Genomic DNA, 133,419 nt, shown 5'->3' on the forward strand with positions numbered 1-133,419 from the left:
ACCTAAAGAATAAATCACATTAAAATTGTGTGAATAAGTAAGGTCAAAATCGTGCTACACTTTCTTGACACATCATTTCTTGATAATTTTTTTCCAATAATAACCTCAATCAATCAATTAAATTGAGCCTTTTGTGTGAGCTCTCTCACACATATATTTATATGATTGTCCAATTTTTTAAAATTATTGGAGATCATTAAAATAAACTAAATTAAATTGTAGAATTATCAATATAAGTAAACAAAAACAAATAAATTTAAAGTGAAAAGTAATTATTACAGTGAAAAATCGATCCTATGTTGTTTGTTTGCATCAATCAAATTATTCATTCCCTACACTCTCTCTATATATAAATATATATATATATAGAATTATTAATTACGTCAGCGACACAAAAGAAGAAGAAGGTGATGACGACGAGGATGACGTCCTAATAAATTGACTAACAGCACTTATAACCCCAAGAGGATTCTCAACATGTACTGCATGCCCCGCCGCCGGGATCTCCACCACCGCCGCCGGCGCCGGCGCCGCCGCCTGAATTTCGCGAGCAATGGCTTTAAACTTGGAGTCTTTTTCTCCTACTATGATATGAAGAGGAACTTTTCTATGCTTTAGATCTTCCCATAATGATCTGACCCAATCAACAAATATTAATTTCATCGAATTCGATCGAACAAAACATATTGAAGTTTTTAAAATGATCGAAAGAAATCGAAACTTACGGTTGCCTCCCGACGCTCATGTCGGAGAGAACTTTGCCAAGAGTGCACAAATCCGTCGACCGTAAACGGGTCGACGCTATTTGCTTGAATCTCGGATGGATTCTGAAGCTGCGTATGAATAAAATGTGATGTTTTGAATATAAAATATATATATTTTTTTAATCGTAATACTTATTTTGAATAAGCTTAAGTTTGTTACCTTGTCCATAGCTCGTCGGCGTACCAAGCGTCAAGGAAAAATTCGATGCCGTTGGAGACGAGAGCGTTGGCTCGGAAGTCGTCTTTGGCCCTTCGAAGCGTTCTCGCATTCTCGTCCGCTAACCCGGGGCTTCCGGAAACAATCACAGCTCGTTCGATCTTGTCACCGTGTTTTAGCGATGTGTAGAGGGCGATCCTCGCTCCCATCGAGTATCCGACGAGCGTAACTTTCCCGGGAATATTGTTCAACACTTGACGCAAGATATCGGTCATCGTTTCGATCTTCAGATTCGGCTGCTCCGAGACGTTCCCATTCTGATTTCGCAATGTCGATTGACCGTGGCCGGGGAGGTCGACGGCGATGCATCGAGTGGATCCCGAGACGGCCTTCATGACGGGAAGCCAGTCTCGACTGTTTCCGAGGAATCCGTGGAGGAACACAACCGCACTTCCCTGTAATTACGATATTGAATCAATCGAAAGAGCTTGAGACGACATTTTATTACGCTAACGTTACTTACGTCGAGGCTTTCGCCCGTCTCGAGCACATTGATGGAAAACGAGGCGCCTTCGACGTCGACCGGGACTTGATATTCGTTCACTTGTTCATCAGCTGAGGCTCGAACAACCACGTCGGGATTTACTCGATATTTCTGGAGAAAATTGCCAGCATCGGTAGCGTCTGCCTCGACCGAGCTGTGGGCTGGATTGTTTCGAATGTTCAGAGGCTCGTTCGTCGTTTGTTCGTCGAACCACTTGTAGGTTCCGAATCCATGAGCTACGTTCGACTCCAGATTCTGCATCTCGACGCTTTGCATGTCCAGAAAACGAGCGAACTGAATGTAGGCAGACAAACCGAGCGTACTTTCAAACGCGGCGCTTATAACCGTCATCTTCCCACGCTGCTGAGCCCATCGCGCGATTATCGTTGCATTCTCGAAGCCTCCAACGACACCCGGTTTTATAACCTGAAACGATCGTAATGCATTGAGTTCGACGAATCGAGAAAACGAGTTTATACGACGCGCCGAGATTATGAAATGCTTACGACAGCAGCGATCCCCGAATGGTTGTATTTCTCGAGCGCCTGAAGAGGATTCTCTCGGATAGAGTTTACGGTCTCATCCAAAGCCACTGGTAAGCCCGTCTCTAAGCAGAACTTCACTATATCATCTTCCATTTTCACCGGCTCCTAAGAATATCGGCGAACATAAAAAACATACGAGGGAGAAAAGATCGTATATATAGGAATGTACCTCGATATACTGCAGTCGACAGTCTTTAACCCCATCGGCGAATTTAACAGCTTCGTGGTAAGTCCATTTCCTATTTGAGTCTGCGCGAAGGACAATGCCGTCTCCGACGCTCTTTCTCACCTCTTTAATCACGGCAATATCTTCCTCCGGATTGTCTCTGCGCGCCACTTTTATCTTTATGGTGTTAAACCCCTCTGCAACGAGTGTCGACGCAAGGAAAGCTGTTTCTGCTGGGCTGCCGTAAGAGTCGATAAGAGCACAAATTTGAACAGCATTCGATGTCCCGGATGGATCTTCTTTCCCGGGACTAAGTATGTTTAATAAACTAGTTCCGTGTTTGCTAGCGAGTGCGCTGAGGAGCGCTGTCTCGAGCCCACATCGAACGCTGGGGAAAAGTGAATTGGGCTGCAGGGAGTTGGAGACGTTAATGTTAACGAAAGTGACGCAAATTAGCTGAGCTAGAACATGAATAAAGTTCGAATAGGATTTACCGGGATTCCTAAAACACTCCATATCCATGACGAAATCGAGCCATTCAACAACGGAAGGATGTTGCTGATCTTTGTTCCTTCTATAGCATGTACGAGGAACCGAAGCTGCTCTTCCACGTCGCGCAAATTCTCGTCGTGGATCTCGAGAGGTGCAACCTGTTTGATCGTTAACGTTAGAAACACGGTTTATGTTTTTCACCGAAATATTAAGCTTAAACTAACCTCTCCATGTCCGATACTTCCATCTTCGAGAGACACACTTATAACAAAACCTTCTCTAAAGGAAGGGGTATCGTTCGACCTTCTAGAAGCCGAAGTAGGCGCAGCATTTAGCCGAACCCTGTCAGAAGACGAATAAAAAGAAGGTACTGTTATCGAAGAAATAACGACAGCATCAATTTCTTGGCTGGCTGGGAAAGTTTACCTGTACTGCGAATACTCCATTTTTCTGATTTCGTAATGCATCTCGCCTTGAGAGGTCGGATTCGACGCTGTAAGCTTGGAGAGTATGGTTAAAGCGTTGTTCGATGCTTGGAGCGTAAAACTCCTCAAGTCGCTGAAGAAAGATATAACAGGGAGAAGGTAACAATAGCACAGCGTTTCAAAAAAAAAAGAGTTTCCGGGAGATGGACTACCTGTGGAATTCGACGTTCGTATCAATGCCACTCTCGACTTCCACAACGCAGTCGACATCTTCTCTCTGAGACGCGAACAGTGCGTCGTGCAAGTCATTTTTGGACTGGACATGTATATGCTTCACGCTGCACGGACAGTAGTTGTAAGACTTCAATTGCTAATTAAAACACAGAGGTTTAAGGTGAACTGATGTTCTTACCCGTGCGCCTCACAAAGATTCCGGATCGAAACATTATGAGTCGTATAGAAAAACTTGTCGAGTATACTTCTATCGGTGATGTTGGCAACTGGTAGTTGGCTAAAGATTGCGCCGCCGTGATTGTTGACGACAACGATGACCATCGGTTTGCGCCGTGTCCTTTCAACGAGGAAAAATCGACGACGTATAACTCTACTTGATCAAAACAAGACTCGAAACGTATAAAGAACGGAAAAAAATCAATACCGTTGGCTGAGCAGAGACAATCCGTTGGTATCGTGCAAAAATGAAACGTCTCCCAGCACCATCAGCACCTGGAAATCGAAGAGAATCCGATCATCATATAAGTACTCGGAGTGCATTTACCAATTATACACAAGGAACTACATACCCGTTTGTTCGAGCCAGCTGCGAAGCCGATTGCAGTGCTTATCAAGCCGTCAATGCCACTGGCACCTCGGTTACCGGTGACTTGCACGTAATGACACAATAAACCCGCGCTGTGCATCAGAGACGCGCTGTGCGTCGATGGCACCCAGTTATTTGCATACATGTCCGAGTCGCGTACTGGCATGCTGTTTCCGAAAAATACAGCAGATCCGCAGCGAATGGCTTCGGAGAGTTTACGTGCAACGTAAGGTTCGGTCAGCGATTGCTCTGAGCTGATCAAGAAGGATGATTCCCAGGCAGCCTAAGAGATACCGGAATTATAAACAAAATTAATATCGAATACGTAGAAGAATAAAAAGGTAAACGTCGTAGCGTACCATCATGTCCAATCCGCGAATGAATTCCCTCCAATTCTTGCACGCATACGGCGAAGAAGATTTAATCAAGAACTCGCTGAACTTAGTGATGCTGCTATGGATTCTATGCGACATGATGTTCGAAGGATCATGACGGCCGGGATGGTCGTCAACCATAATGTATGTGCAAGGAGTGCACTGATCAATCATCTGAGCGATTCGCCTCCCTGTTATCCGGCTTCCCATCTGGTTTTTCGAGCGAAGGCATGGCTTTATCTGTCTCTCGATTACGGGATAGTATAAAAGATGTAAGGAATAGAATGTACCTGTATGATCACATCGGCCTTCATCCAACTTCTGAAAGACTCCGACATCAGCAGCTGATCGATCTGATCTACGAACAGTATATCCTTTTCATCAAGAAACGATGACAGGTATTTCCTCAGTCGCAAACCTGATTGAATATCGACAACTACCGGCCACAGCAAATGTTTTGCAAGCAGAAGCGCTGCCCACATGTCGTCCTCTTTGTGAATCGAACCGAGTACTAGTACTCCGTGTTTCGCACCTTGTACCAGCTTCAAAACCTCGGCTATTTGCCCTTGTAGATCGCCATTTTCAAAGGAGCTCTGTAATGGGACGTAGCTGGTAAACGGTTTAGCATTCGACAACCAAACGTCTAATCCGCTTACACAGCTACGATTCCACTTTTTCGTACTGTTTGCCAGTGGTTCCCGGAAGGGGCAGTTGACATGTATAGGACCATTTGGTGAAGACATAGCTTTAAACACAGCTGAGTCGATTGTCGTAAGAACCAGTCTTGCTGAAACCTCGTCGGTTGGAGGAGGTAGACTGAAGAAGTGCCGCGCGAATATTCCGAAATGATTGATCTGAAAGTAAAAACCATTGTTAATCTACAAGCAAAGAAAACTCTTGTCGAAATGTTGCACCATTACTTGCCTGATTGATCGCTTGGTTTGCGCCCACATCAACGAGGTCGGGAGGTCGATCAGCTGAAAGAACAAGCATAGGAACGAAATTTTGGCTGGCTTCCACAACCTGCATATTAAGAAACTATTAGAGAAACTGAAATGATTAAAAATCGACATGCGAAGCAGTTCATCACGACTTACGGCTGGAAAAAGATTTGAAACAGCTGTGCCGGATGAGGTTATAACGACTGCTGGCTTCTGAGAGCCTTTGGCGTATCCAAGAGCGTGAAATGCGAGGGATCGTTCATCGATGCATGCAATACAAGTCGTGCGCGGGTGGCTAGCAGCAGCGACTGTCAAGGGAGATGATCTTGATCCTGGCGCGACACAAAAGTACTGAAAAATGAAACAATTAGAAGAGTCGAATGGGAAACAGGGCCAAGAATGTATGCGGTAGGTAGCCTCACTGTGAGGCCAAGACGAACACATTCTTCGACTATAAGAGACGCCCACAAAGCATTGACGTTGGGACAATCTTGAGTGAAATACTTGGCTAGATTGATCTCGTCTTTCTGATGCTGGAGAATAAATAAACGAAACAAAAAATGATCCCTCGAAAGAAAACGTACAAAACTGTTATTTGCTTGCGAACCAATTCCCTTACCATGTTATTTGCGATCGATAGAGTCTGTGAAAGCCTGGCGGAGAACTGGCTGCAACAAGACGAAGCATCTCTCTGTTGCAATATAGGGCAGTAGAAGAAATCAACCAAGTTTATTATACTGAATATTAAGAAACAATCGGAATCGAAGAAAATACCATTTCCAGGGATCTCGCGTCGAGTTGCTTCCCTTCGAGTAGGAGAGAATTCACACGTACCTATGAACAACATCGAAGAAAAATGGTGAAAACATGTGAAAAAGAAAATGATCCTGCAGTAATTCTTTACTTCAATAGCTGGTAGTTCGTATTTACCATTTGCTTGTGTTCTTCGGTGTTGTTGGACTTTAGAAGGGCAGATTGAATCAGTTCGCTACCATCGACACAGGAATATCTAGCCTGGAAGACAAACAAGTTCACATGAAGTTGTCGAATATCTGCAACAATTGAGGCACAGAATAAACTTCGATTTTGAGTACATTACCTGATCAAAAGTGCGCTCGAATGTTTGGACTGCTTCAGAAAAGCTACACAATGACGAGTCATCCCACGCAATGGTGGCGATCAAGAAAGTGATATCGTCGAATTCATCCAGCTCAATCTACAGGAAAAAAACGATAATTCAATTCTTGAATCGAGCATAACTTTACCTCAAAATCCTACATTAATAATGAGTATCTCACCTGGGGAATGAAAAGGTGAAACGAACCTCTCCGATGCTTCATAGTTGTTAGCTTCGGATCAAACTCGACGTCCGTGAAACCATAAGCCTTCGAAGATGTTGATTCCGCCTGTAGAAATCTGCAAAAGAACAATCACAAAATTCACATAAAAACAATCGAATGGAATGGAACACAGAAACAGCATTGATTCGGATACCTTTGGAGTGAATTTAATTCTCCCGAAGCATCGGAAGATGACCCCTTGAAGTTAACAGCGGATCCCATACCGAAAACTCCCCTGGTTCTTCCCAACGAAAGGGACTTAAACGACGGACTATCCTTCTCATTCGACAAGAAAAACAGAGGAAATATGTCGGATGCCTCCGGCTGGCAGCAATACCAATTCAAGGCCTTTGCACTCGGAGGCACTGCAACCTACAAGTTCGACCCGACAAAACTCAATTCTTTTACAGCTATGGTGAGATTCAAATACAGTTTCAGAATCCAATAAAGCTCGATTCCTTTACAATAATGGTGAAGGTTAAAATACAGTTTCAGAATCCAACAAAGCTCCATTCATCTTACAACAATGGTGAAGATTCAAATACAGTTTCAGGATCCAACAAAGCTCGATTCATTTTACCACAATGGAGAAGATTCAAATACAATTTCAGAATCCAAAAAGCCTCGACTCATTTTACCACAATGGAGAAGATTCAAATACAGTTTCAGAATCCAAAACACCACGAGTCATTTTACCACAATTATGAATATTCAATACAGTTTCAGAATCCAACGAAGCTAGGCCATCTCCGTAAACCAGAAAGGATTACTTCACAACATGATCAACATATATAAATAAGAACTTTAAAACTAGGCATCCAAAAATCTCTGTTGGTCTCTTACACTAATGCCGAACTGATGAATTAACAGTATAACTCAAAACCTAACCCTAGATTCAGGTAAATTGGGGGAATGATTCTCCACGAAAATCCAAGCAATTGAAATTCAATTCAGAGCCTACATACCTGAAATCTGTACATTCCACTCGAAGAAGGAGGAGGATTCGATTTCAGCTCCTCCACAGCCTCCTTAACCCTCTCCAATCCATGCTCCAAGCTCAACACAGGCGGCAAATTACGCGTGATGCAAGTGTTCACCAGCAATGCAGCTTCCTCGCCTTCCAGGACTGCGTCCTTCCCCATTGAACTCCTCACGGCCTGCGCAGATCACAAATATGAGAAAAAAAAATCAAATTACGGAAAATTCAACGCCATAGTTGGAGCTCCGAGACCTTTGAAATCGGATTTTGGCGGCAACTAAAGCTCATAAAACGTGGTCGTGAAAATTGAGCGCGCTTGGTGACTGTGATTATCGTCTTGTTGTGGAACTGGTGGGCGATGGCGGGGACCGAGAATTGAGCGTAGAGAGTGAAAGACTCCATTGTCAATGGCAAACGGAGTGAACCGAAGCTCAGCTGCAAGGAAGGAAGGTTATGTGTAATGGAGTTATATATATATACACGTACGGAAGAAGAAGAATTACACTGTTATAATTATAATATTAATTATTCCTATATTAGGAAATTATTATATTAGGAAAGTAAAATAATGTTTGTAGGACGACTATAAATAAAAATGGATTATTTTGGTAAGAAGGAGAGAGTAAATTATATCATAAAAAATAATTAAATTAATTAATATTTTTATTTTATTTTATACTCTATTTGTTAATTATTATTAAATAAATAAAATTCTAATTTGGTGAGTAGATCAATTTCGTCATACGGGAAAAATATTTTTTTTTAAATAAAAAAAAATAATAAAAAGATATATATCAAGTTGGGGAAGATAATTTTAATTAATTTTTGGCTGATCTGTTGAGACTGTCTGTTTCGACAAACACGTATGGAACTTTCGATAGTGTATGAAACCTCATTTAGACGATCATTCATTAACAATATAAATAACATTATATTTTTTTATTAATATAATACTCCCCTGTCCCAAACACCCTGCAATATTTTCTTTTTGACATGTCCTAAACACCCTGCAACATTTCCAAAATACTCCCTCCGTCCCAGATACCATGTCTGCTACACGGTAGACACGGTATTTTAGTAGGGGTGTAATTAGTAGATAATTAAGAATGTATTAGTGAAAATAATTATCCTATAATATAAATAATTATAAATTAAGATTAAGATAACTAATTAGTTTAATTAAAATTTAAAAAAATAAAAATTTAAAATTTAAAATGAGATTAAAGTGTGTAATTATTTTCCAAAAAATGAAAGTGACATGGTATATGGGACGGACAGAAACGGCAATGTGGACATGGTATCTGAGACGGAAAGAATAGGAAATAATTAATTGTACTTAATCTCTACTCTACACTTTATCCCCCACACCATCTAAATAAATAAAATAAAATATATATTTCTCTTTCCGTCATATCACCTAATTTCTAAAATTATGCTGCTTAATACTACCCACTTAAAAACCCGTGTTAAAAGCAAATGTTACACCTTATTTAGGACGGATGAAGTATTATATAAATGTAAGTGTTTATATATATATATATATATTGTTGAAAATGAATGTTTTGACCTGAGGTATTAAAAATTATGTAAAGATATAAAAATAATAAATGTACTGTAGTGTATTAATATTTTTGAAAAAATGTACGGAAAAATATAGAAAGAAGTAGATACTCTCTCTATTTTATAATTTCTTTTTTCAATTTACGGTAGATATAAAAATTTAAATAAAGTATTATTAATCTAAATAACCTATAATTAATAGATGTATTGTTAAAAATAATTATTATATAGTGTAAATAATTATAAATTAAAGTTAATATAACCAAATAATTTAATTGAAATTAAAAAAATATTAATTATAAAAATTAAAATAAATTGTGAGTAAAATTTGTCTATTTGTGTATTTATTGGAATATATTTATATTTAATTTTATAAATATATTTACTATTTTTTTTATTCTTATAGGATTTCTTATACTTTAAATAAAAAAAAAATTAAAAAGAAAATTCAACAATCCTGTAAAATAAACATACCTATAAATTATTTATTTTATTTTATATAATTAAATTTTATTATTAATATAAATATATTAATTAAATTTAATGAGGTTCAACACATGTGCTCGATATTTCATTCAACATGTGATCACCTCTGTTGTTCTTTTAGTATTTCAAATTTAAATCAATATTATGAATTTTGCTCAGTTTTAATAAATATATAATAATTTTTTTCACAAACATCACATCAAAATATTATTTAAAAAAAACTAAAATAAATATCTTATTTCAAATAATTTTAAACCACAACTAAACAAAATTTATAATATAAATTTTTTTTATAAAAAATACAACTACAAATCATATTTTTCTAGCACTTTTTCAATTCATCAAATTAGTTCATTACATTTTTTCATAATATTTTATCTTCGGAAATTTTTATAATAGCATAGATAAAAAAAATTTAAAAAATAGTTATCATTTGATGATATTTTAGTATTAGTATGAAATCACTATTATTGAAATATGAAAATTACATATTATGGTAAAAATAAATGAAAATGACAAAATACACATTATTGAAACGAATAAAGCATTTGAATATATTTATAAATATTATTGTATACTTTATCATTTCAAAATAGTATCGATATTTACTATTTTTCAAATGACAATAACTATTTAAAAATCATGCAAATTATTCTTCAAAATATATATTAGTATAGATAATGTAAAATACCAACAAAAATAACTATATAAACTTTTTTTTAGTAACAATAATAACATTTACGGTGTGTTCATGGTATATTTTTAAATAAATATATTTTTATATTAGGGGGTGTTTGGCAAATAGCTTATTGAACAACTTTTAGTTTTTTGACCAGTCAAAAAGCTAATTTAGGTATTTGGTAAATTAACTTTTTGGAATAGCTTTTTGGACAAAAAAAACTATTTTTTGAAAAGCTAACTTACCCAGCGTTTTGAAATAGTTTTTTCTGTAAAATTTTTTTTATTCATTATATGCCCTTAAAAATTTATTATACATTTTACACAAATAAATATATTTTGTTTATTTATTAATTATATTAGAATATTTTATTATATTATAGTTTTACTTTTATAAATTTAAAATAATTAATATTTACATAAAAATTATTTTAATTGTAAAATATATAAATTTATTAAAATCAACATAAAATAAAAAATATAAATATTAATAATTTATTTTTTTTATTAAAATTACATTATATAAATTTTATACTAAAAATAAATTAAATAAATTAAATTTATTGAAAATTATAAATATAATGAACTAATCGATAACTCACACAATAAATATATACACGAAAAATTTATTATTTTATATTTTACATCATTTTCAATAAAAAAAAACTATTTATATATTTTAATAAAAATATATAATTTTCTAAATCTAACTGTAATAAAAATAAATACTTTTATAACACTTTTACAATTTTCAATAACTAATAACAAAATTTTTTAAATATTCTAAACTCAAAAGAACACAATTGAATATATATTAGAAACAAGAATAAAATAGAAGTATCCTCAATTGTCATTTTACGTATAAATCGCTAATATCAAACAGTTGTTTTACCAAACATGTTAATACAAACCGCTAATCGAATCAGCTAGTCAAACCAGCTAATTGAATCAGCTAACAGCTTGCCAAACACGCCCTAGATGTAAAGAATCGTATTAATTATATAAAAATAATTTTTTGTATTGAATTATTAACTTTTTCGAAGTAAATAGAATATATATATTATATAAGTTGTATTAATATATATAGTATTATATATATATATTTATAATACTTATGAAAAATCACGACACACGAAAATAAATTGGACGAAAAAATTCTTAATAATTGTATACATATTTTTGAATATATATATATATATATAATATTAGGTAAAAGACATAATATATAAAATTAATATACAAATAAAGTAATAAAAAAGTAATTTATCATTAATTCGTATATAGCATATATACGATTACGCACTAGTATAGTACTCTCTCAGTCCCAAACATCCTGCAACACTTTTTTTTGGCATGTCCCAAATATCATGCGATATTTTCAAAATAGAAATAATTAATTATACTTAATCTCTATCTCACACTTTATCCTCTCATATTATCTAAATAAACTAATAAAATATATATTTCTCTCTTTATTATCACGTCACTTAATTTCTAAATTATCCTACTTAATACTACTCATCAAAAAACCCGTGTCAAAAGTAAATGTTGCACCTTATTTGGGACTAAGGATGTATATATTAAGTATAAGTAATTTGATTTAAAATATAACGTACGAGTCATAAATTTATGATATTAATTCAAAATCGTATTAAAAAAATAATAGAAAAATACTCTTTAAATTTTTTTTATCAAATAATTTATTGGTCTATTTTTAAAGTAATGATTTAATTTTTGAATTAAAAAATATTGGTAATTTAATTATTTTTAATAATATTTAATTGTATAAAGATATTTTTATGTTTATTAAAAAAAATTGTATGTAATTATGTGGTTATAAATTAATATATAAAAATAAAAGTATTATTCCCTCTGTTCCACGTGCCATGTTTAGGTTGTCGTTTCTGTCCTTCTCATATTCCATGTCACTTTCTTTTTTTAGAAAATAATTACACACTTTAATCTCATTTTAAACTTTTTAATTTTTGTTTAAATTTTAATTAAATTAATTAGTTATTTTAATCTTAATTTATAATTATTTATATTATAGGATAATTATTTTCACTAATACATTCTTAATTATCTACTAATTACATCTATACTAAAATACCGTATCTACAGTATAACAGACACGATATGTGGAACGAGTGGAGTATTATTTATAATGTTATTGATAGATAATAAAAGAAAAATATATATACTTTTGAATCATAGTTAAAAAAATAAAAGTATATAAATTTAGAGATAATGAGAAACTCTATCAAGAAAATTTATATCACATCATCAATCAATATCAATTAATGAATTATTATAATTTAAAATATATTTAAAACTCCAACACAATTTTTAATTAAAAATTTTCTAAACCAAAATAGTTAGCCTAAATGAAATTTAGAGTTGCCTAGACAGTTTCGAACTACTTTCTCCGTCTCATATCTATATATTCATTTACTTTTTGCACAGAATTTTAAAAATATTATGATAAAATAAAAATAAAGGTAAAAAGACTAAATTACCCCATTAGTATTGTATAATATAAAGATAATGACATTTGTGTAATATATTGTAAATTGGAACGGTATTTGTAATGTTAGGTAAATGGTATAATTACTAAAAAAAAATAAAATAGATAATTTATTATGGGACGGATCAAAATAAAAAAATGAATAAATTGTTAAGAGACGGACGAAGGATTACTAAAAAAAATTATAACAAATTTAGTAAATTATTCGAGAATATTATGTAAGCAACTAATAATGTACTATCCTTTTTCGGAATAATTATGTCATTATTCAGCTTTTTTTTTTTTTTTTTGTTAGCTAAATTTGTATATATATTCATGCTATAAAAAAATAAAATAGCATTTTAAAAATGAAAATTAATTACATAATCTTTTCAATCACTATTATTAACAAAATTATAATAGATTGTAATCTATTAGTATTTACGACGGAATTTCTCACGAAATAAATATTTTTGAAATTACATATAAAAATTAGATAATTTTATTCATCACAGTGTCATTATTTTTATATTAACAAATAATAATAACTAATTTATTATAATATTTTTACTTTACTTTTTACATATTTTATTTTTATATATTTTAGTATGTGTCTAACCAAATAAGCATAAAGATTTTGAATAAAAAAATATTATTTAATCCTGATTTTATATTGATAATTGCAACCTGAATTTAATAATAAAATTTAAATATAATAATAATTATTATTATTCATATACTTTACATAAAATAAAACATTTATTTTTTCTTTATTTTTTGTAATATGAATTGAAGAAATGATATTGTATATGTTCATTTTATATTTTTAAATGAATGTATTTTTTTATAGTATTAGATATGAAAAATGATACTGAGTAATATAAAATTAATATTTCCTTCGTCTCAAAAGAAAAGTGTCGTTTATTTTTTTAAAAAAAATTTAAATATTAATTTTTATATTAATATGTAACATAAATCAAGAGAAATTGATAAAAATATATTTATTGGTATACAAATATAATAAAATTATACGAATGTAAAAATATTTTTAATATTATTTACAATGATGTAAAAATATTTATTATTTTTTTGGTTGCTGATCTTTAAATATTAATTATTATATCAAAATATATTACAAATTAAGGAAATATGACAAAAATATTTTTATTAATGTCTTATAATACTAATATAATGACTTTTATAAAAAATTATATAAATATAATAATATTTTTTAATATTAAGTATAATAACACAAATAGTAAATGATTACAAGACTGATGAAGTATTTTATTTTGAATTATTAACTTTATATTAAATGTATATTTTATTTTTATATTATTATGAAAAATTGTATTAGTAAAAAAATAAGTTTGGTAACAAACATGTAATAGTAATAAGAAAAGTATAGTCCATTATTGACTTGGTTTTATTCGGGTAACCTTATTGGAATGTGACTAATTTCTCAATTTATTTAATTCCAAGATACGACAACACCAAATAATATTCGTGGTTAGAATAAATATATGAATAAATTCCACATAGGCTACTGATTTTGAATGATCACTATTTTTTAAAAAATAAAATAAAATAAATTAGGTTGTGTTTGGTACAGAAATGACATCAGAGAAATAAAATTGATATTATTTCTCTTGTTTGTTTGAGTAGAGAAATGGAATTTGAGAAATAAATTATTTTTATTTATCTCTCATATGCTATGCAGAGAAATTGGGAGAAATGATGTTACAGGATAATTTTTTAACTTTTTTACTAATTAATTTTTATAATTTTTTTAAAATTGTATTATTTCAATTTTACAAAAATCAAATTTAATTTATTGTTAAAGTATTTAATTTTTACGATCTTTTAAGAAATTGTATTAAAATATAATTTTAAAAAACATCGTATATAATTTATATTTTTTTAAAAAAAATCACCAAAAATATTTTTCATCAATTTTTATTCGTTAAAATTTATTTATTTTAATCCGGTTAACAGTTTATTCTTACTTATCATTCATATAATTGTATTTTTATTTTTATTTTTTTGTTATATTTTTTAATTGAATTCTCTGTTTTACCAAATAAAAAAATTAATTTTTATTCTGAACTCAATTTTATTTCTCTCTAATTTTATTCTCTACTCTTATTTATATGTAATTTTATTATTTGTTCCAAACCGCTCCTTAGTATCTTCTGATTTAATTAATTATTAGTATTATTTAAATGAATAAACCTAACACAGCTGATTTACCATTATTGACCAGCAAACAATGATTGACTAAACAGTTTGACTTATTACAAGACCTCCCGGGGTGGATAACGTCCATTTTTGTTGATCGTGTGTTATTTTAAGGGCATTTGCGCACGTCAGCATTAAATAAATAAAAATAAGAAATGCCGACGGACACGTTTCCATAGACGACAAGTATACCGTTTCTTCTATTTAGGACGTGTTCCGGTCGATTTTGATATAAATAGGTGTTGACGTAATATTTTAAATTAAATTTTAGTATAATATAAAAAATAAAAAGTATGTGTTTAATTTGATATTTTTTGGAATAAAAAAAAGATAAATAGTGTATTTAAAATCCAATTTCCCAAACAAACACACCCTAATTGTATAGATCGAGAGTCCGTCAACCTCTTGAGGTTTTGCCTGCCATGTATTGCATATTGAGATATTTTAGATATTTAATTTTAATTATTTAGATTTGAATTTATCGAGTTTGATTTATATTTGCCTATATATAGGTCATTTTATTTTGATGATCAATGAGACAATTTCATTATTTTTCCCAAAATTTTTTAACATGATATGAGAGCCTATTTTTCTGTATAAACCCACATTTATTCTGGTACATTCAATTTGGATTGTACCCGGAGATCTTATGATTTTGAAATTATGTATTTGCAATTCTGTCTCTTCCAAAGCGCGTTGCCACGTTAATAATAAATAAAAAAAAGTTGTCACTGTTAACTTATATTTTTTAAACTTAATAAGTACTTCCTCCGTCCTATTTTAATTGTTTTATTTATTTCTTTTATTTATCCGACTTCAATTGATACATTTTTATTTTTAATAAAATTTATTAAATTTATGCATACTTAACAAATATAAATCAATTTAATTAAGTTAATAACATATTACGTAACATAATACATTAGGTAGGATCACTCAAAATCCTTTTATTTTTATCTCTCATTAGTAAATAAATATTTTTAATAATATTTTAAAAAACTTCTACTTTTTCTATAAAATTAGTTATATTTTAATTATAAATTAATAAAGGTATATTTTTTATTTATTTGTATTATTAATTTTTTTTATTTTTTTACAGATATTCATATTACATATATTTTATCGAGATATAATATTTAAAACATTTAAATACATATTCTAAATTTATTTCAATCATATATATTAAAACAACAAATAACATACTCCCTTCGTCTCAATACAATAGTCTTGTTTACCATTTTTGTCCGTCCCAAAACGGTAGTCTCATTTCCATAAATAATCATATCACTATAAAATTATCTTTACTTTTTCATTATTATTACACAATTGCCACTACTTTTTACACTAATACACTCATAAGGGCAAAAAAGTCTTTTGCCCGTACTTTTTACCCACTACTAATATAATATCAATATTCCTTAAATCTCGTATCGAACACAATCCAGAATATAATTCTGGGACGGAAGGAGTATTACTTATATAAAAATACAATAAAATAATATCATAATTCAATATAATTTGATTTGAGACCGAGCAGAGTATTTTAATCTTTAAGATATTTATATATATTACAAAAATAAAAATCTTACATAAATTTTTCTGAGTATGTTTTACTGTGGAGGATTGCTTAAAATAAAAATATTACTCCATTCGTCCGAAATATTTTGGGCTTATTATTGTAAATACGAGAATTTAGGTAAAATATAATTAATAGAAAATTAAGAAATGTATTAATAAAAATAATTATTATTTAGTAAAAATAATTATAGATTAAGATTAAGATAAATAAATAGTTTAATTACAATTGAGAAAATTATAAAATTTAAAATGTAATTAAAGTGCATATTTATATTTTCAAAAATAAAAGAGACAAGTTGTATGAGACCGGCGAAAATAAAAAATAAAAAAAAATTATGTGGGACGGCGGGACTAATTGGCTAAGACAATTGTCAATTGTTAACAATGATGTAATCAAATTAGAAGTCAGTAATAAGTCACTCATAATATAGTAAAGAAATTGTACATGATTTAATTTATTGAGTATTTTATTATTATTATTATTATTATTATTATTATTATTATTATTATTATTTTAGTAATCAGTAATTATTTACTGAAAATTGAAATAAATAGTGGATAGGCATTTTTCACACTGCCTTTGTCCAAAAGTATGGTCTGAGGTAGTGAAGTGTCAAATGTCATCACTGTGTAAAAAATAAAAAATTGTAAAAAAATTGAAAACATTTTAAATTGAAAGTAACAGTAAATATAAAAATAAAAAAAAAATTAAATTGAGAGAGATAAATAATTAATTGTAATTAGTAATGCTGACGTGGCCATTAAAGTTAGCATGCGCCACGCCATCAAATTTAAAATATAATTTAATAGGATTACAATATAAATATCAAATTCCTAAATCCTAAACTATGATTGTACACATTTGTGTTGTTTTTAAGTCAATTATTCCGTAACTCCCGTTATGTTTATGTTAACTATCGTTAGTTTTCAAACGATAGGGGAAAAAAAAAAAAAAAAGAAAAAAACTCAAAATGTTTATAATAAAATTAAAATTGAATTTTTTTTTTTATATTATTATAAAAAATTGATTATTTTAGTTATACTGACACTTTTAAAATTATAAATATAAAAAAATTATAATGGAATAAAATATATACAATATATATTATTTTGTAGAAAATAAATTTTTTTATAATATATATAATTTATATATTTTATACTGTTGATGTATTTTTTCAATAATAAAAAGTAAAATTCGAAAATAGAAAAATATCTTCGAATTTGATATAATTAGTGTCTGAGATTAGGAATCTCTAAACACTAGAATACATAAATAAAATAGAAAAAATAAAACTAAAGACTGAAAAATAAAGTGGTGATCCCCAAAAGCAATTATTTTGAATTTGATGTCGATTGAAGATGAATAACAACGGATCCTTAAATAACCCCTTAAAGAAGCGGTTGAACCACCATTTGGTCGATTACAGCAACTGCTGTCAACCGTCCACCAAGTTGTCCTCTGTTGACATGTGTTGCAACTTCCTTCAACCGTTCGCCGGTTGCAACTTCCTCCAACCGCCACAGAACTGCCTCTCACGACTTGAACCGTCCCAGAAATGCCTTTCGTCCCACCTGTGCCACCCGACCAATCCAGAGACTAACTGGTCGCTAGACCAAACGATTCATTGGCCACCCCATCAAGCGACCACCATCTGGTCTCTTGTCTGACTGCGTATCGTCCCTCTCATTCTTCTTCGTCCGACCTCACTTGGCCCGAACTTCGCAACCGACCTCCATATCAGCCGACCTCCGTGTCGTCCGACTCAACCGACTGCGGACCGTCCGACCTGCTCAACCTACTTTGGACCATCCAACCTATTTAACCGACTGAGAACCAACCGACCGCGGATCAGCCGACTGAGAACCAACCAACCGTGGATCAACCGATGGCGAAACAACATCCTCTGGTCGCCTTATCTCCTTAGATGGAAGGCTGGTCCAACCGACTTCCTTTTGACTCTGCTACCATACCGTCTTACCTTGGTCCGTCCGTGGGCCAACCAACCAACTTACTTTGGTCGAACTGCAGACCAACCGACCAACTTCCTTTGGTCAGACTGCAAACCAACTGCTTATCCGACTGCGTACCATCTGATCTCCTTCTTCGCCCGACTTCCTCTTTCAAACGACCTCTGGCTGTTTAACTTATATTCAAACCCATCCAGAATCCTACTGCCATTATTAATTATTATTATTATTTTTGTGCTCAACATATACAAATTAATACACATTTATATTATTATGGGTCTGTTGTCTACGGTTTGACCGACCCAGATTGCAGCAAATTTGACTTTATTTTATTTTATTTTAAATTAAAATATATGTGTTTCTTTTGGTTGAGTTTGAGAAATTTTAGTTCGGGTTTGGTATTAAAATAATGTTTGATGAAATGTTTTGTGAGAGGAAAAAATGTATTTTTTTTATTTTTTTTTTTCAGAAAACACATAGTCCAAATAGTAAAATTTGATAAATTGGTGTAAAGAAACATATTTAGGGTGTGTTTGTTTGGAGGTTTAGATTTTGATTTGAGATTTGAATAGTAAAAAATTTGAATTTGAATAGTTGTATGATGTGATATAAATATGTGTTGATGTAATGTTTTGAATGTAAAATTGATTTTTAGTATAATGTAAAAAATAAAAAATAGGTATTTGATTCGATGTTTTTGCGAGAAAAAAAATGAGATGAATAGTGAATTTAAAATTCAATCCCCCAAACAAACGGGAAAAAATATATACAATATATATGTCATTTTGTAGAAAATAAAATTTTCTATAATAGAAATAAATAAAAATTTAAATATATATGTTGGGTATAATATAAATTCATAGTCAAATCATACAATATAAATTTTATCAATTAAATTTAAGATACATTTATATTATTTTATTCATTATCCATCAAATCAATACACATCAAAACTCTCAAAACCCCAACCAAACCTAAACACAAAAGAAACAACAAGATTCAAACTCATCCCAAAATTCAAATAAAAACCAAACTCAAACCCAAATTTTCCCAAACCTCCCTGAAGAAACGCACCCCTATATTTTATCACATCATTCAAATAATAATAATAATAAACAAATATATTTTTTCCCCTCTCATCACATTACTCAAATAATAATAATAATAATAATAATAATAAAACAAATATACTTTATTTTTTCCCTCTCATCACATCATTTAATTTTCAAATTATTTTATTTAATATTACCAACTTAAATTCTCTTGTCGAAGTCAAGCGCAGCATTGTATTTATAACGGATGGGGTACAATACAACAACAAAACATGACAATAATAAACATGACACATATTACCATTAATCTCAATAATATCACATATGTTAACTAATATATCGTTACAACACGCTATATGCTAAATGATATTTTATTCATTTCAAATATTATGTCACATTTACCGTAGACACGAGAATTTTAGAGTGATGCGATTAGTAAATAATAAAAAATGTATTAGTAAAAATAATTATAATACAATAAAAATAATTTCAAATTATGATTAAGATAATTAATTAGTATAACTAAAAAAAATTTAAAAAATTATAAATTATAAAATTTAAAATATGATTAAAATGTATAATTTATTTATTTTTAAATAACATTATATACGTGATGAAAATAGAAAGTATGATATAATATGCGGGACCTAGAGAGTATTGTTTATAGCCAAGGAGAAGAATATTTGATGCAATGGAAAACTTTTTTTTTTTGTCATGATACGAAAGTATGTCGCAAACTAATCATGTAAGTGAGAAATTTTCGCAATTTTAGTCTTCTGGCGCCGTAAATGCTTACGTGACACCCGCGTGACTCGCCAGAGAACACGTGTCCGCCAAGTGTTGCTGACCTGGCAAACACGTTGATTTTGTTTTTTAAATATTTTTTATAAAAATCTTACAATTTATTTATTTTTGTCTTTTTTGTAAAAACTAATTTTATTTTTTTTAAAAAAAACTAATTAAAAATTAATTGTCGCTGACTTAGAGGATACGTGTCCTCCGACGAGCCACATGAGTGCCACGTAGGCATCTCCGACGCTGAATAACTATAATTACAAAAAAAAATTCATTTACAAAACTAATTATACTTCAATTACAGATAAAAAAAAAATCAATTTACTCTTAATGCAAAAATCATTGCCTCGATGGAAAAGACCTAATCAAATGTGGAATAGCTCTTCCATTTTAATGTCGATGAACGTCTTGATTGGTCAAATGAGCCCTACATGATGGAGCTGTCTCGAGCCGATAGAAATTTTTGGAAATTTTTGTAAGTTTGGAAATTTAGAAAAAATAAAATGTTAAGTATTTAATTTGATATTTTGTGAGAGAAAAAAATAAATATATTTGACGTGATTTTTTTGAAAAATAAATAGTGAGAAATCAATAAAAATATGTTGTATAAACAAAAACCAATTTATAAATATATCACAATTATTTAAGCCCTTAAATTTATTTAACATTTTCTTTCACTTTATTAAATCATTAAAACACTTTTCAAAATATCCTATTTTATTGTTTGTTTCAAACAAATTTGTTTACCTACAAGAATATTTATATTTTTCTATATATATATATATAAAAAGAATAGGTGTACTTTAATATAATATACACACAAATTGCATCGTAGGTTAAATATTTTGTTAATTAGAGTATCTCTTATAGTCATTACCTCCGCCTCATTATGTCTTTTATCTCTGTCATCCACGTTATATCCACCTCAATATTCAAATTATTTCATTTATCTCATTTATAGTAAATCACCCTCAACTCATTACCTTTATTATTTTATAAATATACAATAATTTATTTATTTCTATATACTTTTATTATGTAATAATACATATAATCAATATATAAATAAATTATTTATCTATACATATTTTTATATATTTTTATTATCTAATAGTATTTTTATATAATAATATTTGAACTTTTAAATATTAATCTATATAAATTTAATAATTGAATATATAGGGAATAAATCAATATATATATATTAACTAAAAATAACATCAAAATAGTCATAATAATTAACAATATAATTTAAGAATTACTATTATTTTTATTTTCAAATCGTATCCAAATAATATATGCAGTAAGGTAGAAAAAAAAACAAGTAAATTTAAAATAAGATAGATAAAGTGTGAGAATTGATTAATGAATTTTAAATATATATAATTTATGTTAAATTTATAATTTAAAATTTTGAAATTTCAAAAAAATTTGGATAGTATTTAATATAATTATTATTATTATTTTTAATATTTGTTGAAGGTAACCGATTATTTAATAAATTTGGATAACTGTATTTCTTAGTAATGGGTTTTGTTATAGTAAAAACTGAAAAGACAATGATAAAGGTAATGAATAAGGTAACTGTAATATGCTCTTATTGACAAATAAGAATTTTGTATAAAATTTTTTTATATTAAAGTTATTAATTATGTGATAAATTAAATATAAAAAAGTTTAAACAAAAAAATAAAAATAAAATTACACCATGTCTCTATATTAAAATTTACCCTTTATTTTATAAAATAATAAATTATTATAATAATATATTCATTAAAATTTATTTCTAGTTCACATAAATATATATTTTTTTTAGACAAAGCAAAGTGTATTATTTTGTATTGCATAATTACAAACACAAGTGAATATAATATAGTGTAGAATTGGCCCATCAATCCAACACGGCCCAACCTAACTTTACATATAATTACGTGAAATAGTTAGTTTGTTTGTAAATATACTGATATTTGATATTCAAATCTAGCTAAACAAATATGTAAAATTGTGAATCCTATTTCAATATAAATTATTGATTAACTAAAAAATCAATTTTTTGAAAATATTTGCGTTATTTAATTCGAATCGAAAATATTTACAAATATTTCAAGCCGAATCAAACTAAACTATAAATGAATGATACAAAATATAAAAACAATTTTTACATATCTCCCTAATTCTATAATCAATTTTGTGAATAAAAAAAAATTCTTTGTTATTTTTGACATATGGACAAATATATTTTTCTTTTCTCTGTAGCAAATTTTCCTTTTCAAGTAGTCTGATGTTGCAGTAAGGTTGTCACTGCACCCTGCTGCAGTCTGAATCTATGGCTTGATCTTATTCATTGTGTCCAAACTTTAAATGTCCGCAAGAGTCAAATATGGTATTTTGGAGATGATCAGACTCGTGCAGATCCATCAATTTCTATGCTAAGGAAAATAAAGTGAAGTGTTTTCTTTCCCAGGTTTGCATGATATATACAACCAAAGGAGAAAATGTTTGGTGGTGAGTGATGTTTGAGAGCCAAAATATAGAGAGAGAAATTATTATGTGTGTGCTATCACTCTTCTCCTCATTTTCTCTATGTTTTGAATTGTTGTTTAACACGTAAATCTACCGGAGAGCTCGACGGAGACCGGAGATAATAGAGTTCCAACCGGAGAGGATGATCAAACTCTAAGCTGCTCTGCTATATGGCCGTTGTTAGTACGCGTTGTGACAACGTGAACCTGTGAAGGTATTTTCCTAAGGAGTTGTGGTTGTTTTTGTCCTTAATCAGGATTAGTGGAATATCTCCTGAATTGGTATCCTCGGATGTAGATTGGTTGATCATCGAACCGGGTCAACAAACACATTATTTCATTGTTGTTTTATGTTCTACATTGTCTTTCATTGTTATAACTATGAACCGCTCGCGCTTAGAGAGTTGACTCTTTAAAGTATTCGAATGTGTTTTGTTCGATAAATCACTTTCCTAACAAATTTCTTATTCATTCTCTATATTAATTTCATTTTTTCTGCTTTCTATTTTTACAAATTTATTCATTTACACTCCCTATTCACTTAAAAATCATATAATACCCTTATCTAATTTTTCCTATCATTTATTTATTTTTTTTTATCTATATTGTATGCACTAATTTTTATACTATAGGAATATTTTCTATTCATTAAAACGTAAAAAAATATATATATTACAACACTACAAATAATTATTGACAATAAAATTTGCGACATAAAATTACAGCAAATTAAATAATCTGAGTTTATGAATGAAACAAAATATTAACCATAAAATACCTTTCAAATCATAATATAAAATTAACAATTTCAGTCAATCAAAATGTGATTAAGGCAATAAAAAAAAAAAAAAAGAAAATCTTACAAAAGTATTTGTCGATCTATATTGAAATATCTAACATGAAGTCCAAAAATATGAATATTTATTTAATATATATATATATATATGTTTTCATATAAAAAGTACAAATAAAAATCAGATCCTTATTGAATTGGTGTAGTGTTACAAATTACAAAAGTATAAATAATATAATGAATAAATATTTTGAATACTCTATAAAAATATTATTATCTCTGTAAAAAGAAAAAATTAGAATTTATTTGAAAATATTCTATATTTTTCTCTCTTGTTTAAGAATGTTTTTTTTTTTTCCTCTTGTAAAAAACAATTAATACATTGTAACAAATCATACAAGTATTGTTCAGGCAGTAGGTAAATTAATTTTATATACAAAAGTTAATACACAAAAAAATAAATAAATAATACAAAGATATATATAACTCTTACATCATAATATAAAATATTTATGAAAAAATATTGATTTCAATTAGTTGTAATATAAATAATGTATAACGAACAAATAATTTGAATACTATGTAAAAATTAATCAGAGAAAAAATCAATTTTGGTCTAAATATAATAAAAATTTATTAATTTTGGTCTCAACATAAGAAACTTATCGATTTTAATCCCATTATATATAATTTTAACCAATTTTGGTCTCTTTAAAAACAATTTCAATTAATTTTGGTCCCTTTAAAAACAATTTCAATTAATTTTGGTCCCACCGTTAATTTTTAATGGAAATTGTTGGCATGGACATAACGGCAGTGACGCGACAGCTGATCTGAAAACTACACGACCATATACAATTATCCACGACCATGTTGTCACACGGCTATTTATATTCCAATGTATAATTATATATAACCATATTGTTATATGATCATGTACAATTATACACGGTCATATTGTTACATGGTCATGTATATTTCAATGTATAATTATACATGATCACGTTGTTATACGGTCATATATACGGTCGTGTATCTTTTTGTTTTGGTCTAAATTTTTTTTTTTTTATAAATACATTTTTTTTAGACAAAACATTTCAAGAGAATATATCTTATAAATTTTTATATTTGAATTAAAATTGATAAATTTTAATTATATTATGATTACTATTTATTTTGTCTATTTTAATTATATCAACTATTTTAAATTCAAAATAATTTTTTTTTAAAAAAATAATATAAAAAAAAAATTTTAATTAAAACAGAAATGTGCATGGCCATATTGTTTTCAAGTCAACTGCCACGACCTCCGTTATGTCCATATCGACAATTTCGATTAATTTTTTTAACTATAAAACCAAAATTGTTTTGAAATTATTTATAATGGGACCAAAATTATTATTATTATTTTTTATTTTTTTATATATAACATATAAGTTTAATTTTTTACAAAACAAACAAACTATTAGGGGCTGTTTGTTTCAAGGATTTGATAGGATTTCATTGGATTTGGATTTTAAAATCCTATGAAATCCATATTTGGTTAAAAAAAAATAATAAAATTTTAAAATGATGAGATTTAAAAATATGGTTCAAAATTCTACAAATGAGGGATTTATTAGCCATGGATACCTATTACTTTTAAATCCCATTTAATTGGATTTTCAATTTTACTTTTATATCATTAGAGTTTGAATTTTAAGAGAATTGATGCAGCTACGATTAATTAAAGGGAAAAGACGAATTGTATGAAATTCCAATTTTACCCTCGCCAAAACCATATAAAACTCTCCTAACAGAACCCCCCACGGCAAGACGTCGTACCTGCGCACCGGCGCATCTCCTCCTCGTCCTTCGCCGTCGCCGGAGAGTTCCGGCAATTTCACCGTGTGAGTGACAGACCTCAATAAGGTACTTCGATATTCATGGAAGCGGTCGTGGTTGACGCTGGAACCAAACTGCTGAAGGCAGGTTTTGCTGTTCCGGACCAGCCTCCTTCTATGGTAAATGCTTGTTTACCCTAAACTTGAACTTGCGTGTGATTGATTGAAGTAAATATCGTTCAATAGAGACTTGAATCTATTCTCGTTTTCGTGCGTTCTGAATTCGAAATTCAATTCTATCTTGGGGCGGTTAGCGGTGTATTTGTTACTGCTTGAACAATGTTCTTGAATCGTTCTTAATTACTTTTTGAATTCTTTATTTAGGCAAGTTGGGGAAATGACTATGCGTTCTTTCGAGACTTGGGGAATTTCATATCTTCATCTACGTTGAATATTTTCCGATTGAGGAGCTAGTATTCGGATTTTGCAATTTAAAATGAGGGTCAGCTAGGGTTGAGATTGGCAAAAAGTTTAGCGTGACTGAGATGAAATAGTTTAACCTAATGATATGAACTTATCTTTTAGTGTGTGCTTTCAAGCAGGAATTTGATCTCTTGTTTCTGAATCATGTAAATGTTGATTAATTTGTTTAATTCCCTTGAAACCATTGTCGGCTTAAGAATGGATACCTACCTTTTGGAGAGCTACAGACAAAGGATAGACTAATGATAGAACATTACCTAGAGTTTTTCTCTTAAAAGCACTGAAGAAATGCTACGCATATTCTTTATTATTCTTCTTGTTATACCCTCAACATTTAGGTGCTTAAGAACGAAGATTTGACCGCTGTTAAGTGTAATCTTCTCTAATTTGATCATTTTCTCTGCATTACCAATTAGTGCTATCACTATAGATAATTTTGCCTCTTAGTATAGTTGTTGAAGGTACATATACTTTGTGGAGCTTTGGTGAAATCTCCTATTGAATCGAGCGGAGATTTATGCAAATAAATAAAAGATGGGTTTTTAATTTCTTGGATTTCTACTAAATAAAGAGCTTCTACATTATAAAAATAGGAAAAAACATTAAAAAACAAACTTAATATTGACAAAGATAATGGAAAATATGAAAGTAAGAAACAATGAAAACCTTTTGAAATAATTGATAAACTAAAGAAATTTAGAAGAGAGAGGTAAGCCCTTTTTCATTTGTGTTTTTGTCCTCATCCTTGCACTCTGCGATCTAAAATTAAATAGTTTTCTTACTAAGACTGTAAAACACATCTAAAACTGCTTTTTAATCAAAACATCACGTCCAATACCCAATTTTTGTTAATAAATTTCAAATTTTGAAACAGCTCAAAAGAAAAATTAACTTAGCTGAAATGGTTGCAAGAATAAAAAATATGTGTATTTGAGGAAGGAGCATTAAGAGAGACCAAGAAAAAAATGTTGAAAATGAGAGTGCATTAAAAAGAATGTTTAAGTGGCAAGTATCTCGCTTTTGCTCATCATTATCTTAAAATGTTAATATAAAAGTATTGCGTCATTAGAATAATTGAGCAGGAAAATAGCTCAAGTCATGTGTTTTAATGGCAATAAGATACCACATTAAAGCCCTATGCGCATTGTTACATGTACCACGGATATTTTCCCTTATGATATTTGATATAGTACAACCTTTCTAAATATGTTGTATGAATGTTATTATTGACTTTTAATTCTTGGGCAAAAAAGATAAAAAAGAAAAGAAAAAAAAGGGGAAAAAAAGGATGAAAGATTCTCTTTCTTGCCGTCTACCTATAAAGGAAAATTCTAGCATTTGCTCTGCCCTAGATATCCCTTTCCATTGAGTACCTATTCTATTCATCAAACCAACAAACCATAATTGTTTGCGTTGAGACTCAATCAAGAGCATGGAACTACCACCGGCTGTTGTTGATGCTGGTTCTAAGTTAATGAAATATAGTCATGCGATTTTGGATCGTGATCCTGAGGTAATGTTTAATCTCTCTATTAGAAAATTGAGGCAAGGGCAAGGGGAATTATATATAACAGAACATAATGACTAATGCTGTTTTTCTTTGGTGGAAAATTTAAGCTTTTTGGATCCTTGTTTTGAGTATCGTTGCAGCCAAGGATTATGTTAGACGGTGCGAGTGTAGTTGGATTGTCGGTGAGATGTGCGTAATTCTTGATGAATTTAAAGGATCCAATTTTATTCGGTGTTCGGTAACTTGTGAGTTGAGCATCTTTGCGGTACAACTGATTAAATGATATGTGCGAAGAATCATAATTTCAATTCAAAGGAAATTTTACCACAATTAAGATCAAGGCAATTATGATCTGAAATAGAGTATAAGAAGGCTCCATAGTGGACTTGTTAGATGGGGATGATATTCAAGTTGGTTTTATTCCTTACATATCAAGTAATGACCTGAATCACTGTTGCAAGTAGAAAAATGTTTCCTTGTGTGTAAGATTGATTTCAGGGAAATGTTGGACATTCTTTACAATGTGGTTAAGTGGTTAGTTTATTATATTCCAATGTGATATTGCTTTGATAATCTTGATTTTCTGCATTCTCTTTAGTTTCTATATAACTTGTTTGTTAGGTCTCTGTCACATTTTTAGTCGACCTCTGATCATGCGATGCTTATCCTTCGATGGAGTATATTTTCTTCTTTCACTTATTCCTTATTTTTAATATTATTTTACTATGATGCTTCCTCTTTTAGGTGATTCCAACTCAGATGAAACAAGTACCTGAAGATGAGTCAGTAACCAATGCTTCCTTGCCTGAGAATGCAACAGTGGATCCAATTGTGCGAGGCTTCATAAGTGATTGGGATGCCATGGAAGATCTACTGAGCCATGTTCTGTATACTGGTCTGGGCTGGGAAATTGGAAATGAAGGACAAATTTTATTTACGGATCCATTGGCCACTCCTAAGGTTAAGTTAAATCTATCATGGTCCTTTTTTTTTTTTTTTTTACAAGGTTGATTACATTTGTGTTTCCCTTCCTAATTTGTTGTTCTTTTATGAGGTCCTGTTTTTGGGTACTGTGTGCATATGTATCTGTATTCAGCACTGCCACTGCCACTGCCACTGGAAACTCATTACTCATTGTTGTGTAAGGGAATATAAAGTTGTATGTGGTAAGGCTATCCAGGTGATACTTAAACAAAAAAAGCTTGATGAGCCTTTTGCAAAGCAGAGATCGTGTCCTTATGAATTATCTTCTGACTGAAATCATGCCTTTCCTTGTAGCTTGATTGGCTGCAAGTGGAAACTCTAAGTACTCAACTGATACTCTGTGATATTCTATTACAATTTATAATTGTGTCCTGATAATTTGTCTGCCGACCGAAATCATGCAATTCCTTGTAGCATGATTGACTTTTGACTAATTATTTATACTCTAAGATGTTCCACTGGCTTATGGAAAACGATTTCATAAATCCCGTAAAAGCAACTATCTGTGAAGGTATTAATGGTCCTACTTACTACTTAGATAATGCCAGCTGTTTTTTTCTCTCCTGGAGTGCTTTACTATTTATTATATACAATTCTGTTTGTTAGGAACTATATACCATTGTTTATATTTAATATTTAGCCGTCTATGTGTTCTCTTATGTGACATAGTTGATATTACTATTTATTTAACTCTTTATTAAGCATCCTGCCATTTTCAGAAATATTAATCCACATGTTCGTCAAACAGGCAATTAGAGAGCAACTGGTGCAAATGATGTTTGAAAAATTCAATGTATCTGGTTTTTTTGCAATTGAGCAAGCTGTACTATCACTTTATGCTCTGGGGCGCATCTCTGGCTGTACTGTTGATATTGGCCATGGAAAGATGGGTATGTAGTGACATTATCGTTCCTGTAATATTCTGATTTTAATAATTGGCGCTATTGAAATGGCATGTCATGTTGTTGATTAGAATGCTAGAATTTTACTCTCACTAATATTTGTAATTTATTGTATATCAATGTTTTTTTGAACTTAAACATATGTCTAGGTGGCTATGCTTGTCTCATATAATTTTCAATTCCCTTTTCACTCATATATGCCATTCAATACTCTGAAAATTCTCTCGATCTTTTTAACATAGAGATTAAACTTTAAAGAATATGGCTATTTGGTAAAAATTAATGTTGCCAGTTCTTTTTATCTATTCATTTAAGCTGTTGGCAGATTTTCTGTGCTTCCATTAAAACTACTGTAGAAGAAGCGCTTGATGGATAAAATTTAAATTTATATGATGAGTAATTTCTAGACAAGGTAATGTTCCTTACCTATTTCCTTCAACCTGATCCAGATATTTTGATAGATTCTGTTTGATGCTAAAAGTTTTTATATTCTGTAAATTGCTGTATTTACTATTACTTATCGGTTTGAACTTACTGGTTTAAAATTTTCTTTACTATAAACATGTAAATTAAGTTTCTGTGTACTGATCTATTAGTGTATAATTTGTTCTTCGCCTCCATATTTTCAGACATTGCATCGGTAATTGAAGGTGCTGTTCAGCATATATCCTCAAGACGTTTTGAAATAGGGGGTTTGGATTTGACTAATTTGTTTGCTCAAGAGCTCCGTAAATCCCATCCATTTGTCAACTTGAGCACATCCGATATTGAAAAATTGAAGGAGCAGTATGCATGCTGTGCTGAGGATGAGAATGCTTATGAAAGGGTCCTGCAGGATTGCCCTGAGGAGCAATTCACTCTGCCTGACGGACAGGTACAATTGCCTTTTCTTCATGATGTTCTATTGTCATTTTACACTTAAAGAGAATGATGAGCTGAGTTCCATTAAAGTCCGGGATATCTCACTATTACGAATATGTAACTGCTTTTGTATTTAGGATGTGTGAAGAAGATGAGATTTTACTTGACACTGGATGTCCATTGACAATGTTACCAATAAGTCACCTATCCGGATCTGCAAAATAGTAAAAGCAAGTGTTCGGAGAGATTTTGTTGTCTGTTTAGCAACTGGTGCCACTTAATTCTCTGCTTAAACAAAACCGCATTGCAGCTTTTAAATTTGCTCGAATGAAGTCCTTTACAGGTGTTAGTTATGTAGGTATGGTCGTTGTAGAGCTCGTAGAATGTAATGCTGTGGAGGTTGGTTATACTAACATGATTAAATAGTTTTGATGTGCTGATAATATGACTGACCTGTTTTCCTGCTGTAGATTTTCCTACTTATCATTCAATTGGTTTCAAATTGAGCCTTTCTTTTGACTGCTCATGATCTTTGTGAATTTCTACTCGCTCACTGCATATTTGATGTTATCTCGTTCAGGTGATAAAAATTGGAAAAGAAAGGTATGCTGTTGGCGAGGCCCTATTTCAACCATCTATGTTGGGTTTAGAGGCACATGGGATTGTTGAACAGCTTGTTCGTTGTGTTGCAACTGTGTCGTCTGAGAATCAGCGCCAGCTTCTCGAAAATACTGTACTTTGTGGTGGAAGTGCTTCCATGACTGGTAACATGCCGTGCGCTTTTCTTGAAGTGATTTTCTTGTTAGCTATATATTTCAGTAATGATTTATCTTACGACATCGTCATTCATTAATAGAAAATTTCAAAACACTGTAGCTTTTGAGTTATGTTCTGGTAGTATATTTGTCCTGCTCTTTTCATTATTAGATTGGCTATTTTGCTTCGTATCTGGTTAAAGATTTATAATTCCCTAACAATAATCTCGCTTGTTTGGAGTAAACTCTTATAATCGATAGTAATATGCAAAAGTTTCGTTTATGGCTTTGTTGCTTCAACTTCTATATGTTGAAGTAAGTCCCATCGATTTAATTTAAGAACTGAGCCTTTCAAGAGGAGATTAATCGGAACTCTATAATTTAAATTCGATGTTTTGATATGCCAAGATCAAGATCATACTTGCAATCTTATATCAAAAATTAAAGAGCTTCCTTGTTGGATTAAGCTAAAATCTTTTGCTACATTTTGGGTGCATACAGTTAAAAAAGGGACATGTGATGGTGGTAGGTAGTAAGTTCGTAGAAATGTTTTGTAGTTGGTCTCCCGTGGGATTAAAATCTTTGCTGGGCAAAATGCTCGATGCCATTTTTTTGCTGTTACAGGGTTTGAAGAAAGGTTTCAGAAAGAAGCTAGCCTTTCCTCGTCAGCCATCCGCCCTTGTCTGGTGAAGGTAGTTTAATCTTGTCTTATATTCTTTGAATTCTTACGAGCTTATCTTTGGAAATAGAAATCCCCTCACTTTGAATCTCTTAATTAATCCAGAATTAGTTGAATCTACCTGTAACATAAATCCGGAAATCTACTGCACAAAACAAACACTTGACTAGGTTCTGTGGACATCCATATTATATATTTACATATCACCCCGACTCTGTTACCGCAACATATGTTCTTAGTGTTTTAATGACGAGACATAGTCTACCTGTGGCGAGGCTTGTTATACTATGTTGCACCAAAGCGAGTCATTTTAAATTTTAATTAATGTGATATTTTGTACTCTCTTGGTCCATTTTAAAAGTATACATTTAATTTTGATGCAGAGGTTTGGATAGTTAAAAGTAGTGCAAAAATAATTTGACTTTTACATTTTTTTGTATAAAAGTAATGATTTGATGGTAAAGTAAGAGTATTTGTAGAAAAAATGGAATCCATAATTCTTATAAAAAAATAATTATTTTGTAATTGGACAATCTAAAATAGAAATATATATACTCTGTGAGTGGACTAAGAGATTATTAAGTTTTATGTATAGAAAAGTATGCCTTTCTGGTAAGGAATCTTTTATTTTAATTTTGATAAAATTGCTTATAACTCACCATAGTTTGAAAAGTCGCATTATTTTTTTCAATAGTTTGAAATTTGCACGAAACTCTATTGTGTTTTTGAAAATACAAGTTAACTTCAAGCAGTTTCTAAATTATGAGGGAGAATGTTACGGACATTCCAAACCACAGGTGAGTTGAGTTACAAGTAATTTTACCTTCAAATTTTCTAACCTCGCTAAGAAAGGGAATTTTGAGATTGTATAGCTATAAGTAATGTTTCTAAATCCGATTTTGTGAAACATAATGAATGTTTCGGGGTTTGTTTGTTTGTTTTGGGTACAGGCTCCAGAATACATGCCGGAAAATGTGGCGAGGTATTCGGCGTGGACGGGAGGTGCCATAATAGCGAAGGTGGTGTTTTCTCAGAATCAGCATGTGACGAAAGCTGATTATGACGAGACCGGACCTTCCGTTGTTCATCGTAAGTGCTTTTAGAGTAGAGTCGGGATTTATACTAATCGGCCGGGATATGATATGATATGTCTTCAAATAGCTGAAGTTATTGATGATGTTGCTGCTCTGCTCCTGTATGTCTTCAAAATGTTATGTAACTTGCGGACGGATTGAATTTATAACTGTTAATGAGTCGAGTCGAGCTGTGCTTTTCTATATTCGAGCTTTAGTTAGTACTCATTTGGTAAGTATGCCTTTAGAAAAGTTATTAGTTTTTTACTATAAAATGCTTCTTTTTTATTTTTGTCTTTTTCATTTAAAAGTATCAATTTTTATTTTTTTAAATAAAAATAATCATATACTAATATCAAAATTAATTTTTAACTTAAATTATCAACATACCATTTTACTTATTTTTACAAAAATGATTTTTTGTGTATGTTTTATTTGTTCATATTTTGTTTGATTTATTTTTGGATTCAAATAGCGGTAAATGTTTGAAATAGTTTAATTAAAATAATTGTATGACGTCAATTTTAAATGTAAAATTAGTGTTTTGGATTGAATCGTTATTATTTACTAGTAATATTTTAATTTCAATTCTAACTAAATTTAATTAGCTATTTAACTATATATATATAAGTATTGTAAATTTTAAGTGTTTTTATTTTGTCAAAAACTTAAAACAAATATCCTTTAATATACATGTCATATAAATGATTAGCATATATTTATATGTAATACAAAATATATCTCGTATTGTAAATATGACATAAGCTGAATTATAATATAATATATATATATATATTGTATTATAAATTTATTGAGATATGTACGAATATATGTTAGGTGTGATATGTTAGATTCATGCTCTAACTTAAATTTGTTTATACTTGCAATGAACTAAAATCTATTCACATTCAATTTGTTTCATTTATTTTAAAAAGATTTTGTTTAAAATATATACTCTCCCCATGTCCCACTACAATAGTCTTGTTTACTATTGTCCAAAAAACAATAGTTTTATTTTCACGAATAATCATATCACTACCCTTACTCTTTCATTATTATTATACAATTGCCACTACATTTTACACTAATACACCCACAAGGACAAAAATGTCTTTTACCTGTGCTTTTTATCCATATTCTTTAAATCTCGTACCCAATACAATCAAGACTATAGTTCCGGAACACATGGAGTATTTGTTTAGTTGTAATTTAGAATTGATTTGAAATCAAATATGAATATAATTTTTTATTTCAATATTATTTTAATTTGTTATTTTATATAATAGTAGTGTAATATAATCTTTTTGGTAGGAAAATAATGTATTTATATTGAAAATTATTACTAACTTGTTGAAAGTGATTAAAATTGAAGGCAACCTAAGTCCTTGATTTATATAATAAAAAAATAAGAATATTTTATTTTATTTTTAGCTTTGAGTTGTTATTTTAAATTAAAAGAATATTAATATAATGAATAATTAAAGGATATCTGTAAATGATATCAATACGAAAACAGATATCAACATATCACTCTAAAATGTAAAATATTCTGATTTATTTTTTTCTTTTTAAATGACTTTTTTTTATTAAAAGCTAATTTAAAATATCATCTATAAATATAATACACACTCAACGCGCATATAAACTGAATATTAAAATAGTTATAATATCTATTTTTCTTAAGTATTGGAATAAATCCAAATCTTTCATATTCCCTATTAAAAACATTAGGAATAACATTCTCTGATTTTCATACACATAAGAATATTCATCGCTTTATATATTATATATATATATTTAATATTTACTCAATTTTTACAAACTTTAAAGATTACACGTGTGTGTATTTAGTAGATACAGAAATTTAGTAATAATATGATTAATAAATAATTAAAAATATATTAGTAAAATTAAATATAACATAATATAAATTATTATTGATTAAGATTAAGGTTTAATAAAAAATTTAAAAATTATAAATTATAAAATATAAAATATAAAAAAAATAAAAGTAAAACAGAACCTAACGATAGGTGTGGTGTGTTTGTTTAGTAAATTTGTTTGATTTTTTTTCTTTTAATGTACGCAATAAATTGTATAAATTATATACAAATAATGATTTTCTTTTTTAAAAAAAAAATATGTTTTTTTGGCATTGTGGAACACATTTAATCTAACCAACACTTTTCAATAAAAACATATCTCTCATAAAATAAATTCATATCATGCAGCATTTTTGGATGCAATGATTTTTTGTGAGTAGTATAAAAAATTGGATCAAAAATGCAAAATACATTTAACATTAAAAATATTTTTATATTTGTATAATTTTTTTTTGTATAAATATTCCTCTATTAATATTATAAGATACCAATAAAAATATTTTTATAATTTTTTCTTAATTTATACTATATTTTAACATAATAATTAATATTTAAAGATCAATTCGCAAAAAATAAATGAGACTTTTAGAATCGGATAGAAATATATTATTTCATATTGAATATTGACTTTTTATAATGTCTATTTTACTTCTTTTTTTTTTATATAAAATATTGTTGTCTTTTTTTTTTTTTTTTTTTTTATTTATGGAACAACTGTTATTGAATATTGGTGTTGGGATAATAGAATATTTTTATTTAAAATAGTATTATATTTAATCTATACATGACTTAGAGTTGAATTTATGGAAATACCAAACTGAATTATCTGTCCCATTATCACATCCTATCCTCTATTCCACAGACATAGTGTGTATATATACATATACACGTACGTATATGTTATACATACACGACGTATATGCATACATATATAATTGTTGTACCAAATCACAATATTAGAGAAAAATACACGGAAAAAAAACAAGGCAAGGCAATCAAATTAAAGAAATCCAAAAATTCTTGAATAATTCAAATTACACAAAAACATATATACACTAGAAAAGAAAAACACAATTGGATACACACAAACAAAGTGAATAAATTCGAAATACTATTTGGGAGTAAAAGAGAAGAAGGGATAAACTTACTACAACTATGTAATAATAATAATAATAATAATAATAATAATAATAATAATAATAATTCCTCCTTCTCATAACTATGTATCTATTTGCTTTTTACAGAGGATTTTAAAAATATTAGTATTATATTGAGATGTAGTAAGAATAAAGTAGAAATGACTAAAATAACGTATTGTGTGATATAAAGGTAATGACAAAGGTAATGACATTTGTGTAATATATTGTAAGTTGTGAAGGTATTTGTAATGTTACGTAGACAGTACAATTAGTTAAAAAAAAATGAATACTTTGTTATGGACGGACTAAAATAAAAAAAAAATGGATAATTTGTTATAAAACGGAATGAGCAATAATAATAATAATAATAACAATAATAATAATTTTTCTTAATTAATTAATGCACTTTCCAAAATCCAACCAAAATTGAAGGAGAAGACACTTACCAGACAACACAGAATCTTCCACTCCAATTTAGACAAACACTTTATACTCAGAATTATGACGTAACATATGTGATTATGTATATATACATACATATTTATATGCCATTTTATTTTATTTTTTATCATAAAAAAATATTATCATTTTTTTTTAAAGTTAAAAATCATACTATAACAGTATTTTTTTTGCTATAAAAAAAATAAATAAATACTTATCAACACCCCATTCTTATTAAAAATTTGTGTGGCAAATATTTGAATATACAAGGAAAGAGTATAATAGTCCTCCAAAATTACAACTCCTAGGGCCTATATGGATAATATAATTACTTCTCCATATACAGGTACATAATAGATAATACATACATATATATACACTACCATATACATATTCTGAACTAAATCTGCTTTTGGCTATCTGTTGGACTATCCAATTTTATTTTATTTTATTTTACATATATATATATATATTTAATTTCAAATACTTCTCAAAATATTTTAAGTTTCTAGGAATTTTCAAACTCTAGGATCATTCTCTTCTCTTGGGTTTCTACCAATCTTGACGAACACACACATACACAAATCCAAAATACCGTAAGGTTTGAATCTATTCTTACGCTATTCATCGATTCCTCGCTCTCTAAAATCGCCAAATCAAATCCAAAATTAATAAAATCATTTTTCTCAATAAAAAATCACATCAAGCACTAATTTTCAATTCAAAATCTTACTATTTTCAAACTAAAAAACACAAATCCAAACATCAAAGAAATATCCCATTATCATGATATCCAAAACTAAGTGTTTCAGATTATTATTAAAGTAGGAGCCCACTAAAAGAAACATACATAATTCAGGTGTAGCTGCAAGAAGATATGAACTATATAAAGTCAACTATTGAGATTACAATTTACATGAAAAAACATAAATAGAATAATAGTAATAGCTAAAGAGGGTTATGGTGCATGCAATTTTTTAATTTTAAATTTTTTAAATAAAATCAATAAGAGATGAACATTTGCTTTTTACATTTTATTTTCCTAGTGCAGCTCAAAACACACAGCACCAACTTTTCACCACTTCATTACCTCAATGAAGTAAATTTAATTTTGTTGCCTAAGTTTAGGTATTTGATGTAACCTCTTAGAAGAAGAAGCATAAGAATTTTAAGGTGCTACCTCTATTTACTTCTATAATACTTTTAGTGCTTCTTGAGTCATCAAAATGTCATTCATATTGACATTTCTCCATCCCCTTTCTCCCTCCTCTTATCTCTCTTTCTATCTCTTCATCTCTCTCTCTATATATCTATGTATCTATCTATCTCTCTCTCTCTCTATATATATATGGACAGATTTGTCATGTCTACCATCAATAGATGACATCATAAATCACAACACACTGATTAGTCTCAACAAATTTCTAGAAATGGATAGCTTTTTAATTTAAAAATCATGATTCCTCTAAATTGACTTATATTCATTGCCCCCTCTTTTTTATTCCAAAGGGAACAAAATTTCATGTCATAATATGCATTCCAATAATCACTAACTTTAATCCATTGCAAGCTTCTTCACATGTGACCTTAGTTAGAAGCATTCTTTCTAGTAGTATTATCCTCAACACTTTTTATTTTTTTTATCTCTTGAAATTACTAATGTTGTGTTTATATACTCTATGTTTTGGAATTGTTTTAGAGATTTTTCGGTAATAATAGAGTGTTGGAATAAAAAATAAGTATTAGATGTGATGTTTTTGTATAAAAAATATTGACCCTGTCCAAGAGAAAAGTATTCGGTTTATCTTATTTGCTAGTCTGTCATAGATGTATCAATTTTCTTTTTTATTTGTCTTATATAGATAATATTCCTACAGTTCTAACATATTTACAACAATATCACTTATAAACTTTCTAAAAACAAACATAAGTCATAAGGGTATTTTTATCTTTCCACTCAACACAACTATTTTTACAAATAAAATGCTATTATTCATTAATTTCCGTACAAAAAATCAAATATTTTTACATTATTGTAGGACTGGGGTAGTAAGTTTTTTTTATATATTATTTCAAATGAAAAGTAGATATTTTTTTAATTATAACTATTGATGAATGAAATAATGTAGGAGTGATTTAAAAACATATGTAAACAGAACCTAAAATACTTTATATCCAAGTAGCTCATAATTATTATTATCTCAATCTAAAAGTTAGAATAGTGGAGAAATTTACAATTCACATAAGTCTAAATATAATTTGTTATTTCTGTAGATGTGGAACTCAGAATCTATGTCAGAATCTATGTGATACTAAGTTCAATTAATTGAAAATTTATCCTCTCACTTAAAGAAAAAAATTAGTTCTAAAAGATATTTAAATTCTTGATTCCTCGAACAAATTCATACCATGTGAATATAAATTCAATTTTTATCAATGCATAAGATAAAAAAGAAAACTTACACAGATAAAGAATGGCCACTCTGTTCTTCAAAAGGGATGCCTTCAACTTCAGATGAACTTATGTAGGCGCCCCGAAAAAGCTCGTGTGTCTCGTCTGTCTGCCTCGTATTATATCCTTCATCCGCCTATAAATACCCCTCCATCGCTACAAATCAAATTCGAGGCCAAAATCATTCAATACAAGAAAAAAATATATATAAGAATGCAAGAAATGAATCAGTTTACTCATGAAAATTTCCCATCCTTCCCGGCCTACTCAGTCTCGATGCAAAACAGCTTCCCTGAAACGCCGTTCAGCAGATCATACACAGCCAGTCTGCCATACTACCACACATCTCTAACAGTCCTCAACGAACAAACCCTCAATCCTACGTGCATCAGCAGTAACTCAGCCACTTCTGATGAAGCAGAGGATCACCAAATCAAGATCATCGATGAAAGAAGACAAAGGAGAATGATATCAAACAGGGAATCTGCTAGACGATCAAGGATGCGTAAACAGAGGCATCTAGATGAGCTTTGGTCCATGGTTCTTCGATTAAGGACAGAGAACCATAATCTCTTGAACAAAGTGAATGACTTATCTGCAAGCCATGACAGAGTTGTTCAAGAGAATTCTAAGCTTAGGGCTGAGGCTTTGGATCTTCACCAAATGCTTAGGGATCTACAAGTTAGTCAAAATATCCATAATTAAACTGTTTTGAAAGATCTTGAAGATGCCTAGAGATGTTCTTCACTTAATGCTATCGGCTCTATACTAATTCGAAGAGATAAAAGCATTTTACAACTTAGAAGTTAACCTTATTGTATCATCAGTAGTGTTTGAATTCGATGTTTTTTTTTTCCATGAAAGGACAGTGTATCTTAGTGATTCTATATATCAAACTCATCAAGAGCTGTGCAAAATTGCAACAAATGAATCAGAATCAACAATCAAGATAGCACATCAAATCCAATGGAAAAAAATGAAATCAAGTATGAATATGTATATGTCTATGAACAAACATGCCCAATCTATGCGTTCTTCTTCTGCAATCGAATGTCACATTATCGAATTTCTCTAATTGCGTTACGAAAGCTGATAAAATTTTGTTTGAAGCTGATGATGTATTGAACAATGAATGAAATTCAGAAGATTGAATAGGAACACTTCACCTGTCGCCATGGATGCTGAGAATGAACGCTTTCGTTGCACTGAATCCCTTAAACCCCTGGAGAAAACTGAGATGTCCATAGCGATGCATAATTTCAATTAGCCGTTGCTAAAAATCAATTTTCAATTTATTTCCATCTTCTATTTGTTCCAGATAAAAGTGCCAAAGAACAAAACCCTAAAATTGAATCCAAAACCGGTGCTGATAAGTCCGAGGCAAACGGCATGATTAGGTGACAATTTCAAGGAGGGCGAAAAAGGTATGAGCAAATGCAAATCGTCATCGTCTTGGAACACTGCATCGCAGAAAGAGATGCAGGTGAAGAAAAGACTCCATCGTTGATATTTTCTTGGAGCTCCAAGGACTCCCAACATATTTTTATATATTATATATACTTAATTTAGTGTTTAAATTATACATTAAATTATATCGTTATTATTATTTATATTAATTAGATTAAATTCCTATGTTATATAATCTGTTGGGTCAAATTTATCTTTAAATTTGAATAAAGTTTATGTCCAATTTTGTCGTGATTTTATTCTATTTTATCAAACTTATATTTTAATTTTAATAAAATTTATCTCCAATCTTTGTTTGTCATAATTTCGTTAAAGTCATGTCTTAGAGTTGTATTTTCGGTTTTAATTTCGATGTGAATGAGTTCAATTCTTTTATATTCTATTTTCGTTGGGAACAAATTTATTTTTGATTTTAATTTTATTGAAGAAATATAATTATACATTTAATTTTATCTTAAATTTTAAATTTTTTAATTTTAATTAAATTATTTAATTATATTAATATTAATTTATAATTATTTTTACTATATACCCTTTTAATACGTCCATATTACAATCGGAGGGAGTTATTTTATTTTGAGTCTAACATTGAGTGTGATATAATTTTATTTCCAGCTCTAAAAAGCAGAGATTTTTTTTTTTTTTTATCTATATTAAATTATTATTATTAAAATATTCATTAAATTAGTATAGTTTAAATTTGAAAGTCTGTCATCTGGACTTGGGGTCCGGGATCTTCCAACTAAGTTTTCAGACATTTTCGGGCCAGGCCCATAGGTGTGAACAAGGTCCAGGCCCAATTACAGTCCTCTATCCTCCCCCACGCGATATGGTTGGACCGCTGCAGAAATGCGGGCAGCAGCGTCAGGCGCCTGGATTAGGTGTCCGCGTTCCCAAGAAGATGATGAGGATGATGACGACGATAAGGCATCCACAGAACGGCGTATATCAATGGCTGCAGAGTACCCCTACCGATGCGTAATTGAATCCTCCGAAGAATAATTGAGGGAGAAGCTGAGGCGGTAATGGCGATGCTGATGATGGGATTGAGCTTGCAGTGCGTGCTCGACTTCGTCGTTGCAGGCGTTTCACTGATGATCGGATTAGGTTTATTCGCGTTCATCGCATCAATTTTATGCTCCGCTGCTTTCTACCAGAATGTTAAGGAGATTTCCTGATTGAATCGCGCCTAGGGTTTCTGTGAGTGCTCCTTTATCCCTAATTTGGTACCGATCGATTTTTGGATGAATTTATTCCTAATTTGGTAGCGTAAAGGAGGATTTGGATATTGTTTTTTTTTTTTTTTTTTTTTTTTGTGTAGTTCTGTAAGCTTTCTTCAATGGCGGATTTGATGGAATTTGGTGTATTTGGTTACAGTGGTTAAGGTTGAATCAAGATTCAATTAGGATTGGTGAATTTGTAGAAATCATTGATTGATTGATTGATTAAATTGTTTGTGGCATTTGTTGTTGATGGATTTGTTTGGATGGTTCTTTTGTTGGCAATTAGGGTTCTTAACCAACAAAAGAACCAAATGATAGATCTTGAAACTTGTGATTCTTTTAACCTTAGAATTGTGCATTGTAAGTTTTGAATTTTTATTTAAATAATGTTTGATGAGAAGTTTTATGAAAGAAAAGAATTTGAGTAACTTGAAATACAAATGGTAAAATAATTGTAAGATTGTGTAGAGACTCAAAAGAAACACATCCTGGTGAAGATTGAAGTTGGTGGGCAAAAAAATTAACCGAATCGTTGAACCGAATTGAATTGAACCGAATTTATGGTTGATCGAGCAAATTAGGTTCGAATACAAATACTGCATATTTGATATATTTGCTCGGTTCGGTTCAGTTTCGGTTTTTGATATTTTTTCAGTTCAGTTAATTATATTTTAAATTTTATAAGGGTGTGTTTGTTTGGGGTTTGGATTTTGAGTTGGGATTTGAATAGTAAAAATTTTGAATTTGAATAGTTGTATAATGTAATATAAACAGGTGTTGATTTGATATTTTGAATGTAAAATTGATTTTTAGTATAATATAAAAAATAAAAAATAGGTGTTGATTTGATGTTTTGAATGTAAAATTGATTTTTAGTATAATATAAAAAATAAAAAATAGGTGTTGATTTGATATTTTGAATGTAAAATTGATTTTTAGTATAATATAAAAAATAAAAAATAGGTGTTTGATTTGATGGTTTTGGAGGGGGGAAATTGGATGAATAGAGTAAATCCAATCCAATTTCCCAAACAAACACACCCTAGTTATATTTGATTCGGTTTCGGTTTGGTCACGGGGTTCGATTTCGATTCGAATATTTGAAATATTTGTAAATATTTTGATTTAATTAGAATTTTAATTATTTTTTAATATATTCTTTTTTAATTTCGGTTCGGTTCGAATTATTTGCAAATATTACAAATATTTTCAGTTCGAATATGGTTCACGATTTCGGGTATTTGTTCGGTTCGGTTCGGTTCGGATATCAAATACCTGCATATTTGCAAATATCTGAACCGTGCCCACCCCAATATATAAGCACATGATATTTCGAATTATGAGACGCAATTTAGCATAATTTGCTCGAACATATGATAGAACTCTTTATAGTCTCGTCGGTCTAATTTTAACATTTTGACTTTTTGACGAACTTCTCCATAAAAGATAAGATAAATAAATGTATCTCATTACACTGAATGGGTAGGGGTCGTTGGAGTGAATGAGGGTATTATATTAGTCGATCTTGACGTATTTTTCCTTCCGAATGTACTTATCTTTTAGGACACTATCTTATTTCATTGGTTTTCGTTGTAATATGGTCTAAAACCGTGTAGTTAAGTAATCGGATGCATCATTTACTTTTTCAGTAACTAGGTCGGATGTCCCCGGCACTCATATATATAATGTAGAAGCACAATCTAGTCGGGCATTTGAGTTTGAACCGGCGAAATTACTTTGATCTTCATTTGTTCGTTCGTTGCTTTTGAGGGCGTTTATGAGATTATTTTGTTCGGGAACTTTTGTAACCATCTCTAGTTGTCTTGTTTCTTGTTTTTCGCTAACAATCCGTGGCTGCAAAAATGCAGGCTCGGTTGCATCCGATGGGCGATTTCGATACGAAAAACTGATGTAGATTCGGGATCTCGTTGTTACGGTTGATAATGTAGTTTGAAAGAGTTTTGTATTGTATATCTATCTATTATGCCTATTGGAACAAAATAAAGGTTCTATTTAGAGACGGATAGTTTTTATTGTTTTTGATATAATACTAGCTTTTCTAAAAAATTAACACATCAAATATTTAATTTAATTTAACTGAAGTTTTGAGTAGTTTTTTGGGTGTATTTTTATGGGCTTAGAAAGAAATTGGTTTAAGTTTGGTATTAAAATAATATATGATAGTAGGGGTGAACAAAATATTCGAAATTCGAAAATTCGATTTGAACCAAGTCGAAATTTAAAATTTGGTTCGGATTGAATTTCTGATAAATTTTAGATTTTTGGATCAGATTGGTATATTTAAAATTCGAATCAATCCGAAATTTGAAATATACTATTTTAATATTTTTTTATTATATATATTTAATATTTTATTAAAAAATATTATATTTTATTATAAATAAAAAAAAAACTCAAAATTATTAATTATATTTTAATATATTTAATTTATATATATTATATTTCCTCCGCCATCTAGAAAGTATACATATTTCTATTTTGGAAAATTCAATTTCAAAGTAAACATTTTATTAAATACCTCACTTTTTTCACAAATACTCTTATTTTACATCACACCGTTATTTTGCAAAAATGTCATTACATTACTTTTAACTAACCTATTATAATTAAAATATTATTATTTCTTAAATATATATTTTGTATGTGGACGGTATGAGTATATATTTAATATTACAAAAGAAATTTAAATATTAAAAGATCATTAAAAATATTTAGAATTTTGAATTTTTTAGTTCGAAATTTTGAATTTCGGAGTTCGATTACCTCAGTTCGATTCGGATTGGTTTTTCAAAAATTTCGGATTTTCGAATCGGTTAGAATTCGAAAATTTGAATGTTATGATAGAATATTTTATGAGGAAAAAAAATGTATTTTTTTTTTTTAAATAAAATAAAAATTTGAAGTTCGGTGTAAAGAAATAAATTTTTTAATTTTATATCATACAATTAAATATATTTTAAATTTATTAACTTATACTACTTCTTTTTATATATTTATTAGACTAATTATTATTTTAATTTAAATTTATTTATTTATATTGTACCATAATTAATTTTATTATCATATATTTAAAATTAATTACTAATTATATTAGTTATAAAATTTTATATTTACATTTAAAAGAACACCATGGACGGGAGTAATATTTTATGTGGTAGAATAAATATTTAATTCGATATTTTTTAAAATATATATAAATAATATTAAAAATTTCAAAAAAGTATATCAAACTTACCATTCATAAAAGAATCGTTAAATAATGTACCAAACATAAAAAAATATTTTAGCGGTGATAAGAATTACATATATATATATATATAATAAATAAATAAATAAATAATTATTTTTTAGGCTTCCTAACGTAGACCATACCTCGGATCCCACCCGGATCCGCGACGAAACCCAACGGCCTGTAAAAGCCCAAAACGCGGGGCTCCGAATAGAGCGCGATATTTCGGATCCCTTTCCGTAACAGGGCTGCGACCGTCCGCTCCATCACAGCCTTCCCCAAGCCTATCCCCTGGAAGCTTGGGTCCACCACCACGTCCCATATTATGGCGTTGAACACGCCGTCGCCCGTCGCACGTGCGAACGCCACCGGCCGCCGCGTCTTCTCGTACTCCGCCCACACCACGGCGTCCGTGTGCTCGAGCGCCGTGCGGATCTTCTCCAGGTCGCGGCGGGGGAATCCGACCGACGCGAATACTGAGTTCAGGTGGTCCAGATTGAGACGCTCGGTGCTGCGGTGGAAGGTGAATCCGCGGGCGGAGAGCGACTCGTCGGAGACTGAGTAGGCGGCGGAGACGGCGGCGTCGCGACGGCGGGGGCGGGTTAGGGTTTTTGGAGGGAGAGGATTAGGAACGATGGGGATTTGGGTGGGGAGAAGCATTTCGTTGCTTCGATTTTCGGCTTTTTTTTTTTGGAATATTATTTATTTATTTATTTATATTTGATGATTTTATTTTTGATTGAAATATGTGGTGGGAGATTTTTAGAAAAATAACTACAACTACAACTATATGGGCGACTGGGGTGTGCTAAGTTGATATAGACAATTTCGTCTGCTTATTTTTATTTCACATTAAAAATATTTTTATATTTATATAATTTTTTTATAAATTTAATATTATAAAACACTAATAAAAATGTTTTGTCATTTTATTTTAATTTATACTATATTTTTTTATAATAATTAATATTAAATTATCAATACTCAAAAAAATAAATGAGATCTTAGAGCCGGACGGATGTAGTATTAGATATATATATATATACTTATAAAATATTCTCTCCATCTCAACTAATTTATTTACTTCAGCTGGGGCACGGAGTTTTAAGTATGTAATTAAAAAATGTATTAGTAAAAGTAATTATGATATAATAAAAATAATTATAAATTAAGATTAAAATAATTAAATAGTTTAATTAAAATAAAAATATTATAATTATGAATTTAAAAATATAATTAAAGTGTATAATTATATTTTAAAAAAAAAATAATTTATATAAGACGAACAAATATGAAAATAATAAACAAATTAAATGAGACGGAAGAAATATTAAATTAAATATACTATGTCCGCCACCGACGTATTCAAGTAGTAGAATTAACATGTATAAAGACTATTATACTTTTAATATTTATTTTATTATTTGATGACATTTGTGAAAATACATTTAGTAAAAATGTAAACGGATACATACGTGATAAACATATTAAAATGATAAAAATGAGTAGGTTGACGATGGACATGAGTATTTAAAAAAAAAAAAAAAAATCTAAAATAATAGATTTGAGAATATTTTAGTTTGAATTTCGTATTAAAATAATATACGATATGATATTTTATGAGAGAAAAAATATATATATATATATACATTAGAAAAATAAAATCAAAATAGTAGAAAGTTGTTTTTGAAAGCGAAAGAAATAAACCCAAATTAGACGGATTAGTATTTTTTTTTTGTTTTTTTCATATTACCTCAATCTACTGTCAATATAATTATTTTCCGTTTAAATTTGTACAATTTTAATACTCTCAGTCCCATTGAAAGGTTGTCATTTTTCATTTTCGTCCGTCCTAAAACAACGTTACCATTTCTTAATTTAGTAATTGTACTACCTACTTAACATAATAAATATCATTTCAACTTACATTATATTACACAAATGTCATTACTTTTATATTACACAATACTAATATTGGCATTTTCGTCATTTTCACTACAGCCCATTATATTACTAATAGTAAAAAATTTACGTGCAAAAAGTAAATATCAACCTTGTATCGGGACGGTGGGAGTATATAGATTTTTTTAATAATTGTATTTTTTAATAAAATATATCATTATATTTTACACAATATTATAAATAATATCAATTTAAATATAAATAATTTTGAAGGTAAAATTATTCTTTATTATTTTTCTATTATATTATTACATATAAAATACTAATATATTAAAATTAATTTACAAAATGTACATTGTTACCTTTTCGTCGGACGAAAGAAGTATAAACATTGTTATTGATGACCGACACTTGATTTGTCAAAATAATACTCCATCTGTCTCAGATACTGTGTTTGCTACACTGTAGACACAGTATTTTATGAGGAGTGTAATTAGTAGATAATTAAGAATGTATTAGTGAAAATAATTATCTTATAATATAAATAATTATAAATTAAGATTAAGATAACTAATTAGTTTAATTAAAATAAAAAAAAATTAAAAATTTAAAATGAGATTAAAGTGTGCAATCATTTTCCAAAAAAAGGAAAGTGACATGGTATTTGGGACGGAAAAAACGACAACATGGACATGGTATCTGGGACGAAGGAAGTATGTATAAAGGACCAACAAACAACAATGGTCCACTAGTTAATCGACAAGTTTTTACTAAGGGTAGGTTTGTTTAAGAATTTGAATAATAAAATTTTTTAATTTGATTAGTGGTATGATGTGATATTTTAAATGTAGAATTGTATTTTTCTAGTATAATACTTTATCTGTCTCATATCTATATATTTGTTTCCTTTTTTACAGGGTTTTAGAAATATTAATATTATATTGAAATGTAATAGCAATAAAGGTAAAAAAAGTTAAACTAATCTTATTAGTATTGTATGATATAAAAATAATGATATTTGTGTAATATATCGTAAATTTGAATGGTATTTGTAATGTACGGTAGATAGTACAATTACTAAAAATAAAATTGGTATTTTGTTATAGGATGAACAAAAATAATAAAAAAATAGATAGATTGTTAAGGAACAAATGAAATATAAAAAAAAATAATAAGTATTTAATTTGATATTTTTTAAAAAAATAATAATAAATAATAGAAGTAGATGGAAAACCGCCAAACATCCTAAGAACACTGTGTGTTTGCTTGGGGTTTGGATTTTGAGTTGAGATTTGAATAATAAAAGTTTTGAATTGAAATAGTAGTATAATATGATATAAATAAGTGCTATGTGATGTTTTGAATGTAAAATTAATTTTTAATATAATATAAAAAATAAAAAATAGGTGTTTGATTTTTAATTTTTTTTAGGTAAAAAATTGATGAATAGTTTATAATATATTTAAATATCATTATTATATTTCACATTATTAATAAAAATATTTCTATTATTTTATTTTCATTTATATTACATAAATCTACATATAAAAAAAAATAAATGAATATATTAATTGAGAGCAAAGAAAATATAAAGTGTGTTTGTTTTGTAAAATATTTTGGAGAAATATTTTTTTTTAATTTGACATATAAAAAATTGTTTTATAATATAAAAATAATAAATATATATAATATACATAATAATTTTTTTGGAAAAATACCTATAATTTTTATTTATTAGTTCATTCATGCAGTAAAAATGTATTCAAAACTTTTTTGTACCAAATTAAAATAATAATAATATTTTAATATTTTTTTTTTTATAAAAAGTAAAATTAATATGTATTAATAATATATATTTGAAGTAAAATAGAGTAGATATAAAAAAAAATAAAAAAAAATGTAACGCTATAAATGAGTAAACAATTAAAAAAATAATTATATATATATATGTACTATTTTAGTAGAAAATAAAATAAGAGAATTATTTATTTTTATTTATTTGGCCTAATTGCTATCGTGCAGCAAAAGCTACCATCTTCAAGATCTCGCATCTCTCTGTTCGCCGCCGCTGCCGATATCCGCCGCTGCCTGAATTCTCTGCGACTGAGCAGCCAATTCCGCGTCTACTAGGTTCTTCCTCATTCGTCCTTCTTTCCTTTTCCTATATGCAATCAGTTTTTCTCTCTTAGTGAGATTTCTGCTTATTGATTTTTATTTTTATTATTATTTTTATGCTACCTTCCTTACTCTGATTTGATGATTGCTGCTTTGTTTCATATCACAATTTCCAATATTTGCATTTGGAGTCAGTAATTGTTTCGTCCGATATTGTTACTGTCTCGTTGCGAATTTATCAGATGAAGGATTAGGGTTTTGAGATATGCCTGCTTCGAAAGACTGTAAAATTGCCTCGGAAATTTGAATGGATGAATCTGTTTGTTCGATTTTTGTCAAATAAATAGGTTTACATATCTTCGATTTTTCCATGTTTGATTGAATGTATCTTCTCATCTGAATTTGAATTTGAATTGCACATTGTTCTTTATGGGATTGTTCCAAATTGAGAATGCTTCTCTGTTTTAATTTTTCAACTTCTGTATATATTTCAGCTTCAATTTCATTGTCTCGATATCATGAAATTACACAAAATCAATGGAAATGAGCAAATGTAGGTTATCATTGTATAGTTTGGTTGCTAAATCTTCGAAGAAATAATGTTATCCGTGAACAAATTGATTTCACATGTATAGCCTGCAGTATAGTGAATTAGATTGGTGTATGATTAGTCCTAGAGATCTGCCATTGCTGTTTCTTCTTCGAGTTTATTAATTTGATGGATTTAGCATTTCAATGTGTCTCATTGAGTTTGTGCGCGACATGAATTTGTCATCTTACCCAACTTAGATTTAGTTTGCTGAGAATTTTCAAATTCTTGTTAAGCTTTTGTGTGGTTCTTTTCAGTATGTATTAGGTTTGAGGCTTGAGTTTTTTGTTAAAATAATATTTGATGTGATGTTTTATAAGAAGAAAAAGTATATTTATATCAGGGAAGGGAATATAAAGTTCAAATAGTAGAAAATTGGATAGAAACTCAAAAGGAACAAACGAGTTTAATTATATATTGTCTTTTCTTTTTCATTGAAGTTGTATGTTTTCAATAATTGAAATTTTAAGGCGACCCAAGTTGAATCGTATGGAGCTTGATAGCGAAAGAGATATGTATGATATGATACTAATGTATTTAGTAGGGTATTAAATCGTAGACACTTCCTCTTTTGCTGTAGTTTCGACTGCACTACTCGATCCATTTTGATATTGAAAATCAGATTTTTGATATTGACAGCGATCATTCTTTTCTGAGTGAACTCGAAAGTTCCTTTTCAAGTTATTGAAATTCTAGTTATAGGAATAATCGATCTACGAGTGAAGATTCCGTTAGAGAAAGTTTACTTATGGTGTGTTTGTTTGGGGGTTCGGATTTTGGAGTAAGATTTGAATAGTAAAAGTTTTGAATTGTAATAGTTCTATGATGTGATATAAATAAGTATTGATGTGATATTTTAAAAGTAAAATTAATTTTTAGTATAATATAAAAAATAAAAAATAGGTGTTTGATTTGATATTCTTGGGGGAAAATTTTTGTGTGAATAGTACAAATCCTTCAAACAATTGTAGCTGACCGATTGGCAAACAACAGATGATTTTATTTCTTATTTTTCCCTAGTATCCCAATGAATGAGTTTCTTTCGACAGCCGTGGAAATTAGAATGAACATTTTGTTTGTACTATGTTTGTGCAATCTGTATACTCGTACATTATTTTTCTATTCAGTATTTCTTGTGTAATTCTTAGAGTGTGTTTGTTTGGGGGTTTGAATTTTTTGTTGGGATCTGAATTGAAATGGTATGATATGATATAAATAGGTGTTGATGTGATATTTTGAGTATAAAATTGATTTTTTTAGTATAATATAGAAAATGAAAATTAAGGGTTTGATTTGATGTTTTTTCACGAGGGGGATTGGGAAATTTTAGTGAATAGTAAAAATTTGATGGAATTGGATAGAAGAACACACTCTTAGCTTATTTTCATTCAATTTGTAGCTTATCCGTCGAGTAATGCTAAAAAATTACAGTGACAATACTTCTCTTGTGCCATTATTTCTCAGGGTAAAAAAAAAAAAGATGGATGATGTGATAACCGATGTCCCGCCTCCGTCGAGGTTCTTGTTGGATGATTTGAACAACTTCGCTACTCCGCCGCCGCCCCTCCCGTCGCCATTCCTCGTCTTCCCATCAGCTGATTCCGCAAAAAAGTTCTCGCCTTCGCTGCTCATCATCGCCATGTCGACCCCATCTCTCCATTTCTTACACCACATATCCTCGAAAACAGTCGTCGGGACGCTAATTCTCCCCGAAATTCCGTTTTCTGGCAACTCAATCGAACCGTCGCTTAAAGACAAGTCCTGCAACATATACACCCTCAACGACGACAGCGGCGGATCGATTATGATTGTCCTGGTTCAGTTCCCCGTAACTCCCGAAAGAGCCCATGCCGTCGCAAAGCTGCTGATCGGCGAAAGAATCGTACCCGAGCGGGTTCTGATTCTGGATTCAATTCGAAGCTCTAATTTCCGCGGAAAGCTCGACCCTGACGAGACGATTGCTTTCAAACTTGAGACATCCTTGGAGAGAAAGAATTCGGACATCGGAGAATCCCCGTTATTCAAAACGCTCGATTATTATCCTTCCGGAAGCGTCGTCGATGGTCTCGCTGCGGCCTTATTGAGTCGATGCGAAGTTAGGAAGATCAAGGCGACTTTGTGCGTTTCATGGCCCGATTTGGGGTTTCCCGTTATGTCGCTCGTCAAAATTTTGCTGCTCAAGAATGCGCTGTCGGGTGTGAGTCACGCCGTCGATAAGGACTATGAAATCGAGTATTTGAAGATGAGCCGGAGGAGGAAACAGGTCGATTCTGACTTGTATACATGATATAGTATCACGCAATATTCAGTTGTTTTTGTTTTTGTTTTGGTTTTTGTTTTTTTTTTGTTTTTTTTTTGTTTGGTGATCGAGACTTGGAAGTGTTTAAACATTAGGTTGTTTGGTTTTGAATGTTTTGTACTTGTGTTATGGCCTATTTTGATGATAGGCTCGACTGAAAAGACATTGATAGAATTTATAATAATTTACAAATTAGATTATTTATTATTTATTAAAATAAAAATAATGAAATTGTAGTCACAAATGGAGTATTTTGTATAGAAACATATTGTATTTTTTATAATATTAATTCAAAATCAGGTTGAAAGGACACAATTTTAATTTTTTTTTTTTATAAAAATACATTATGTGAAGATTATTATTTAAATAAAATCAAAATAAAATTTAAAAAATCACCATTATTTTTTTCACTTAATTTTACATAACAAACATCATTAAATCATCAATCAATTGAATGCCATGTTTACATTACTTCCTGAATTAGAAAAAGCAATACTATGTTAAAAAAATAAAAAATGGTCACGAGTTTATCTTATTTTAATAATGTGAAAAGCCGCAACAATTTATCGAGAAATGATAAAGGTGGAATGGACGAAAATGAAAAATATAACATGATATGTGGAAATGTGGGAATATTTTAATGGATATATATATATTTACAATAAATTTTTATATAAAACAAATGTAACGAAATTTTAAGTGGATAGTACTAAATAAAATAATTTAAAAATTATATGATGTGATGTATAAAAAAGTATATTTTATTTTATTTTTATTTAAGTGATGAGATAAAATGTGAAGATAAAGATTAAATATAATTAATTATTTTTTATTTTAATAATGTTGCCGTGGACATAGCAGAATTGGAACGGAGGATTAGTTATTTAAAAAACGAGAGAGAGGGTTTGGAAAAGGAATAAAAGAAATTGACGTAGACGTAGAGACGAAGTGCGGTCTCATTTGAAAGCGTGGGAATTATTAGAATTGAAGGATTTGCCAAATCCAGCTATGGTTATGGAGGACGAAGAATTCTCTAGGGCTGCTCCAATCCAATCTCCCCATTGCGCCCTTTTCTCCGACGCCATTACCATGCCTGATCACGAGATATCTCAATAGCATCGATTCACGAACGAACACAGCCCAATCATCAGCACTAGAGGTCGATCAATCAACAACGTTTCTCAATGTTTATTCATTTACTTATTTAATTTCGATCGATCGACGCTAATCAGGTTGTGTGTGTATGTTTTGAGGTGTGAACTTGTGGTTTATCTCGTTCCAGAATTGTTTTGTGTTTTTCGAATCTGTATTTCGAATTTCTGCCTTCCTGTATCTGTATGTGTATGTAGGTTTTGTGCTCTTGATTGGAGATGTTTCATTACGATTATAATATCGTTTTATTAATGGAACTTGAATCGTAGTCACTTTCTTTTGGTATATTGGATAAACTTGCTTTTAGCATTTGTATTGGATTTAGACATGTATATAACAAGTTTTTATGTGGTTGAGTGGTTTGGATATTTTGGATTAAATGTTTGCAAAAGTTGCTGAGGTTAATTTATCTTAAACATGCTTTTAGTGATTGCGGATCATGTTCTCGAATATGTTGTTTCGTCGTCAGCTGTGCAGTTCATAAGTGTTGTTGTGCATAATTCGTAGAAGATTTTTGTCGAAAGTAAGTTTCAAACTGATTAACCTATGGTTGGATATCACTGGAACTAATCAATCTATGGATTTTTTTGCTGCGAATGCACCATTCTGAATTGATTCATACCTCTTGCTTTGCAGGGTGTAATATCCTGCGTCTGCTGAAGAAAAGGAAGGTTGTTCAGTCTAGTATCGATGGCTACAGATGTTCCTGATGCCAAATTAGTGCAGCAGAAAACCGGGCTATTGAAAGATCAAGTTCAGTTGGTTAAAAGAAAGGACTGTGATCGATACGAGATTGCTCCATTTCCTGATAATTTGTCGTTTGCAAAAGGTTTTTACATTGTTGTTCGCGCGCTCCAGTTGTTGGCAGAGAAGAACGTTGGACTTGTGCTGATTGGATTGGCTGGACCCTCCGGTTCCGGGAAAACTGTGTTGGCTGAGAAGATTCTCAACTTTATTCCCAACATTGCCATCATTTCTATGGACAATTACAATGATGCGAGTCGAATAGTTGATGGAAACTTCGATGGTAAGGTGACACTTCCTCTGTTTTCATTATCATCTTTCAGCCTATTCCAATGTTGTTAATCGAAAATTTTCTTTCCATAGTAGATAATATGAAAAGTTATGCTTCTTTCGCTTGCTAATTTTCGATTTTACTAACTTGTAGAATCGAATGTTATGAAATCGAATTTTTTCTTTCCATAATTATCATGCTGCAATTATAACCTGGTTTGATCTTATTAGTTACCTTATCAAGAACTGTATTGTGTTACAGATCCACGCCTGACGGACTACGAAACTTTGCTGAAGAACATTCATGACCTAAAGGCAGGGAAACAGGCTGATGTCCCAATATACGATTTTAAAACCAGCTCGCGCACCGGATACAGGTAATTAATCAATCCTTCGATGTCATTTACACAAAAACTTTGATCCTCATGTTAGCACTCTTTCTTTTTGCTTAATCGAATGGATGTTGATTTCATTAATCCAGGGGAGAAAGTCAAATCGAATTTCTAATGGATCATCACTCCATTAGTGTTACATTTTTTCTGATTCTAGCATCTTGTTGATGGCAGGAAAGTCGAACTCCCTAGCTCCCGAATTGTGATCATTGAGGGCATATATGCTTTGAGCGAAAAACTGCGTCCTTTTCTGGATCTTCGAGTATCTGTAACTGGTGGCATACATTTTGATCTCATCAAAAGGGTTCTACGTGATGTGAACCGTGCTGGACAGCAGCCCGAAGAAATCATTCATCAAATATCCGAAACAGTTTGTCTTCGAAAATTCTATGATAAGCATACAATTCAATGCCTTCTTTCGATCGATTACTGCAAATTCACAGCTAATTTTCCTAACAGGTATATCCAATGTACAAAGCTTTTATCGAGCCGGACCTCCAATCTGCGCATATCAGAATTATCAACAAATTCAATCCATTTACCGGATTCCTTTGTCCTACATATATCCTGAAGGTAATCTTCGAACTTTACTATAATTCGATCAATGATGCTAGTGCTTTGTGGAACTAATTCTCGCATTTTCGTTTAGTCTCAAAGGACTGCGACTGTGGAGAAAATAAAGTCTGTTATGTCTGAAGAACACACCGAGTGCACTGAGCAGACTTACGACATATATCTTTTACCTCCCGGCGAGGATCCAGAAACTTGCCATTCGTATCTAAGGATGAGGAACAAGGATGGTAAATACAATCTTATGTTTGAGGTCTGCTTCTAACATCCACACATGTCGATAATTTTGCTTGTTGGACTAATACTGAAATCGAACAAATGCTTCTGAGTTGTAGGAATGGGTTACGGATCATCCATTTGTTATATCTCCGCGAATAAGTTTCGAAGTTAGCGTACGCCTTCTTGGTGGATTGATGGCCTTGGGATACACCATTGCGTCGATTCTCAAACGCCGCAGCCATGTGTTTTGCGATGAAAGGGTCTGCGTGAAGATCGATTGGGTCGAACAGCTGAACCATCCTTATATTCAGGTTAAGAGCATTTACAAACTTGTTTTTAAAGCTTATCGAGCATATAGGTAACTCATTTTAATCAGTAGAGCTGTAAACAAGCCGAACTGAGCCGAGCTTGTCATGTTTGAGTTCGACGCTTTTAAGGACTCAAGCTTGGCTCGTGGTCCTTCGTTTAGAGATATGAACTCAAATTTTTGTTTGAGCTCGGCTCGTTTAACAATTTTTTTTGTTCGTGTTTGGTTTGGTTTGGCTTATTAATTTTTTTAAAATAAAATAGAATTAAATATAATATTTATAAAGATAAATACTTATTAAATATTAAAATATTACTCCCTCCTTCTCACTAGTGTTCACCTCTCCAGTTTTGTTTGTTCCACTTATGTCACTTCTTTTAAAAAAAAAAAAAGAATTATACATTTTAATTTTATTTTAAACTTTGTTAATTTATATAATATTTTTTTAATTTTAATTAAACTAATTAGTTATTTTAATTTTAATTTAAAATTATTTTTACTAATACATTCTTAATTATTTACTAATTATATCTCTCTTAAATTATTGTGTCTAACCAGGAGTGAGGAAGTAATAAAATTTTTTTTATTAATATTGTCAAATCGTCCGCAAACAAGCTCGAGCTTAACGAACGAGCTCTTAACAAACTCAAACGAGCTGAGTTTGCAAACTGTTTGATTGTTTCACAGCTCTTATTTGATGTATTCGAAACTCTTCCGTACACGGCAGGTGCAAGGAAGAGATCGCGCTTCAGTAAAACACGTAGCCGAGCAGCTGGGATTGGAAGGATCGTACACTCCGCGCACTTATATCGAGCAAATCCAAATGGAGAAGGTCGTCGACGAGATTCTGGTAAGTCTCCGGCAATCTGTTAACACCCTATCTCTCTGCAAGACAAGATCCTAACCCGAAAGTTCAACAGGTTTTACCAGATGATTTGAAATCGAAGCTTTCTCTTGTCGAGAATCTCTTCTCGAACCAGAAGGAAACACTTCCCCGAATGCCGGCTAAAAATCCGAAGAGGTGCACTTTCTCATCCCATCCATTTTTCACATTCGAACTGCCTTAACATAACATGCTCGACATTATTTGTTTCGACAGTGGGATGTCCCGATCGTACTCAACAAACTTGGACAAAAACATGTCGGATATAAATATTGGATTCGACGACAGAACAACCGACTCGCCATCAACACTCGTCTATCAGGTTTATTCATTTCTTCTCAAGCTTTTCTATTTTGTCGAAAGATTATATATAATATGTAATTAATGATGCATTTTTCTAAGCTTTTAGATAAAATAGTTATTTAACATGATATATGAACGAGCAAGACTATATAGTACTTTCTCCTTCCGTTAAATTTATTTTCATTTTTCTTTTTTGTCTGTCCGTTAAATTTATCTCATTAGTAAAAAAATCAATATTTCATTATTACTCTTCATTCAATACTTGTTTACAACAAATATCATTAATTTTATTACATTATTTCTATTCATTCTCTTTAATTCTATTTTTTTTTAAATAAAATATTCACCGACATTCTCGCTTCCGCTTCGTCCACCGCTGCTCGCGCGGGGGCTTCCCTCTAAGGCGGAACGCTCATTTTTCTTAATTTTCATGTCGAGTCCAAATGGACTAAATATTGCCGACGGATAGAGTATGTAATTAATGATGTATTTTTCTATTGGTTTTTGCAGCGAGCTTTGACGCAACTTTCCCAAGTTGTCTCGAAACTAAGCTACCGGATGGACGATTTTACCCTTCACATCGAAGAGCTAACGAGCAACTTAAGTAGCAGTAGCTCCTCTCCCACCTCACTACTCGATGAATCCTTATCGTCGCCATCGTCCTTTAAATCCGGCTCGGAAGATGGATCTCCGACTGGACATCTTCTTCCTTCTCCAAAGACATCTTCTTTGAACAAAGAGGTACGAATCGAAAACCAACATTTGCATGAAAATATAATTTCCACGTTGTGTTTAAAGTAGTACTATAATTTTGATAACTTTCTTTTATTGTTATGCTAAGGATGGCAATGGGTATAGGAAGATCCTATTCGACCCGAATCTAACTCATTTATTTGGATTTGTCTTCAATTATTCGGTATCGAGTCGGGTCCGGGTATAGTGTACCCTTGTCGGATCCAGGTCAGGTCTCGGATCCAATGGTGGACCCTATCCGGACCCGAACCCCATCTGAATCCGATTAATATATTAATATGAAAAAATATTTTTTAAATAATATAAATTATATTAAAAATATATTTTTTAGTTTAAATTATTTATTTTATTATAATTTTTTGAATAAAATACATAAGTTTTAATATATGGGTCCAGATTTTGGTCCAATTTTGAATTGAATTTTAAGAATTGTAAAAGTTTTTTTCGAATATGTCAGGTATTATTCTGATTCGGGTATGATCGGGTCCGATTCAGATCTCAGGCCCAACAAGGAGTGTTCGGGTCGGTCCTCGGATCCAGCTGGATCTGACCCATACCCGATCTATTGTCATCTCAAGTTATGGTCTTACTCTTTTTTTAAAAAATAATATAATTAATTAATTATATTTTCTTTGTCCTGTATAAATAGTCTCACTTACCATTTAAGATTGTTTCATCTAAATAATCAATTTTCATTTATAATTTATATTGTCTCCACTCAATTATTTACTATAACTTTATTTTGAGGAAGTATTCAGTAGGGTAAGAAAAGACATTTTTGGGTATAAATGACGAATATTTTGGGAGAAATGTAGTATTGTCGAACATTGTGATTATTGATCAAAACATCATCCTCGATCACGGTGGACTTCTTTCTTTGTCGACAGATATCGAGTTTAGTAAGAGGACAGCGGCAAGTTATGCACCAGGTCGAAAACCTGTGCAAGCTTATTCGCGAAAAATTCGAAGAAGAGAAGAAGAGAAGCAAGAAAGAGGGTGAGAGTGATCATAGTAGTATTGGTCATATAACAACAGGTGCAATATTTGCATCAGTGGCTTTTGGATTGCTTCTGGTTAAGGGTTCCTTCTCAAGAAATTGAAATTGAAGTTTCTAAGGTAATAATAATATAATGCTTTTTGTTGAGTGAGTTACATTCAAATCATCAATTTTGATGTTTTCCATCTTTTGGTTCAAATTTTGATTTAACATAAATATATATATTACTTTTTCGTGTGTGACTGTTTTCTTAGTTATTGTAGATTGTGAGAATTAATGTTATTTGAGTAGGCTAGTTTTAATTATTTTATTAAAAAAAAAACCATAAAAGAACAAACCAACTGAATTGTATGTTGCGTATATATATACACAAACAGATGTATTATCAAGATTTTATTTGTTATCGATTATTGTAAATAATTGTTTGATAAATGAGGTTGATTTTATTTGTTATCGATGATTGTAAATAATTGTTTGATAAATGAGGTTTTGTTTGATGTAATAAAAATACGGTTCGGTTCGATAAACTCTTCATCACTATCATTATATATATATATATATATATTTATTGAGCACGATATAAATGTATAAACAGTAAAACGAAAATAATCAATTCGGGTGTGTTTACTTGTCAGGTTTTACACTTTATTTTACTATTCCTAACTTTTTTTTCATCCAAAAACATTAAATCAAACACCAAATTTTTATTTATTTTATTACGCTAAAATCTAATTTTAAAACATCAGGTAAACACATATTTATAACATATCAAACAACTATTTCAATTCAAAATTTTACTTTTCAAAATCAAAACCCAAAACTAAAAATTTTTTTATTTGAACTTAATACAAAACACAAGCAAGTAGTATTTGTTAAATTTTGAATAATAATCCATTCATCCCTTCTTAATTTATCCATTTGATCATTTTTAATTTATTAGTACACTTTTTTTTAATAAATAATACACATACACTTTACACAATATCGAATAATAAACATAAAGTATTTGAGTTATGCATTTCTTTAATCTATACTCCCCTCATCTTATATTACAAATTTCTTTATATAAAAAAATTACACATTTTAAATTTTCTAAATTTATTTAAAAATCATCCTCTCAGATAGTGAGGAAGCATTAATAATCGATAATATCAAGAACAATATAAGTAACTATTACCATACACCATAAGAATAATTAACCGAAAACGATACTACTACTATTATTAATCCAGAAAATAACAAAAGACACACACAACACAATGACTAGTAAGTAGTAGTACTTCTTACGACTTTCTTTGTAGCAGCAACACTACAAAACCCATAATAAAAAAAAGTACTACTACTGCCCTTATTCAACCAACCCCAAAATCAAACTTCATCAAGAATGATCCCATCAAAAAACAAAACACTTCAACAAGAATGAATGAATGAATGTTTTCTTGTCATAACAACAAGACACCATTCCTTCCCTTCCTTATTCAAAAACATAAAACACCACAATCAAACTTCATTACCTTACTCATAGCATAGCTACTCCTTCTCTTCATCTTCTACAAAACCCCTCAGAACCGACTTCGGCGACCCGCAACGCGCGCCGCTCTCGACAAACTTACAATACACCATCGACCCGTTCGCTCCCATCTCCTCCACAACTCTCTCGTTCGCACCATAACCCTTTACGTCAAAATCAATTACGAGCTCCGCACCCGCCTCAGCATGCACAGAAACGGAAAACTCCTTCGGCTCAAAACACGCCAAAACCCTTCCAACAAGCGAGCCGAGGCTCAAAGACTTAAAGTCATACCCAGCCGCCTCAAAGCTGGCGTAACTAAACCCGTCCTCCGGGGTGACGTGAATAGTCGAGAGGGCAGCTCCCTCGATCGAGTTCATCGAATACCCGCAAGGGTCGAACTCGAAATCGCAGATCTCGGATTCCGGAAGGATCTTCCGTATACCGGAATTCTCAGTCATCGTCGCAGCCGTCGAAAAATTACTTTTATAGAAGACAGAAGCCTTGTCCCGATTCAATCCAGTCATGCACATCTCCAGAGTATAAACGGGTTCGAACGATTCGACAGAATCGTCGGCACAGGCAGCGTAAACGTGCCACTTCTGATTCTTACCGGCATTTCCCATTACATAAGCTCGGCTGCCGGACGAGCCGAGGTCGCCGAAATAGCTATCGAGGACGGCGACTTCTTCGGAGAAGTTTCGGTGCGGGAATGGTTGCGCGCCGGGGAATATAAAGCTTCCTCGAGTGTATTTCACACTTTTGATAGACAAAGAGAGGCCTTCAGACAGCTTGAGTATGGGAGGAATGGCGAGGAGCAATTTTGTCGTCCCGCACGTCTTGATGATGATCTTGTAAGGATAGACGAAGAGGCTCGATTCGGACAGGACATATGAATCGAGATGCTCGTTCGACAGGGAAGCGACGATGGTGCACTCAGCAGGCTGTAAGAACTCGTCGAGCTGAGATTTGGACAGAGATCTAAGGCCCTTTCCTTCGGGATCAGCAAAGATGCTCGGCTCGAAGAAGGAGATTTCGAGCCTTTTTTCAAAGCCTTCGAATCCAATAGCAGAGGCCGGAAGAGCCATTTCAAAGATCGTCAGTAGCAAGGAGAAAGAAGAGAAGGAGGTGCGGGGGAAAGGAAATCGTTGAAAAAAATAAAAACCTAAATAACTAAAACTTTCGATACGTCCGGAGACGTGGTTAGGAGGTCGCTGGAGGAATATCAGGATGGCTTGCGAGCGCACTGTAAAACAAAGAGAAAAAGGATTTAGTGTTTGGAATTTTATAGAACAGTTGAAAGAAATGTCGATGAGATTATTGAATTGGAATGCTTACGTTGGAGTACGCAGCAGATCGGAACTTCTTGATGCCTCCGTTTGGTCGAATGTCTTCGATGCAGTATCCAAGGGGAGCTTCGTAGAATTGGGATTTATTACTACTACTACTACTAGACTTCTTTTTCCCACCTTTTGACTCCATTAGATCATCAACTCTTGGCTGAAGAAATGAGCAGAAAGTGTGTTAAAAGTCACAAATAAGTAAGCCATAGATGAAAGTCATTGAAATTGAAGAATCACAGAGAACATAATTCATCTTTCATATACATATATATATGTGTGTGTGTGTATTTACAGTCGCATATGAATTCTACATTTACACAGATGGAGAAATGAAAAAGGGGGTAGGTGGGGGGGGGGGGGGGGATATACAATACGCCATGGTTAAGAAACACAAGTAATTTCTTTTTAAGAAACAAAACATTATCAAAGCATATTAAGAAATCCACATTCAGTATATGAAGAAGATGAATATTCAGGAAGTTTGGCTGGTGTTTTTGTGTAAAATACATATATATATATATATCAACTCACAAATCTTGGAAGAAAACTTTAATCTGTATACTTGAATATGGTTTAAAAGTACAGAATCAAATTGCAACTCAAGAAGAAAACATCAATGTTATTTATCACGTCGAAATATTACTATGATTCAAATCTCAGATCCTGGAAACAGATAAGAACACATGTTTTTGAAATGCAGATTCAATTAAACCAAATTCTTACGTATCAAGAAGTTCGAATCTGTATTATATGAACACCAATTCACCTTCTATAACAACATACATACATAGAAATATGTATATATACATCGATTCAATATTCTTGGAAGAAAACTTTAATCTGTATACGTGAAAGTGGCTTGAAAACGCAGTATCAAATCGCAACTCAAGACAAAAACATCAATATTAATCATCACGTCAAATTAACTAGGTTAAATTTAATATTGCGATTCAAATCTCAGATCCGGAAAACAGATAATTAACACATGATTTTGAAAAGCCAATACGGTTAACCAAATATCTGAAGGCCTTCAAAACATTCGTACGTATCAAGTAGTTCGAATCCGTATTATACGAACACCAACACCATAAGAAAGATCAATTAAACTCAGAAAGAGGCCTATACATACAATCAGAAGCTATAAAATTCCGAAAAAAACGTATCAAAAACGCTGAACCATAGAAAATCATAAACACCAAGCGTTAATATCTCAATTTCATCAAAAACGATTAAGAAAAAAAGGCTAATGCAAATTCTACGACCTTCCAAGCCAGATCTCAACAAAAATCAACGATAAAACCAATACTTACATCAAATACAAAATATTATTTTCCTTCTAACGATATCCTCCAATCCACAATCCACAATCCGATCTGCAAATTCCTGCGGACAAAGAAAAACACAAACAATCGAAACAAAACAAAACGAATAAGAAACAGCGAAAAGCACCAAACGATTGAATCTACAAATTCCACAAAAACGTCCAAAACACTCACAATAACGATTGCGGCTGCTCAATAAATCCAAACCCTAAAACAAAACTGCTACCTCTCAGAAAACCTCGATCCTTCGTTATTGAGATGGCGTTCTCAAAATCTCGTGAGGCTGAAATGGCAGGCAAGTGTCTGTATATTTATAGGTGGTAAGGTTAATTCTTTGCCACCAATAGTCTCTTTAATTACAACCCTACCCTAGTACTGATTTCCTTGAAAATTCCTTTCTTGCGTAGAGTATTGACTGATTTTATTTTATTTCAAAGAATCAAATAATATTGTTACCTTTTTATTTAATTTGAAATTAATTAATTACCTTATATTAAATATTATATGTAACCTGAATTCAAATAAAATTTTGATACATGGTGAGTACATATAATTTAGGTATAAAAAATAAAAAAAAGTTAGAGTTTGTTTATTTTGCCTAAAATAACACATATTTTTTTAAAAAATAACATATTATGCGTTATTTATTATTTTTATATTACCTATACAATTATGTACGCTTTATATAAAATTTTTTCCTTCAATTGATTTCACAAAAAAAAAAACCCTACTTTTAGCATCCAATTTTAATCTTTTATTCCGTCTGTCTCGATACAAGATTGTCGTTTACTTTTTGCAAGTAAATTTTTTAATATTAGTATTATAATGAGTTGTAGTAAAAAAAAAACGAAAATGTCCATATTAGTATTGTGTAATATAAAAGCAATGACATTATTGTAATATAATGTAAGTTGGAAGAGTATTTATTATGTTAAGTAGATAGTACAATTACTAAATTAAAAAATGATAATTTTATTTTAGAACGAACGAAAAGAAAAAATGACAATATTTCAAAGGAACTGATGAAGTATTATATATTTATAAGTTGTTTAGTTTTAATTTGAAATTGATTTGAAATAAAATGTTAGATGTAAATTTGTGTTTATAATAATATTTGATGTGATGTTTTACAGAAAAACATATTATGTATTTTTATTGAAATTGTATATGATAAATATTGTCGATTTTAATTTGAATCTGTAAAATAACAAAATCAAGGATTATATATTTTTTAATAATATTTTTAAAATTACATATATTTTTAAAAGTAAATATATCATAAAAGAATACAACTTTAGTTGATAATATTATGTGTAAAATTGTTCTACCAATTATTATTAAAAGAATATTAATTAAAATTCATAACAAAAGCAAATAATTATTTTTCAAAAAGATAAATATGACACCCCTATAATATTGTATAGATTAAACTACAATTCTTCTTTTGCAGAATTATATTAATATTTTCTTATTGACCACTAAATTTATGTATATTTTATTCATAATAAAATAACTTATTTATTTAAAATTTTATCAATTTATTTTAATTAAAAAAATCGAATATTTTTAATATATATATCCCTTTATTTTTTATTAATTTTTTAATAAAGTTCTTATAATACTTAACTTTTTATCTATCTCATCTTAAATTATAATGCTATTGTTTTTTTAATTTTCACCCAATTAAACTTACATAAATTTTTTAACCTAGAGAAAATATATTTAAATACAAAATTAAGTATCAGATTGTTTTATTTATTCTGATTTTTTATCATACAATTCTCATAAATTATTTTATTTCACAATAGATCATATTCACATTATTATATGAATAAAAATACAAAAACAAAAATACATGGTTCGCTTAGTGTGACTTTCCCGTCGGGCCTAGTTTCCAAAATATTAGGTTCGACTGAGAGTTTAATCCGTTCGCATTTTCTGGTAGCGGCTGCGGGTTCTCACGTCATTAAAAAAAAATTAATAATAATAAATACAAAAACAAACGCAAAGGAATAAACTTAGGGATTGTTTGGTTTGTATTTTATATACAAATAAACACTAATAAATGGATATGTTTTTAGATAAAAATATATTTTTATACCACTCAAAAGTATTTATTATATACTAAAATAAAAATAATCTTATTAATGCAAAAATATCATTTAATTTTCACATAAATTATAAATATATAATTAATTTATACATAAAGTATAAATGACAAGATTATCAAAAATATCTTTAAAATTTTTACTAATGAGTAAAATAGTATTCCCTCCGTCCCAGATACCGTGTCTGCTACACTGTAGACACGGTATTTTAGGAGAGATGTAATTAGTAGATAATTAAGAATATATTAGTGAAAATAATTATCCTATAATATAAATAATTATAAATTAAGATTAAGATAACTAATTAGTTTAATTAAATTTTTTTAAAAAAAAATTAAAAAATTTAAAATGAGATTAAAGTGTGTAATCATTTAAAAAAAAAAAAAGAAAATAACATGGTATGTGAGACGGACAGAAATTGCAACGTGGACATAATATTTGGGACGGAGGGAGTATTAATTTTTAATTTATTAAATAAATTCAAGAGACTAATTTGAATTAAAACAAATAGAATGCTATTTTATTTTATAAAATATTATATTAGTATAATAGTATTATTTAATTAAAATTTAAATAAAAATCAAATAAACTCTCTGCTGCCGTAATAATTAAAATGGTCCAACATGAAATAAATAATTATTAATTACTAGCATAATTAGTTTCTTTTTCGTGTAATAATTGTACGAAATGGAGGCCAATCATTTATTTAAATTTAATAATTTTATAGTACTATATTGTTGTATCAAAATAACAATAGTCACATGATTTTATTGGCCCAAATTCCAAGATTTCTTTACCTACCCTAAAACATACCTTTATATTCGATTAGTAAATAAAAAAATATTCTATTGATAATGAGGTTAGGTGCTTCTTATTCAAGTAACGTTTTAATTTTTTATTTAGAATGTACAATTATTATTATTGTTTTTTTTTATATTTTTATATACAAATTTTATTTATTTTATGTTATTTTTTATACATGAAATAAATGGCAAATTTGTTATTTTAAATGAAAAAAACTCTAATTGTCTAAAAACACTTAATAAATATCAAATAAGATACTTCATCCGTCCCATAACAAAGTATTCATTTTTTTATTTTAGTTCGTCTCAAAACAAAGTATTCATTTCCTTTTTTAAGTAATTGTACTATCTATCTAACATTACAAATACCCTTACAACTTATAATATATTACACAAATGTCATTACCTTTATATCACACATACTAATAAGGTTATTTTAGTAATTTCCACTTTATTTCTACTATATTCCAATATAATACTAATATTTGTAAAACTACGTGCAAAAAGCAAATGGATATTTAGTTCCGGGATGGAGAAAGTATTAAAAAATAGACGGAAGGAGTGTCATTCTGATTTTTATAGGAGCGTTTAGATGTGTTTGATTTTCATTTTAAATTAAAATAGTCGCTATTAAATTTATACTCCCTTTCATTCGAATGTTTTTTTTTTTTTTATAATAGAGCAAAAAATAACAATAATTTATTAATTAGTAAAGATATGTAAAAAGTTTAAATATACTTATTTATTATTCGACTTTATATAGAAAGTAATTATATTTATAATAATATACTATAATTTAAATAAAAATTAAGAATATTTTGTTATTAATATATAATAATTTTTACTAAAATTAAAAATAAGGTGAGTTTGTGGGTTTGAGGAATTTTGGGTTTGAATTTTTTAGTAGTAAAAAATTGAATTTGAATAGTTATTTGATGTGATATAAATATATATTAATGTGATATTTTAAATATAAAATAAATTTGTAGTATAATAAAAAAAAATATTGTTTGATGTGATATTTTTTTTAAAAAAAATTTTGAATAGTAAAAATGTGTGTTAAAATCCAAAAAGAATACAACCTAATACTTGTATTAAGAATTTGTTTAAATATTAATTAAAATATTTATAATTTTTATAAACATTAAAAATATTTAGTATCAATGTGATACTTTTTTTTGTTTGTTATTAAATTATACTCCATCCGCCTCAATACAATAGTCTTTTTGTCCGTTCCAAAATAATAGTCTTATTTTCATAAATAATCATATCACTATAAAACTACCCTAATTTTTTCATTTTTATTACACAATTGCCACTATTTTTTACACTAATACACTCGCTATGGCAAAAAGATCTTTTATCAATATTTTTTAAATCTCGTGTACAACCTAATTAAGATTATAGTTACAGGACATAAGGAGTATATAAATTTGCATTGAATATAGTATTAAATCCTTTGCTCAAAGAGATTAAATATAAGTGGTATTTTTTGTTTTAATTTGAAATTATATTTTTTATTTAAATTTTAATTTAAATAATTTATTGATATTATATTTAGTAATATAATACATATATTTTTATCAGACTGAATATTTCTGAATTATATTTGAAATAAAAATCTAAGCAACCCTTAATTGCATTATTAGCTTCTCTTATTTTTTAATAGCTTATTAAAAGTGTATTTTTTTATGATTATTGCCCCCAGAAAATGGCATAAATTGCGCCATGTTTGTCTGACAAAAAATTGTAAATTATAAATATTTAAAAATAATGTAAGTAATGGATAAGACATATTTGAATATACACAATACTCCTATAGGGTGTGTTATACATTTTTATATATATTTACATAGAACAAACAAAAAATCGATATTTTTATATAAAAGACAAAAATTAAATATGATATAATTGTGTTTGCTTGGGGGTTTGGATTTTGAGCTGGAATTTGAATAGCAAAAATTTTGAATTTGAATAGTTATATGATGTGATATAAATAGGTGTTGATGTGATGTTTTGAATGTAAAATTAATTTTTAGTATAATATAAAAAATAGATATTTAATTTGATATTTTTAAGAAAAAAAATGAAATAAATAGTAAATTTAAAATTCAATTCCCAATCAAATACACCTTACGTAACACGAAACTTTAAATAAATATGAGGCCAAAGTTGCCTAGCAAACAGCTGAGCTCTTGCATCTTGAGGTTGGAGGTTAATTTGTCTGTTATATATATATATATATATATAAATATATCGTTTTTTTATTATATTAATATTAAATAATCAAAATAATTTTATATATTTGTATTGACCAACAAAATACTACTAAATACTATTCTCTTTGTCTGCCTTCAAGGTCTCATTTATTTTTTGTACGTTTGATATTTGAATATTAATTATTATATAAAAACGTATAACAAATTAAGAAAAATTATAAAAATATTTTTATTAATATCTTATAATACTAATAAAAAAAATTTGTACAAAAAATTATACAAATATAAGAATATTTTTAATATTAAGTATAACGACGAAAAAAGTAAAGGTGACATTTAGAGGACATATGAAGTTTTTTTAATTTACTGCATATAAAAATTCACAGAGGTATATTCGAGTGAGATTAAAATAGTACTCCCTCCGTCCCAGATACCATGTCCACGTTGACGTTTCTGTCCGTCTTATCCCACGTACCATGTCACTTTCCTTTTTTGGAAAATGATTACACATTTTAATCTCATTTTAAATTTTAAATTTTATTTTTATTTTAAATTTTAATTGAACTAATTAGTTATCTTAATATTAATTTATAATTATTTATATTATAGGATAATTATTTTTACTAATACATTCTTAATTATCTACTGATTACACCCCTCCTAAAATACCGTGTTTACAGTGTAGCAGATACGGTATTTTGAGACGGAGGGAGTATAAAATAGTATGGATAAAAATATTTTATAAATATCTGTAAATGATGATCTGATCGTGTGAAAATGGACTTATTCATGTAAAATTATATATTCAAACGCTCTATTAATTGATAGTAATTGCGAATTTTTAAATTATTAAAATAAAAACAAAAAGTGACAGGCTGTAATTTGTGCGATAAGGGCAGCCGACGGCCGCACGTGTGGGTGAGGCGGACAGAAAACACACTGTCTGTCTGAGCTGTATTTCCTTGTCCTATTGTGCATGAAACTACCAGAATGCCCTTGACGCACTCCACTGAAAATCATATGGATTTCGTTTAGGATTTGTTTATTTATTTTATTTTGCTATCATTTGTAATTTTTTTATTTTGTTATTTTTAAATAAATTATTTGGTAAATACTCTATTTCAAAATACATATATTTATTTTACTATTTTAATCCATCTAATATTATTATATATATAATTTTTAGTAATTACATCCCCACAAATAAAGAAAAATTCATAAATCTTACATATTATTATAGCAATGTCAAGCTCGATCAGCCTGTTATTAGTTCGATTCGACTTGTTCATAGAGATAAAGGAACTGAATTATAATTTAAAAATTACTATTTTATCCTAACTAATTTGTCTTATTTACGTACGGAGTTTTTAAATACTGTACAATAAATAAGTAATTAAAAAGTCTTAGTAAAAATAATTATATATTAAAATTAAGATACTAAATAATCTAATTAAAAAGATTTATAAATTATTAATCTTAAAATATGATTAAAATATATAATTATATATTTTTTAAAAAAATAAAATTATATAGGATGAACAAAAATAGAAAAAGTGAACAAATTAAGTGAAACGAAAAGAATATTTTTTTGTTTATAAACAAAATGAGTTTGAGCACGGCTTACGACTAGCTAAATTGAGCTTATTTGTGATAATATATTTATATTATTTATATATTAATATGATATATATATATAAATTATGTCAAAATTTGTATTTATTAATAACATAGGATTATAAAAATTATAATAAATTCTAAATAAAATTATATAAGTTTAACCTATATATTAAAAAAATATGTAGAATATTTATAAAATTCAATTCAAACTCAAGCTGGAGTTTAAATTTTTTGAATTGAATTTTTGTTACTATTTTAGTTTGAATTATTAATTAGTCGAGTCTCTATCGTTAACAAATTTGAATCGAATTCGAACAATCGATACTTAAATTCGCTATGTCCGTTTAACAACACTACATTTATACGATAATAATGTGATGTAAAGAAATATAATAGTTAAATAAAAATAAATATTAATTTAATACTCCATCCGTCCCATAACAAAGTATCCATTTTCCCATTTTAGTCCGTCCCATAACAAAGTATCCATTTTTTCATTTTAGCCCGTCCCATAACAAAGTATTCATTTCATTTTTTTAGTAACTGCACTATCTACTTAACATTACAAATATCCTTACAACTTACAATATATTACACAAATATCATTGCCTTTATATCACACATACTAACAATGTTATTTTAGTCATTTCTACTTTATTCTATTATATCCCAATATAATACTAATATTTTTAAAACTACGTGAAAAAAATAAATGAATACTTCTTTTTGGGACGGAGGAAGTATTAAACATTAAACTCTAAAAAGATAAATTACCAACAAAAATAAATCAATCGTTTATTTAGTATTTTATTTATAATATATATTCTATTATTTGTCCATTTACACTCATTTAGGTAAAAATTTATTGGAGTATTTGTCGAGTTTGAACTTAAAACTCAAATTGATATTATAATTAAGGTTCCTGAAAGTGTTTCTTTTTATGAATTTAGAAAAAAATTAGTTTGAATTTATTATAAAAAAATATTTTTTTTAGAATATATAGAATTCAAATAATAAAATTTGAAGAAATTCGACTGAAGAAACATAAAATAAAAGAAAACTTGCATAGATAAAAAATATATATATATTTATTGTCTGTAGCTCTCAATATAAATATTAAATTACAATGTACTTGGCAGCAACATTATTGTACTAGCTTTATAAATTATACAGGGGCCCTTCAATTGTTGACTAATCACTAATGGACGACGCACATGACGTGGATTCTGCAATCTTCTTGTAATAAAGAGAACTTTATTACAAAGATATATTTAACATATCTATATATAAATAAATCATTTGCACAAATGACTTTTTTATTTTTATAAATTTATTTGTTTTAAAATAAATATAAATTAATTTAATTAAATTTATAACTCCGTAACATTCACTTAAAATTTATTTATTTATATATCTCTTTTCAATAAGAATTTTTTTACCTATATTTAAAAATTTTTATTTTTAATAAAATTAATTATAAATAAATATATATTCTTTGGGACTTAAGCTTGCACGGGCTCTGGATTGAACATTTGATATTGTTCGCTACCGGGCTCGGGATTGGTTCAATCCAATCCTAGTATGATATTGTTTGCTTTGGGTTGAGTCCGTACGGATTTGTTTTTGGATATTCTCCAAAAAGCCTCATATTAGTGGAGTTCACTTTCGACTTATTAGAGAGTGTAATTTTCTTCACAACTTTCAATGTGAGACTTAGGTTATTATTATAACTTACTAATTTATACTACCTAAAATACCGTATCCCTAACAAAATGACTCATCGTTGCCGGGACTGAGAGAGTACTATATTATACTCCATCCCTCCCACCTAATTTGTCTAATTTTTTTAATTTTATTTTTGACGGTCTTATATAATTTGTCATTTTTTTAAAAATATTATAAAAAAATTTTAATTAAACTATTTATTTTAGTTATAATTTATAATTATTATTTTTATTATTTAAATCATAATTATTTTTACAATATATTTGTTAATTATTTACTAAGTATACAATATCTAAAATTCTGTCTTGCAATTAAAGTTGATAAATTAGTTGGGACAAGGTAGTAAATTATTTTGAAAGTATGATTCCATTTAAATAGAAGTTTTTTAAAGTTTCTAAAATTTATAAAAGTTTGGAAAATATAATAAAATAATATTTAATTTAATATTTTATAAAAAAACTTATTTAATTTAATATTTTTTAAAAAATAAATAATATCAAATAAATAAAAATACTCCCTTCCGTTCCAATCTAATTAAGCTATTTTTAGTTTTAATAGTAAATTAAAAAATAATACTCCCTCGGTTCCGGTGCAAGGTTGCCGTTTACTTTTTGCACGTAAATTTTTAAATATTAGTATTATAATGGGTTGTAGTAAAAAAGACGAAAATGCCCCTACTAGTATTGTGTAATATAAAAGTAATGACATTTGTATAATATAGTGTAAGTTGGAAGAGTATTTATTATGTTAGGTAGGTAGTACAATTACTAAATTAGGAAATGATAATCTTGTTTTGGGACGGACGAAAATGGAAAATGACAACCTTTCGATGGGACGGAGGGAGTAATATTTATTGATTAATGAAAATACCTATAAATTTTTAATATTTTTTATTTTATTTAATGTATAAAATAATTATATATATATATATGTAATAGTATGTTTGTAGTTTAAATAAAATTTAAAATATTTAAGTATTAGTGTATAATAATTATTTTTGTTTTTTAATAGTAAAAGAATATTTAAAGTGAAAAAAAATGGTAAAAAATTTATTTTGAATCGAAACTGAGATACTATTTTTTTTTTTTTTTTGTTTATTGGCCCAATAAATATTACTATTTTCTAATGGCCCATAATCATTTTATTTTCAACCAAATTTCTCATTATCTCCCACCGGCTTCGCTATCCTCTTCTCCGTCGCCGTCGCGACGTCTTCTTCTTCTATTGCTTCGTAAGTTGAATTCTTCCACTAATTTTGAATTTTTCGGTGCTATCAATTCCGATGCCTGCTGTTACTGTTATGTTATGGCTATTTTGGGTTTAAACTGTTTGGCTGTTATCATCTTCAATTTCTATGTTGATTGTTATATTTATTTAGGGTTAGAATTGTTTGCCTCTATCAATTTACTGTTGAGTAATTAATTCCTGTATGTATGCTGTTATGCACCATTTTTTCAATGGGGAATTGCTGAGTATCCGTAGTGTATATGATGGAAATAGCACAAGGCACAGAAAGTTTTGGAGTTCTTAACAGATTTGGGAATAGTAAAATGTAGTTTTTGATGTAATATTTTGAAGAAAAAGTATACAATCTACTACCGATGAAGAAGAAAATTGGAGTAGGAATAGGATGATAAATTTATAATTAGGGAACAATCTAACATAATTATATAAAAAAACATATATTTTTTATATCTTAAAAAAATAAAAATCGGGGGCAATGGGGGCTGCCACCACTTACAGTAGATGAATATGCCAAAAGTTTTAAAAATGTATGTGTAAACATAGCCCAAATACAATTGTAGTTGATGCTATGAAAATTTGTTAATTGACAGTAGATAGATAGAGGAGAACTGATTCAACCATGGTAGTAATGAATCTCCTCAAACTCAGCCCTCACCGGACTCCGGCAGCTCACTGCCACCGCGGCCTCCGCCTCCTCAACCTCCACAATTCCCCGAATTTTCTCTCCTTCTCTGAGCGGAGATTCAATCTTATCACTCCACTAAGATTATATACCAATAATGGTGGGGATTCAAGGATTGGTGCAGCAACTCAATTTTCGATTGGCAAGAATGAAGAGGAAGGAGAGAGTCGAGAGTTTGAGGAGTATTTAGCTGAGGATGGAGAGGTTTATCAGAAGACTTTGAGATTGGTGGAGTGTGCAATGTTTGCAGCTGTTTCGGGATTGGCTTTTCTCCTCAGCAACTCCCTCGCCATTGAGGTATTTCTTTTCCTTTTTGTTTATGTTGGTTTCTTAGCTTTTGAAATTTATTGTGTTATTTCAGTTATTGTTAGATTGAATAGTAGCTTCCATTCCCAATCGAATAGAAATGATGCAATTTGCCAAAATTTTCGTCTTTTCATGTCTTTTGCTCAAAATTGGATGAAACTCGCACTATTCATCCGAAATGGTCCAACAAACCAATCTCATGCTATCTGAGGTTGCTTAGGTCTTGAAATGACATTTTCCTATTTTCAGTTTTTTTGTTTTCTTATTTCTAGTTTATTTTTATTGTGTTTTAGAGTTTTCAAGCATTCAAGTATTTAGTTGTTTCTCTTCAATTTTAATTTTCGTTTCATTAATAAAATTCATTTTGGGATTGGACGAAATTCGCTTGATTCATTACAAACCGCCTAACAAACTAGACTGGTTGCATCTCCAATGAGACGATGTCTGGCTTTATTTGGCCATCTAAAGTAGTTTAGGGTTTTAAAATAGCGTTTTTCTACTTTTTCGGGTTTTTTCTTTATAATTTTTTTTTTTTGTGAGCTTTCAATCTTTGATCGATTATCTCAATTCGTACAATCAGCATCATGAAGCTTTCTAAATAGCAATACTGAATTACGCATTTTTGTTGCCAGATTGTGATTTAGATCACAAATTATGAGAAATAAGGAACACTAGTTTAATTTGTACTTTTTGGTTGGTCAAATGCAGAATTTAGTTGCTATTGTTGTTTAAGCTTAGTTTATGGATCATAAAAAGGTCAAAGAACAAGGATATGATCGAAGAGGTAGCAATTTTACACGCCAATATAGATACATATCCTTATACGTATATATCATCCGGCACTATGCAGCTATGCCATATTCATTCATATATCACCCTTTGGTTGGATTTGAAATATTATTAGAAAACAAATTTAAATGAAAATTATGTATTTAATGTGATATTTTTAAAGAAATTAGTCTTTTATTGAATAGTATGTAGTGTGGAAAGATTACAAAATCACACACAAGCACGGCCGAGTAGTACATCGAAGCTGTATGTATATATCATCTTTTGTAATTTTCTATTGCGCTTCTGAAAAATGCTATCTACGATGAAAGGAAATTTTGAAATTATTGTGAACTTACAAGCTTCCAAAGATGTAATTGCTGTCGCTACTTAGGTCAATTGTTGTTGTCGATCATACTTTAGTCATATCACTTGTGCAATTTTGTTCGACAGAAATACTTTGCATGTTTCTTTGCCTTGCCAATTTTGTTGTCGACTATGAGATGGGGCATTGCAGCTGGTAGGAAAACTATGGTATGCCACATGATAAATTTCCCACAATATAGTTCTCTTTTTCGATATGTAGGTGTTATATTATTCTTTGATTCTTTTCAGGTCGCAACTACTATATTGTTGTTTGTCTTGTCTGGTCCAGTTAAAGCAATGACCTATTTGGTGAGTTTCATAAACAGCTTCTGAAAAAATTTATCGATCGGCTAGGAGTTAAAAGCATTAAAATTTATAAAAGGGACTTTGATTTGATGATCTTTATATTGTAGGCTGACAAAATTCAAGATTTTTTTTTTTTTTTTACGGGAATCTTGTCATTCCTTCTCATTCATGTTGTGTGCATATTGATGAAATGGCAATATGTAGCTAGAATAGAAAATTTCATTCCAACTTAAAACATTTGACCTTGATTTGATGATATTTATATTTTTCGCTAACAAAATTCTTGTTATTCTTTCTCATTCATGTTCTTTGTGCTAATTTTGACGTTCGAAATGGCAATATGTGGCTAGATCGAAAATTACACATTGACTGCCGATGTTGTATTTGTTGTTTGTAATAGATTGCTCACGAAGGAAATCTTGTTAATCCCGTACTATTTTGATTGTAAGTGTGTCGATAGTTTATAGTTATTTTTCATTTTAAGCATGTTTCTACCAACACGTCGGTTTCACGTCTGTAGCCTTATCTTTTCATCCCTGATAATTCATCTCGACAAATCTGAAATTTGTAAATCTGTTATTGATCAGTTATTGCATGGTTTGCTCGGTTTCGCCATGGGAACTTTGTGGAGGTAATCATCGCATAGCCACATCTCTCTAGTCTACGGAACGCGTAAAATAATCAGACCATTCCTTCTTGTATCGACAGGTCAAAGACGAGCTGGAGCGCCTCAGTCCTTTTATGTACAATTGTATAGCTTTTCTCCGGAATCCTCTTCGGTAACTAAATTAAAATTCTTCGCCAACAATTTGTCGAGCATTGATCACGTTCGATTTGCAGGTCCGAGCAACAGGGGCTTTGGGAAATGTTGTCATGGCCTCGTACCTTATTGGAGAAAACATACTCGCTTTGGTAAAATTTAAACGCAAAATTACTTATAACTCACTCGTGGGTTAAAAAATCTGCGCTATTTTTTCTCGTACTTTAAAATGGCATATTTTTGAAATATTGCACAAAATTCATTTTCTAACAAAATTAAACCCAACCTTGACCTGAAATTTTTCAGATTCGGATTTGGATATTTCGGGTTTCAAAAAATTGGATCGACCCGACCTGAAACAAAAAAAAAAAAATTATTTATATTATTATGTTAATTTAATATAAACTAAAATGAAAATGATATTTTTTAGGTTAATTTAATTTTTTTAAATTTTTGGGTCAGTTTCGTGTCGGTCGGGTTTCGGTTGATCTGAAAATAATTCAAGTCAAGTTGAATCCGACCTGAAAGAATATGTCGTGCTCGGGTTTAGGGTTTCGGGTCAAGTTCGGGTTGACAGATGTTGTGTTACCCCCATGGCTCAACCCGATACGAATTCTACCCGAAAATATGAATTGACACCCCTAGAATATTGTGCAATATTTTCAAAAATGTAAGGGAGTTTCATGTAATATTTGGAGATTTTTTGTGCAATATTTTCTAAAATACAAGGGAGTCTAGTGCAGTTTTTAAATTTTAGGCGAGTTATAAGTAGCTTTTTCAAATTTGAAATCTCATCGTTTCAATCGTATCATATCTATTACTCCCATCATCGAAAACACTTTCTGGGCTTGTAGATCACGATTAATGTCCACGCCCTCGTCACGTTCATCCTGTCATCCATGGGCATCATTGCAGTTCCATCGATGAGCATTATATACTTCATATTCGGGTTCTTGGTAAGCGCATAAGTTATTCGTAATTTACAGTCGAAATCGATCTCTTTAACAAAACTAATAATCCTTACGCCCGTGATTCGTTTACAGCTTTTGCTCAACTGTGGTTTTTTCGTGTTCTTGCTACACATTTTATACGCCATATTCTTCACGAGGCTCGGACTTAAAGCTTCCGTCCGGCTGCCTAAATGGCTCGAGGCTGCGATATGATCTACGGTTTCATGCCATCATGCGTCGACACACACACGTGTGTGTGTGTGTGTGTGTGTATATATATATATATATATATTGTCGAATGGAAGACGATGATTTTGTATGGATCTTTCTTGTTTGTTGCATATGGGAGTAGTGATAGTTCTTGTAGCGTCAAAAATCAATTTTAAGGTATATTCAAAATGCATTTTGCATTTAAATAGTAGTTCAAGTGTTTTTTTAAGAATAGTATATTAGGAGTAGGAGGCTTTGTTCTTCTAATTTTATTTCTTATATGTTTTCCAAAAAAAAAATTTGATATATTATATATATTCATTATTTTTATATTCTCTACATGATTCATGATTCATGATTCCGTATACATTACATAAATTTATTTTTTTTTTCCAACAATTTTACAAATCAAATACAACCTGAGTGTTTTTCTATAGAAAAAGGTATTTGACACTATTAATATTATAAATATATATATATATGTCATTCCTCTATATCAAGAAAAAGATGTTATTTTTTATTTTCATCCGTCTCTAATATAATAAACACATTTCAACTTATAATATATTACACAAATGTTAGTATTTTTATATTACACAATATTAATAGCAGTATTTTTGTTATTTTTACTATAATACATATTTAAAAATCTCGAACAAAATATATAATATTTGCAGGTATATTTCTTTTGATGAGTTTGAAAAAAATTTAGTTTGAATTTATATTAAAATAATGTACGATGAGATGAAAAAATATACTCCCTCTGTCCCATAAGAAGGGTTCAATTTTTCATTTTCGTCCGTCGCAAAACAAGGGTACCATTTGTACTATCTATCTAACATAATAAATACCCTTCATACTTACAATATATTACACAAATGTCACATTTATATTACACAATACTAATAAGAGTATTTTCGTATTTTTTACTACAACCTAATATAATATTAATATTAAAAAATCTACGTGCAAAAAACAAACATTACTCTTTATATGAGATGAAGAAAGTACTATTTTTTTCGAAAAACGCAGAGTCTAGAACCTTGGGGTTTGAAAGCTAAAGAAACAAACTACCTAATATAAAATTTTTTAAACTAAAAATATGTGTTTGTTTGGGATTTGAATTTTGAGTTGGGATTTGAATAGTAAAAATTTTGAATTTGAATAGTTGTATGATTAAATAGGGGTTGATGTGATGTTTTAAATGTAAAATTAATTTTTAGTATAATATAAAAAATAAAAAATAGGTGTTTAATTTGATATTTTTTTAGAAAAAAATAAGATGAATAGTGTATTTGGGGGAGAATCCCCCAAACAAACACACCCTTAGGAGATCGACAAAAATAAATGAGCTTGAGTGGATATTATTTTGTAAATAATAAAATTTTATAGAATACAAATAAATAAAAAGTAAATAAAGATATTTGCAATTGACGATGGACAAAAATAAATGAGTTTGAGTGGATGTTATGTGTTCAATATCGATAAATTTACAAAAAATAAAAAAGATTATATTTTGTGAGACAAAAATGGGTCATCTTCGTGGATTTTTCTAGTGCATACTTTCGGCGCGGGCATTTTTCCACATCATCATAAAAAAAATGAAAAAAAAGAAAAAAGGAAAAAAAAAAAGAGAAAAAACTTTGGATCATCTTTGGCCGCACAGGGAGCATAAATGATATTTTGATTTTGTATATAAAATAATATATTTTATTAATATTGTTAAACTTATATGTACTTACCGACCGGACTGTTGAAAAAATGTGTGAATGATATGTGTTAGGTTTATATCATATCAGTGTGTTTTCTAGGAAAAAAAATACTAAACTAGTATAATTTTATGCATATAAGTGTTTATTTTTAATTTAAAATATCTTATTAAATATATATTGTTTTATAACGTAAAAATTCGAAATCGTTATCCGAAGACAGACATAGTCCGGAGGCTATATATATATATATTGGACGGGATCGTTTGTCCCAGACACAATTCTGTCCCACTGTATCATACATACATTGTGTATATATGCACACTATGTATGTGGAGATTAGAGCTGACAATGGGTCGATTCATGTCGGGTTGAATACTTTAAACGGGTTAAATTACTCAACCCTAACCCAACCCATTTATTATCGTGTCGGGTTCGAGTTGACCCGTTTATTATCGTGTCGTGTTCGGGTTGACTCGTATATATAATTAAGTCGAATTTATTGATTCAAACTAAATAATTTTTTTGTTGTGTTGTCGTGTTATGTTAGTTTTTATTGGTTTGAGCGTAAATTAGGTTGAATTATTTAAAATTGAACTTAGTTTAAATTAATTTATTAGAAAATTAATAAATTATGATTATTTTACATATATAATAAATATATTAATCAATATTAATATATTATAATCGGATCGTCGTGTCGGATTCGAGTCGAGAGTCTCAACCGTAACCCAACCCGTTTATTATCGTGTCGGGTTCGTGTCAACCCGTATACATAATCGGGTTGAAATATTTGACCCAAATCCAATTATTTCATGTCGGATCGTATCGAATTGTCGTGTCAGATCAGTTTTTGCCGGCTCTAATAGAGATAAAGATAGGGTTTATTTTTGAGACAGAATATCACCGCATAAATATCATACCAACCAGATTACAAGACGTGGACTTGAAATTCACACATTTTAAAGCCCGATCCATAACATGTTGCACGTGAATATCACGGCCTTGTAGTTTTCATAGTTAGATTTAATTGGTTGAATTTTAAAATTAATTTAAAATAAGATATTAATTAGATTTATTTTAATAACATATTGATTTGATATGTTATAGGAAAAAAATTGTATTTTTATGAAAAGGGAATAAATAATATAAATTTCGATTTGAAATTACAATTAAACACTATCTCATATTTATCTGTAAAATAATAAAAGTTTTAAATTAAAATATTGAGCGTATAAATTGATATTTAATTTACTATTTTAAAATAAAAATAAGTATTTAATACTATATTATAAATTTTATTTTAAAAATAATTTATACTATAATACAAACAACACCAAATAACTATTTTGAGCATAACATTATCCCGAAGAAAATCGTGTTTCGTTAAATATTTATCGAAAACGAATATTTGAATGTAATAAATTTGGATAATCAAATCCGAATATATTTTGTTAAAAAAACTAAATATTACTTCATCTGTCATTCAAATTTATACTCACTTTTCTTTTTGAGTTATTATCGAAAAATATTTTCATTTCTTTTTTAAGTAAAAAATTATTCTATTTTTGTATTGTTTTTTACTATAAAAGGAAAAATTAACAATTATTACTCTTTCATTAAAACTCGTGTCCGATCAAATAATCACAAAGAGTATTTGAAATATTAATATTGTGTTGTATAGAAATTGTATCGATTATAACCAATCATTTTGAAATAAATTCTCTCTCATGTTATGTTATACATATGAAAAAATTGAGAGAATTAAAATGATAGAATAATAAAATTAGACTTATTTCAAAATAAAATAAGATAATTACTTTCTATTAGTATTTAATGTGAATCTTTTTATCATTTTAGAACGGTAAAAAAAAAACTATTTAGCTTTATATTTTTTTTTTAAAAAAAAATAGCAGAAATAGTCTTCAAGACACTTTTTTGCCAAATTTTTTTAATTCTGGGCTAATTTAATATATAATTTAGTTATAATTTTAAAATGATAAAGAGTCACGAACTAGATTTAAATATTCTTTTTCGCTAAAATAATAAAAATTCGTCTCTCTTTACTGTTTTTCACTATTTCTATTCGATCATTTCTTTCTTTAAATTTTCTTCTTCTTCATCATCGCCACCATCACAAACTGTCATTCGCCTATTATTTATGTTTTGTCAAAAAGTTGAACTTGTGTAAACAACGCATTCTATATATAAACAAAAATAATAATCTATTCGTCGAGCTTGATTTGTAGAGTATTAGGTTTAACGGGGATTTACCTAGTGCGTATTTTCGGGTAGCGGCTGCGGATTTCCACCTCATTAAAAAAAAAAAAAAAGAAAAAAAAAAAAGAAAAAAAAAAAACACAATAATCTAGTATCAATTATACGTAACATTTTCTTCGTAACACAAAGTAATATAGTTTAATAAATTAATGATGGTAGATTATGATCAATTTTATTTTACTACCCACTCCGTCTCACATACCATGTTCACGTTGTCATTTCTGTCCGTCTCACATAACATATCATTTTCATTTTTTGAAAAATGATTACACACTTTAATCTCATTTTAATTTTTTTAATTTTAATTAAATTAATTAGTTATCTTAATCTTAATCTATAATAATTTATATTATAACTTATAACTTAATTATTTTTACTAATACATTTTTAATTATCCACTAATTATATTTATCCTAAATTCTCGTGTCTACATGTAGTATTATTTAAAGTGAATAGTGTTGCTGTCATTTTAAAATAAAAAAATTAATGTTTTATCCGTCTCTTAATATTCTATTTATTTATTTTTATTTTTATAATATATTACACAAATATCATTACTTTTATATCATACAATACTAATTTAGTCTTTTTATCTTTATTTGTATTAAATCTCAATATAATACTAATATTCCTAAAGCTCAATCAAAAAACAAATTGATAGAGTATATAATTAAAAGAAGTTTAGAATATATGTTTAGATATTTCAATCAATATATGTTGTGCTATGTAAATATATACTGTATATTTTAAAATAATACACCGACTCAATCAAATCAATACTATGCTGATTTAATTTAATCAATTCCTACCCCCAGTTATATAATATAATGTCTAATTATTTTTATTAGCAAAAAATGAATATATTTCTTTTTTATAATTAAAAATTTAAAAATATATTTTCTCGTCCGCGGCTTTTAAGGTCATATTTACTAATTGTATTTAATATTAAAAATATTTTTAAATTTATATAATTTTTTTTTATAAATATTTTTTTATTAGCATTATAAGAATTTTGTAATTTTTTTTTTTAATTTGTACAATACGAAGATAGTATAACAAAACAAGCACTAATATTTTACAAATAACTCGATCCAAATAATTTCAAAATACAACTAATTAATTAATTATATGGGCCAACAACTAACCAATCCAGTTAATTACAAACAAATTAAAACCTCTCTCTCTCTCTATATTATATATTCTATACTACAACACACTTGTTGGTTTAAAAAGTCCTCCGTTGTATATCCCCCAAGTCCCGGGACCTCGGGACCCCCGACCATACCCTAGCTTCTACAACCTTCCGTCCATGGCAGTTCAACGCAACCACCACCGATCTCCGTCGACCGACTCAAACTCAAATTGGCAGAAATTGAAAACCAAAACCTCTTTTTCCGGCGGGAATCGACGATCTCCGGCGGCCGGATTGAACCGGAAATAGTTCCGGCAGAGCGGGCAAGTCCAGTGGCCGCATCCGATCCAACGGTCCAAGCACGCACGGTGGAACACGTGGCCGCATTTCAGCCCTCGGATCTCTTCCCCGTCGCCGACGCCGCACAGGCAGACCGCGCAATCGCCTCCGTCGCCGGAGCCGTCCGCCGTCCGCCGCACAGCGAAGGAATCGATGCTCCGCGGCGGATCGGCGGCGACGGAGGAGTGGAAGAAGGATCGGTGGAGAAGGAGATCGATAATCGACCATATGTGAGTGAATAGAAACCCTAATTTGGCGAAGAGGAAGTGCAGTCGCCGGAAGTTCATCATCAGAGACATGGAGGAATTTTAGAATGAAAGTTCAGGGGTTTACGGAGGCGACTATTTATAGCGAAAATTTTATTTAGTATATGGGGAAAGGTAAACTATCTATAATAATGGAAACGTTAAATTGCACTAAATTTATTAATTTCACGAAATTGTTTCAAATTTTCGTACCTTTAAAATTGCATTAAATTGTTTCAAATTGAACAGTTTTTTAACTGTTTGATCAGTCAAAAAGTTAATTTAACTGTTTGGTAAATTAGCTTTTTGGAACAAAAAAGCTAATTTCTGAAAAGCTAACTTATCCAAACGTTTTGAAATAGTTTTTTCTGTAAATTTTTTTATTCCTTATATACTCTTAAAAATTTATCATACATTTTACACAAATAAATATATTTTGATTATTTATTAATTATATTAGAATATTTTATTATATTATAGTTTTACTTTTATAAATTTAAAATAATTAATTTTTATATAAAAATTATTTTAATTGTAAAATATATAAATTTATTAAAATCAATATAAAATAAAAAATATAAATATTAATAATTTATTTTTTTATTAAAGTTATATTATATAAATTTTATACTAAAAATAAATTAAATTTATTGAAAATTATAAATATAATGAACTAATTGATAACTAACATAATAAATATATACATAAAAAATTTATTATTTTATATTTACATCATTTTCAATAAAAAAACTATTTATATATTATAATAAAAATATATTATTTTTTAAATTTAGCTGTGACAAAAATAAATACTTTTATAACACTTTTACAATTTCAATAACTAATAACAAAAAATTTTAAGTATTCTAAACTCAAGAATAAAATAGAAATGTCCTCGATTGTCATTTTACGTATAAACAGCTAATATCAAATAGTTGTTTTATTAAACATTTTAATACAAACAGCTAATCGAATCATCTAACACCTATCAACTAATTGAATCAGCTAACAGTTAACAACTACCAGCTAATTGTCAAACACGCCCCAAATATCATTAAATAAGAATTGTCAAGAGGTTAGACACAAAGTTCATAAAACCATGAAAAAATTTGATGCAGTTTTAAAAATACAAAAAATTTGGCAATTTCGTGAAACTAGACCCGAATTTTGTGCAATTAAACATAATAATAATAATAATAATAATAATAATAATAATGGTGACGTAGACCAGTAATTTAGGCATTATCTGTTACACGTACTAATTATTCAAATTACACTTATTAATTTCAATTTAATTAATATTACACTGATTCTGTCTGCTTCTACTGTCTCATTTAACTTTTGGTCACTTATTAATTTTTTCTATTATAAGACATATTTTTGCATTTTTTTTTATTAATTTATACTACGTTTTGATATAATAATTAATATTCAAATATCAACAAATAAAAAATAAATTGGATCCTTAAAGCCGGACGAAAATAGTATAATATAATTCCTTTTAGGTACTGCCTGCCACATAATAGGAATGATTCAAATTACACTTATTAGTTTCAATTTTATTAATATTGTATATCTGTCTACTTAATTTGTCCACTCTTTCTATTTTCGTCAATCTCATTTAATTTTTTTTTTAAAAAAATATAATTATACATTTTAATCACATTTTAAAATTATAATTTAAATTAAATTATTTAGTCATCTTAATTTTAATCTATAATTATTTTTATTAAATTATAATTATTTTCACTAATATACTTATTAATTACTTACTCGTATGACAATACCTAAGACTCTGAAGCTAAAGAAGATAAATTAGTTGGGGCGGAGGCAGTAATATGATTTATTATTACTATTATTATTGTTGTTATTATTATTTGTAAAAAAGCAATATGTTGGGTGTGTTTGTTTGGAGTTTATATTGGATTTAGATTGTTCATTCAAATTTTTTTTATCAATTACCCTAAAATATTATACTCTTTTGTTCCAAATATAATGTAATATTTGTTTCTGATACATAAATCTTAATTGATAGTATTAATAAGATAATTCAAGAATTAAGTGATACGATAAAAGAAAAAAAATATATATTTATTCGAGTGTGATATAAAAATTAAATATATTTAATTATTTTTTATTTTAAAAATATTACAAGATATTTAAAATAGACTTTGCAAGTTATTTTGAAACAGAGAGAGTAATAAAAAGATGAGTTTGCTCATTTTATATTTTTAAATGGATATATTATTTATATTAAATTTAAAAAATTATATTGATAATATAAAAAATATTAAATTCGAATTATTGATTTTTTTATTAATAAATAATATATATTGTTTTAATATATGTATATTATATTTTTATATAATATTTATAAAAAATTGTAATATTTAAAAATACTAAATAATTTCGATATACCCTTACCACCATTACACGTGCTACACGATGCATTTAACATGTGAAAAATGAATAAGCTGTGGCCGCAAAATTTTCGTACTAATATTATACTACTTATTTTATTGAAAATCTTGCCGCTACTATTTTTATTTTTAGATTTTTTCATATATATATAATATTCTCGTCCACAAATTAATGTCCTATTTTTTTATTTGGGACGTTCAACAACTATTGTTATATTTCATTTTTTAAATACAAATTTTATATTTTTACCCTTCATTCATTTATTACTTTTAATCTCTACCATAAATTTAAGGGCAAATTTGTTCATTCATAATAAAAAGACAGTCACCTAAAAATATACTTTAGGACAATAGAAATTGACAGAGGAAGTATTACTTTATGTATATTTTATAATATTATTTCAAACAAAAAAATAAGAACAAAGTAGACAAAAAAAAAATTATATACTTATAAAATAATACACTAAAAATAAATATAACAATGAGATATACTTCATCCGTCTAATTGTGTGTTCATTTGAATGGATACAAATTATAAAAATAATAGTTAAAAATAAATATTTTTACTTTTTAAAATAAAATAATAATAATAATATTTCTTTACCAAAAAATGAAACTTATAGTGTGTAATATTGCACTATTTAGTAATCTCATTCGTCGTGCTAGAAAGTATACATATTTTAATTTTGAGACGTCCAATTACAAAATAAGTATTTTATTAAATACCCTTTTTTTTTTTTTTTTTCAGAAATCCTTACTTTACATTAAATCATTACTTTTATACAAAAAATAAAGGACAAAAATATTATTATATTATTTTTACCTACCAACTATAATTAAAATATTATTATTTATTAAACTTCGTACCAAAAATAAATGTATATTTATTACTTGAATGAAGGGAGTATTATAAAAAATAACAATACGTACACAATAGTATAATACCAAAATGTATTCTTAAAAAAAAATTAATTAAATATTCAATCTAAAATATTATTATTTTATATTGTCAATGTATTTTTCATATATAAAATAATCAAATATAAATACAATTTATAATATATTATAAATATATTATTACTTTTATATTATATAATATATATAAAAATATTTTTGTATATTACAAACCAATATAATTTTTTAATATTAAAATATTTATGTGAAAAAATAAATACTACTTTTCTGTGAGGTAAGTAAGAGTATATAATTATATTATATTGCCTTGCATTAATTCAATATTTGCCGTCTAGAGTCTGAAAAATTGATTCTATCACCAAATTTAACTTATTTATGTCATCTTCAATCTATCAATTTTATTTATTCAATTTTAACTCTAAATATGCAGTTGCTACAATAATTTTACTTCAACCATAACTCTAATTTTCACTATTATTCTTCAAATATTCAATTTTTTTCTATTCTTTTAAACAACTTTTTATTTTTATAATTTAAAATAATTTTTTAAAAAAATTAGAAAAATAAAAAATTTATAAAAAGTAAATTATACAAAATTATAAAAAATAAATTAAAAAATTTAAATAAATATATTTCATCTTTCAATCTACAACAAATATTTTTACGTATTAATTACTATGATTCTTTAATTATACTTTATCTTGATCGTATAAGATTTCTCCTTAGAATAACATGACAAAACGACAACTAATTATAAGTAGTAACATATTTATTGCACGAGTTTGCTTCAACGGTAAAAATTATTAAGAAATTAAAATTCAATTTAATTCCATTACTAGTACAATAATTTTTGTGACATGAAACATGTTTTTCAATTATAAATATAGGATCATATTTTAGACATTTATTTGATAGATATTATTATGAATGTCAAAAATATTTTAATTTGTTTTGAAAAATAATTTGAAAGAATATATATATATATATTTTTATATCAAATATAAAAAATGTTTAAATTATATAAAGATAATAATATATGTAATATATTATTTTTTTTGAAAAATTATATATTACAAAACAAACGTACCGGACTCATTAAATAAAAATATATACTCACACGTGTGTAAATGTACGCATGTAATATAATTACATCAATAAATGCTTAACTAACATTATAATAAAGCATTTATATTAAATCCGTCTCAACCTTAGAAAAAAATTATAAAATATATATGGATAATAATACAACAACGCGTCTAGTAGTTAAAAAGATCGTAGCTAATTTGGCCAGCGAATATGCTATGAAAAATTGCAATATAATTTTTATCTCAAATTTTATTTGCTTTAAATTTTGTCGCATATTGTTGAGTATAAAATTTATAATTAGGATGATAGCCCAAAAATAAGAGGGAAGGTAGGCCCGTCAATGGGCCCATCAGGTGGCCAAGAATTTCTCTGGGCGGATCGTTCGGAGGTAAGGCGGTCGGTTGGTCAGCCGTCCGTCTTAAGAAGGCAGGGCAATAGTGAAAGTTAGCTGACGGGAGTGGTCAGTCAAGCAGTTGAATTCGATAATTGACAGGAACGGTTGGTGGGACGGTTAGGGCACGTGTCAGTAGGAGATTAATGCTGGCGGTTGATGGCAGTTGTAGTAACCGACCAGGTTAACGCTTGGGGCAGTTGGTGGCTGTTGTGGTAAGCGACCAGGTGACGTTTCAAGACGTTTTCTTAGGAATTATTTAATCATTCAGGGGATCAACAAAAAAGAATCTTCAATCAGATAAAATTTAATTGAGAATTTTCTATTGAGAGTCGCCCTTTTATTTTCATGCATTTATTGTTTTGTTTCTACATACAAATTAATTATTCAAGTTCGATAATATTTTCGAATTTTACTGTGTATTGTTAAAAAAATCATTCAACACATAAATCAAAAAAATAAAAAATAATCTTAAAATATTTTACCATTTCAATTGTCACGGGTATGATAACGAATTTTTCCGCCATCAATAAATGTCTGTTTAAATAATTGACAAAATGTAGAAATAACAAAACTTTGACACAATGTTTAATTTGAAAAATGCTAGAATATTATTAATATTAATTGAATACAACAACAATAAAGAAAATTTTTAGAAAAAGTAAAAAGATAATTGAAAATATTTTTGAAAATTTAGTTAGTAAATTAAAAAAAATAAAGATATAATGTAATAAAACTAGTGACATTTGTACTAAATAAGCATTGAACAAATGGTAATAATTAAATATAAATTTTGACTTTTTCAAATATATTAATGAAATAAATTAACGAACGAATCGAGAATAAATTTGGCAGATGGAAAGAAAACATTATTAAAGTGTTTGATTTATATTTGAAGCTAATATTGTGTGTTTACTTGTGAGGTTTTAGTTGTGGGTTTTGATTTTGAATAGTAACATTTTGAATTGAAATAGTTGTTTGATGTGATATAAATATGTGTTGATGTGATGTTTTGAATGTAAAATTAAATTTTAGTGTAATAAAATAAATAAAAATTGGGTATTTGATTTGATATTTTTGGAGGGAAAAAAAATTGAAATAGTAAAATCAGGTGTAAAACCAGACAAGTAAATACAAAGTTTCTAATAAAAATATATTATCTTTATTTTGGAAGAAAAATGTAATTTACTTTTTTTGCACGTGGATTTTTAAATATTAGTATATTAGTTTGTACTAAAAAAAGAATAAGATAAAAATACAACTGTTAGTATGATATAATATAAAAATAATGATATTTGTGTAATATATTGTAAGTTGTAAATGTATTTATTATCCGTGCGCCTTCCGCTACCAGTCCGGCGCCAATTGATTTGGGCGAGCTGTCGAGTCCGATCATAGACAATCGATATTCAATCGCTGACAGCATATGTGATCGAGGCGAATTACGACTCAAGCTCCCACTCGCTTATCGACTCTGAACTCAATTCGAGCGCCAGTGAATATTTCATTTTCTAATTTTAATTTTAAGTTTGTGGATAACAATAACACAATGTGTTTGTTTGGTTTGTATTTGTTGAGATATGAAGCCTGATTATTTCATAAAATCTAGGGATATGATTTGGATATGATTTAGATATTATATTCTAGATTTTAGAAATATGATTTAGACTTATAAATATCCATGTATCCTCATTTTAACATAGTCTGCGTACTTTATAGTAAAATTTCTGGCTTGGCAGCGCCCCTAGACGTAAATCATTATGATTGAACTGGATTACCAAATTCTTGTGTTGTTGTGTCCTTGTTTGTCTCTTTTTTATTTTCTAGAATTTTCGTAACAAATTGTATCAGAGTCTGGTTCGTTGGTAAGGTGGACAGGGAGACATCGAATATTGATTGTGGATGTGGGAATCCCTTGTGACCTGCGGAGATGCCTTGTGTCGAAAGTCTGTTGGCAGTGTTGGGTCGGTCCCGACAGTTCTAGTAGGTCAGACATCGGGTCCCTTTGTGATAGCCGGTGCAAGGTGGATAGGGAAAAATAAGGGTTTCGACAAACGCAGCGGAGGAGATATCCGTTGTGCTCTCTTATCAAGTGAGCCTTAGGTTTGTTTGTGGGAGTCAAGATGGGTGATCGTCGTGCTGTCAAGGTATTTGATAGAATGAACTTCGGTTTTTGAAAGATGTAGATAGAAGATTACCTGTATGGTAAAGATCTAGAGGCGGCGTTGAAGGAGAAATCCAAAGACATGGATGAAGCTGAGTACAAAAAGATTGACAGGAAGATAATGAGTGCGGTTCGACTAACCCTTTGGGAGAATGTCTCGGATGAATTTAGATCTGAGGCAAAGGGAAATGGTGAAGATAAAAATGGTCAAAGTTGAAGCCGAAGAATAAGAACAAGGAATATGCAAGTCATGTGTTGAAACGTGACTTGGATTTAGCGGTCTACCCGACCCTAAACCAAAGCGAAAGGGCTGTTTCAATTGGCAGGGTTCCTTTTGGGCTTATCCTAATTAATAACAAATAGGCTTAGGGTTTAGGGTGTTTTGGGGTGCTTATAAATAGACAACTATGGTTCTTAGTCGGATGACACATTGTAAATCTCTGAATCAGTATAATAAAATCTCTCCGGTTCCTGCCCGTGGACGTAGGTTGACACACCGTCACCGAACCACGTAAAACCTCTGTGTTCTTTATTTGCTTTCTTTCTCGTTTTCTCATAACAAGTGGTATCAGAGCCATATCTCATTGATTGAAAATGTCCTCGTATAAATTTGATCTGGAGAAGTTTAATGGGTCGAATGACTTCACGCTCTGGAAGGTCAAGATGAGGGCACTTCTGGTTCAACAAGGATGTGCGGCTGCGTTGGAGGGAGAAGACAAGTTTCCTAAAGACACGAAGGAGGAGGTAAATAAGGAGATTTTGGCAAGGGCTCATTCCGCGATCTTGCTGTCAGTTACTGATGAGGTGTTACGGGAGGTTGTAGATCAGACAACGGCTTTTGGGTTATGGAATAAACTGTGTGAGAAGTACCAAAACAACTCCCTCACGAACAGGCTATATCAGAAGCAACGTCTTTACACCCTCCGGATGTCCGAAAGTACTCAGGTAAAGGATCATCTTGATACCTTTAACCGTATCATTCTTGATCTTCAAGGAGTTGAGGTTAAAGTAGATGATGAAGACCAAGCCCTAATTTTATTGTGTTCACTACCTGGTTCATATGAGAATTTTGTAGATACTATGCTATATGGTAGAACTACAATTTCTGTTAATGATGTGAAAGATGCCCTTATGTCCAAAGAATTGAAAAGAAAGGTTTCTCTGGAAGAGGGTTCTGGTTCAGGTCTGTTTGCAGGTAGGGGAAGACCACATGAGAGGGGTAGCGGGAATGGGAGGTCGCGTTCAAAATCAAAATCCTCTAGCAAAGTTAAGTGTTATCTTTGCAAGGAGAAAGGGCACGTTAAAAAGGATTGTCCACAAAAGAAGGGAAATACAAAAGTTGATTCTAGTAACAGTGGCAGCAGTGCTGCTGTGGTACAAGACAGTTCTGATGATGGGGACTTTGGTGAAGTTCTGACAGCGTGTAGTGCTAGTACTGCTGATTCCTGGATTATGGACACCGGTGCTTCTCACCATATGACGTTCTCTCGTGATCTACTCACTTCTTTTAAGGAGTGGAATGGAACGGTGAAGTTAGGTGATGATGGGGTTCTAGCCATAAAAGGGAGCGGGGTAGTGCAGATAAAATTGCATGACGGTACTGTCAGGAAATTTGACTGTTGGTATGTTCCTGAACTCAGAAAGAATTTGATTTCTCTTGGGACCTTAGCCAAGAATGGTTTAAAATATCATGGTGAAGGTGAGTGGGTGAAAGTCCTGAAAGGTGCGCTGGTAATGATGAAGGGAAAACTGCAGCATGGAATTTATTTTCTACAGGGCAGTTCAGTGATGGGAACGGCGGCGGTATCTCAGTCCTTGGATAAACATGATGACAGGACAAATTTGTGGCACCGGCGATTAGGTCACATGAGTGAGCTAGGGTTGTCTGTCTTGAGCAAGCAGGGTTTATTTGGTGGGGATGTGATAGGTAAAATTCAATTCTGTGAGGCTTGTGTAAAAGGGAAGCAACGCAGGGTGAGGTTTAGTACCGGTCATCACACTTCAAAAGAAATTCTGGAGTATGTTCATTCAGATCTATGGGGTCCCTCTCCGGTGAAATCGCAGGGCGGATGTTCTTACTTTGTCACTTTCATAGATGATTATTCGAGAAAAGTCTGGTTGTACTTTCTAAAGACTAAAGATGAGGTGTTTGGGAAGTTCAAGGAGTGGAAGACCATGGTTGAAAAACGGACGGGTAAACAGGTCAAGACTCTAAGAACTGATAATGGGTTGGAGTTCTGCAACGCTCCATTTGATGATTTCTGCAAGAAAGAAGGTATAGTGAGGCACCGCACTGTACGACACACACCACAGCAAAATGGAGTTGCAGAGCGAATGAATCAAACCCTCATGGCGCGTGCTAGGTGTATGCGCATATTTGCTGGCTTGTCTAAGCAATTCTGGGCTGAAGCAGTAAACACTGCTAGCTATCTGGTTAATAGATCTCCATCAACTGCAATTGACTTAAAGACTCCTCAAGAGGTATGGTCCGGTAAACCCTCTGATTACTCTAATCTAAGAATATTTGGATGCCCTGCATACGCTCATGTGAATGATGGTAAGCTGGAGCCGAGGGCGGTAAAATGCATATTTCTAGGGTATGCAACAGGAGTAAAAGGTTATCGACTGTGGTGTACAGAAGGTAAAAATCCTGGTAAATTTCTTATTAGCAGAGATGTAACCTTTGATGAATCTGCTATGCTTGATCAGAGTAGAGGTTGTGAAAGTATTGCAGGTACAAAAGATTGTGGTGCTAACCAGAGAGTGGAGTTTGAGACTCATGACAGAGTTGTGTTTGAGGAAAAGCAGCAGGATAATACTATTGATCAATCCGATCAACCAGATCAGTCAAAACCTCAAGGGAAACCGGTTGAGGGGGAAGCTGATGACGCTGGTACGGGGGTTGAAGATTCCATAGCAGCAAGAAAGGGAAAGAGAAATATTCAGAAACCAGCTAGGTTTGCAGGATGTGTCAATACGTGTGACATGGATTCTGTTGCTTATGCACTAGCGGTTGGTGATGATCTTGGCTCTGATGAGCCAAAGACATATAAAGAAGCTGTGGCGACTAAAGATGCAGAAACCTGGATTATGGCAATGAATGAAGAGATGCAGTCTCTTGAAAAGAACAAGACTTGGGATCTTGTTGCACTACCAAAAGGGGTGAAGCCAGTGGGATGCAAGTGGGTCTTTAAAAGAAAGGAGGGAATTCCTGGTGTTGAACCTGCTAGGTTCAAGGCGAGACTGGTGGCAAAAGGGTTTTCACAGAAGGAAGGAATCGATTACCATGAAGTCTTTTCTCCTGTGGTGAAACACAAAACCATTCGGGTTCTTTTGGCAATGGTGGGTGCTTTTGATCTGGAGCTGGAGCAGCTTGATGTAAAAACAGCATTCCTTCATGGTAATCTAGAAGAACAGATTTATATGTCTCAACCGGAGGGGTTCTACAGTTCTAAAGGGGACCAGGTATGCTTGTTAAAGAAATCTCTGTATGGCTTGAAGCAGTCTCCGAGGCAATGGTACAAGAGATTTGACTCATTCATGGTGTCTAATGGTTATACTCGTAATCAGTTTGATAACTGTGTTTACTCGAAGAAAGTTTCTACTGATTCCTTTGTGTATCTGCTGTTGTATGTGGATGATATGTTAATTGCAGCTAAGAACATGACTGTAATTAATGACTTGAAGGCTCTACTAAAAGGTGAGTTTGAGATGAAGGATTTGGGTGCGGCAAAGAAAATACTTGGTATGGAGATCTGGCGTGATAGAGAAGCAAGACGGTTATGGGTTTCTCAAGAAAAGTATATTGAGAAAGTTTTGCAGGCATTCTCTGTTGATCAGTCCAAACCGGTAAGTACCCCTTTGGCGGCACACTTTAAACTTGATCGAAGCACTATACCGGCTACAGATGAAGAGGTTAGTTACATGAAGACGGTTCCATATTCAAGTGCAGTTGGAAGTCTTATGTATGCGATGGTATGTACGAGACCGGATCTCGCTTATGCGGTTAGTGTGGTGAGCAGGTTTATGGCTAATCCGGGTAAAGCTCACTGGGGAGCTGTAAAGTGGATCTTGCGATATTTGAAAGGAGCGTCTGATATTTGTCTGGTATATGATGATAAAGGCCATGGTGATGGTCTTGTTGGCTATGCAGACTCTGATTACGGGGGTGACTTAGTGAAACGAAGATCACTAACTTGTTTTATCTTCACTCTGTTTGGATGTGCAGTCAGTTGGAAGTCTACTTTACAACCTACGGTTGCATTGTCGACGACTGAGGCGGAATACATGTCAATGACTGAAGGTATTAAGGAGGGTATCTGGTTATATGGTCTGGTACAGAGTTTGGGTCTGAAGGTGGAAAAACCGGTGTTATTCTGTGATAGTCAAAGTGCTTTGAGTTTGGCTAAAAATCCAGTGTATCATGAGAGAACCAAACATATTGATGTAAGGTTGAATTTTATCCGTGATGTTCTGGAGGAAGACAAGTTTTCTATTCAGAAAATAGCTACAGAACACAATCCAGCTGATATGTTGACAAAGGCGCTACCGACGGAGAAGTTTGAGCACTGCTTGAACTTGGTGAATATTCGTAGGAGGTAAAGCCCTCTCGGGGCATCTGGCAGGAAGGAGACGACTGAGAGATACTGACGAACATTTGGCGGTTGGAGAAACTCCAAGTCAAGGTGGAGATTGTTGAAACGTGACTTGGATTTAGCGGTCTACCCGACCCTAAACCAAAGCGAAAGGGCTGTTTCAATTGGCAGGGTTCCTTTTGGGCTTATCCTAATTAATAACAAATAGGCTTAGGGTTTAGGGTGTTTTGGGGTACTTATAAATAGACAACTATGGTTCTTAGTCGGATGACACATTGTAAATCTCTGAATCAGTATAATAAAATCTCTCCGGTTCCTGCCCGTGGATGTAGGTTGACACACCGTCACCGAACCACGTAAAACCTCTGTGTTCTTTATTTGCTTTCTTTCTCGTTTTCTCATAACATCATGTGGTATGTTGGAACTGCAAGGGGCACTTGAAACGACAGTGCAGGGCGCTGGAGAAGGATAAGGGTTCGGAAAACGCAGCGGAGAAGATATCCAATGCGCTGATTCTGAGCGACAGTAGTCCAATAGAGTCATGGATTTTGGTCTCATTAGCGTCATTTCACTCATGCAGTGATTCGGGAATCATGGAATCCTATACCGCATGTAATTTTGGTGATGTTTATCTTGCAGATGATGAGACACTGAAAATTGTAGGTAAAGAGATAGTTTGAATCAGAACACCAAATAGTGGGGAGTGGAGACTGAATAACGTGAGGCATGTCCCGGGTCTGAAACGGAATCTGATTTCCGTGGGACAATTGGATGAGGTAGGTTACTCGACAATTTTTTAAACTAAGTCGTGGAAGGTAACCCAAAGATCCATTGTCGCGGCCCAATGAAGAAGAGATAGAACTCTCTATATGATGAAAAGCATGCAAGACGGAATCAGTTATGTGGCCATAAATGACGACACAAATTTATGGCATTCTCGTCTCGGACATATGAGCGAGAATGGGATAAGGGAGCTCGTTTCAAAGGGAAGATTGTCAGGTGTTAAGTCCGTCGATATTGAAGTATGCGAGGACTGTATATTTGGGAAGCAGCGAAAGGTGACGTTCTCAAAAGGTGGGGGAGACCTGAAAAAGGAAAAATTGGAATTGGTCAAAACGGACTTGTGGGGACCAACTCCTGTATCGACCCTTGGAGGCTCATAGTACTACACCGCGTTCATTGGCAACACTACAATGGAGGTATAAGTATATTTCCTTAAGCGTGCTTTTGATATCTTTGGGAGGTGAAAAACGCGTGCAGTGGGTGTAATGAGCTGATTTATGAGCAATCTTGAAAGACAATCTAAGGTGGTGACTTTAGATGAATTGAAGTTGTGTTCAACCTTAATTGGCTTCGATGAGTGAAGAGGGAGGCTTTGTGTTGTCATTACCGATGAAGTATAATGTTAAAGTGAAAGATGCAATCAGTCTTCAAGTGAGAGATTGTTGATATATGAAACCTAATTAAATCATTAAATTTAGGGATATGATTTTGATATATTGACATAGACTTAGCCTATAAATATCAATGTATTCTCAATTTAACATGCGCCTACATACTTTATAGTAAAAGTTCTAGCTTGGTAGCGACCCCAGACGTCAATCATTTTGATTGAACTGGGTTATCAAAATTCTTGTGTTCTTGTGTAATTGTTTATCTCTTCTTGATTTTCTGAAATTTTTGTAATAGTATTTTAAATCAAATTATTTACTATTCAATAAAAAATATATATATTTTTTATAAAAGTTACCATCAAAATGTCATTTTAAAGAAAATTTTAAATCAAAAGTTTGTTTAATAATGGATTGAGTGATTTAAATTTATGTGATAATAATTTGATATACTAATATTTTATGAGATAAAATATAATTTTTTTAAATGATAATTATCTGTAATTTTTTTTTTTTAGAAAAACCAAAACACTAAACCCACATCACATAATATACTGATTGTATTGTATATTGATTGATTTATTTATTTTTATTGAATAATTATCTATATACTTCCTCCGTCCAAGCAAAAATTATACATTTATTTTTAGCACGGAGTTTAAGAAATAATAGTATTTTAATTATAGTTAATAGATAAAAGTAGTGTAATGACATTTTTGCTTTTATTTTTTTGGTATAAAATAGTATTTTAATGATAGTGAATAGATAAAAGTAGTGTAACGATATTTTTGCCCTTATTTTTTTGGTATAAAATTAATGATGTGAGGTAAAGTAGAATTATTTTTGAAAAAAATGAGATATTTAATGAAATGATTAATTTGTAATTTAACGTCCCAAAATAGAAATATGTATACTTTCTATCCGAACGAAATGAGTATTTTTTTCTATTATTTAATACGTTGTCTGTAAATGCAAGCTATCAAAATCTAAAATATTACTGTAATATATTGTTGCGGGAAGAAATCATTTATATCTATAATATAGTATATATATTTATTGTTACATTGACCTTAATCATGCAATATTTAAATTCTGAATTTAAATAACCCACACTTCTTTTCCATTATACAGACATATTTGTTTATTTATTCATTTATCGTGTGACTTAATAATTAATGTTCTTACCAATATGATATTAATTTATTTTCATTATTATATTAAAGTAGTTTGTGTCTTCAAAGAAACAAGTGTTTGATATTTTATATTCTTTATAGTACTCTATATAAACTGCCGTGTAACACGTGCAATATTATTATTGCTCCTTCGTTTCAATACAATAGTCTTATTTATCATTTTTGTTTGTTTTAAAATAATAGTCTTATTTTTATAAATAATTATATCATCATAAAACTATTCTTACTTTTTCATTTTTATTACAAATTGCTACTATTTTTTACACTAATACACTCATAAGAAGGGCAAAAAAATCTTTTATCCATATTTTTTACCGGCTATCAATATAATATCAATATTTTTTAAATTTCATGTTCAACCCAATTAAAACTATATTTATGGGATCGGAGGGAGTATTATTTTTTATAAATTATATTTATAGTTTATTACATGTGATATGATATACTCTCTCCGTATCTTTGTCTGTTCCACAAAAGATAATTTTTTTATTTTTAGTAAATTTATTCTTCTTAAACATACTTAACAACGAATATAAATTAATTAAATTAAATTTTTAACTTCTTACGAAGACGTATTCAAAACCCTTTTATTTCTATCTCTCTTTAATAAACAAATATTTTTTTATCTATATTTAAAATTTCTCATTTTCTTATAAATTTAATTTTAAGTTAATTATAAATAAATAACTATATTTTTTATTTATATTACATAAAAAATGATAGTTATATATATTTTTATATTGAGATATAACTCTAAAAATATTTAAAATACAAACAACATTACTATTTTAAAGAATAATAAAATAATATCATAACTTACTATTAATTATTTATTAATCTACACTACCTAAAATATCGTGTCCTAACAAAAGTGCTCATATCTGGCGGGACGGATGGAGTATGATTATAGCAACAAACTTAATTCTATTCAAAATAATTCGTTTTTTTTTAATTAATTTTACAAATGATCTAAATTTCATACTTAAAAACAAAATTAAAAAATTGTGGTTGCTGATATTGAAATCCCTTATCAATTATGTGATATAAATAATCGTCTCACCTAAAAATTTAAACAGTTATGATATATATTATTTAGTTATTTATCTACAAATCAAGTCAACCAACAAAATGTACTGTTTTTGTTATTTTATCAATCAATCGATCAATCAAATATTTTATTTTATTTTATAATTTTTAAAAGTATTTACTATTTGAATTGTATGTTATTTAAAAATAGAAATTAATAGTTTTTGATAAAAATAGTACAATTGATATTTTTAAAAAAATTTTAATATAAATACCATCGATTGTTATTAAGTAATGAAATAATAATAAAAATAAAAATATAGTTTTATAGTGATTTTTGTGAAAAAAATAATATAATTTTATCGAAAATACAGGCCGAAAAAAATATTGATTTTGATTTAAAATAATAAAAGAAAAGTCAAACTACAAATGAGTTACAAATAATTTTGGATATTATATATTTTACTTTTTAATACAAAACATAATTAATAAATCAAAATACATATACAATAAAAAGTTTCATTATAATTGGGCTTTGGGCCGAAGCCCAATAGAGGAATTAGTTGGCCCATTTGAGTATTTTTAAAAAAGAATAATTTATTGAGTTTTAAAGGAAGGATATTTTAGACATTTCACAGACAGTAGAGTTTGGCATAGCCCACCAACCGGAGGATGGGCCCCACAAGGGCACGCACTGTTGGCGGTGGTAATTGATCGGGAGTCGAGCTCCCGGGACCTTGTGAGGCTAGACAGTTAAAGGTGCTGGGATTAGTTGCAAATGCATATCATAATAGTGACGCTTAGCCATTCAAACTGTAAGCGATAATCACCATTAGCACAGAATCATTGTTGATGGCGACCTTCATCATTATCAATTCTCGAGCACGAACTCTGCCCCAGGAATCGCCAATCCAAGCAGGAGGAACTAAGGAATATTTATTGCGGAATTTGTCTGGAAGTGTCGGGTGTCACTGTTTTGTCGATTTTTGTTAATGAATTATCTGAGGGGTTATTCTCCGTGTTTTAGGTTGAAGCTTACGGTTTCCGAGCACTGAGAGGAGCCTCCGATTTGGGTGAGTTTTGGATGTGCAGTTAAGAGATTGAAGTGTGTGATTTGAGGTTTATTTGCTAGATTTTTTCTGTTTTTGGTGATGAAATTGCGGTTTTTTCGAAGAATGTTCTGTGAATTTCGTTTTCTTTTACTGCTAGTTTGAATTGATGCAGGCAATTGATTTCTTCTGTTGTTAGAAGCAGATTGAAGCACTAGGGTTTCAGTGAAGGTGATAGCTGATCGATTCCTGTAAGTTTCAATTTTAAAGTATGGTTAAATTTTATGGAGAGATTTGTTTTTCATCATGTAGAAGCCATCTGAAGATTCTGAACTGCTCTAGCTGAACGTTAGGATTTTTTTTTTTTTGGTGTGCACAGTTGAATTTTGGTGTAGATTTCTAGTAAGTAAATTTGAAATTCTTGACATTAAAGTAGGTAATTTGGTGTTCTGGAGGAATTTACGAAGGTGGATTGATCTTGAGCATTGCAAGATGTCATCCAGATCTTCATCCCGAATTTCTCCTGCAGTTGGTACTCCACTATCTGCCTTCAGCTCTCAGCCATCTTCTTCACCTCCTAATTTACCAAACTCTTCGTCGTCTGCACCGCCGCCACAGCTTAATCCACCACTAAAATCTCCTAGTGCACCTGCACCTCAGTTCAATACATCTCTAGCAGACCCTCCTAGCTCACCTTTACCCAACTTGAATTCTTCTCCAACTGTCTCGCCATTGCCGCAATCCCCTCCTTCGTCAAATGTGACACCACCTCCACCTCCATCCATGGCTTCTCCACCTACAGCCAGTCCACCACCTCCGCCTTCAACTCTACCTCCTCAACTGTCTAATCCTCCGCCAACATTGTCTCCGCCGCCACTGAATCCACCGACTACATTGCCACCACCCTCTCCACCATCTGAGCCTCCTAGTTCCCCACTTCCCAAGACACCTAATCCCCCTTCACCCCCATCGCCCGAAGTTCCTGAAAATCCACATCCACCACCTGTCAAACCACCAAATAATCACCCACCTCTACCAGCTAGAAAACCACCAGAACATTCACCTCCACAACTACAGCCTCCTACCGGTGGTTCGCCACCACAACCATCATCTCCACATGCACCAGCAAAACCACCCCAAAATTCACCACCACCAGCACCACTTGAGCCTCCCCATAATACCCCCACGCCGCCAGCTATATCTTCTTCTCCACATACTCCATTTTCAAATTATCCTCCAAGATCACCGCCTTCTCCCTCTGGCTCACTGACATCATCACCCGCAGCGCCGCCAGCAAATACTAGCAAAAATATTTCCACTAGCAATTCTCCGAAAGGATCACAATCCACAAGTGATGGTGGCGTAACCGGAGGTACTGTGGCAGTTGTTCTGGTTCTTACTCTGCTGTTGTTTGGAATATTTGGAAGTGCCGCTTGTTTTGTGTGGAAGCGGAAGAAAAGGGCTCATCAACGCACTGGTAGCTACCTTATGCCTATCTCTATTGGTTCTACTCTTGAATCAGGTAAGCATTGTAGTATGTGGATTAGAAACTTTATTTTATTTATTTTTTTTGGCATGTATGCGTACCTTATATTAAATGTGGAAGGAAATTCAATAATTAACAGAGTTTGTATGCAGATAAGAGCTTTCAAAAAGAGCAAATATCAGCACCCAACAGTGGAAGTGGCGCTGGCGGTGGTACTTCTAACTCACCTCACAAATCTGGTGGTTTGAACAATTCAAGGTCATGGTTCACCTATAAGGAATTACTTGATGCCACAAATGAATTTTCAGTCGAGAATCTCTTAGGGGAAGGTGGGTTTGGTTCTGTATACAAAGGAACTCTTGTGGACGGTAGAGTGGTGGCAGTTAAGCAACTAAAGATTGGTGGGCGGCAGGGGGAGCGAGAATTTAAAGCTGAAGTCGAGATAATAAGCCGTATACACCATCGTCATTTGGTTTCACTTGTGGGTTATTGCATTTTTAATGACAGTAGGCTGCTTGTTTATGATTATCTCCCTAACAACACCCTGTACTTCCATCTTCATGGTAAGAATTGCATTTGATATCATAAGATGAGTTTTTTACAAGATATTGGTCATATATTGCCTCTTTGCTTCTCAGGTGAAGGTAGGCCTGTCATGGATTGGGATACACGTGTAAAGATTGCTGTTGGTGCAGCTCGTGGAATAGCCTACCTTCATGAAGACTGTAAAGCTCCTCTAAATTCCGCATATCTTACATATTTAATCATATAAAAAGTCATCCTCATTTTTTCATCCTTTGATCAATGAATAAAGCAACCTTTATTTCTTCCTTCCGTTGTGTCATGGAAAGTCTCTAATTTAAATTTGACCATCTTATAAATGTAATTCTATAATTTGTGATTGTAAGTATGGACCAAATACTTGATGGAGAGAGTTCTATTTTTCCTTATTTTATCGTATGTATTTTTAACTGATCACTTGTTTCTTGAGTTGTTTCAGGTCATCCCCGTATTATTCATAGGGATATCAAATCATCAAATATTCTTATAGATGACAATTTTGAAGCCCGGGTATTACTAATATCAAGCATGTTCTATTCCCCTCCCCACCCACACCCACAAACATTTAGGACTTATTTCTAAAACTACTTTTTCAGGTTTCTGACTTTGGACTCGCGAAATTAGCTCTAGATGCAAACACACATATCACTACACGTGTGATGGGAACCTTTGGGTAAGTGGTAACGCTGGCTGGTCTTTGGGTTCTCTGAAGCTAAATACAAGCTTTCAATACACTATTTATTTACTTTTATCGTCATTCTAAGATCTTGTATTTGTGTATTGTTTTCCTTAAGATACATGGCTCCCGAGTACGCCTCCAGTGGCAAGTTAACTGAAAAGTCTGATGTGTACTCCTTTGGAGTTGTGCTCTTGGAATTAATCACTGGTCGGAAGCCTGTAGATACATCTCAGCCACAAGGGGAAGAGAGCCTTGTTGAATGGGTAAAGCTCAAACTTATGGTAATTATCAAAATTGCATCATTCTTTTATCATGTACCTTATTATCTTTCTCAGGCACGACCCTTGTTGAGTCATGCGATTGAGACACAGGATTTCCACGAACTATCTGATCCGAGGCTCCAAGGAAGTTATCCTGATGCTGAGATGTTCCAACTGATTGAAGCTGCTGCGGCTTGTGTACGCCACTCAGCCATTAAGAGGCCAAAAATGGGGCAGGCAAGTTGTCACGCGAACTAAAACTTCTTCACATTTACTTTTACTTTAATGCTGATGGAGCGTCACCAATGATTTTATTCCTTTCAGGTTGTGAGAGCTTTCGACCAAATGGGTACCTCGGATTTGACAAATGGAATGAGACTGGGAGAAAGTGAAATGTTCAATGCCACTCAACGATCCGATGAATTTAGATGGTTTCGGAGGATGGCATTTGGTAGCCAAAATTACAGCACAAACTTTTTCCAGTCAAAATAGCTGGAATTGTGAAGCCATCTGGAGAAACAATCAGGACAGATTGATATGCTGACATCCAAACGGAAAAGAGGTAAATCAAGCTCTATCAAGTATTACCGACACTACTGTAATTTTACAACAAAATGGTGGTAGGAGAATCAAATCATTGGTGAACGAGATCAAGAGAAGTACTGTTTTTTCATTTCTTCAGGAACAGTTTTGTGCAGAACCAATCCCCTGCCCCTTAAGGGAATGATGCATCTGCAGGAGAAGCCCCTGGCACAAATGGCGTCGATGGAGATAATTTACTTCTAAATAAACAAAAGTAGCAGAGCCCTATCCCTACATTCGACAAGAGTTAACATAAACTGTAAGCTTCTGGCTTTCTATGGCTATTTATTCAGCCTATTTTCTAACAACTGGTTGTTATGTGCTCTTGAAAATTACTTTAATGTAATGCCCTGAACTTTCGGTCAAATTATTTGCTTCTGAGATCATTATGTCTGTAGCGGCACGTATTATTTATTATCTTACGAGTCTGATCTTTGTTTGAATGTTGCTTCTTTTCATAGAGAGGTTCATACTGAGGTAAATCAAGAAAGGGAAAAGGTGTACTAAAGCACAAATTGAAGAGCTCTACAACCGAAAGCAACATGAGAAATTAGAAGCTTCTAAAACAGACAAAACGTAAGGGGAAGGTGAATAATTTGCTCTAAGTTGTTGTTTGTGTAAATTTTTTTAGCTCCCAGATTTATATACATTCACTGATAAATATTTATTCGGTATTTTGTCATGCTGTTTAGCAATTGTTCAGTTGTTCTTTAGATTTATGTGTTTTTTTGTTTCGCTTTTGTTCTTGTCGCTATAGAATATTCTTCAAATTGAGTTTCTCTCATGATGTGGCATGTGCTTTGTGTTGCTTCTAGCGAGGATGTTTGACAATTCATTGTAATTTGATAATCCTTTAGGCGATATAAAGTACATATTTTGTATTTACATGTTTTAATCATTTTAGTTAGGGAGATATTGTTGCATTGGTATACTATTTTGTGATGATTGTAGTCGTCATTTTTAGTAGTTGTTTTAGAGATTTTATTCACAGTATGTTAAAAGTAGTATTGTGATAGATCAAATAATGATGTGACAACAATGTGATCACAATTACTTGCTACTGAAATTGTTTTATGTGATACATATATATATATCTATATATTTTTTCCTTTACGTGAAAAAGTATCTCGCTACATTACCAAATAATAATGTAATGTAAATAAATGTTGGATGTGATTTTTGTAGAAAATATGTTTTATGTAATATTTTAACTGAAAAATAGGTATTACATGAGTTTAAATGCTTGTATGATTTTTTAGGTCAATATATTCAGGCATTTCTTTTCCTGTAAATTAAAGCCTAACAACTAATTTTATATGCATTGCTTTAGGTTACATTTTAAGGAGTTATTTTCTGATGGGAAATCTTTGTATACTTGATTGGTTTCTCTATATGTCATTGTGTTTTTTTTTTTTTGTTAGTTGTATATCTCATGAAGCTAGGCTGCCTTGAATCACAATGACTTGCCATAATTAGTGAATCAAAATGTGCATTTTCCGAGGAAATCTATGTTGCTAAGCCAAGTTTTCTGAGGATCCTTTTTAGGTAGGATGGTTTCACAAGGTAGAGATCATAACCATGTTGCAAGAATCTGTTTTTATCATATTATTATTATTATTTTTACCAAGTGTAGGGTGCAAGGCATGAATGAGTCTAGGACAAACATCTTACATCCTTTTCCTTAAGAGAATAGTTCACCGGGATAGTTACGATGTTGATTAGTTCTAATCAGCATCGTCACGTAATAATAGTACACACAATGAATGGCTGGAATTAAAATGTGTTACACTCTTTGTTACTATGTGATTTAGGTTCATGTCATACATTTGTTCCATGTTAACATATAGTCCCTCTGTCCCACATGTATTGTATTATTATTATTATTATCTTTTTATTGTGGATTAAGTGAAAATAGTATTATATTGATGAGTGAATGTGTGTTAGACGGAAATTTTAAAAATATCATTGTAAAGTGTGAAATAAAAGTGAGGGTAAATTGATAATATAGTGAAGAATACATCAACTGTAAATGAAAATAAATTATTTAGATAGTCCGTAAGAAATGGCGTGATGATGTGGGGGTGGACTCGTGATCATCGGATAGTGGGTAAAGAAATCATGACTTATACCCGTACATATACATATATATATTTATATTTATATATATGAAATTTGATTTGGAGCACATGTCCCAAAATCCCATATTTTGAGGATGAAGTCATCGACTACGACTCATAACTAAATAGTGTTTATTTGCTTAACTTATGAAGCATGAATGATTATTCTCATTGCTTCACACATTATAATTCCTACCTTCTTCCTACATCACAAACTTCTTACACTTCCTTTTCTACACAAAAAAAAAAACATATGACTCTCTTTTATCCCCTTCTTCCTTCCCAATCTCTATATATTTTCTTTCTGTCCGTCGTCGCCGTCGTCGCTCTTTCCTTCCTGAGGAAATTCGAAATCGACATGTCCGAAGGAAACATGTTCGCCGCCGACTGCATTGTCCTATGCTGCTGCTGCCAATGTCTCATCCTCCAAATCCTCATCGTCCTAATCCTTAAACTCCCAAACAAGCTCGTGAAGAAGACGAAAGAATACGCCAAGAAATTCAAGGCCCGGAGGAGGAAGACGAAGACGACGAGGATAATGAATACGTCAGTTAAAAGTAGCGTAGAGATAATAAACAAAGAAGACGTGTACAGCCTTGGGAATTCCTTCGACTCGATCTCGATCTCGCTCGACTCCCTCCAGTTTGGCTCCATGGATGAAATTGTAAAAGTTCTCGAGGAACTCTCCGGGAGGGGCGAGTTCGCCTTCGGAAGCTTCTGGAACGGCGGCGACCTCTCCGCTTCGCAACGCCTTCGATCGTGCCCCGCCGAGATCGACTATGGCGACGTCGGGATTCGACTTATTGAGCTCTTTGGATCTGCTAGCTTCTCACTACCGAAAAATTGATTTTTTTTGTAGCGGTCAAAAATTCGTGAAAGAAACTCAATTTTCGTCCTTTGCATCGACTTTGTTACGGATTTTGACTGCTAAAAAAAAAAAAAAAAAAAAGATTTGTAAATAACACTCTTTTCCAGGTAGAAGGCACTTTGATCTTTCCTTTACTTGCACACATTGCTTCCATACGCCTAACACATAAAGATAGTATAACTTTTATTTTTTTTATTTTTTAGAAAAAAAAATCCACTATATAAACATATTTTACAAAATTATACTTCCTATCTAATTCAAATTTATTTAGTTTTATTATTTTCTAAATTTATTCTCCTTTTATATTTTAGTAAAAATAAATAAATAACTTTTCTACTTTCTCATTACTCTAAAAAATAAAATTTTATATTTTTATCTATTTTTCTTAGAATTTGTATTTGATCAAATGAACACACAATTGGATGATGGAGGAAGTACTATATACCAATATATTTTAACCATAGCCAAGAATTTCTTTTCTTCCATTGTTGTTCTGATTCGTTTCTCTTCTTTTCTTTTCTCTTCTATTTTCTTTGGATTTTGCGATCATTTGGAAGAACAGTTGCAACCCCACATAAGGTCGTAAACCGACGAAAATGTCGAAATCGGGACAATCTATCCACATTTCTTGTCTCTCTTTTCACCAACCACAATACTGATGGCTACAATGTGTTCTCATCACATAAAATAGTTCGAGTATGAATGTACTTGCAATAGTCTCGACATGGACCATGTTGTCCCGGCTCTGTCGAAAACGACTTGTCCCAATCAGCACGGGATAGCATAGCCTTCTCGTTCGGATACAAATACTATAAGCAATTTCATATCTAATACAAATCATGACGATATATATATATATATATTTTTTTTGTATCGAATTCAATTCGTACGAATTTTTTAATTTTTTCTTTTTAAGTAGTTTGAGAATATAATATGGGGTAAAATATATTTTATTTTTTTTGCATATTTGATCTTTAAGTAGTTTAAAGGGTGTGTTTGTTTGGGGGTTTAGATTTTGAGTTGAGATTTAAATAGTAAAAATTTTGAATTTGAATAGTTGTATGATGTGATATAAATAGGCGTTGATGTGATGTTTTGAATGTAAAATTGATTTTTAGGATAATATAAAAAATAAAAAATATGCGTTTCATTTGATATTTTTTGGGAAAAAGATGGGATGAATAGTGGAATTAAAATCCAATCTCCCAAACAAACACACCCTAAATAGATTAAGTAAAATTTTTTTTGTTAAAATGGTCATCTGATATTTGATTTACCACACTGATCCGCCATTGTTGACATAACGCTGACACGGTTGACGAGACATTGCCACGTTAGTGACACACCGAGAAACATTTTAGCTAAAATTTTAAAAATAATAAGATTTGAAAGTATTAAAATAATTTTCTTTATATATATATAATAGAGAATAGAAATAATTATTTGTGAATAGTTTTTTGATGGGCCCTGACAGCAAAAAATCCAAAATGAACCTCTTGGAGATGTTTTTTGAGCCCGACAACGAAATCCAACATTACTACTTTTACTATCTATCATATTTCTTATCCCCTTATCGTAACCTCTCAAAATAATTTGTACTTTAATCATTAATATTTCTGTTTCAATTTATTTCCTATTATTTTTAATTTAAAATATTTTATTTTAATTTTCTTTATTTATATTTGTATTATTTTATTTTGGGAAAAAAAATTATTTTTGGTCTCAATATAAGCAAAATTAATCAATTTTGGTCCCAATATAAAAAATTTATTAATTTTGGTCTCAATATAATCAAAACTCATCATTTTTTATCAAAATATAAATTTTTTATCAATTTTAGTCCAAATATAACCAAAACTCATCATTTTTTGTCCAAATATAATCAAACCTTATACTTTTTTGGTCCCACCGTCAACAAACCGATGGAAAATGCTGCAAAATTGTGCAATTTCTTCAAATATAAATATAAGGTTTGATTTCTTTTCACGTTAATATTTTTTGTCGGTTTGTTGACAGTGTGAGACAAAAAAAAGATAAGGTTTGATTATATTGGGACAAAAAAGTTTTGGTTATATTGAGATAAAAATTGATAAAAATTTTATATTTGACCAAAAATGATGAGTTTTGTTTATATTGAGATTAAAATTGATAAAATTTTTATATTTGAACCAAAATTGATAAATTTTAGTTATATTGATACCAAAAATAATTTTTTTTTCCTTTTATTTTATGTATACAATTTATAAAACATTTTAAACAAAAAAGTAAAGACAACGGATAGAAAAAAATATCAAAATCACAACATCCGGAAAATCATGTAGCTGATGTATTGTAAAATTATAATCGGCACATAGACAAATAAATGTTATGTTTAAATAGAAATTTTAAAAATTAAAAAAATAATAATAAAAATAATTATTTAAGATGATAATTTTATAATAGAAAAAACATATTGATGTAATGTGTTGATAATTAGTGACAAATTTTAAAAATATCTATAGAAATAGGGTCAAATACAAAACTATTTAGCATACTCTATTAATACAGTAATATTTTCATATACAAACATAAACTAATAAAAAATTTTAAATTAAGAGTATTTTTATATTAACAAAATATATATTTTTAGTTTGTCTAATTACAATAATTATTTTTAGTAACTATAAACTTCATTTTTTTATAGAAATAATCTTACTTTACTATCGTATTATTACTTTTATATAAAACAAAAAAATATATATATATTTTTTATATTTTGCACAAAAATAAATTTATACTTTCAAAATAAATGAAAAAATATATTTTTTATACATATAAATATTATATTAAAAAAATGCAATATTCCAAAATCACCAAGATGATAATTTCAAAATCAGCACGAAATCAGCCTCAAAATATATATATATATATATATATTAAAGAATAATACTTATTTATTTCCAAGATATAAAAAAATTCAAAAATGTACAAAAATGGTTACCCCATATACAAACATACCAACAACCATTTCTTCTCTTAAAACCTCTTTGCCCCATCCCGGGCAGGGCCCGGTCAGGTCCGGGCCGGGCTCTATCCGTCGAGCGGGTTGGTTCGGGCAAGCGACCGCGCCGTGAACCCGACGGTGGTCGGCCTAATCGACCGTTGCCGGACCATGTTGCAATATTCGGGGTCCTCCGATTGCCCCTTATGCCGCATCCATTGTATCGTCTCGTGGTACGTCGGGAAGAACCTCATCTGCACCGCGTTGTAAACGAAATATGGCACGAGCGCCGCGACGACGACGAAGAGCGTCACAACGTAGAACGACGGGGTCGGTGCGAGCGACTCGACGAACACCTTGTACGCTGTCGTCGAGTGTCTCGACGGGATCGCCCCGTAGGCGAGGAGGAAAACGTACCAAAGCGCGATGCTACCCCAAATGAAGACGTGTTGGATCAACGTGAAATAGGCGATGGCGACGGCGAGTTGGCAATTTACGACCCACACGACGCACGTGTACAACGTCGCCCCAAGGATTTGGTAGTCGGCGACCCTCCCGTCGCTATCGAATCCTTGCGGGTTTAGCGCGCGAATGCAGAAGAAGAAGACTATCGCGGCGCTACCCACGCCGTTGAGCATCCACCCGATGATCCGTCGCCAGCTAAAGAGGATGTTTTGTACCCCTTCTTGATATAGCATCGGAAACTGCAACAGAAAAACGAAATTAATCGAGGTTTCTTGATATAGCATCAGAAATTGCAATGAAAAAACGAAATTAACCGAGATTTTTTTATATAGTATCAAAAATTGCAAGAGAAAAACGAAATTAATTGAAGGTTCTTGATATAGCATCACAAACTGTAACAACAAAACGAAATAAATCGAGATTTTCTCATACGATCGATGAAGTTTTTATCTTATTTAATCGATAAAAGACGTACCTTTAGACAATATCTAGCGGATACGTCTTGGTCGAAGACTCCGAGGGCGAGGACGGGGAGCGAAGTGAAGAACACGTTGTATAGCGATAGAAACCACTCGTTGTACGCCGGTTGCCCCGAGAACGAAGCATAAGCTTCGTAGAAGAAGATCGTAAATCCGAAGGCGAGATTCTTGTAGAAGAAGTAGCAAATCTACCAGGATAAAAACGACGACGATAAGTTAAAAACGACGCCCCGAGAAACTTGTCTACGATATAAACATTTACGACGAGACTTCGAGCTATCGACGGAAAACTTACCATCGTCGAGATCCGGCTATAACACCAATGCCCGTGCACCAAAAGCAATCGCTCGAGGAACCGGAATTGAGCGATCGCGACGTCGCTCGACATTACCGCTTGCATTCCTTCGACACCGCTAATCCCGACGCCGATATCGGCTTCTTGCAACATTCCTACGTCGTTCGCACCGTCACCGATCGCCAAAGTTGTTTTCTTCGTTCCTTCTTTCACGAGCCTCGTCACCAACGCCTTTTGCTTAGGCGACGATCGACAACAAATCACCGACGCGCAGCCGACCGCCAGCTCGAGAAACAAGCTCTTGACGTCGTCTTCTAACGCGTAGGCAAGCGATTTCCCGTCGATGATCAACGCAAACGCATCGACGCTTAATTTCGAAACCTGAGCCTTCCCATTGTTCAGCTGCCGAAGAACACTCTCCTTCGAAGCCTGACGAACAATACGACGAAATTAATCCCGTTAGCTCAGATCTTCCCGCGTAACGATTTGTAAGAACACGAAATCGAGCTGTTTACCTTCGCAATTGCGCGTTTGTCGTTTTCTTTCTCGAGCGCTTTGATCTCCGGATGATCCAACGTTATCGTAATCTGCTTCATCCCTTGTCGTAACAAGCTGCAAGCGTACCTGCAAGAAATCAATTCTCGTCGTTAATTACGAACGATCGAAAAAAACGACGAAACGAGAGACGAGAAGAATGTACATTCGTACCCTATGTTGATCGCGGTCTCCATCTTATCGCCCGTCAAAACCCAAATCTTGATGCCGGCTTGCGCCAATTTATCAATACACTCGGGAACCTGCTCGATGAAAATTCACCGACGTCAACGATAGTATTCGATACAATCGACGGATAAATCGTTATTCGGTAACTCACGTACCCCTTTTTGAAGCTTGTCTTCGACAGCGGTGGCGCCGAGCAAAATCAAGTCTTTCTCGACTAATTCCGCCGCATCGTCGATCAACGATTCCCGATCGGCGCTGACCGACGTTTTCGCCTCCTGAAACTTCTCGTTAAACTCTTCGTACTCGTCTTCATTAACCTCCCGATAGGCGAGTATCAACGTCCTCAAACCCGCATCGGCGTATGTGTCGACGTGTTCCTTCGTCTGTTCTTCGTAGTCGCATCCGTTCTTCGAAAGCCGTTCGAACATAACGCTGTAATAAGGCAGACGATAACGAATTTAACGATCGGTTAGAACGACGACTAAACGAAAGCATCGAAGATGAGTTCGAAGTATCACAAACCTGTCGGCGCCTTTGCAGAGCAGTAAGATCTTTCCGTCATCGTCCCTGACGATCACCGACATTCTCTTCCGCGTGCTGTTGAACTCGAGAACGTTTAAAAGCTTGTACGATCTGCATCGACGCAAACGATTTCGACGTTAGTAAAGAGCGACACAGCTTATAAGAAACGTTTACGGCGTTATATGCCGACCTTTCGATTCTTTTCCTGGTGACGGGGTCCAATTCGGTGATCGAAACGCTCGTCTGCGTCCTCTTGAAGAACTCAAACCCGATTTCCCGAGCGGCGATGACGAACGCTGCCTCGTCGGGGGATTCCGCTTCGTACGTAACGTTCCCCGTCTGTTCGTCGAAATCGGGTATCGCCGTGTGGCACACTGATAACAGTCGAAAGAATTTCTGAACGACGTCCGCGTCCGGCTCGTTAACCCAATTCCCGTTCATTATTCGCTCATCGTCAAAGTTGAAGCCTTTGATCGATGATTTCTTACCCAATTGCTCGTCGATCACGTCGTCTTTCCCGTTCAACGGCGACCCGTTCCGCTTCGCCATCGCCCGTTCCACCTCAGTGACGCCGTGCCCGCACGCCGTCCCCGCGATCGAGCACTTGATGAACTCCATCGAGTTCATCGTCAACGTCCCTGTCTTGTCCGAAAGTATCGTATCGACTTGTCCTAACTCCTCGTTCAAATTCGACGTCCGCGCATGCGCCGGCTTATCCGTCTCCTCGTAGTACATATCGACGTCGCGATTAATGAAAAGACTCTGAAGTATCTTAACGATCTCGATCGAGACATACAACGAGATCGGGATAACGTTCCCGTAGAGCAACAGCGCCGTCAAGAAATGATAGATCGCCGCCGCTGCCGCCCGATGCGGGTCGAAGAAAATCTCGGCGCTCTCGGGTTTGAGGTACCACCGTCGATCCCCGTCGTACAAATCCTTCCTCGTCACGACCCCGAAGTAAATCGACCCGACGAGCGCCATCGCGAAGAGCACGGCGAAAAGGAAGTAGATGATCTTGTCCATTTTTTTCTCGACGTTGCTCCGTTTCGACGGCGGATCCGTCGAGTTTTGAATCACCTTCGTGTCGTGCCCGGTGAAAATCACAGCGCCGTAGACGTGTTCCGTGTTCCGGAGCTTCGAGTCGCGGAGGAGCAATTGTTGCGGCGAGAGCGGGAATTGCTCGCCGCGGAACTCCATGGTGCCGACGAACGAGTACAAGTTTGCGTTCGGGTCTTCGCACTTGACCGTCGCGCGGAATTCCTCGACGTCGCGCGGCTCGCTTATGTACGAGGTTGTCTCCAAGGCTTGCTTGAGCTTGAGATTCGTCTCGCCGTCGAGGTTCATTGTCTCGACGTAGCAAACGGCATCCTCGTAGCTCGACGAGAGAAGTACGAGGTCCGCCGGGAAGAACTCGTCTTTCTTGACCTTTACGACGTCGCCAACTTTGAGGTTCTTCCAATCGGCGGCGGAGAAAGCGCCACCGCCGGCGTGAACGTCGACTTTCCGGTTGTTCACCTCAATGTCCTAACACAAACACAAAGGTTGAGGTAAGTTATATAAAATTAATGAAATCAAATAAATACTTATTTTTTATTTTTTTATATTATAGTAAAAAAATAATTTTACATTAATAACATTAAGTTAACACCTATTTATATTATCTTATAAAAATATTACAATTCAAAATTTTTTCTATTCAAATTAAAATTTAAAATCCAAAACCCCAAACAAACACACCTTAAAAGAATACACTCTAATAAGTAAATCATTATTTATTGATTGATTGATTTTTTCATATTACAATTAAGTTTAAAGTAAATAAAAATGGTTATATTTAAGTATTTATTTTTAACTCAATTTTTTAGGCTTTATTATATTAAATTTTACTACTCCCTTCGTTTCATTGAAAGGTTACCATTTTTCATTTTTGTCCATCCCAAAACAAGGGTATCATTTTCTAATTTAGTAATTGTACTACTACTTAACATAATAAATACTTTTTCAACTTACAATATATTACACAAATGTCATTATTTTTATATTACACAATACTAATAGAGGTATTTTTATCTTTTTTATTACAATACAATATAATACTAATATTTAAAAATGTAATTGTAAAATACAAACGCCACCCTTCGAACGGACGGAGGGAGTATTTTGTTTTTGTAAGGTACAATTTAATAGTTACCAATTAAAAAACATATAAATAACAAAAAATCAAAACATTTGACAAACAAAAAGATTGTTTTGTTTTCAAAATATTTCAAAAAACCACAATAACAATTTGGATTTAACTAATAGTGGAATGTGATATATTGCAAAATATATATACACAAATTACTTGTATTGCAGCTGAGGCTAATGTCAAAAAAAAAAATTTTTTGTTAAAAAATAAATAAATATTATATATATATATATATATATATAAAATGAGATGCTTCCAGATATTCCCCTAAGCAATTAAAGAAAATGATATTTAATAGTAACAATTAATAACAATGGTAATAAATAAATAGATATTAATTAATAGTAGCATTCACCTAACAAAATTTGATTAATACAATTCTCAATTAATACCACAAAGATACTCTAGAAGATATATATATATATATATATATTAATATAATATATAATATTATTAATTTAAAAAAAGAAATTCAATAATGTTATATAAAACATATATTTTTTATATTAATGACATATTTTTTCAAACCCTGTACATATACATATATATTACTTGAAATTAAATATTAAAAAAGCACATAATTTTATTTTTAAAATATATGGCAACAGCAAATGTTAATTTTCTTTTTTAAAAAAAAAATAAGTAAAAAGATGGTAAAGCAAACAAAATGCAAGATAATTACTCCTTCAATTACATATATTTTGGTCTATTAATGTAGATACAATAATTTTAGATAAAATATTTCGCCTTTGAAGATCATATTTAGTTTTTGCGTGATTGTATTTAATATTAAAAATATTTTTATATTTGTATAATTTTTTTTACAAATATCTTTCTATTAGTATTATAAGATAGTAATTTTGCAATTTTTTCTTAATTTATACTACGTTTTGATATAATAATTAATATTTAAATATCAACACTTAAAAATAAATGGAGTCTTAGAACTAGACAGATGTAGTATTATTTAGTAAAATTAATTATAAATTAAAATTAAGATAATTAAATAGGTTAATTAAAATTATTTAGAGTATATAATCATGTTTAAAAAAAAATTATATGAAACTAATAAAAAAAAAAAACGAAATTATATGAGTATAAGTGATGATAAATTTAATAAATAAATAAATAAATAATAATAAATATATATATATATATATATTTAATTTTACCTGCTGTTTCCTCTGCCAATCTTCAATGGCTTCTTTAACCATAGTAACTCCAATCACAAAAACCAAAGGAATAATCGCACTGGAGGCCGAATAGGGGGCCAAAGCCGTGAAAGACATAATCCCCGTCACCAGAAAATAGAAATTCGCCACTCGCCGGAACTGTTCGAACAGCGACTTCGGCAGGAACGTCGCCGCCGTGTACTTGGTCGTCCGTACGTAATTACTCCCGCCTGAGATTCCATCGCCGGCGGGCTCATTACAGTACACGATTCTCGAAAAGCCCGGCCCGCCAATCTGCGAATGATCCTCTTTGAACCGTCCTCGGCATTTATTGAACGAATAGATCTTGCTCAAATGGATCTTCCTTTTCCCCCTCATTATTTATTTATTTCCAAGAAAATCAAGATCCTTAATTTACTCGAAAAGGGCTTTTTTTTTCTTAAAAAAAGAAGATTGGGTTTTTGAGGTTGGGATAATTAGAACGAATGAAAGAATTTTGGGAGAGGATTGGGAAGTGGGTTTGTTGTATTGTATATGTAATGGAGTGTAGAGGGAGAATAAGGGTTTTCTAGAGTGAGAGAGGGGTTGAATATTGACTTGGATCTGATGGCTTGACTTTCATTACCCTTCAGTTTGGACACGCGCATTCGATTCAAAGAACTTGTCAAACACTTATTACAAACCTCTTCTCGATCGAATTTCAAGATTAGGGTTTTTTGTAAGAAAAATTAAATTGGGAAATTTGGTGGGGTTTAATTTTTCTAATTGTTTTGGTCGAATTCACATGGGTAGAATCTTCGGACGGGGAAATGGCGTCGTTTTGGGGAAGGGAAGGTCGTTGTGAGCTTCGTTTTGGGCACTCTCTTTTTAATTTTCCTCAAAAGAAGCTTCGTAGGAGGAAAAGACAAGACACTGTAAAAACCCTTAATTTTGTGAGATATTTCTCGTTTTAACTGTACTGTAATGAAATTAGGTTGGAGAAGATGAGTTTTGGGCGGGGCCCCGGGATTTGAGGTCCATTAGGAGTAGGCCCGTGCTGCACGTTTTTGTTGGAGCTGGACACCATGGTGCGCGGATTCTTAGTTGAGAAGGAGGGGATATAACGACGTCGTTTAAGTCAAGTTCTTTGACCGGATTATTATTATATGATTCGTTGATTACCAATACTTGTCTTTATTGACTTTATAATTTTATTATTATTATTATTAATTTATTATTTTTTTAATTTGGTTTTTGAATATAGAATTTTTTTTTGAATTTTAATAGTAAAGTTTGTTTAGTTACTGTTTTTAGAGAAATAATTTTATATAAATTTTATTTTAAAATGTATATATACATTAATATTATACTCCCTCCTCCGTCTACACATAAAAAGTAAACAAATATTTTTGCCGCGGTATTTAAGAAATAATAGTATTTTAATTATAGTTAAAAATAGTGTAATGATATTTTTATCTTTACTTTTTGACGTAAAAGTAATGACGTGATGTAAAGTAAGGATATTTGTGAAAAAAAAGAGGTATTTAATGAAATGTTTACTTTGTAATTGTAATTGGAGCCAAAATAAAAATATGTACACTTTCTAGCTGGACGGAGGAAGTATATAATATATATTTTAATTATTTATAAAAATTAATAATTCAATTCAAAACAAATTTTTTTATATAATTAATAGTATAATTTTATAAATAGTATATTGATATTTTCTAATTTTTGGACATAAGATCTAAAAATATTTATATTATATAATTAATAAATAATGAAATAATGGTTAAAAATCATCCTTATCTTTATGAATGTGTATTATATTTAAATGTAAAACACAATGATATTTATATAATAATTATTAAAAATAATGATAATTTTATGATAATACGATTATTTATAATAATAGAACTATTGATTTGGAATAGTAAAAAAGATAGGAAAATGAGACTAATAATTTAAGATGGATGGAATAGTTGATTTGTGTTATATAAATAAATATTGATGTAAAATTTTGAATATAATTATACTCCCTTCGTTCCATTGAAATGTTACTATTTTTCATTTTTGTCCGTCCTAAAGTAAGGTTACCATTTCCTAATTTAGTAATTGTACTACCTATCTAACATAATAAATACTCTTCCAACTTACATTATATTACACAAATGTCATTACTTTTATATTACACAATACTAATATGAGTATTTTTGTCATTTTCACTGCAACCTATTATAATACTAATATTCAAAAATCTACGTACAAAAAGTAAACGACAATCTTGCACCGGGACGGAGGGAGTATTTTATTTCAAAATACTTTTTTTGAAATTTTACAATAGATTAAGCAATAATAGTATTTTATTAGTTAGTAGAATTGTATTAAAATTTTTGAAATTTTTGTGATTTTATTTAATTAATTGTACAGTATATTTGTAATTTAGATAAAATTTAGTGATATTTTTTATTTGTATATGATTACTTTTATTAAAAAAAAAAAAGATTTTTTAATAAGACAAAACAAATGATAAAAAAAAATTGAATTGATATATATAAAAAGTAATATTTTATATTGATAAAATAATATTATTGAAATTGTACTATATAAACGTTGTTAGATTATTACTATTAATTGTCTTTATTATATTAATTATGCAATTTCATTATAGTAAAGTTTATTTAATAGGTAATTGATTTAATTAATTAAGTAACCATATTTGTAATTATTAATGTTGTGATAGCTGCGCGTGTGACCGACGCGTCGCGTCGGGTCGTGGACTGCTGAACGCATAGTTGGTCCATTTCAATGAACTGTAATTAATTACTATTATTATTATAATAATTAATTTTTATTTTTATTTTTTATTTTTTTATTGTAAAAGTCATTATCAATTTTAAGCATAGGGTGTGTTTGTTTGGGAGATTGGGTTGGATTTACATTATTCATCTAATTTTATTTTTTTTCCAAAAAATATCAAATTAAACACCTATTTTTTATTTTTTATATTATATTAAAAATCAATTTTACATTCAAAACAGCACATCAACACCTATTAGATCACATCATACAATTATTCAAATTCAAAATTTTTACTATTCAAATCCCAACTCAAAATCCAAACCCCTAAACAAACACACCCTTTAAAATAAACCTCATTCCCTTATTTCATTTTTTTTTCTCACTCAAATAAATATATTTTTATTTTATAAAATTTACTAAATTAAAATATATTTAATAAATATAAATTAATTTAATTAACTTTATAATATATATTTTACATTATATAAGATATACTCATAACATTTTTATTTTTATTTCGATAAACAAATATTGTAATCTATATTTTTAAAAAAAATTCTTTTTTTTTTAAATAAAATTATTTTATATTAATTATAAATAGAAAAAAAACTTATATTTTTTATTTATTGTATTATTTAAAAAAAATTTCTCTACAAACTAATATTATATTGCATACTATAATTTATTAACAAAATATAATATTCAAAATATTCAAAACAAATATTCTAAATTTATTTTAATTTTTATTATTATTATTATTTATATAAATAGTATTGTTGTAAATAATAATAATAATAAAATAATATTTTAAATTTAATATTATTAACTAATTAAATTTTATAATCTTAACTGAGTCACTGATTAAAAGAATCATTTCAATCATGACGGAAGAAGTGTAATTTTAATATTCCATTTTTTACTTTGATACAAAAATCTATAATATTTTAATTTTAAAATATATATATATAAAAATGAAAATTATATTTTAAAATAATGTTTATCAATTATAATTTTTCATTACTAAAATCTATATTATTTTAATTTTAAAAATATATATATAAAAATGAAAATTATACTACTTCCTATCAATTATATTTTAAAATAATGTTTATCAATTATAATTTTTCATTACTATTTTTTTTTTTAAATAAAATTTGTGGATATATAACTGTGGATGCTCTAGTATTGATAAGATATCATTTACAATAATACTCACATCACATGAAATACAATTCAATATATAAAGTACAAATAAACAATATGTGATATAAATAAATATAATATATAATTTGATAATATACGACAATAATTAAAATAATACATATTATAATTAAACTAAATACCTAAAGTATATAAAAATAAAGGGAAAATTGTTTTTTTTTTAATTTCGTAACTGGACTCTCTTGTGATTTTAGTCTCGTAAGTGGAGCATGTCGCAAATTAATCCCATAAGTTAAAATTTTTCGTTGTTTTAGTCCTCCGGCGCCGGAGACGCCTGCTTGGTTTGGCTCGCCGAAAGCCACGTGTTCGCCAGGTGTCCCGCCAGGTCAGCAACATATGGCGGACGCGTGGATTTATTTTTTTAATTTTTTAATTGGACCAAATAAAAATATTAAAAAAAAAAGTAAACTGCTTTTTTAGTCCTGTAACTGGACCCCCTTATTATTTTAGTCCCCTAAGTGGAGGTTGTCGCAAACTAGTCCCATAAGTGAAAAATTTTCGTTGTTTTAGTCATCCGGTGCCGGAGACGCCCGCGTGGCTCACCGGAGGTGACGTGTCCGCCAGGTGTCCCGCCAGATCAGCGACACCTGGCGGACACGTGGATTTATTATTATTTTTTCAATTTTTTTAATTTTTTTAATTGGACCAAATAAAAAAATAAAAAATACAAATAAAATTAAAAATAAATTAAAATAAGTTTTAAAAAAATATAAAAAAAAATCCACGGCCAGGTATCGCTGACCTGGCGGACACGTCACCTCCGGCGAGCCACACGGGCGTCTTTTGCGCTAGAGGACTAAAATAGCGAAAACTTTTCACTTATGAGACTGGTTTGCGGTAGGCTTTACTTACAGGACTAAAATGATAAGAGGGTCCAGTTATGGGACTAAAAAAAAAACAGTTTACCCTAAAAAAAACAAAGAAAATTAAAAAAAAAATTTACGTGTCCGCCAAGTGTCGCTGACCTGGCAGACAAGTGGCCTCCGGCGAGCCACGTGGGCGTCTCCGGCGCTGCAGGACTAAAACAACGAAAAATTTCAACTTATGACACTAATTTGCGACAGGCTCCATTTACGGGACTAAAATGATAAGCGAGTCAAATTATGGAACTAAAAAAACAGTTTGCCCAAAAATAAAACATACTTCTAAAAAATAAATTGACACTATTATAAGAATCTACACAGTACATGCTATATTAATTCAAATCATGCTGAATAATCTATATTTTAGATGTTAGTACTATACTAATTAATTTAAATCACTACTAAAATCAAATTGATACTCCCTCCGTCCCATAAATATGATCTTAATTGGATTGGACACGAAATTTAAAAGATATTAATATTATATTGATAGTCGGTAAAATATATGGATAAAAAACTTTTTTACTCTTGTGAGTGTATTAGTGTAAAAAGTAGTGACAATTATATAATAAAAATGAAAAAATAGAAGTAGTTTTATGGTGATATGATTATTTATGAAAATAAGATTATTGTTTTGAGAATGAACAAAAATGGTAAATAAGTATCAGAACGGAGAGAATATAACAGTAGTACATAACAAGATCATTAGAATAATTAGTTAAAATCATTTTTAACGAATTATTTAATGAACTCAAAGCGTGGACCTAAGTAATAATAATAATAATAATAATAATTGATCGGAGGTTAGCTTCTAGAAGAAATATAAAAGTATTTATAAAAAAAATAAAAATTGTGAGAATATTATATTGCAAAATCCTCGCACATCCAAATTTAATGTGTGTAATAATAATAATAATAATAATAATAATAATAAATAAATAAATAAATAAGAACAACAACAAGAGGCAGTTAGACCACGTGCAATGACAATGATGATTTAAGGTGTAAAAATAAAATACTCTCTCCGTTCCAAACACCCTGCAATATTTTATTTTTGTTATATTTTAAACATCCTGCAATATTTTCAAAATAAGAAATAATTAATTATACTTAATATCTACCCCACACTTTATCCTCTCACATCATCCAAATAAAAAAATAAAATATATATTTCTCTCTCCATCCTATCACCTAATTTCTAAATTATCCTACTTAATACTATCAACCTAAAAATCCGTACCAAAAGTAAATGTTGCACCTTGTTTGGGACGGAGGATTTGCTCTAACCTCTCATTTACTTTTTGCATTTTAATTTTTTAATATTAATTATTATATTAAAATTTAAATATAAATTTACAAAAAATAAAAAATATTTTTATTAGTATTTTATAATACTAATAAAAAGATATTTGTAAAAAAAAAATTATACAAATATAAAAATATTTTAAATGTAAATAGAATGATGCAAAAGGTAAATGCGACCCTTAAAGACAGTCGAAGGAAATATTAGGTTATATTCTTTTAAAAAAAAATTCTCTCATAATAAATGATATACTTTTTATTTAAATTCAATTTATTTTATTTGACAAATTTTTATATTTAGTAAAATATATTTAACAAATATAAGTTAATTCAATTAATTTTATAACATATAATACTATACTTATCATGTAGAAATCATCAAAATTATTTTATTTATATATTTTTTTAATAAATAAATATTTTTATTTATATTTAAATTTTTTATATCTTTTATAAAATTAATTATGTAATTATAAATATATATATTTATTTAATTATCTTATATAAAATTTTATTCTCTAAAGATAATGTTAACATTATATATATTTTATTGAGATATAATTTTTAAAATATTTATAGAAAAATTCTATTTTTTAAAAAATTATTTACTATATTAATACTTATTTTAAAAATACCACTAACATAAAAAATAATAATAATAATTTAGTTTGAATATACAAAAATTAAAGAAGCATCTTTGTTGAATGTTTTAGTTGTGACAATAAATGAAATCTTTGATACTTGATATTCCATTATTTGTATTATTCAATTATTAAATAAAGTTCATACATTAATTTACTAATTTCAGGTCAAATAAATTTGACCATTTTGTGGTGTGAAGAATTTTGCAATGTTTTAGGTTTGAATGTTGATGTAACACATCAAATCATAAATTTACTATTTTAATTTTGTTGTCTTAAATAAAAAGAATAATAATTGTATGTTTAATTGCTATTTTAATTAATTAATTATTTATTTATTTAGTATGACGTGGGAATTCGCAGTCGCTATCTGAAAGTGCGCACTGGGTAAACTCTCGGCTGAACCTAATACCTTATAAATTAGGTCCGACAGACAAGTCACACTAGGCGAACAATGCTTGGCATGTGACCTTATTATTACTATTTTTTTTATTTTATCTCACATATTATGCAAATATTTTCAAAATAGAAAATAATTAACTGTATTTTATCAAATTACAACACTCAAATAAAAATAATAAATATACAATTATTCTCAATTTATTATTCTTAATATTACTCATTTAAATTTTCGAAAACTAGATCTATTTGTAATCCTCTCTCAGTCACATGTATTATGTTAGAGTTTTATTTCAATTTGTCTTATATCTCATGTCATTTTTCTTTAATACATTTTAAATTTTATAATTTATAATTTTTAAAATTTTAATTAGATTAAAAATTTATCTCAATCTAAAATTATTTATTTTTATATTGTAATTAATTTTATTGATATATTTTTAATTATTTACTATTCATACGTTTTCTCAATTTTATATTACCTTAACTATGACATTCTCTAAGACGAGAAAATAATATATATATATATATATATAACATTTTGTAAATAGTAATAATAATAGTAGTATATTTTTATAAAAAAAATTATGAAAATTCATAGTAAGAAAATTCAAGCTAGAGGCACAAGTCAAAGTAAAAAAATTTACTAACGACGGTAAAATAAGTCACAATAAGCGAATTATGTGTGTCAGACAATTTTAGAAGCATTGAAAATTTGAACTTACGACTTTATGGTCAAAAATTCAACTTATTTATTATATTAAAGTGTTTATTTTTTTTAAATAAATAAAAATATATAATTTAAAACACACGACAATATTTCATACTCTGTTCCTCAATTAATAATAAGTTATGATATTAATTTTTATATGAATAATATTGTGGTCACACGTCCAATCCCTGCACCACCGAACCATTCCTTATTACAGGATTGTATATTTTGGGATTTTGTATATATAAAGATACATAAAATCTAATTTCTTTTGTGTGTGTATTTTGGGAATTTGTCTCTTTGAAGTAAAATATCTTTTAATATAATATCTTGTTGGGAAAATAAGGGATGGTTTGTTTTGTAAAGTGGTTTGAAAATTGTATGGGTACTATAAAAAAAAAAAAATAAATACGTGTAATATATTAATTTTTTTAAAAAAATATATATTGATTTATTTTCACAAAACAAACAAACCATAAGTGTTTTTGTACAATATTTTTAAAGAACATTTGAAACTTCACATTAAGAAAATAAATGAATACCTTACAATTTTATTAGACTTCATATATTTTTGTAAAGCCCATGCCAAACAAATTTTCTCATTTTTTACCTCATTTTTTTTTTTAGAAAAAAAAATAAAAATCTGTTGAGTCCACTCTTATCAAATTATATATATATATATATATTAAAAATTCCAATTGGGAAATAGAGGTGATTTTTCAGTTGGACTTAAATAGAAAATTGCCAATTTGGTATGCAAGTGGCCAAACAAAGCCTCATAAATTTAAAATATTATTATTATTATTTATTATTATTATTATTACTATTATTATTATTATTATTATTATTATTATTATTATTTTTATTATTATTAGGCAATTTACCAAACCATGACTCCTATTGATTTTTAAAGGTTAGGCAATTTTACACCTACATAGCAATAAATACATTAATATATATATATATATATAAATAGATATATATAGATATTTATTGTATATTTTAATTTGATGCACCCTCTTTTTTAGTACAAAATTAAGCAAACAGTTATCAAACAACATTCATAGTTTGTTACAATAACATGTCATCAATATAGTTTAGTGACTAGTCACTTTAAGGTTCAAATAACATTTTCTTGGTCTAGTTTTTGCAATATTTGTCGGAATTGTATACTGATCTTATAAAATAATACTCCCTCCGTCCCATATTGGGTGTCTTGGTTACTGTGGACACGGGAATTTATGATAAATATAACTAGTAGATAATTAAGAATGTATTAGTGAAAATAAATAACCTATTATATAAATCATTATATATTAAATTAAGATAACTAATTAATTTAATTAAAATTAAATTAAAAAATTTAAAATAAAATTAAGATGGGTAATTATTTTCCAAAAAAAAAGTGACATGAGATGTGAGACGGATAAAAACGGCAATATAAACATGAACATGGTCATTTATTCTGAAATTACTTTAGGAAAAGTACGCTTCATTTTAGAAATTTTCAAGTGATTTTTTGAAAATATATATACACATTGTTGATATGAATATTGTAATCAATCATTTTAAACTCAACTCAAGTTATGAGATGTCAGAACTTGTTCGATCCATTGAGAATGTTCAAGTCAAATTGGAAATATATTTACGGAGTTTAACAAATTACTTTTAAATAAAGAGATTATTATTTTTTTAGTAGCACGTGATTTTTTTTATTAGATGATAAATTTACAGACTATTATATTCGACTCAGGAATTTATACATTACACGCATTTGAATATTTGGCTACGCAAGTTCCCAAATTATAAAAAATTAAAATAAAATTTCTAGACCCCATCGAGAATATATTTTTAACCAAATATATACTCCCTCCGTCCACACATAAAGTATACAATTACTTTTGGCGCGGTGTTTAAGAAATAATAGTATTTTAATTATAATGGGTAGTTAAAAATAGTGTAATGACATTTTTGCCCTTACTTTTTGGTGTAAAAGTAATGATATGATGTAAAGTAAGGGTATTTGTGGAAAAAAGTAAGGTATTTAATGAAATGTTTACTTTGTAATTGAACGTCCCAAAATAGACATATGTATATTTTTTAGCTGGACGGAGAGAGTATTATTCAATGGTAAATATATATTATTCAATTCTTTCGTCTTAATTGAAAATATATTTTTACTATTTTCTTGGAAGTAAGTAATATATTATAACATAATTTACAACCAAATATTTTGTTATTCAATGATCAAACTTAACTTTCAATTGTAAATCGAGATGATTGCTATGTTACTTTATTCTATTTTATTTTTCCATAAACTAAGGTCCAAAAGACAATAATAATAATAAATAAAAGACAATTGTTTATTTTATTTTATTTGTTGTCACACACACATATATAAATATATAATAATAATAATAATAATAATAATAATAATAATAATTCTGAATATATTTTGGAACACATTAAATAAACGTGTCAAGAAAAAGTAGAGACATGTTTGGTATTGACTGCAACCTTTCTTGTATTTTATTGTTTTTGATACTTAATTTTGTGCATCAAATTGTGTCCACACAAACAGAGCCTTTATATTTAATTTATTAATTAATTTGGGCTTTACAAAATTGGATTGGAATCTGTCCCCCCCTTTTCTCGTGCCAATTATTAATATCACTATTCAAGATATTATATTATATTGGTTAAATTGCATAAAATCTACGTGTAGTTTTATAAAATTGAGCCAAATCTTTTATGCTTTAAAAACTGCGTCAAACTCTCTCGTGATTTCATAAACTACACGTCTAACCTCCTCCGCGGTCTTTATTTAACAATATTCGACAAATGCGCACAAACTGTGAATAAATTTTAAAATTTCAATTTCTGAACCCCTAAAATTATAAATATATTTATTTTTCTTATATTTAGTCTAAAAAATAGTAACTATATTAAAAAATAGTTATTTTTCTCAGGTTTTAAGAGTTTATTTTTATTCTTTTTTGGGCTAAATATAAGAAAAATATATATATATATATATATGTAATTTTAGAGGTTTAGAAATTGAAATTCTAAAATTTATTCGTAGTTTGGGCGCATTTAGGTCAAATACCGTTATATAAGGACCGCTGAGGGAGTTAGACACAGAGTTTATGAAACTACAAGTTTGACGCGATTTTAGAAGTACGAGGAAGGAATTTGGTGCAATTTCATGAAACCACATGTCAATTTTGTGCAATTTAGACTATTATATTATATTTAAATATTTATTCTATTTAGGGTGTGTTTGTTTGAAGGATTTTGGTAGATTTTCACTATTCATCCAATTTTTTTCTCCCAAAAACATCAAATCAAACACCTATTTTTCATTTTTTATATTATACTAAAAATCAATTTTACATTCAAAACATCACATCAAACCCTATTTATATCACATCATACAACTATTCAAATTCAAAATTTTTACTATTCAAATCCCAATTCAAAATCCAAACCCCCGAACAAACACACCCTTAATGTAATTTTGAAAATCTTATAATAAGAAAAATAATTAAATAAATGTATTAGAAAACAAAAAATTAATACAATGCTGAATGAAATAATATACTGTAAGATGCATTATGTATTATTTTTTTTGGTAAGAAAATTATTTTTAGTGTAGAATTAATAATTCGAAAGTACCGAAAATACAAACAAAATAAATTCTTCAACAAAAGTTTAAATAATTTACAAATTAGGCCCAAAGTATTTGGGCCTGTTTCCTATAATGAATAAAATTTAAAATTGCTTAAACTCTTGAGTTTAATTTATCAAAAAAAATTCAAATTTTAAGTATAGTTTTTAAAGTAAAAGTATGTTTATTGATGTAATGGTTTAAGAGGAAACACAAATTATAATTCCTCCCGTCCTATCGAAAGGTTACCATTTTTCATTTTTGTCTGTCCTAAAACGAGGTTATCATTTCCTAATTTAGTAATTGTACTACCTATTTAATATAATAAATACCCTTTCAACTTACAATATATTACACAAATGTTATTACTTTTATATTACACCATACTAATAGGGATATTTTTGTCTTTTTTACTACGATCCAATATAATAGTAATATTAAAAAATCTACGTGCGAAAAACAAAGCAAACGTTACCCTCCTCCGAAAGGACGGAGGAAATAATATAAAGTGCATAAGGCTATAGCTGATCATAAGTTTTTTATTTTAAAATATTAAATCAAATAATTAATTTTTTTATGTTATATTAAAAATTAATTTTTATTTAAAATTTTATATACTTATATCACATAGAATAATTAATTCAATTATAATTTCAAATGCACCTAATATAGTCACCCGTTGGCCATTCACTCAAAGGAAAATTTCTTCTGCTCACATTATTTTATCAGTTTTCTTTTTTCTCAGAATTATTAAATTAAATAATTATTTTTATTTAATATTATATAAAAATTAAATTTTTTATTTAAAATATTAAATTAAGCTTCTATTTATACCTTATCAAATATTATTTTCATTTCAAATTTTTAAAATACTATTTCGTAGAGCTGACAATGGGCTGATTCGTGTCGGGTTCGTGTTGGGTTGAATACTTTAAACGAGTTAAATTACTCAATTCTAATCCGACCCGTTTATGATCGTGTCGGGTTCATGTTGACCTGTTTATTATCGTGTCGAGTTCGGGTTGACTCGTGTTGACCCATATATATAATTAAGTCGAATTTCTTGATTCAAATTAAATAATTTTTTGTTATGTTAGTTTTTATTGGTTTGAACGTAAATTAGGTTGAATTATTTAAAATTAAATTTAGTTTAAATTAATTTATGAGAAAATTATTAAATTATGATTATTGTACATATATATAATAAATATATTAATCAATATTAATATATTATAATCAGGTTGTCGTGTCGGGTTCGAAGTTGAGAGCCTCAACCCTAACCCGACCCGTTTACTATCGTGTCAGGTTCGTGCCAATCCGTATACATAATCAGGTTAAAATATTTGACCCAAACCCAATTATATTGTGTCAGGTCGTGTCAGATTGTCGTATCGGATCAGTTTTTGCCAACTCTACTATTTCCCAACTTCATGCCCAACTGAAAGTATGCTTCTTTTGGTTTTTTTTTTTTTTTTTTTTTTTTTTTTTAAAAATAAATATACATAGTAATTTTATACAATATTTTATAAAATTTTTTGTATTTTCAATTAGGAAACATGAAAAATTGAATAATGAAAATCCTAAAAAACCCAAAAGAATTGTTAAATTAATTGTGTGGATGCCTCATTTTCTTACAATAATGTTCAAAGGAGAGGTAAGTCAAATATCTTAAAGAAACAAGAAATGGTTTAGTGTAATACTATATTTAATTATTTAAAAGCATTTTTTTAAAAAAATATAAGTCAACTATATTAAAAAGATTAGGCAATCGCATCATATAATAAAAAAAAAATTTTATATATAAACAAATACAATTGTAACGTTGTGTTTGATTTATATTTCAAATATAAATTGATAATACTATTCATTCGATACAATTTTCAATAAAAACATACCATTTCATTTCATAAAATATCGAATAAAAATACTAGTTAAATCAAAATTAAAATAAAAAATTCAATTCCAAATCAAAACCAAATAATCCTCATGGATCTTTTTACATATACTTTTGAAAGTTTTACTACTCTCTCCGTCCCATAATTAGGTATCCATTTGTTTTTTACACGTAGTTTTAGAAATATTAGTATTATATTGGAATATAGTAAGAATAAAGTAAAAATGACTAAAATAACCTTATTAGTATGGTGTGATATAAAGATAATGACATTTATGTAATATATTGTAAGTTGTAAGGGTATTTGTAATGTTACGTAGATAGTACAATTAGTAAAAAGGAAATGAATACTTTGTTATGGGACGGACTAAAATGAAAAAATGGATACTTTGTTATGGGACGGAAGGAGTATTATTTATCAAAATTATATATTTTTAAGTAAAATAACACAGAATACATATATATTTTTTGAAAAAAAGCACATCTTACACTCAACTTTTATTTATTTATTTATTTTATTAATTTTAATTTTTTTTCCCCAAAATCACATCTTATCAAAATAATGCAACAAGAAATAATAATTAATGACTCGTAGGATTTATTTGGTTCCTTACATTGTTTTAATAAAAATAAACTATATTTTATAATAAAATATTACATCGAAATATAATTTAAACTAAAATTCAATTAAAAAATTCAACTCAAATAAAAAACAAATAAATTTAAAATTTGTAATGTGATGTATTCAATAAATAGTTTTTATTATTCAACAATAAAGTTTAAATAGTATTTGATGTAATAATTTAAATATTTTGTGTAATATATTCAATAAATAATAAATATTTAATTCTACATATTAAAAAAAAAAAAACAAAAAAAAAGGGAATAGTCCGAAAACCACAATCCAAACATAGCCTTGGATCACACTACGAAATGAAATAAATTAAATTAATAATGTAGGTTGTAGACTTTGTCAATAAATGGATCAGAATAATATCTCATTGCCAGCTTCGAGTTCGATCGTATAATATTATACTCCCGTCCCAAATACCGTGTCTGCTACACTGTAAATACGGTATTTTAGGATGAGTGTAATTAGTAGATAATTAAGAATATATTAGTGAAAATAATTATCCTATAATATAAATAATTATAAATTAAGATTAAGATAACTAATTAGTTTAAAAATTTTAAATAATAAAATTTAAAAATTTAAAATGAGATTAAAGTGTGTAATCATTTTCCAAAAAAGAAAAATAACATGGTACGTGGGACGGACAAAAACGACAACGTGGACATGGTATCTGGGTGGGACGGAGGGAGTATTTAATTTAATTTAAGTGACTAGTCAGAATTCAAATCCCATTACATTATTGAAATTTGAAATTACTTTTATTTCACATAACATATTGCGTTAAATAAAAGTACATAGTTGTAATATATAAATACATTTTATGTACTGAAGTCAACTATAAATTGTACCTGTATTTGACTATAACATGTACTGTTTATTTTCTATTAGTATAATAAAAATATAATATATGAACAGACAATATATGTCATAATTAAAGACAACACAATTTATAATCGACTTCAGCACATGAAGTGCATTTATGACATTTATACGGTACAATTACTTACTTTTATTTAACACTCATTTTCTAACTATAATTATAATATCATGTGCTATCTGTTTTTTGACTAGGTGCCGGTAATCGTTGCTATAAATACTCTTACAATTCTCAGCACTATTTATCAAACAATTACTTCATCTGTTTCACTTACCGTGTTTTTAAAATTTTTTAATTTTAATTAAACTAATTAATTATCATAATTTTTAATATAAAATTATTTTTATTATGCGATAATTATTTTTATTAATATATTTTTAATTATTTACTAATTATATACTTCACAAAATTTTTGTATCTACAGTAAAAGGGACACACTAGCCTGGAAAGAGTATTATTATTATTATTATTATTATTATATAAATATCACATCAAAATTTTAATTTTTTTTATTTATTTAATTTTTTTTCCAAAACTCAATAACTTCCAAAACTATAAATGAAGTCCAATTCACCTATAAATAGAAACCCTACAAAAATCAAACACTAACCCCTAACTCAATTAAATTAAATTAACTAATCCACAATGGCACATTTACTCTCATTCTCCCTCCTCCTACTTGCTGCCGCTGCTACGGTGGCGGCGGCCGATCCCGACGCCTGGTTCCGAGCCTTCTCTCGGAAAAAGGAGAAATCAGCGGTCATCCGATTCTACCTCCACAGCGCTGAGGGGGGGCCCGAGCCGAATTTATACGAGGTTGCTCGATCGTCGATCACGGCGACATCGCCGACGCAATTCGGGCTGGTTAGGGTTTTGGACGACAAGGCGACGGCGGATCCGATCAGGAGCTCGCCGGAGCTTGGGCGGGCGCAGGGGATGATTACGTCGGCGGACCTCCGGGAGCCGGCGGTGGCGGTGGCGATCAACGTGGTGTTCACGGCGGGGCCGTACAACGGCAGCACCGTGTGTGTGGCGGGGAGGAATCCGATCGGGATCCCGAGGGGCCGGGAGCTGGCGATACTGGGAGGGACCGGGATCTTCCGGATGGCCAGAGGGTATTTGATAGAGAATACGTATTCGTTTGAGCCCGTTGAGAGATATTTTGTGTTTGAGAATACTTTGTATGTTCGTTACTACGACTAATTACACACTACATATATATATATATATATATATGTGTTTGTTTGGGGATTGGATTGGATTTATACTATTCATCCAAAATTTTTTTTCCAAAAATATCAAATCAAACACCTATTTTTTATTTTTTATATTATACTAAAATTAATTTTATATTCAAAATATCACATCAACATTTATTTATATCACATTATACAACTATTCAAATTCAAAATTTTTACTATTCAAATCCCAGCTCAAAATCAAACACACCTATAAACGGCAACAGTTACTGAACTGAATTTAGTAGGACATAATATGTAATAAACAAACAATAAATGATACTCTCCCCATTTTAATTCAAAAATTATTTTTACTATTTTTGTTTGTCTTATTTAAAAGTATATATATATATATATTTTTATCTTTTTTTGGAAAAATATTATTATATTAATATCAAAATATTTTTAATTTTTATTTAAATTACAAATATATTATTAAACATAAAGTTAAAAAGAAAAGTATCAAAATTTTATACACAGTGACTAATAAAATATTAGTATTAATTTTTATTTTACTGCAAAACTTAAAATAATCATTTTCAAATGAAAAGACATTACAATTGAATATATATTATTATATCTTATATATATATATAAGATTGTGCCAATTTGCCACGTGAATTGTCTTTTATACCCTTCTCATTAGCCCTTCACAATCACCCACCCTTTCTTTGTCCTGCTGCCACCGTGTGCCAATGGCGTGTTACTCCTCCTCCTCCACCAACCATCCATTTGTTTTTGTCCATTTTCCAAACGACTCTCTTGTGTCTTCTCCTTGTCCAATCGATTCTTCATTTTTTTTGGAATTTACTAAAAAGATCATTTCGTTGTCATCCGCATATTTTAAATTTTTTGAAATAGAAGATGTATGTCTTCCTATTTTATTTAGGGTGCGTTTCGCAATTAGCAGATAGTTTTTAGTTGTTAGCTTATTCAATTAGATTTTAGCTGTTAGTTGATTCAATTAGCTGGTTTGAATAGCTGATTCAATTAGCGGTTTGTGTTAAAGTGTTTGGTAAAATAACTCATTAGCTGTTTATATATAAAATGACTATTAAGGACATTGATATGCTATTTTTTAAAATATTTAATTTTGTTCATTTTGGTTTGAAATTTATGAGAATTTTTATTATTAATTATTGAAAATTATAAAAATATTATAAAATATTTATTTTTATTTTTATTATTTAGAATTAAAAAAATTATTTTTACTAAAAAATAATAATTTTTTACTGAAATTATATAAAATATAAAATAATAAATCTTTCGTATATATATTTTTATTATGTTAAATTATTGTTTTAATATATTAAAATAAATTAATAACATTTTTTTATTTGATTTAGTTTAAAAAATTTATATATTTTACAAATAAAATAATTTATGTGTAATAATTAATAATAGTAATTATTTTAAATTTACAAAAAAAATATAATTTAATATTAAATATATTAAAAATAATTAATAAATATAGCTATAAAAATATATTTATATATATATATATATAAAATAATTAAGTTTTAAGGGTAAATAAGGAATAACCAAAATTAAAATGACAAATTCTTTCAAAACGCTGGGTAGATGAGGTTTTCAGAAATTAGCTTTTTAGTCCAAAAAGATCTTTCAAAAAGCTAAGTTACCAAACACCTAAATTAATTTTTTGACTGGTCAAACAGCTAAAAGCTGTTAATAAGGCATCTATGGTTTAGTCTTAGCTTTCTCTACTTTCAATCTTCTTTCCAGCCACTAGCATTTCTGGTCTCTCCAAGTACAGGAAGTGACCTAAAATTTACATCACGTTTTAAGCTAAATGTTGAGGTTGTTTTACTTTGATTTTGTTGCAATCGAACTTGTTTACTTGTTTTACATGTGTATATATATGTTTTACACGAAATTATTTTTATTATACACCGGCGCGGCATATCGCGCGCCGGGTTCTAGTATATATACATATATATATATATATATATTAATTAATAGGATAGAAGTTGTGTGTTGCATATATGGTTGAAAGTTACGTTCAACAGCTTCCAAACTTCGATATTAATTAATGGCAGCAAATCAAAACGCGTGGAAATTAGAGCCGGCAAAAACTGACCAAACACGACAACTCGACACGAAATAATTAAATTTGGGTCAAAGATTTCAACCCAATTATGTATACGGATTGATACGAACCCGACACGATAATAAACGGGTCGGGTTAGGGTTGAGACTCTCAACTCGAATCCGATTATAGTATATTAATATTGATTAATATATTTATTATATATGTAAAATAATCATAATTTATTAATTTTCTTATAAATTAATTTAAACATAGTTCAATTTTAAATAATTCAACCTAATTTACGCTCAAACAAATAAAAACTAACATAAGACGACAACGCAACAAAATATTATTTAATTTGAATCAAGAAATATGACTTAATTATGTATACGGGTCAACACGAGTCAATCCGAATCCAACACGATAATAAACAGGTCAACACGAACCTGACACGATAATAAACAGGTTGGGTTAGAGTTGAGTAATTTAACTCATTTAAAGTATTCAACCCGACACAAACCCGACACGAATCGACCAATTGCCGGCTCTAGTCGAAATAATTTCAACCTCAAAGAAAGTTTTTTATTTTCTGCATTTATACTGCATTTTATTATTTGAACTTAATTTATATGCTTGAAACTGTTGGAAATTTTAGGTATTTGAGACCTAATTCAACTATTTATTCAATAAAATAAATTGATCCACTCTTTAATTACAAATTTCAAATTTAATACTATTTTTTTATTATTTATTTTTTTCAAAAATTCCCAAACTTTCTGACAAACAAGCCAAATTTAATATGTATTGGGAACTTCAATATCAACATAAGTATTAAATATTGGTTTGATGGTTTTGCTTTGGTTTATTTTATTATTTTGGTGTATTATAAAGTATTAAAAAACTTTGAATTGTAATAATAATTTTAATGTGATATAAATATTTATATATGATATGATGTTTTAAATAATTTTTTAATATAATAACTAAATAAAAAATAGATATATTATGTGATATTAGAGGGAAACATATTTAAATTAGTGTAGATAAATAGTAAAAATGAAAAAAAAAAAAAAACTAGCCCTTGACCCGATCCCATAGGCAATGTAACTCCACATTAAGGTATGTTTATATATATATATATATATATTTATTCTTTTTTAATTTTTTTCTAATTTATATTCAAATTATTATTGATATCCTAATCTTGTTCATTTGTCTTTTAGAAAACAAAATATATAAAATCGTAAACCATTGGTTCCGACATATGATCTATAGTTTCACAAAATGCGATCCGAGACGAAACCTTAACAAATCCAATTGTTGGTTTGAATAAAAAAAAACGAAGAAGATGAAATTGAAAAATTGGCAGTTAGAATCGATTAAGGGTTAAAAATTCATAAAATTATAGATTATGAAATTTTAATTATTATTAAGATATTTTTTTA

At 29.9% G+C, this 133,419-nt stretch overlaps 13 protein-coding genes and 1 long non-coding RNA gene across 28 annotated transcripts; 9 read left to right on the top strand and 5 right to left on the bottom strand.

The window, feature by feature from the left end:
- Positions 1 to 202: 202 nt before the first annotated feature.
- On the bottom strand, positions 203 to 7,997 carry LOC127261806 (protein PHYLLO, chloroplastic). The gene is made up of 26 exons (XM_051290210.1): positions 7,800 to 7,997; positions 7,534 to 7,725; positions 6,723 to 6,940; positions 6,527 to 6,644; positions 6,328 to 6,444; positions 6,159 to 6,242; positions 6,003 to 6,062; positions 5,848 to 5,919; positions 5,651 to 5,761; positions 5,385 to 5,579; positions 5,212 to 5,310; positions 4,578 to 5,141; positions 4,273 to 4,497; positions 3,897 to 4,196; positions 3,752 to 3,819; positions 3,506 to 3,664; positions 3,306 to 3,431; positions 3,095 to 3,226; positions 2,893 to 3,010; positions 2,671 to 2,826; positions 2,180 to 2,584; positions 1,972 to 2,115; positions 1,445 to 1,891; positions 925 to 1,376; positions 726 to 833; positions 203 to 634 (listed from the first exon to the last, which is right to left on the bottom strand). Exons 1-26 carry the CDS (start codon positions 7,947 to 7,949, stop codon positions 379 to 381), a joined length of 5,076 nt encoding a protein of 1,691 aa, XP_051146167.1. The 5' UTR covers positions 7,950 to 7,997; the 3' UTR covers positions 203 to 378.
- A 17,529-nt stretch (positions 7,998 to 25,526) lies between these two features.
- On the top strand, positions 25,527 to 32,975 carry LOC127261812 (actin-related protein 7). The gene is made up of 7 exons (XM_051290217.1): positions 25,527 to 25,723; positions 28,281 to 28,496; positions 29,269 to 29,410; positions 30,052 to 30,296; positions 30,864 to 31,047; positions 31,663 to 31,730; positions 32,668 to 32,975. Exons 1-7 carry the CDS (start codon positions 25,646 to 25,648, stop codon positions 32,818 to 32,820), a joined length of 1,086 nt encoding a protein of 361 aa, XP_051146174.1. The 5' UTR covers positions 25,527 to 25,645; the 3' UTR covers positions 32,821 to 32,975.
- A 5,943-nt stretch (positions 32,976 to 38,918) lies between these two features.
- Positions 38,919 to 41,154, top strand: LOC127261664 (bZIP transcription factor 53-like). Its single transcript, XM_051289959.1, has 2 exons — positions 38,919 to 39,386; positions 40,942 to 41,154. The coding sequence occupies exons 1-2, from the start codon at positions 38,919 to 38,921 to the stop codon at positions 41,152 to 41,154; spliced, it is 681 nt and encodes a 226-aa protein (XP_051145916.1).
- Positions 41,155 to 41,378: 224 nt separating this feature from the next.
- LOC127261645 (uncharacterized) lies at positions 41,379 to 43,340 on the top strand. The gene is made up of 2 exons (XR_007840951.1): positions 41,379 to 42,232; positions 42,296 to 43,340. It is a non-coding gene; the product is annotated as an uncharacterized LOC127261645 (long non-coding RNA).
- Positions 43,341 to 44,637: 1,297 nt separating this feature from the next.
- Positions 44,638 to 45,356, bottom strand: LOC127261644 (serotonin N-acetyltransferase 2, chloroplastic). The gene has a single exon (XM_051289931.1). The coding sequence runs from the start codon at positions 45,303 to 45,305 to the stop codon at positions 44,757 to 44,759; it is 549 nt and encodes a 182-aa protein (XP_051145888.1). The 5' UTR covers positions 45,306 to 45,356; the 3' UTR covers positions 44,638 to 44,756.
- A 3,213-nt stretch (positions 45,357 to 48,569) lies between these two features.
- On the top strand, positions 48,570 to 51,730 carry LOC127261646 (uncharacterized). The gene is made up of 2 exons (XM_051289932.1): positions 48,570 to 48,677; positions 50,716 to 51,730. The coding sequence occupies exon 2, from the start codon at positions 50,732 to 50,734 to the stop codon at positions 51,536 to 51,538; it is 807 nt and encodes a 268-aa protein (XP_051145889.1). The 5' UTR covers positions 48,570 to 48,677; positions 50,716 to 50,731; the 3' UTR covers positions 51,539 to 51,730.
- Positions 51,731 to 52,467: 737 nt separating this feature from the next.
- Positions 52,468 to 58,462, top strand: LOC127261787 (inorganic pyrophosphatase TTM2-like). Its single transcript, XM_051290188.1, has 12 exons — positions 52,468 to 52,709; positions 53,339 to 53,729; positions 53,979 to 54,093; positions 54,283 to 54,478; positions 54,568 to 54,681; positions 54,758 to 54,931; positions 55,014 to 55,208; positions 55,932 to 56,054; positions 56,125 to 56,225; positions 56,304 to 56,409; positions 56,901 to 57,131; positions 58,031 to 58,462. Exons 2-12 carry the CDS (start codon positions 53,393 to 53,395, stop codon positions 58,241 to 58,243), a joined length of 1,905 nt encoding a protein of 634 aa, XP_051146145.1. The 5' UTR covers positions 52,468 to 52,709; positions 53,339 to 53,392; the 3' UTR covers positions 58,244 to 58,462.
- An 870-nt stretch (positions 58,463 to 59,332) lies between these two features.
- Positions 59,333 to 62,619, bottom strand: LOC127261762 (S-adenosylmethionine decarboxylase proenzyme-like). The gene is made up of 4 exons (XM_051290134.1): positions 62,490 to 62,619; positions 62,304 to 62,376; positions 60,989 to 61,150; positions 59,333 to 60,896 (listed from the first exon to the last, which is right to left on the bottom strand). Exon 4 carries the CDS (start codon positions 60,736 to 60,738, stop codon positions 59,671 to 59,673), a length of 1,068 nt encoding a protein of 355 aa, XP_051146091.1. The 5' UTR covers positions 60,739 to 60,896; positions 60,989 to 61,150; positions 62,304 to 62,376; positions 62,490 to 62,619; the 3' UTR covers positions 59,333 to 59,670.
- On the top strand, positions 62,574 to 76,710 carry LOC127261665 (uncharacterized). Its single transcript, XM_051289960.1, has 10 exons — positions 62,574 to 62,610; positions 71,931 to 72,018; positions 72,681 to 73,011; positions 74,242 to 74,322; positions 74,404 to 74,463; positions 75,048 to 75,091; positions 75,169 to 75,211; positions 75,301 to 75,372; positions 76,075 to 76,176; positions 76,264 to 76,710. The coding sequence occupies exons 1-10, from the start codon at positions 62,574 to 62,576 to the stop codon at positions 76,381 to 76,383; spliced, it is 978 nt and encodes a 325-aa protein (XP_051145917.1). The 3' UTR covers positions 76,384 to 76,710.
- A 4,712-nt stretch (positions 76,711 to 81,422) lies between these two features.
- LOC127261626 (E3 ubiquitin-protein ligase RHA2B-like) lies at positions 81,423 to 82,163 on the bottom strand. The gene has a single exon (XM_051289907.1). It carries the CDS (start codon positions 82,137 to 82,139, stop codon positions 81,687 to 81,689), a length of 453 nt encoding a protein of 150 aa, XP_051145864.1. The 5' UTR covers positions 82,140 to 82,163; the 3' UTR covers positions 81,423 to 81,686.
- A 15,919-nt stretch (positions 82,164 to 98,082) lies between these two features.
- Positions 98,083 to 102,770, top strand: LOC127261774 (proline-rich receptor-like protein kinase PERK9). Of its 15 annotated transcripts, none has more exons than XM_051290155.1 (12): positions 98,083 to 98,385; positions 98,491 to 98,566; positions 98,749 to 99,837; positions 99,954 to 100,364; positions 100,440 to 100,526; positions 100,802 to 100,872; positions 100,959 to 101,035; positions 101,157 to 101,304; positions 101,377 to 101,538; positions 101,626 to 101,863; positions 101,984 to 102,142; positions 102,345 to 102,770. In XM_051290155.1, the coding sequence occupies exons 3-10, from the start codon at positions 98,808 to 98,810 to the stop codon at positions 101,791 to 101,793; spliced, it is 2,154 nt and encodes a 717-aa protein (XP_051146112.1). In that variant the 5' UTR covers positions 98,083 to 98,385; positions 98,491 to 98,566; positions 98,749 to 98,807; the 3' UTR covers positions 101,794 to 101,863; positions 101,984 to 102,142; positions 102,345 to 102,770. The 15 variants fall into 15 exon arrangements, with proteins under 15 accessions (XP_051146112.1, XP_051146118.1, XP_051146123.1 ...); XM_051290161.1 differs by having other exon boundaries at positions 98,752 to 99,837; XM_051290166.1 differs by having other exon boundaries at positions 98,771 to 99,837.
- Positions 102,771 to 103,898: 1,128 nt separating this feature from the next.
- LOC127261849 (uncharacterized) lies at positions 103,899 to 105,032 on the top strand. The gene has a single exon (XM_051290271.1). The coding sequence runs from the start codon at positions 104,155 to 104,157 to the stop codon at positions 104,845 to 104,847; it is 693 nt and encodes a 230-aa protein (XP_051146228.1). The 5' UTR covers positions 103,899 to 104,154; the 3' UTR covers positions 104,848 to 105,032.
- Positions 105,033 to 107,781: 2,749 nt separating this feature from the next.
- On the bottom strand, positions 107,782 to 114,491 carry LOC127261733 (putative phospholipid-transporting ATPase 9). The gene is made up of 9 exons (XM_051290082.1): positions 113,696 to 114,491; positions 110,523 to 111,859; positions 110,333 to 110,443; positions 109,966 to 110,242; positions 109,796 to 109,884; positions 109,603 to 109,711; positions 109,088 to 109,516; positions 108,789 to 108,980; positions 107,782 to 108,552 (listed from the first exon to the last, which is right to left on the bottom strand). Exons 1-9 carry the CDS (start codon positions 114,071 to 114,073, stop codon positions 107,938 to 107,940), a joined length of 3,537 nt encoding a protein of 1,178 aa, XP_051146039.1. The 5' UTR covers positions 114,074 to 114,491; the 3' UTR covers positions 107,782 to 107,937.
- Positions 114,492 to 129,211: 14,720 nt separating this feature from the next.
- Positions 129,212 to 129,982, top strand: LOC127261825 (dirigent protein 22-like). Its single transcript, XM_051290230.1, has one exon. It carries the CDS (start codon positions 129,332 to 129,334, stop codon positions 129,887 to 129,889), a length of 558 nt encoding a protein of 185 aa, XP_051146187.1. The 5' UTR covers positions 129,212 to 129,331; the 3' UTR covers positions 129,890 to 129,982.
- Positions 129,983 to 133,419: the final 3,437 nt, after the last annotated feature.

The sequence above is a fragment of the Andrographis paniculata genome, unplaced genomic scaffold (genome assembly GCF_009805555.1).
Source record: "Andrographis paniculata isolate CXL003 unplaced genomic scaffold, ASM980555v1 Contig64END, whole genome shotgun sequence".
Taxonomy (NCBI): domain Eukaryota; kingdom Viridiplantae; phylum Streptophyta; class Magnoliopsida; order Lamiales; family Acanthaceae; genus Andrographis; species Andrographis paniculata.

What these genes read in the sequence shown, in the direction of transcription:
- LOC127261806 (XM_051290210.1), bottom strand. Translation starts at nt 7,949, where the DNA reads ATGGAGTCTTTCACTCTCTACGCTCAATTCTCGGTCCCCGCCATCGCC. An exon ending in TCGAGCGCACTTTTGATCAG is followed by an intron (nt 6,243 to 6,327) that starts GTAATGTACTCA and finishes TTTGTCTTCCAG; the next exon opens with GCTAGATATTCCTGTGTCGA. An exon ending in AGACGGGCGAAAGCCTCGAC is followed by an intron (nt 1,377 to 1,444) that starts GTAAGTAACGTT and finishes TCGTAATTACAG; the next exon opens with GGAAGTGCGGTTGTGTTCCT.
- LOC127261812 (XM_051290217.1), top strand. Translation starts at nt 25,646, where the DNA reads ATGGAAGCGGTCGTGGTTGACGCTGGAACCAAACTGCTGAAGGCAGGT. An exon ending in CGGACCAGCCTCCTTCTATG is followed by an intron (nt 25,724 to 28,280) that starts GTAAATGCTTGT and finishes TTCCTCTTTTAG; the next exon opens with GTGATTCCAACTCAGATGAA. An exon ending in TCCGCCCTTGTCTGGTGAAG is followed by an intron (nt 31,731 to 32,667) that starts GTAGTTTAATCT and finishes TTTTGGGTACAG; the next exon opens with GCTCCAGAATACATGCCGGA.
- LOC127261664 (XM_051289959.1), top strand. Translation starts at nt 38,919, where the DNA reads ATGCAAGAAATGAATCAGTTTACTCATGAAAATTTCCCATCCTTCCCG. An exon ending in AAATGCTTAGGGATCTACAA is followed by an intron (nt 39,387 to 40,941) that starts GTTAGTCAAAAT and finishes TTTTCGGGCCAG; the next exon opens with GCCCATAGGTGTGAACAAGG.
- LOC127261644 (XM_051289931.1), bottom strand. Translation starts at nt 45,305, where the DNA reads ATGCTTCTCCCCACCCAAATCCCCATCGTTCCTAATCCTCTCCCTCCA.
- LOC127261646 (XM_051289932.1), top strand. Translation starts at nt 50,732, where the DNA reads ATGGATGATGTGATAACCGATGTCCCGCCTCCGTCGAGGTTCTTGTTG.
- LOC127261787 (XM_051290188.1), top strand. Translation starts at nt 53,393, where the DNA reads ATGGCTACAGATGTTCCTGATGCCAAATTAGTGCAGCAGAAAACCGGG. An exon ending in AGCTCGCGCACCGGATACAG is followed by an intron (nt 54,094 to 54,282) that starts GTAATTAATCAA and finishes TGTTGATGGCAG; the next exon opens with GAAAGTCGAACTCCCTAGCT. An exon ending in TTCATCAAATATCCGAAACA is followed by an intron (nt 54,479 to 54,567) that starts GTTTGTCTTCGA and finishes TTTTCCTAACAG; the next exon opens with GTATATCCAATGTACAAAGC.
- LOC127261762 (XM_051290134.1), bottom strand. Translation starts at nt 60,738, where the DNA reads ATGGCTCTTCCGGCCTCTGCTATTGGATTCGAAGGCTTTGAAAAAAGG.
- LOC127261665 (XM_051289960.1), top strand. Translation starts at nt 62,574, where the DNA reads ATGGCGTTCTCAAAATCTCGTGAGGCTGAAATGGCAG. An exon ending in GCAACTCCCTCGCCATTGAG is followed by an intron (nt 73,012 to 74,241) that starts GTATTTCTTTTC and finishes TTTGTTCGACAG; the next exon opens with AAATACTTTGCATGTTTCTT. An exon ending in GCCATGGGAACTTTGTGGAG is followed by an intron (nt 75,092 to 75,168) that starts GTAATCATCGCA and finishes TTGTATCGACAG; the next exon opens with GTCAAAGACGAGCTGGAGCG.
- LOC127261626 (XM_051289907.1), bottom strand. Translation starts at nt 82,139, where the DNA reads ATGTCTCTGATGATGAACTTCCGGCGACTGCACTTCCTCTTCGCCAAA.
- LOC127261774 (XM_051290155.1), top strand. Translation starts at nt 98,808, where the DNA reads ATGTCATCCAGATCTTCATCCCGAATTTCTCCTGCAGTTGGTACTCCA. An exon ending in TGGTTCTACTCTTGAATCAG is followed by an intron (nt 99,838 to 99,953) that starts GTAAGCATTGTA and finishes GTTTGTATGCAG; the next exon opens with ATAAGAGCTTTCAAAAAGAG. An exon ending in CGTGTGATGGGAACCTTTGG is followed by an intron (nt 101,036 to 101,156) that starts GTAAGTGGTAAC and finishes GTTTTCCTTAAG; the next exon opens with ATACATGGCTCCCGAGTACG.
- LOC127261849 (XM_051290271.1), top strand. Translation starts at nt 104,155, where the DNA reads ATGAATGATTATTCTCATTGCTTCACACATTATAATTCCTACCTTCTT.
- LOC127261733 (XM_051290082.1), bottom strand. Translation starts at nt 114,073, where the DNA reads ATGAGGGGGAAAAGGAAGATCCATTTGAGCAAGATCTATTCGTTCAAT. An exon ending in ACAAACGCGCAATTGCGAAG is followed by an intron (nt 109,517 to 109,602) that starts GTAAACAGCTCG and finishes ATTGTTCGTCAG; the next exon opens with GCTTCGAAGGAGAGTGTTCT. An exon ending in CCGCTAGATATTGTCTAAAG is followed by an intron (nt 108,553 to 108,788) that starts GTACGTCTTTTA and finishes TTTCTGTTGCAG; the next exon opens with TTTCCGATGCTATATCAAGA.
- LOC127261825 (XM_051290230.1), top strand. Translation starts at nt 129,332, where the DNA reads ATGGCACATTTACTCTCATTCTCCCTCCTCCTACTTGCTGCCGCTGCT.